General features: G+C 41.4%; 1 protein-coding gene across 3 annotated transcripts; it reads right to left on the bottom strand.

Moving 5' to 3' along the window:
* Positions 1-58,976: 58,976 nt before the first annotated feature.
* Positions 58,977-123,891, bottom strand: LOC148021425 (uncharacterized). Of its 3 annotated transcripts, none has more exons than XM_087699298.1 (8): positions 123,102-123,891; positions 122,734-123,036; positions 122,168-122,365; positions 82,462-82,734; positions 82,269-82,371; positions 81,906-82,024; positions 60,117-60,308; positions 58,977-59,868 (listed from the first exon to the last, which is right to left on the bottom strand). In XM_087699298.1, exons 2-8 carry the CDS (start codon positions 122,986-122,988, stop codon positions 59,008-59,010), a joined length of 2,001 nt encoding a protein of 666 aa, XP_087555424.1. In that variant the 5' UTR covers positions 122,989-123,036; positions 123,102-123,891; the 3' UTR covers positions 58,977-59,007. The 3 variants fall into 3 exon arrangements, with proteins under 3 accessions (XP_087555424.1, XP_087555422.1, XP_087555421.1); XM_087699296.1 differs by having other exon boundaries at positions 123,134-123,891; XM_087699295.1 differs by having other exon boundaries at positions 123,259-123,891.
* Between the last annotated feature and the right edge of the window lie 20,288 nt (positions 123,892-144,179).

Below are 144,179 nucleotides of genomic sequence, written 5' to 3'. Positions count from 1 at the left end.
CCTACGGCAAGGGATAACCTCACACTCTCAATCGTGGGTCAAAGTCCCAAGAAAACAATTGCTATGCAGTCCAGGAGATTTTTCTTCGATACCGTGAACCATGCATAGTGCATAATGTGAATGGTTTAGTGCACAAACAATAGAAAATCAGCATTGTGCTTAGTGCAAAAGCATTCTTTCAATGATTTTGACTATCGCTCGTATGCAGCGTTACATAAACCTAGCACCGAGGAACCCCCGTGCTACTAAGTCCTTAATTTTCAATTATCGACCAACCTAAATGGTATGCATAAAAAGCAGCAAGCTTTTCATCATTTCATTTAGCATTTAAACACCTTTTATACACTCTATCCCCTCACCCGTTTAGGTTGTGCATCGTTGATCGGTTTAGGGTTCATTTTTTACATTTTTATTATATGAAAAGCAATAAAAACTCACTAAAACATAGAGTAGGGCTGAACTAAGGCTAAACCTCATACTTCAGACCCCCCATACATCCACGAACATGAATCTTATTTTTTCTTAATTTTCGGCACTCAAAAACTATTTTTCCCTTTTTTTTCTCTATTTTTTTTTATTTTTCTTTTTTTTTGCAATATTAAATAACTGAAAATACAAAATGAGTTGTGGGCTATGGCCCTTAGGTTCATTTGCAGAAAAAACACAAATTTAGTTGGTGTGTCTTATTATATTTTCCATTTATATATCAAAAACACCCAATTTTTCCCTATTTCGCGTGTTTTACGGGTTTTACACTATAAATTTCATTCACAGCACTTATGATTTTCTGATTTTCTAAGCATAAACTGATCAAACTCATAGAAAACAACATTACAAAGCATAATTATCCCATGGGAACAAGTATTCATAAAACAAATTGCATAAAACATCAATTTCCTTTGTAAAAATGAAATTACCATTCTTTGCGGGTTGCCGATTTTTATTTGCCATGTCTCGGGACTGATTTCCAGCCACCATTAATGCTCATGACAGTCCATAATCAGCAATCTTCCTTCCTCTTGAACCACAGAGATCCATTCTTCTTCTTCTTCACCACATGAATTTGCCCTTAGGGGAGAGAGAGGGAGGAGAGAGAAAGACTAGATTTCCATCTCTTCATTCCCACAGCCATTTCACGGGTGTGTAGGGGGGGGGGGGGGGGGGGGGGGGGGGGGGGAGGGGGGGTGGTGGGGGGGGATCCAAACTCAAAAGGCATGCCCAATTTTGGCCTTCCAAGTGTCCACCTTTTCATATCTTGACCATTTTGTGGCCATTTCCCCATCCGGACTCCGAATTGAGCTCTGAAAAATCCTAGGCATCCGGCTCGGCATCCCACATTGGCCGGTAACTCTTGTCAACCTGCACAATAATCTGAAAAATTATGAAAAATCAACAAGTGTCACTCAGGCGCCTTTAAAGCACTTTGCCGCTTAAAATCATCCTAGATCGAGCCACTGCCTTCGACGTTGAATATTTTCCCCTTGATATTTGTAATTTTTAGCTATTTTTAAGTACTTCTCGGCATGAAAATTCGGCTCTCATTGGTGACCACGGGATAGGGCGACTCAGCCCGTCGAATCGCATAGTAGATATGCACAAAACAACCAAAGGAAGCATCAAGCTTATACAAAATAGATACATACTAAACACAACACAACACTCTCCCTACCCCCTGACAAAACCAAGGCATGACATCCACAAGAAGTAGGCCTAACATAATCTAATAGAGGATCCGAAGCTAGTCACTGACCCACTGCTCCAACACGGCCAAACCAAAAAGAACTATCAAAGAGGTTGTCCTAGGTGGTGGTCTGCACTACCTACCTAACTAAGGACAACACGAGTAGGAGCTCCTACTAGGCGAGGACTCCTATAGCCTGATCAAGAAGTATTTTCTTGTAGCACATTTCTTCTTTTAGGGTTTTTATTGTTTATACTCGAGCATGTAAAAAGGAGGGAGCTGAGCGTAGTGACCCAAGGAGAATAGGGCATCGGCCTCAGATCCTGTCTCGGTACCCAAGAACCTACCAAGCCCTCGCAAGGTGACACTTAATCATTTTCTAACGCTCACTTTTATTTTCGCTCCAACCTTCCTTAATTTATTCTTTTCTAGCAAGAAGCCACCCCTAGGAAGACAAGGCATCGGCCCCGGGTCTGACTCGTCCCCAGGGACCTACCAGGCCCTCGCTAGGCAATGATCAACTGCTCATAAATTTTTCATTTCTTTCTTTCTGTTTATAGGGGTTAGAACCCCTTTTTACACACCTTCGTATTTATTTATTATCTTTAAGATATTCAGGGTTTTTCCCATTGATCATCTTTATTTTCCTTCTATAGGCTTCCTTAACGGCCTCACAACTAACAAGAACTCCTAGAATGGCTGCCTAGCAGGCTAGTAGAACAGGGTCACTAGGACTCCCTACTAAAACATGTCTTTTGATGCTTGACAATGTCTTTATAGGAGGCAATGACTACTCAAGCCTCCCTCAAACATACTGAACCTAATCCTGGGACTTCATGCCTTGGACGTCGGTCCCCAATAAGAAACGAAAAAAAACCCCCCTTAACAAGTACACAAACACATATAACATAAAAACCACTGTACTCATAAAGGAAAGATATCACCTGGATAGGGTCACAAGAAGCTTCTACGCAACAAAAGGCTCCTTCCAAGCTCTTCTTCCGAACCTGTCTAGCACAAAACTCAAACAAGAAACCATTAACCGCACCTGCACTAAACAGACAACTGGCCCTCTTGGCCTAATGAAATAAAACACTTCGCTACAAAACTTAATCGGCCCGCTTGGCCTAACAAAATAAAGCATTCAAAACCTCGCAACACTGGCCCTCTTGGCCTTACAAGATCTGGACGTAATATCCAAAGCAGCTAGCCTTCCTAGCTTAAAACTAGATAGGTCATTTTAGTCCACATAATATTGATGTCCTTGGCATATACATCACACCCTCTCAGACTACCCAGGGTGCCAAAGATAGCATATCATAGGTCGACTAGCCCCATGCTACTCATGCGAGTTAGCTAAAAGCTTGATCTTGTATGGTTTTTTTTTCTTATAATCTCCGGATTTTGTAGAGCTACAAGTCCAAGCCTTTCCACAAATAACTCATCAGTAAGGCTGATCCCTTCTTGGGCACTATGAGCCGAATGAATAGCCTTAGTGGGCTCGCATGTCCCACATTTATTGTCAGCCGAATAAACTGGTCATTCAAGCGACTAAGTGGCTCCTTTGGCAGAAAGAATCATAGCTTTGTACTTATTCGAACCTCCCCTATTTGGGTTTTCACATAGATCAGTACTGCGACCCAAATTAGGTAGAGCTTCAAGCCTAAGCACATCACATGGGTGTATCCCAAGGCAGTGTATATGGTCAGATGTATATCCAATCTTACCCTCTTGGGGGTTCGACAAAATATATCCAGATGGGATCCTTGGCCTTGCATCCGACACTCCTGCCATACTTTTGGAGATTTTGGGTCTCCAAACCCATCTCACATTTCCCTTAATATTCTTGCATTCCCTCAATTTGCTGCACTGTTCTGACAAACTCAATGCAAACTTATCCCTATGGCCAAAGGGCCTCACATCCTTATGACCTTTGTGAAGCACAGGTGGACTTTTAGCATTTTTCATCCTCTTTACAAAAGATGTCTTTACCTGTTTACGTCCATACTGCAAATTTTCTTCCATAAGAACCATGCTTTCACTGGAGGGAACAACATCCACCCGGAAGCATGATTCCAACACCAAAGGTCTCTCAAGAGCCTTACTATCAACAAAATTAGAACCACACACAGAATTCTTATCAACACTCATAGGCCCATTGGTGCAATCCATATTTCCATCACAACTATCTCTCGTGGAAGTGTTGCAAGCCCTAATGGGACTTACATGGCTTGGAACCTGTTCACTGAGAGGCATGTCATTACTACTCATAGGATGGCCATTTTCTGCTTTGAGATTTTGGCCACCAAGGTTCCCCTCATAGGCTACCTTGGTATCACCAAGTGAGTTGTCTTCTTGCAGAAATGATTGGAAGCTAGGATGCGCTTGTACTGAGCGGGGAAAACTCCAAAAGTTTTCCCAACATCTCTGAATATGACCCTCATAATCGATGGCTTGCATTTTTGCTTCCCTTAATGACTCAGGATTCCGCAGTCCCACTTGGATTTGCGTATTAATCTCTAAGCCATTCAAAAAGAGCTCACATAGCACATCATTTGGTAGTGCACTGGCTCTTCTTGGCCAAATCCTAAGAGTACTATCAAAGGCTCTAGCATACTCTTTAAGAGAAAGATAAGACGCTTTTCTAAACTGCACAAGGTGCCCTAAGACCTGAATCATAGGGAGCTCCTTTTCATACTCATCTAGAAATCTATCACAAGTCTCCTCAAATGATTTGATCGACCCTCTTGGGAGGCTCCAGTACCATTTCCTTGCCTCTCCCTTTAGGTTACTTGGGAATACGAGCATCCGATGTATATCGTCAAACCCACTTGCAATACAAGTTAGGTCATATTCTCTTAAATGAATCATCGGATCCTCATCTGGCAACCCATAAAAAACTGGGAGATCCCTATAAAGAGGAGGACATTTAGTCCTTCCTTTTGGGATCAACACCGGGTCATTAAAATCTTCGTATTCACCATGATATGGGTCCAGCCTCTTAGGATCTTTAACCTCTTCCATCCCCACCCTTTCCGGTGTAGGGGGGGTTAATATCCTCATTGACATCCCTTTCTGCCAACTCACTGAGTGGTCTAGGGAGACCTATAAATTTCAACATGTCCTTTTGATTCCCTCTTAGAGGGTCTTCCATACCTTTCCCTTTAAAAGGAAAGTCCATAACGGGTTTATATAAGAGTTTTTGGTCCTTATCTAAAGCAGATTTATCATTATTACTTCTTAAAATTTGGAAACCATGCCTTTTAAGCAACGGTTTTCCCTTGACAGCTAGGGCTTCTAACATCCTTGTGATCCCTACTATGTCGTCATGGTGGCCCATTACACAGGATGTCTTAACCACAAGCATATTCCATCGTATATCAGCACTTTCCCATGGCATCATGACTTTAGCATGATGACTTGCTGATGCTATAACTGCCCTAGTTTCCAACATGCTTGTTTCCTGCCCTCTAGGTTGATGGATGGTTAAACATGATTTCTCTTGGATAAAGACCACACCAAGGCGAACCTCAACCCATGCCATCGTATTAGAGGATGGGTAAACCACTAATGGCCTACTCTTTTCATCACATAAATTATCTTCTGCAAAGGACTCATGCTTTACATAACTAACTAAGTCCATTAGTAAGTTTTGTATGGGAAAAGCCAAGTTTTTCCATCCTTGAACAAACCCCATTTTATGGATAATTTAGGGCCCTTAAAACCCTAGATTCGAAACTGCCACTTATAGGCGGCTCCCGACAAACGCACCACTAATGGGACCTAAAATGGGCCGGAACTGGCTATGGCACTAGCCAGATTTCATTCTCATGACACACAAACACCCTCACGGGCTTGCGGACCAGGAGCGTCAATCCAATACTAAAGGACAAACTTGCCCTAAAGCTTAATTCATGCGTTTATAGTTCATAGTCCAACGTTTCCCTAAAACTCCTCAAAGGGAGAACCCTTATACATTGGCAATGCCACGATCACACACATATGGGAGGCACTCCACCGACTAATAGTCAGAGCCCCACTGCAGCTCTCCTATATCGCAGGGATTGGCCCTTTGATGCGCTACTAAACATATAACACAAACGAGCACAAACTCCTCTCTTTTATATTTCTCGTATTTCCAGGAGATATACCATGCTTCCTCACTTCACAGTCCCTTAGGAAACCGACCCTCTACCCTACGGCAAGGGATAACCTCACACTCTCAATCGTGGGTCAAAGTCCTAAGAAAACAATTGCTATGCAGTCCAGGAGATTTTCCTTCAATACCATGAACCATGCATAGTGCATAATGTGAATGGTTTAGTGCACAAACAATAGAAAATCAGCATTGTGCTTAGTGCAAAAGCATTCTTTCAATGATTTTGACTATTGCTCGTATGCGGCGTTGCATAAACCTAGCATCGAGAAACCCCCGTGCTACTAGGTCCTTAATTTTCAATTATCGACCAACCTAAATGGTATGCATAAAAACCAACAATCTTTTCATCATTTCATTCAACATTTAAACACCTTTTATACACTCTACCCCCTCACCCGTTTAGGTTGTGCATCATTGATCGGTTTAGGGTTCATTTTTCACATTTTTATTGTATGAAAAGCAATAAAAACTCACTAAAACATAGAGGTAGGGCTGAATTGAGACTAAAACTCATACTTCAGACCCCCCATACATCCACGAACATGAATCTTATTTTTTCTTAATTTTCAGCACTCAAAATCCATTTTTTCCTTATTTTTTTTTCATTTTTCCTATTTTTCTTGTATTTTTGCAATATTAAATAACTAAAAAGATAAAATGAGTTGTGGGCTATGGCCCTTAGGTTCACTTGCAGAAAAAATACAAATTTAGTTGATGTGTCTTATTATATTTTTCATTTATATATCAAAAACACCCAAATTTCCCCTATTTCGCGTGTTTTACAGGTTTTACACTATTAATTTCATTCACAGCACTTATGATTTTCTGATTTTCTGAGCATAAACTAATCAAACTCATAGAAAACAACATTATAATACATAATCATCCCATGGGAACAAGTATTCATGAAGCAAATTGCATAAAACATCAATTTCCTTTGTAAAAATAAAAATACCGTTCTTTGCAGGTTACGGGTTTTTATTTGCCATGTCTCGGGACTGATTTCAAGCCACCATTAATGCTCATGACAGTCCATAATCGGCAATCTTCATTCCTCTTGAACCACGGAGCAATCCGGTCTTCATTGGACAAGCATCCGTCATCCATTCTTCTTCTTCTTCTTCACCACATGAATCTGCTCTTAGAGGAGAGAGAGGGAGGAGAGAGAAAGACTAGATTTCCATCTATTCATTCCCACAGCCATTTCACGGGCAAAGACAGGCAATAAGACCAGCCAAGAGAGGGAAGATCAGCCCCATGATCGATTGTATGGGTTGCTTTCAGCCTGCATACTCCATCTCCATCATGAGAGGGCGCAAAAAACGGCCGCCATGTTGCTCCACATTTTTTCTTCATCCCTCATTCTCTCTCCACGTTTTTTGCTTCATAAGGTGCATAAAATTTTAGAGGGGGGGTCCAAACTCAAAAGGCATGCCCAATTTTGGCCTCCCAAGTGTCCACCTTTTCATATCTTGACCATTTTGTGGCCATTTTTCCGTCCGGACTCCGAATTGAGCTCTGAAAAATCCTGGGCATCCGGATCAGCATCCCGTATTGGCCGGTAACTCTTGTCAACCTGCACAACAGTCTGAAAAATTATGAAAAATCAACAAGTGTCGCTCGGGCGCCTTTAAAGCACTTTATCGCTTAAAATCATCCTAGATCGAGCCGCCGCCTTCGATGTTGAATATTTTTCCCTTGATATTCGTAATTTTTAGCTATTTTTAAGCACTTCTTGGCATCAAAATTTTGCTCTCACTACGAGTGTAGTGAGCTTACCTTGATACTCGATCGAGTACTTTCCTCTCTCTTACACTCCAGTAGCTCCACGATTCTTGACACTAGCTCAAGCATCCTCAAGCCTCCTCCATCTCCATGCAAGAGAAGAGAAGAGAAGAGAAGAGAAGAAGAGGAGAGGAAATGGTGAAGAGCTTCACCCTCTTGATCCCTCACTCTCACACACACTCACTCCCTCACACTCTCACACTCCCTCTCTCAAGAGCACACACACAAGTAAGAAGGAGAGAAGAAGAGAGGAAGAAGAAGACTCTTTTTGCCACACACCAAAGAATGAGCTTCTCATTCACTTTTCAACTTTATATACAAAGCCCTAAATCCTTTTTGGGCGGTCATCCCCTTTTTCCTCTTTTACATGGCCGACCGTAGCCTAGGCCCTTTTTCCCATTTCCTACCATTCTAATTTATCCTATTCCCAACTAATGCGTACACTTTGCACAGGAGCGAGCCTGGCACTCTTTTACAAAGATTCGGGGGGCGCTTCCGCATTTTAATTCCTTTGTTGCCTTAGGCCGACACCGAAGCTTCCTGAGGGTCGTGCCCGAACATTTGAATTTTCCAGGGGACAGGCTCCCGGTCAAGGCGCCTTTTTCTGCTTTTATCCTGCGCCTTTTTTGCTATTTCCATTTTTTCCATTTTTCGCTCCTCTGTGCTGCGGAAACACGATAACAGAGACTAAGGGTATATTTAATGGGTGATGGGGGTCTCCAAAGTCAATGGTTAGGGCACACGTTGTCAACTTCACCTAAAATAGAAAAGAGAGTGTACTACCTAGGGTGGTTCCTACCTCACCAATGCAGTGTTGAGATATCAAGCTCCACTCGTGATATGCCAGGGTGACCGTTGTGTATTTATGTCACCGACTTGTCAGTTGCAGACGTGGTTGGTACACCGCCCATGAAGAATAGCTACATGATAGCTATCCTTATCTACTCTAGTTCCTGGCTCAGTTAGTATGCCACCTTAGTTAGTTGAGTTTGGTTTGAGACCCATATATAGGGTTCTTTTATTTCTTTGTATGTGAGTTCTTTTTTGCTTACACAACTAAGAAGAGGAAAATTGTTTTCAGCCTCCACCTTTGTGTGTATTCCCCCATTGTGCAAGCAAGAAAGCTACAAGTGAGACTCCTTCCTTCTCTCCCACAATCTTGACATGGTATCAGAGCCCTGTTCGTGGTAAGGGGCTCAAGAAAGCAAGCCAAGCTCGCGGTCTTTTGGTAAGAGGAGCAGTGTTGCTTTCATTTTTTGTTTTGGGAGCAGATCTCTGCAGGTAGCACAGCCAGAAAGTGTAGGAGTGCATTATCTCAGGTTGAGACGCCCTTCGCGGTGAAGCCCCTCTTGCTTTTTGGAGGTGGAAGTTTTCTGCACGCACTCAGGAAAAGGCCATGTTTTATGCTATGTGACCACTGTTCTACAGATCGGTGAACAGTTACCACAGAAATTGCATCGTATGCTTGTGTGCAGAGACATTGGGAGTTACAGAATCATCCTTGGTTCTTATTTATGCAAAATCATCACTAGGAAGTGACTGTGTGGTCAAATACCACTTTCGCCAGTTTTGCAGATTTTCCCTTATGAGGGTGAAGTTGTGTTTTTTGCAATGACAGAATTTTTTGCAGTGTTCTGTAATGGCGTCCGATTCTCTTTCACAGATTGTCACTGAAAAGCTTGACAAGAACAACTTCCAAGCATGGAAGTTTAGAATGACGAATTTCCTTATGGGAAAAGGATATTGGGAATTTGTTGCAGGAAATGAAGAATAACTAGTTCTTCCTGATGTTCCCAATCAGCAGCAAATGCAAGCATTTAAAGTATGGCATGAGAGAGCCAGGAAAGTTATGTACTGGCTGTCTATCAGCATTTCAGACTCTATGATTGTGCATATTCAAGATGCAAGTACGCCAAAGGAGGCATGGGATACTTTGTCAAAAATATATAGCACAAATACGCAAGCCAGGAAAATGCAGCTCAAGCAAGAGCTGCACAATGTGCAAAGAGAAAGTATGAGCATCAATGACTACCACATGAAGGTGAAGAAGATTGCAGATGCACTTGCTTCCATTGGGTCGCCAGTGGAAGATGATGATTTAGTCTCAATGACCTTGAATGGTCTAGGAAATGATTATGCACAGTTCCGAACATCCATTTCCGTCCGTGAAAGATTTTTTGATTTTGAGGAGTTGATTGCTCTTCTAATTTCTGAGGAGCAAAGAAATGGTGGTGCATCTTCTTCAGGAGGAACTTCAAAAGAAGCTGTCTTCTACTCAAATGCTGGAAGAGGTAGAGGCAGAGGTAAAGGAGGCCGATATGGAGGCCGTGGTAGAAATCAGAATATGCAGCAAACTCAAGAAAACCAGTCCTATGGAAGAGGACGTAGTAACTCTAGAGGCAGGGGGAGCCAAAGAGGTCGTGGTGGATGGCAAAGAGGCCAAAATGCAAACAGTAATGTTGAATGCTACTACTGTGGTAAAATGGGTCATATGGCTAAAGACTGCTATAAAAAGCAGAATGACATCATGAATGGAAAACTGCAACAAGGGAATTATGCATCTTCTAGTAGATAGGGTGATGACACAAATGAGCATTTGTTTATGGTGCAGCACATGAACAATTCTGTGACAAGTGCAGAAGAAAGCAATGATGTATGGTATGTTGACTCAGGTGCATCAAACCACATGATAGGTCATGCAGAATGGATGGAGGATGCAAGGAAAATGAAAAAACCAGGATTTGTGGAGACTGGTGATGATACTGCACATCCTATTGTGCAGATTGGAAAAATTCCTTTGTCTATGCAGGATGGGAAAAAGAAATACATGTCCGATGTATTTCATGTCCGGAATATCACCAAGAATTTGGTTTCTGCTGGTTAAATGGTTGAGCAGGGCTTGCAGGTCAGATTTAATCCTCATGGATGCTTTGTTGAGGATATGAAAAATAAAGGTCGCTTGATAGCAAAAGGAAAGAAGAAGGGCAGAATGTTTACGTTGGATGCAGACATGCCTGAATTGAGTGCAGCAATGTTTGCACATGGGACCGGTGTAGTTGCAGATATTGATATCTGGCATAAACGCATTGGTCATGCTAATGTACAGCGACTTAAATCAATGCAGGCCCAAAATATTATTGCAGGATTGCCCAAATTCAAGGTTGCAGAAATGCATAAGATATGTGAAGCCTGTCAGTTTGGAAAACAGGCAAGGAAACCATTTCCTAGACATGTTCAAGAGAGTGAGAAGCCATTGGAATTAATCCACTCTGATGTGTGGTCTACTAAAGCTGTATCTCTTGGAGGCTGTCATTATTTTGTCACTTTTATTGATGACTATAGCAGAAAAATTTGGGTGTATTTTATGAAAAAGAAAAGTGAAGTTTTTGGGCATTTCAAAACCCTTAAAGCTATGGTTGAAAAAGAAGCATGCCTGCAAATAAAATGCCTAAGGTCAAATGGAGGGGGAGAGTACCTCTCAAATTAGTTTGCAAGGTTCCTGCAAGAGCATGGCATAAAGCAGCAATATTCATGCAGTCATACCCCACAACAAAATGGAATTGCAGAAAGGAAAAACAGGCATATTGGAGAGGTATCTTGTGCCATGCTCAATGAAAAAGACTTGCCAGATGAGTAGCTGGTATAAACCAGTAAATGTGATTGATGATGTAGATGCACAAAATGGTAATGCTGCACAGAATTCACAACAGCAGTCACAAAATATTAGTGGACCTGGAGCGTCCTCTAGTAGTGGTTCACATTCTTTGCCATGGACAGGCAGATTGAGATCAGGAGAATCTTCTCAAAGTAATGCAGATAGTGGTATGCAGGTATCACGAAAAGGAAAAGAGAAGGTTGATCAGCCCATGTTTGATGTGAATGCACGTCACTCTTATGTGGATGGTGAATCCAGTGGCTCAGAACAGAGCATTAATGATGAGTTGGGTATTCCTTCTATTGTTACACCTGGAGTAAGGAAGACCAGGGATGATTTGAGAGCATCTGGGAGTGAACCTACTTTGCGCAGGTCTACGAGAGCTAAGTATCATGTGGATAGGCTGAAATATGATGGATTTACAGCCATTCACTATGCATATATGGTCAAAGTGATACAGGAACCAGAACCCACTTCTTTTGAGCAAGCCATGGGAAAAGAAAAATGGGAGAAAGCCATGGATGAAGAAATGGATGCCTTGGAAGCAAATGCTACATGGGAATTGGTACCTTTGCCTAAAGGTAAAAATGCAATTGGCTGTAAGTGGGTTTATAAGGTGAAGCACAATGCAGATGGTTCTGTGAACAGATACAAGGCAAGATTAGTAGTCAAGGGGTATGCACAAACATATGGCATTGACTATGAAGAAGCATTCAGTTCGATTGCAAGGATGGCAACCGTAAGAGCAGTCATTGCTATGGCTGCATCAAAGGGATGGTCTTTACATCAGATGGATGTAAAGAATGCCTTCTTGCATGGTGATTTGCAAGAAGAGGTCTATATGGAGCAGCCACCAGGTTATGTGCATGCTGTTCATCCTGAGTTTGTTTGCAGGTTGAAGAAAGCCTTGTATGGCTTGAAGCAAACACCTAGAGCATGGTCTGACAAGATAGGACAGTATCTTGTCACTATTGGCTTTCAGATTTCCAAGGCAGATTTCTCACTTTATGTGAGAAAAACAGAGAAATGTATTATGCTACTTGTCATTTATGTTGATGATTTGATTATGACAGGTGACAGTGATGAAGATATCCTTCATGTGAAAATGCTATTGAAGCAGAAGTTTGAGATGAAGGATTTGGGAGAGCTGCGTTATTTATTGGGCATTGAGGTGATCAGATCACCAAATGAGATACAGCTCTTGCAGAGGCAGTATGGATTGGACATGCTGTCCAAATATGGGATGATAGGCTGTAAGCCTATTTCAGTTCCTTTGGAGTAGAATGTGAAGCTGAGCACAGATGCAAGGGTGCTTCTAGAAGACCCTACTATGTACATACGCATAGTAGGAAGTTTGATTTATATGACTATTACCAGGCCAGATTTGAGCTATGCTGTTGGATTGGTAAGTCAGTTTATGTAGGCTCCAAGGAAACCACATTTGGATGCGGCTAGACGCATACTCAGGTATGTGAAGTCCACATTGCAGTATGGACTATTTTATGAGACTGGGGTTCAGATACAGTTGCATGGATACACTGATGCTGATTGGGCTGGTAGTATTTCTGATAAACGATCTACCAGTGGATATGTGTTCTCTTTTGGGAGTGCTGTAGTCACTTGGAGCAGCAAGAAACAGCCTACAGTTGCCTTGTCCAGCACAGAGACTGAGTACAGGGGTACAGCAATGGCTGCATGTGAGGTAGCTTGGTTGCATAAGCTACTTTATGATATGCATCAGTCTACAGATGGACCAGTTGTCATTTATTGTGACAACATGAGTAGTATACACTTGACAAATAACCTAGTCTATCATGCTAGAACAAAGCACATTGAGGTGCATTATCACTATGTGCGAGAGAGGGTTTTACTAGGTCTTATTGATCTAGTTTATGTCAGCACAGAGGATCAGGTAGCTGACATATTCACAAAGGCATTGGGCCCAGAGAAGCTGCGCAAGTTCAGAGACCTGCTTGGTGTGCAGGAATTGGGATTGAGCTCGAGGGAGAGTGTTGAGATATCGAGCTCCACTCGTGATATGCCAGGGTGACCGTTGTGTATTTATGTCATCGACTTGTCAGTTGCAGACGCGGTTGGTACACCGCCCATGAATAATAGCTACATGATAGCTATCCTTATCTACTCTAGTTCGTGGCTCAGTTAGTATGCCACCTTAGTTAGTTGAGTTTGGTTTGAGACCCATATATAGGATTCTTTTATTTCTTTGTATGTGAGTTCTTTTTGGCTTACACAACTAAGAAGAGGAAAATTGTTTTTAGCCTCCACCTTTGTGTGTATTCCCCCATTGTGCAAGCAAGAAAGCTACAAGTGAGACTCCTTCCTTCTCTCCCACAATCTTGACATGCAGTGCATTGCATCCATGCCAATGGAATGGGGAGCTGGGTCAAAGCATAGGCAAGCATGGGTGTTCTCCCACACTTGAGGACTCAGTTTATGTATAGGGAGGGTGCGGTGGGTATAGCTTAAGGAGACAAACGATAGACGAGTGTGATCTCCCTAGGTGTGTTCTGCCCTTGATGTGGCATAATTGTGAAGTGGAGGCAAAAGGGCTAGGGGGTTTGGGATGGATCCAGCTGACCAAGGCCATCATACATGTCTAACTTGAGGACCCTTAGGTGCAATGATTGTGTTGCTCATCAAGTGAGGTGTGTTTTCCTGCTTTCTACTTGATTTTCTTTTCTTTCCTTACTCTTGTCTTTCCTTTTTTCTCTTTTCTTTCTCTTTTTCTCTTTCTTTCTTTCTTTTTATTTTCTTTTCTCTTTTTATTTTTATTTTTAATGTACGTGAGGAGCTAGTCATTGGTTCCTTGGTCGTGAGAGGAGGAGGCTGGGGGCTTAAGAGACTTAATAAGAAAGTTCCTATTGTGCATATAATTCTTTAGATTCATACGCACATTCAAAGCCTCAGTTGTTGACAAAAATGGATGAGTACACCTAGTAATTCAGCTGCTTTTCATATCCTCAAGTAGAGACATGAAAAAGGATGGGAGGAGGGTGGCTCTCATCATGAGCCTAGCCAAGGCATAGCTATCTATGTTGGTGTTCAAGTCAAAAAAAGGGGCGGTCGGCCGTATTCATGAGAGGTAGGTTCTTGCTTAAGAAAAACTCTAAGTAACCTAAGATAGTTACAAGTTGTGATGAAAGTAGGATCGGGGCAAGAAGAGAATTTGCTAAGGAAATGGGAGATGGAGGGTCCTACGTCATCTTCAGAGAATATAAGGGCTTTCCCAACTTAGTAGCATTTACATTATAGATTTTAGAGAAATTGTAATGACATGGATATCGAAGTTAAAGTCCACCCCTACCCTTCTTAGATATGGCATGTATGCTAGTTCATTTCTCTCATAGGGTAGGGTGCTACAAAATGACATCCATGCATCCACGTTCCCATCCCAGATTTGTCTCCTCCAATTTGGTTGTGACTCTACCCCTTCACGGTCTTGGGTACCTCCATAACTTTGTCTTCCTAATAATCATGTGCCTCCGTTCCCCATAGTCTTGGATTCTTCTCTCTTTCTCCATTCCACTGATCTCCAAGCCTTCTGCCCATGCTTATCTCCTCCTCTACCACTTTAGGGGATAATACTCGGCTCAGTGTGGGTGGGTATCAGAAGGTGAATTCAAAAGGCTTGCACTTGTTTTCTTGTTGTTCCCCCATTGTGAGTTCCATGTTCCAATCAACAGAAAAGAATTCTTCTTTTTATGCCCTTAGTCTTCTTCATGCTTGTTCCAACATCTTCTTCCTTCTTTTCTTGAGACCTACACCTTCCTTTCAGCAGTTGCATCCTCTAGTGGCATTTCTTTGCTGAGCTTCTAGTCTTGGAGAGGGTGGTTGGGAGACTTGTTTCTCGTCTTGTTGTCTCACCTTGAAATCCTGCCCCACTTCAGGGAGTGGTATCTGCTGCTCTTCTTCTCTCACTAGCTCTTATGGTCCCTGCTTCTCTGTATAACCCAGAAATTCCATCTCTTGAGCTCTTAGTCTTGCCCTTAGCAGGTACTCCCTTTGCTCTTGTTGGCTTAGGTTCATTCTTTCTACTTCTTGTGCTTGGACACACATGCCATGCCTTATGGCCCTACTATGGGTAATCTCCAGCTTCCTCTTTAAGGTTTCAACGGCCCCCTCCTCTTTTGGATGCATGACATCTAAAATGGTGCTAAGGAAGGCACATTCATGGGCTTCCATGCACGTCTTTATGGCCTCTCACCTACTCTTTGCTAATACTTTGTTGTTGCCTTCAACATGGGCTAGATGGCCTACCAGTTCTTGCACTCTTCCCTCACGTTTGGCCACCCATTCCTCTAACTTTTGCTTCATTTCCTCTAGACTTTCATTTTTCCTTTGTGTTAGGGAAACCTCTAGATTGCTTCTTCTTTCTCCTTCTCCAAGTGCTCAATTTCCCTTTCTAGCTTTTCTTGCTCTTCCAACTCCATTAGCAACCTATACTCCATTACCTCCATATCTCTTTGATGATCTTCCTCTTTTTGAGATTTTTCTTTGTCCACTGCCTCAAGTTTATCTGTTGCCTCTTCTATCCTCTTCAACTGCTCTCTCAATTCTTCATGTTGCATGAAGAGGATGAGCTTGTACTCCCCTCTCAAGCCTATTAGTTCCCATCGTTCTTCTTCAAGCCTTCCTTTGCCAATTATCTTCTTCCTTCTCCTTAGCCCTAAGCTCTTCCTTTAGCCTTGTAGATTTCTTTTTGGTATCTTGCTACCTGGCAAGTCCTTTCCAATTGGAAGGCTACCAATGCTTCTCTTTTGGCTTCCCATTCAGCTCTATTGTTGTCTTCTTCTCTGCCTTTTCTCTATCTATTTGTGTGAGAAGCTCTTTGACATACTCGTTGTAGCCCATGGATGGCTGCAGTACTATAGGTATTGTCATTGTCGATGCCTCTACTCTCTACTTCTTGGGGTCTTGTCTAGATTTAACATCTGTAGCTGCTACCGATCTCTTCATTCTAGCAGTTAGTGGTTTGTACAAATAATAAACTAGGCATTGTATAAATAATGATGCCACACTTTAAGCACGTGGATTGCTAATGATTCTCTCTTGGGTGATATAATATGTTTGGGCATTACTAAGCTTACAATTTTGAATGCAATATGTGGGCCATTTTGATAAAGGACAACACCTAAAGAATAGTTTCTCACATTTCTATGAACCTCAAAAGGTTTATTCCGATTGATAATTAGCAACATTGGTACAATGGTAATGAGTTATTTCAATATTTAAAAACATTGATCGTCTTCTTTGGCCTCCTATGCCCTCCTTGGTGAGATGGTATCTCTGGTTCTCTACCCTCACTCATCATCCTTTCACTCGATTGCTCTTTCTCCTCTTGGGGTGGTGATCTCTCAGGTGTCTCCCCCACTTCCTCTTCATCTTCTGCCTCTCCCACAGCTTCTTGGTAGCGGTCAGCACTTTGCCAAACCCTATAATGGATGCTTTTGATGATGACTTCTTCCTTGGCGGCGTCCTTGATGTTGAACACGAAGACTCACCGCCCACTGACGGCTAGTGCCTTTGCCAAAGCTTCAATGGTTTTTTACATGTAGCCATTCCAATTCACATCATCTAGGAACTTGGCTGCAAGACTCTCCAATAGGGGCACTCCAATTCTGCTCATTAAGGCATTGTACCTTTGGCTAGAGAATAGAGCAACGTGGATTGTCTTTTCTTGCAACCTAACTTCAGGATCTAGGATATCGGCTAGGTTGATGCCATAATTGGTGTGGACTAGGGCATTGTCCATCTCCCACATGTCATAGACGTCCTTCTTAGGCTACCTCTCGACCTTGTTGACTAGGCCCAACGTTTTTTCCACCATTTCTGGACTCAATTCCACCTCAACCCTAGGAGGTTCTTCTCCTTATCGCACTGGTACAATGATGCAGTTCCTATTAGCATCAAAGGTCCGTAGGAACTCCATGCACTTGTTGCTATAATCAATAGCATGTCCAACCTTCTCCACATACTTTCCCAGGTTGCATTGGTTGACAAGCCACTTTACGGTTAGTTCTTCCATGACCATGTCGCCCAAGTTCATGATGTTCTTGAACTTGAACAACTAATTGAAGGCCTTGATCTCTACTATAAGGCTGTACTTTGCATGTTCTTATTCTATGAATGGAAGCTTGCCTTTGTCATGGCCTGCCATCATAGGTTCTTGTCACAATACCACAGCTTACCATTAGTTTTCTTGAGATAACCCTTGCAAAATGATAAGCAGGTAGTGAAAGTAAGCTATGGAAAGACAAAATGCTTAATTCTAAATGGGAACTTTTGTTTCAAGAAATCCACTCAATCCAAAGAATTTATGACAATTTTCCTTGATTGTAAGTTTATTTTTATTTATCCTTTAAACCATTGGTTAAGGGCATTAAGCTACAAACTTGTGATGCTTTACTTTTGCATTAGCCAAGCGTAGAAGTGTGGATTATATTCCAAGTGAGCATGACAATCCATGTCGTGAGATCTAATACATGTGTACATAATGTAGGTCAGGACATCAGTTAGGAAGTCACCAAAGTTGATCAACCTAGAAATGTGTAGCTCTTCCTCCAATAACGACTCTATCTAAATAGGGGTGGGCCATGTTATGGTCTTCTAAGGGTTGATTGGTGAGTGATGACCAATATTCTAAAGGAGATAGGAGCCACATAAGTCAATCAGGTCATACTCAAAGGTCCTAATGGCATATCTCTGCTCAGCATTGGTCATGATTGGGTAGCCCTCTTGTTCCCATTAAAGACGAAGAGTGTACCATTTACGTAGAAAGGGGGGAGTCAATGATGGCTAGCTTTTTAAGTTCTTCTAGCTCTTGGCATGTGGCCTAGACTTTTCTTTTACTATAGGAGGTGATTAGCCTTTGTTTAAGAGCTTGCTCATGAGAGATCTCAATGGCATTTTATTCCTCAACCACCATGGGGACTTTAATGAACATGAACTCAGATTCTTCAAAGTTCATGGCATCATGCGTACATCAATTGTTGCTAGAGGGTTGTCTAGGAGGCCTAGATCCAACCATAGCTTTTAGCAAGCATTGTGAAGGTAGCATCCAAGCATCTAAGGCATATAACCAAGTCATCCCCAGTGTTTGCAACTAGATCAGAGGCTAACGTAGCAATAGATCTCCACTCATAAGAAGGTTTAAGGCCTACAGGGGGTTGGGGTTTGATTAGGCTAGATAGCTTAGCAAGTGGTGTCAGTTGCTCCGACTGATCCTTAGGGTGTGGGCTTGCCACTTATGTGAGGGGCATGATTTGGAGCTTAGATGTTGTGCTCCTTGCGACTGTGAAGCCATCGGGGCACTAGCAATGTTAGGGGCAAGATTTGGGGCTTAGATGTTGTGCTACTTGTTGGTTGTGAAGCCGTCGAGGCACTAGCAATGTTAGGTTGAGTCAGTTTAGGGGCAATTGGGGCTGTGATTGGCTAGTCTTGGTAGGGTGAGACCAATGAGAGTCCAATTCTCATGAGTGAGGATGTTGAAGTCAACTCCCTCATCAATGAGTGCATCAAAAGTACATGTCTTTTGATAAGCAACCATGATTAGTAAATAAGTAGGTTCCACTGTCTCCTTATCCGTATCCTTGATTTCTGTGATGGCTACTCTTACGTTGAGTGACATGCGGTTGCAACATTGGCAGCTTGTGCACTGGATGGGTTGGGGATAGTACTTCTTGAGAATACTGCCATTTTAAAGAAGCATATGCCCTGTCCCTCTAAGGTTTCAAGCTCTGCATTGCTTGTTTGACTAATACTGTGGACTTTGAAAGGCTCTAATTCTCTAAATTTTAAAGAAGCATATGCCCTGTCCCTCTAAGGTTTCAAGCTTTGCATTGCTTGTTTGACTAATACTGTGGACTTTGAAAGGCTCTAATTCTCTAAATTTCATCTTCTGCTTATGGCCCTTCATTGATTATAGCAGTATTAGGTCCCCTTGCTCGAAATCACACTGTTTGACATGCTTGTCAAACCAACTCTTGCATCTTGTCTTCTCACATATTAACAGATGAGTAGCTAGGAGCTGTGTCTCAGAGAGATGTTCTAGCTCTACTAAGCATTTGGTCCAGGCTTCATTCCCATCCCATCACTCTTATACCGCTACTCTCAAGCTAGGGATGAAAAAATCTACTAGCAAAATCGCTTCAATTCCGTAGATCAGATTGAAGGGTGTCTACCCAACTACCATCTTATAGGATGTCCTATAGGCCCATAGTACTACCATGAGTTTGTTATCCCAGTCATTGCACAAGGTAGAGAAGACCTTAGTTAGGAAATTCACTAGGATGTTTTTTGTGGACTCCATCTGATCGTTGGCTTGAGGGTAGTAGGGTGATGATTTCCTATAGATGATCAAGAAGGTGGAAAGCAAGTGGGCAATCGCTTCATTCAGGAAATGAGTGCCTTGGAAGCTAACTAGTTTGATGGGGTAGCTGAATCATGAGATCACTTGGTTCCAAAGGAACTTAGATGTGGTTCTAGCATCATTCTTTCTCATGGCTTGAGCTTTGGCCCATTTTGTAAGGTGGTCCATTGCCACAATGATGTATTTTTCTTGGGAGTACTGTGCTATGGGATTGATTGGCCCAACGAATTCAATGCCCCATTTTTTGAATGGTTGGCATGCTATGACTAGGGTTAACTCCATCATGTCCTTATGAGTAGGAACCTTGGTCCTTTGACACTTGTCACAATGCTTTACCAATTTAGTAGCATTGGGAATAGGATGGGCCACCACCATAGCTAAGATTGTAGCACCTTGTGAGCCATAGTATCTCCACTGAAGTTTCGTCCAGCAATTCCACCATGCACTTTAGTCTTAGCACATCATGCATTTCATGCTCACATACACATCTTTGCAATAGGCCATCGTGTCCTAACCTATAGAGTTGGTTGGCAATCAATTGATAGGGTTCAATCTTAAGGATAAGGTGCCTTAGCTTAGCCTTCTCAATAGGTCTCTCTAGTAGTCCATGCTCTAGGATCTGGAGTATGTTGTCAACCCAATAAGGCATCAAATCAGTTCTAAATAAATCCTTCTTGTTGGACACACTAAAAAGGTGTGCATCAGGTAGGTCATCTATAATGCCCTATCTCAGCAGCCTCTACTATTGGTATACATGACATGTAATCTGCCATGTAATGTTGCTTGCCCTTGTGTACAACCACAAAAAAGTCAAACTCCAAAAGTAGAAGTAACCATTGAGCTATGCATCCAGTAGTGCAAGGTTTTTTGACAAGATAAAGCAAGGATTGATGGTCAATGAAGAAGGTAAATGGCGTAGCCAAAAGATAATGTCGAATTTTCCTTATAGCAAATACCATGGCCAAAAACCTTCCCTCTCCATTGTGGAGTAGTTGATCTTCATATCGGTTGTCTGCTAGCAAAGTTCACTAGATAATCAAGGTTATGTTTGCCAGGCTAGCACAAAATAGCTCCAACAATCAATATGTGCATGGAATGTTTTGTTCCAGTCTAGGGCTTGTAAAATTGGTGCAGTAGTGAGAGTCATTTTCAAATCCTCATAAGCGCATTGGCACTCCTGGGTCCACTCAAATACAATCAACAACTTGTAGAGTGGTCTAGCAATCAATACATAGTTCAAAACAAAGCACGATAGTATCCCATGTGTGCTAGGAAGCACTAGACTCCCTTATAGTTGGTTGGTGGTGGTAAGTTGACAATAACTGGCAATGCCATTCTTGGACACCATGTGCCCTAAGATGCATCTATGTTTCAACCAAAATTGGCATTTTATGGGGTTCAAAGAGAGACTATAGAGCCGACATTGTTCAAAGACTGTGAGAAGCTTATCTAGGTGTTCTTACCAATTAGAGTGCATGCATAGATTGTCAGCAAATACTTCTAGCTCATGCCTAAGCATGTCCTTGAAGATGGTACACACTAGATGCTAAAAGATAGCAGGTGCATTCATCAGCCCAAATGGCATGACTATATATGCGGATACATCCACTCCATGGTGAACATTGTCTTATGCCTATCGTTGAGGTATACTTGAAGTTGGTTGTAACCTAAGAAGCCATCGAGGACACTGTAGGCCTCTTTTCCTACTACTCTCTCAAGAATGTGCTCCATGTAAGGCAATGGGTAATTATCTCTCTTAGTCATGGCGTTGACTTTCTTGTAGTTCACACACTCGGATTTTTCCATTCTTCAAGACGATCACAATGGGTCACACCTAGTCCATGTGCTCAATCTCGTAGATGAATCCTGCCTTCAATAGCCTATCAATATCTTCCTTCACAATGTGAGCATGCTTTGGATTCATCGAGTAAGGTCATTGTTTTACCAGTTTTGTGTTAGGATTCATTTGGGATGTTATGTGTTACAACCCTCAGATTGACTCATTTGAGTTTGTCTAAGGACCAGGTGAACATGTCTATGTACTCTTGCAAGAGAGCAATAAGATCGGCCTCTTCTTGCTCAATTAGGTCCTGAGCTATAGACATGGGTCAATAATTCTCCCCTTCCCTCGCTAAGTCAACTTCCTTGACTTTGGCATGTCCTTCTATCGATTCATTTGTTTGTCCTTGTCTTTTTTTGTGCCCATTAAGATCACTACCATGTTCCCTTTCTTGAACTTAGTGAAGTTCTCTGGTAGGTCTTGGGTTTTCTTTTGCCATTTGTCTTCCGTCCCTTTCGGTTGCCCTCCATTTCCTCCTTCAACTGTCTACACCTTAGGTGCACTAGCAAGTCCCTTTTGGTGTGTCTAGTTTTAGGTGTTCTAGGTGTCTTTGGATCGCTCTCAAAGCTTACCTCCGATTCTGAGTTGAACTCATAACCCTCATGAGAGAATGGAGTTTCCCCTGGTGGTCACAACTCTAAGTCCTAAAGAGAGACGTGACACAATTGGACTAGCCCTACTTGTTTCTAGTTCATCACACCTAAGTGATCCAGCCAAGTGCAATTGCATTCGGTTCCAAGGACTCCTCTTTTAGTTATAATTGCATTGGATCTCTACGATGGTTGGAGTCTACTTTTATTTTTTTGATCACTTGGTCACATTAGTGTCATACTCTATTGTCTCGGCCTCTTCTTTATTACTTTCAATTGAGTAATAGCAATCCACGTACTCATCGTCTGAATTGTTGCCCTCTATGACTACTCCTCGTCATCTAGGTCTCCATTCTTGACTTTGTTTCCATTCGTGAGATCAGTGCCCAATTGTATCTAAGTTTTAGGTCATGCACTTTGGTCCATCACCATTTTGATTCATCCATGAGATCTTGGAGTGGCTTGAGATTAGCAGCTCAATGACTAGCTAGCTCCCATATTAGATGCTCAAGAATCCCTTGGAGTTCAAGTCTACTAAAACGAGACATGGAAAGGAGTGGGCATTTGTTACTTGCTAGGATTTTGGGCCATCATAGAAAGTGGCACAGATAGTAGGGTCTTACCCCTTGGAATCTCAGGTGTGGCAGATTTATGGGAGTCATCAGTTGTCCTTCCAACATGCTTATAATCCTCTTCCTCATCCGAAAATGGTAGGTCAATGGTGGCTAGCACATGCATCCAGTCCTTCTCGTCTTTGGGGTAGAGAATGTACTTCGTCAGTGGTCCATACAAATTCATGGCTTGGGTGTCTCCTTTCAAGATGATAGAGGATATGGTATCTAAGTTAACTAGCGTGGTCATCCAAGGGTCTATCTCAACTCTTACTAGCTCCAAGATATATTGCGCCTAGGAATATGAGGCCATTACCCCAGACTTCAATTACTTGTGCATTCCTCATCCATGGTCTGCCTAGTAAGATGTTGTAATCAACTCCCTTCATAACAATGAAGTTCATTGAGAACTGGAGACCTACTATCTTCAAGGGTCAATCCTTCAACACTCGAAATGGCTTAACTTTTATGCCATTAGTCAACTGGCATTAAACCTTGAGGTTTCCACCAGTAGGTTACCCTAAACCTACAAAACTCCATGGCTAAGTACACTGACTCCCTCCTAGAAAGAATTCACATGCAAGGACTTAGGTATTGATTTCAATGTGAGGTTGGGTATCTGCGTGGTTGCATCATGGTCATGCAAGTTGGGTACTCTTGGCCCATTAGATCCCTCCACCCATTGCTTCAATTCTCACCATAGTGAAGGGCTTTGCCTAAGTAGATCCCCCATCAACAACATTACAAGACCTTATAGCAATGTCATAAGTAGGGCATTAGTCGCTTGCCTTTCGTCTAGCCCTACACTCTTTTGCCACCACCAATCTTAAGCAACTTGCCTACTAATGGCGTCTAAGCCTTGTGTTCATGACTTTGCACGAGGTGTGAATGCATCTCTTGAGTTTATGTGTATTGACAAGACCGCCATGCTTACACTGGAGAACTTGTTGACCTCATCTTCTATGATGGGCTTGGTATCCTTTAGATGATCTTGGGCTTCCCTCACCCACTCCTTGACCTTGTCAACTATTTCCAATTAGCGCTTTGGATGAGGATAGTCCCCAACCCTGGCACTCCCCTTCTCCATGGTTTTAGGTGTTGAAGTCTTGGCCTCTGCATCCACCACTTGCTTCCCTCTCATTAGTGTGTTCGCACAATTTGTTTTTAGTGTCACTTTTGCATCAGCCCTCTTCTTCCTCATTCGGTGAGTCTTCTTTCCTATCAAGGCTGCATCTAGGTTGCTAGGTGAGTCTTCTTTCCTATCGAGGCTGCATCTAGGTTGCTAGTGTCCTAGCAATGAAATACCATCCTACTTTGTTTATGCCCTAGTCATGAAATTCAACAAGATGGGAGTGACCTCACTATTAATTTTTTCGACTCCAAACAGACCCAAGGGCACAAAGAATATGATGGTTGAGCTAATAGACAGATTTTGGCTAGGACATTTGGTGTATAAGTGAGTGATTCCACACTCAGGGCATCTCAAATCGATCTTTTCTTGGTTAGCTTGTTCTCATTCAGGGCTATGAGATGAGATATGCCCTGGGTGGCCGCAAGTCCAGCATGAGATTGGGTCTTGGCTTTGCCCTCCTAGGCCTCTACCCCTTCCCCGACCTAACACCATCACCGGTACCAGTCTAAATTCCATTAAGATGGGATTATCCTCATCATTTTAAGAGATGTAAGGGTTTACATATGTCTCGTCCTCATTCGGCTCCTCTACATAATGTATTGGAGCGTCACTTGGTGGATGGGTCACAAATGGTCCAAGTGGTCTAGGTATGCCTGTGTTGATGTCCATTCTAGGGATAGCCAACTTGGCATCGTTAAGCATTGGGAGAGCTAGTGGAGCTCCCCTTCCAAATTGCAATGGCTTATTCCCCAAGTAGTAAGGATGGTTGTAAAGCCACGGATATGGTAATCACCTCAATAGTTGGCATTGCACAGCATTATGATCAAACCTACCGCAATCGACACAAGGTTTGGATCTAGGATCCATGCACTCGGCTGCTTGGAGGTGCTTCCCTCCACAATGGACACATTGCACATGAGGTTCTGCAAGTCTTCTAATGATTTCTTGGAGCTTGGTCAACTCTATATTTACGTCCACCAATTCTTGGCTAGGGTCAACGCTCTTCCCTTTCTCTTGGTTACCCTGACTTGATCTCTCGCTAGTAGCAGCAGTAGCTCTCTCTAAGGCTCTAGAGGTTGCACTATCTCAACTTATGGCTCTCGATCTCCTCTCCTTGAGAAAGTCATCTATGCATATGGATTCTTCAAAGACCCTAGCTAGCACATCCCTTTGCAGGTTCGAGTTGCTTACCAAGGCCTTGTAGAGCTCTTCACTCCTAATTTCGCTTATGAATACGGTGAAGACCACTCACTCACTAGGTCACTTTGCAGCACCTAGGATTTTGTTAAAGAGACTCTACACATCGATGACGTAATCTCTAATGTCATCATTGTCCTTTTGACTGACATTCATTAGTCGAACAATAAGGTTATATGAGTACCCCACCTTAGATAATCTCTTGATGAAGAGACTCTTGAGGGCATTGAAGTTAATGCATTCAATGTCATCTATACTGGTGTACCACATTTGTCCTTTATCTCCGAGAAAAAGACCAAAATCTTGTGCACATTGAGTAGGGTCTGTTAGGTTGTTTTCCTCTCACACCTGCTTGAACTGCTCTATGAAGCTATATGGGTCATTGTCAGGTTGACACTTGTCAAGGTGCTTGGCAACTACAGGTATCTTCAGTTGGCGCCTCAAATTTGGTGTGATTCCTAGTCCTACTAGCAATGAAGTTGCCAGGGCCGCTCCTCTCTGCTCTGCAACCGTGTTGTCTATAAGTCTCTTTATGAGAAGCTCGCTCAATGTGAGATCAGCTTCTAGCGATCTTTCCCTCTCCGCATTGGGTCCTATCCTATTCCGATTGACAAATGCTATCTTGCATTTCTATTATGCCTCAACCTTTGAGCTCACTACTCCTAGTTGTAAGTAGTTATGCCCTACAACGCCTTCTTGGCCAATCTCTGCACTTCCTCAAGGTCAACTATGATATCATTAGCCGGACTACCATGATGCTCCATCTTGGTTTGTACATCATATCAATTGATCATTTGTTGGATATTGACTGGGAACTCTCCCAAGTCGGAGCAGATCATTTTCATGATTGGAGCTTGGTCCTAACATCTTATCAATGCCTCTTGTTCCACGAGGTTGTCGATCAAACTGATCAACTTAAGGTTGAGTGCCTAATCATGTCGATCTTCTCGCCATCCAAGCAGCTTGCTTTTGATACTTGGTAGCCTTGGCCGCACGTCCAAAATTTGAGGGTCTTCTTCTATTAGTGGGTTCATTCATGTCGCTTATCTTGCATGTGAGTTCCTTGTTAGTTTAACCAGTCCTCAAATTTAAGTGTGTTCAAGTGTTCATGGGGTGCTTCTTTTCGTGCACAGTGCAAAATCAAGCTTTCTGCTTTCTAAGTGCACTTCAAGTGATTGTTCAAGCAATGTGTGACTGTGACAAAAACAATGTGATTCAATGCACTTTTCTAGTCTGTTCCCTCAAGTGGTCACTCTAACATGTTTGATTGGGTCCTTTAAGGCATTTTGGATGGATGGTCTAAGGGGCTTTGTTCAAGGTCTCATCTTGAAGTCTAGAGGCTCTATGAGTCATCTCATGTGTCTCGATGCCTACAAGGGCCTTGCCTTGCTCTAGGTTGAGCTCTACCTAGCTTGGGATGTGCTAGATTGGTCAATTTTCAAGTTCTAATTAGTGTGTTTGATTATTAGAGTTTAGATTCCCAAAATCACAATGTTCGATTCTGGGCCCATCCGAGTGACAAAATCCAATGGTCCAAGTCTGAGTGACGAAATCTGACAGTCCAACTCCAAGTTTGAGTCTCATGTTCGAGGTGATTGTCCAAAATTGGATGGTCCAAATCTCGTAAACCCATCTGATGGGGTGGGATTCGAGTCTGGCTATTCGATTCTTAGCCGATTCTACTTGGACTATGGCTAGCATTGTCCAATCAGACAAAGTACTATAGATGTCTGAGTGGCTCATGACTCGAACTATCCGAGTCCGAGTGTCTGACTTTGGAAATAAAACTCCACAATGAGTGTCTGATTCTGGTAGTGCAAACGGCCCAAGAGGCCAAGTTTTCATTCATCTAATCCCTAGAGATAATATTAAGCCCTAGACACTTCCAAAATCAACAATCAAGAGCTAAGGAAGGTTTGTATGTACATGGAGTAGCCGAAAACCTCTAAATTGGTGCACTCGATCTCGTATTTGGCCTGGAGCTCCAACATACACACTCACACACAAACACACACACACACACACACACACACTCTCTCTCTCTCTCTCTCTCTCTCTCTCTCTCTCTCTCTCTCTCTCTCTCTCTCTCTCTCTCTCTCTCTCTCTCTCTCTCTCTCTCTCTCTCTCTCTCTCTCTCTCTCTCTCTCTCTCTCTCTCTCTCTCGCGCCGATTATGGGGGCCAGGCCTTGCCGATTATGTATGGACATTGATGGAGAGACCTCAGGTGATCATGATATCTAGATTGATTCGCAGCAAGGCCTCAGTCCCACATGACATTGTGCGAGTAGAGCTTGCCACACCGCCCATGCTAGTCGAGGCATTATTTCAGACAGTCTGCTTCCTACACAGATTTCAGGATATGGACAGAGATCGCATTGCATACAGAGCATATATGGCATCTCAGGAGATGGCTCGAGCGGGGGATACCACATCATGGTATGCACAGACTAGAGCTTGGTTTGACAGACTCCCACCTCTTCTATATGATACTTAGGCTCCCACTTACACCTCTCTCTCTCTCAGAGGAACAGAGTCATCAGACAGGAGATATGGCATATTTATATACAAAGGACATGGGTCAGCCCTGCACAGCCACTGCCATCGAAGATGGCACATTATTATACACAGTTCTTGAGCATATCAGAGCAGGGATTCATAGAGATTCCGAGATATATGCAGATCTATATGCCACATGGATTGAGAGTTCTTATTGGACAGCTCAGGGTATCATCACATCAGGTTATGATTGAGAGTGGCAGAGCCAGTGGCATCCCACGGGAGGAGAGGATATGCCCCCTTGGCAGATCAGAGATGGAGAATGAGGAGCATTTTGTTCTCAGATGCCCGGCATACTTAGAGTTGAGATCTAGATACACATTGAGCAGCTCACTTCAGGGATGTATGACTGATATGGATCAGAGATCATTTGGCCGTTTTCTAGGAGAGGCATGGCACATCAGAGAGCAGAGCACACAGTGGGTCCCAGTAAGAGAGGGGCCCACCCAGACGACTATTACACAATTCTTTCAGATAGACAAAGTGAGAGCTACTGTACCAAACTCCAGCCAGACCTCCGGGCTCACACTATAGCAGGCTGAGGACCAACGTACCCGACAGCTACTGTACCAAACTCCAGCCAGACCTCCGGGCTCACACTACAGCAGGCTGAGGACCAACGTACCCGACGCCGCACGAGGATCCGTGGGTTTCGGACCCCACAGCCATACCGACAGGAGATCCGGAGGATTCTTGATCTACATCGACAGCAGACTGAGATCCGACGACACTCGACACATTGGATCTCAGATCTCCAGTTTGCTCTTTCTCCACCGCCGATGTACCACATCCTGCATCCAGGAGGGATCACCTGCTATTAGCGACTTCGACGACTGCTACTACATCCCAGGATAGTATATCTCCCTACATCTGTTACATATACACATCGCACCACGTTATCACAGTCGACAGTTGTTCCCTTATCACAGCCGACATTTGTTCCCCCTTTGTAGCCATTATCTGGAGTACCAAAGCTACATACGCACATACACATACATGACACTTATCACACTCACAGCACCGTATTTTCAGTTTTCAGTTTTTAGCTTTTCATTCAGCACTTTTATTTTGGATAGCTGGACCTCATCAGTTGTATCACAGTTTGTCTCATAGGCTAGTTTTGGTCTTTAGAAGACGTTAATATAACTTTCTTTCCTCTCTCTCTCTCTCTCTCTCTCTCTCTCTCTCTCTCTCTCTCTCTCTCTCTCTCTCTCTCTCTCTCTCTCTCTCTCTCTCTCTCTCTCTCTCTCTCTCTCTCTCTCTCTCTCTCTCTCTCTCTCTCTCTCTCTCTCTCTCTCTCTCTCTCTCTCTCTCTCTCTCTCTCTCTCTCTCTCTCTCTCTCAAAGCCCTGGAACTGAAAATGATCTCTCTTCCCCCTTTCTCAGGATTTTAGACCCCCTCTCCAACACTCCTTGGATGCCTTTTCCTCTTCTTTTTTGGATTTCAATCACATTTTCCTTCGATTTAGGTGTGTTATTGCACAAAACCTTAATGTGGTTTTTTCCCTTTCGCCTATTTTCCCTACAAATCACAAGCAAATGCTACAACTAATCAAACCAACTTATTTGAACTTTAGAAATCCAAAACACTTACTTGCAATGAAGATTAAACACCCTTTCCTTTCCTTTGCTCCGCATTTTTGAACTTTCTCGAATTTCCTTTACTTCCTTTTTCTCTATCTCGCACACTGGGGGCTGACATCCTCATTAGATGATTGCTTTAGTTAAGTGATAAGCTATGATTGACCAATCGGCTCATTCATCTTTGCATAACTAGCTCCTTCAGTGGAAGGCTTGGTCTACAGAGTTTTAGGGCCATTGTGCACTAAGGGCACTAGAGCCAAGTCAAAATAATCTTGAATACGAGAAGGAAGAGGAGCATACTACATCTCTTGATCCTCCATCTTGCAAATGGTTGTTGGAATATGTTTGAGTGAATACTCAACTTTAGGATCCATATCTATCAATAACTACTAGTGATCAATCTCTAAAGAACTTGAACCCACTCCTCTAACTCACCCATTTGCAGTTTCACTACTTTTTGTAATGTTCCATCAACAATTTCCACTTTGGATCATCTACACTACTGCATGCCAAAAATTCAAAGAAATGTGGGATAGGGCCAATAACTGATTGCTCATCCTCATCACTGAGAGGAAGAGGCTCCTTCAGCATCTTGCCCTTACCTTTACCAAAACAACTCAATTTTGGCATGGATCCAACTAGGTTAGGATAGTCAGAGTTGATTAGATTCCAACTAGAATCTAGAGGCATTGGTCTACTAGGCTTGAGCCGTAGAGCCTATTGTTCACGGAGAATGGACACAAGATATAGAAGGTAGAGCCAATTGAGTCTAAGCAAGGGCCAAATTTTATCCTAGAGCATATGGCAAAAGATGAGGTGGTGGAAACTGAGTATCTATATCCAGATCTTCTTCATCGATGTGGGAAGAGAAGGTAACTATGCACAAGGATCCTACATAGCCATCCTAAATTGGTACAATGCTTCCTCCTAGTCCTCCTACACTTGCTTTTGAAAGAAAGCTATATTTTTACAAGGGACTCTAGCGACAAGACTACCGCCCCATCCTCATTCTCCAAGCCATCTAGCTAAACATGCAAAAACATGGTCTTTGCCTCAGCATGATGCAGGCAATCACACAAACGGAATCCATGAAATCCAATTGTTCCATCTCACACACTAGAAGTCGCTACTACTACCCTTGAGATGTTGCCTACTACCAACACACCTAAGCATGTAGAGAGGCCTTATCCTATCAAATTGTTGCCACCTCTGCCATAAGGAGTCCAACTCCCATTAAAATTGAGACTAGTGGCATAACCCCACTACGACATACTCTAGGCATCACTTTGCAAAGTACGGATTGAATCCTTCCAAAAATAGTTCCTAAGGTGTAGATAATGTAGGCTTTAGATGCACTAGCGCCCGGTCAACCATAGTGGTTGCACTGGAAGGTGCATCTACACCATGGCTATCTCTCTATACGCTACCATATCAGTCTAGGTCCACCTCTAGATACTTCTTTATTATTTGTAGACTTGACTTTATGCTTTACTGCATCTCAAACTTCAAAATGCTCTGTTTCTTGTACCTTGAGTGCTTTGCACCACAAACCAATTTGGAGCCTAAAATCTTCATTTTTCTCACAAACATCTTGCAAATCCACCTAAAATTGTCCAAAATCCTAAAAAGCACATCTTTACATTTTCCTCTCATTGACGACCATGAGATAGAGCAACCTAGCCCATCGAATCCATGAAAAAATCTTGCCATCCATGAAAACACAACACATGAAAGCACAACTGACAAGCAAAAAATAAAACAATATAACATAGAAAGCAATAATGCTCAACCCCACAGCCATGGATCCCATGGCTGAATCAAGGACCAAGATATGAGAGTCTGGCCAAGGAAATGTCATCAATAAACTAGCCCATTGTCCAACGCTTACAAGGTGATCCAAATGACAACCCAACCTAGCTAGAGAGCTACCAAGGGAATAACCCAATCCCACATAAGATTCACCAACACAAGCAAGAGGCTTAGGCTGGCTCCCTACCACTTAGGACCCACTAATGACAAAGATAAGATAGTAAGCTCATTTAAAATTTTAGAAATTTCTTCATTAGTCCAATAGTATGTATATTTTTTCCTTTTTTTTTCCTTTTCTTTAGTGGGATGGCACATCCGCCATTTTGCATTATAGTGTCCCTAGGAGATCAAGGCATTGGCCTCAATCCTACCTCAAACCCAATAACCTACCAAACCCTCAAAGGTAACATCAAAAATTTATCATTTTCTCTCTTTTTTCTTCCTTATAAGCTCATGGCTAGGTCTTGTCCCAAGGAGGACAAGGTATCAGCCACGATGGGCATTCTAGACTCAAGCCCTGGAACCTACCAAGCCCTTGCAAGGAAATATCTTCCAACACTTCTCTTTTCTTTTGCCACATGAGTAGACTTGGAACAAATACCAGTCCATAGGCCACACTCAAAGCCCCAACCCCTCACTCATCATCATTAGGGGACTTTATCATGACAGAGAATCAAACTAAACACTCCTACTAGGCTAGCTACATGAGTACCATCAAGAAAGAACCTAGCATATGAGGTATCCCACTCAATAAGAGCACTCAAACCCTAGCCCAAGTAATGGCCTTAGATCCATAGAAAGATATATATAAGTGATCCCAACCCCTGCTGCCTCACAAAATAGAAATCAATAACCAAAAAGGGACAATGTGATAGAGACACCTAGTATTGAATTAAGTGTCCACATTGATGCACAATACACCTTCCTTGACAATGGATAAGCTTTCTTGTAAAACAACACTGACTAACAACTCATAGGTTAAAAGCACCCACAGCAAGAAAGGAAATGAAATGGCCATATTGGCCTAATGAAATATAATCATAAAGCACATCATTCAACAATCTATTGCTAAAAGCAAACCCTTGATCCCCACATAAATCTTACTGAAGCACAAAATCTTGAGCCATTCAAACCCTACACTAAATGCATCAAATTGTTGGCTAACCTCCCTGCATAAATGGCAAGGGGTGTCCAACAAATATGCCATTGAATAATCTAATTCATCCATGAAAGAATAGAAAGATGATCGATTGCAACCTGGCTCCTAACCCACCCTAACCACCATCAGTGGCCAAGGCAAGACATATCAACAAGTAGTCCCCATATTAGCCCAAGGCTGATACTAGCAAACACTTGTAAAAGCCCATCAAAACCACGATTAAGAAAGATATCTTTAACAAAGGTATAATTAGCTAAGGAGTCTACAACGCAATTCCACTAATAGGGAATCAACTGGCAAGTCACTACCTCAAGTTCTCATGTATGTCCAAGGCTGCACAAAAATACAATAGCAGAATGGGATCCCTTGCACTATAGGTCTCATTCAACTAGTTGATCACCAACTGCAAGTCACTTTTCACAAATAACTAGCAAATATTGCCACATCTTACTAGATTTAGCCACATAAGCAAGGCCTTGTATTCCATTATATTATTAGTAAAAGAAATGTCTAAATACACTCCCATTTTTAAAATCACTCAACAATGGGGTTTTTAATGGCAACCCTTGCACTCACATGTTCAGTAGGTCCTCGAGAAGATCCATCAAAATATAATGTATAAACCAAGGCTTTATTGATGTAACCCACCATAATGATCAACCTACTCGTACTTATGATGATCAAAGTCTAACCTAGAGAGGGGGTGTAAAATAGGTACAATCCCTCCTTCCTCACTAAACTCGATGGGAACACTAGTAAGAACTTGAGAACAATTGTGGCAATAGACTCAAATATGCCGTGTGAAAGATCTGTCTTGCCACTTGGTAATGTGATAACCCTTACTCCACCAAACAACTTTGCCTTGGTGGTAATGCTACTCTAAAAATGGATGCTCAAGATAAGAATTAGCTTTTTCCATCCAATAGTCTTGTACCCTCTACAAGTTTAAGCTAAATCCTAGAAGACCTACAAAGGTACCAAGGCCAACATCAGCTCCTACACATAATAGGGATTCACCTTATTCAAGTTTAATTTAGTCTTAAACTCTACCCCTTGCAAATCCACTACAAGGGATGTAGAGTCATTCTTTCCTACATTAATGATCTTATAAGGGCCATTTCACTTGGGTTCTAACTTTCCTGGGAATAGCACATGATAGGTGTCATAATGTAGGACCAATTGACCCTTGGGAAAATTTGTACTTCTTAGCATGAATGTCATGAAGTGCTTTCATCCACTTCTTCACTACCTCTTGATGCAACAAAGTCTGTAATCAAATCTCATCAATATGTACAAGGGAAGTGAACCTTTCTTGCAATGTGTCCTCATCACCCAAAAAGTGATTTAGAGTAAATCTTATTGTAGGCATCTCAATCTCCAAAGGTAGAACACAGTCTTTCCCATATACCAATTTGAAAGGGGTATGTCCTAGATCTCTTTTCAATGTCATGTTATAAGCCCAAACTACCACATACAACATTTTATCCCAATCTCACTTGTCTTTGGATATAGTCTTGGATAAAATCCCCACAAGATACTTATTGGTACACTCTACTTGCCCATTCACTTGGGGGTTATAAGGTGTAGACTTATTGTGTTTAATCTTTAAAGCTTGCATCAATGTCTCAATCACTTTATTCAAGAAATGTGTCCCATGGTCAAACACAAGCTCTTTAGGTGGACCAAAACGGAAAAAAATCTGCTTCAAAATGAAACTAGCCATCTCCTTGGAATTATCATTCATCATAGCACGAGCTTCAGACGACTTCATAAATTAGTTTGTCACCACAATGATATAATACTTTCGCATGGTAAACGAAGGATACACATGCCCAACCAAAAAAATGCCTCACTTTTCAAAGGTCTAGGTCACCAAAAAGGGGTTTAGCAGCCTCTTACCATTTTCCCTAGCATCATGTCCTTGACAGATATCACAATACTTAACATATTCAAAAGCATTCTAGAAAACTGTTGGCCACCAATATCTAGCACATAAATCCTTCTAGACTGTAAGACATCTAGCAAAATGACCCCCACATGCTAAATCATGGCATTCCTCTAAAATGAATGGCACCTCATCAAGCACTATGTAATGATGATACACCTCATTCACTCCCCTTCTATATAAGACAAAAACTACTATAATGGAAAAGAAAACTTGTGCTTGCTGCTTAATCTTCCTCTTCTTAAATTTAGAAAGAGGCTCCACTAGGCTGCTTATGGATAGATCATGCATAATAGAAACATACCGCAATGAAATTGAGGCTATATCAATCTTACATAACTCTTTGCAATCACTTATGTGAAACCACTTTTCCTTAAGCTTACCAAAATCCACTAAACATTCAACAATTCCTTGCAATTTTGGCAGCTTACTCCAAACCTCGTTGTCAAACTCTTGTAAAGATATTAACCACTTGGTCAGGTGATCTGTAGGTTGAACCTTGTTCAACAATAAGCATAGTCCCTTAGCATTGGTGCAGAACACCACCTTCTCCTCATAAAGAATGTAATGTCTAAATTTCTTGATGATGAATACCATAGCCAAACATACTTTTTCTAGATAGCTATAATGAAGCTATTAAACACCTAAATTTTGGCCAATAAATGCAATAGGAGGATAAAGCTATGCTTCCCAAATTTGGAATAGGAAGTAACTAGTACTATGCTTGGTGGTCGCAGCCATAAAGATGTAGAAAACTTTATCCCTTTGAGGTGCCTTAAGTATTGGTGTTTTAGAAAGTTCCATCTTAACATCCTCAAACACTAACTTACATGGTTGAGTCCATTCAAGCAATGGCTATGTGACAAGAGGTTCGTCAAAGGCAAAAAATGCTCAGCCAATGCATTAATGAACCAATGATAATAGCCCATAGATAAGATAGAGCTATGAACCTCCCTAGGGCTGATGGGTGCACTCATGGCCACAATGACTATTACTTTCTCATGATTAGTGGTGATACTAGCGACACTCACAACATGGCCTAACAACAAGCCATAAGGGACCCTGAATATACATTTGTGAGGATTTAGCACAATATAGTAATTATAGCAATGCTCTACCATCGAGCCATACTTAGCTTGCTCTTCCTCTGTAAACAAAAGCTTGCTACCTTTATCTTGCCCCACCATTTTAGGTTCCTGTCATATATCAAGTTCACCATTAGTATTCCTGAGATATTTTCTTGTTGGAAAATAAACAGGAATTGATCATGCTTTTATGGCAAGAAGAACATGCTTTAAGCAACAAAAAGAATTTCCCCTTGAGCAGTTCTATTCATTTCCAATATCTTATGACACTTTTCCTTGATTTCACATTTCTTCACCTTTACCCCCTCCCCCCTTGCGAAGGAGAAGAGCCCTTCCTAGGATTGGACATGGGAGAGGGAAGACATTTGAGCACCGTAGGGTGCTATTTACTTGGGCATCATCCAATTATAGAAATCAGGGTTGTATTCCAATTGGGCATGACGATCGAGATTACGAGGGCTAATGCATACTTGGGTAATGTAAGTCAGGACATTAGTTAGGAAGTCACCCGAGTTAATGCGGCTAGCCACATGTAGCTCTTCTTCCATAAGAATATGATCAATGTAAGGATGGGCCAAGACCTAGTCATCTAGGTGTTTGGATCAACTGGTGGCCAAGACCCTAAATGAGGTTGGTGCTATGTAAGTTAGGTCATACTCAATCGTTTTGATGGCACATCACTCCTCAACATTAGTCATTATTTGGCAACCCCATTTCTCCCATTGGAGACGTAGGTTGCCCCATTTTTGTAGGAACGAGGAGTTAGAGTCAGCGAGGCGAGTAAGTTCCTCAATCTCAATGGTTGATGCAAGCCTTTGGGGCTTGCCATAGAATGTTATTAATCGTCTTATGAATGCATGCTCTTTTGATATTTCACCATTATCAATCAACTCCTTTGAGACTTTGGGGGATGTTATGGTTATAAACTTGTATTCTTCCCAAGTTTACGATAAGGAACGAACCTTAACAACAAGGGGTTCATCAAGAAAGTTGAGGTCAAGTCTTTCGTAGTTCCTAGCGATGTGGTGAAGGTGGTATCCAAGAGCTTGATGCAAGTTACCAAGTCATCTCTCGTATTCTTAGCAAGGTCCTTGGCGAAAGGCCTAAGGCCTGCTGGTGGTTGAGGCGGAAGGGAGCTAGACACTAATGATTTGAGGGGGGAATGATGAGACAATGGTGTGTCTATAGGTAGTTCCTTAGCTAGTCGGTGGGACTAGTGCTGCTTTGGGGTACTGAGGATGGCGCTAGGGGGCACAGATGGTGCTTTTCCCGCCACACGTGCAGCCACTGGGGTGCCAAGCTCTCCAGTCTTAGATGATTCCGAGGTGTCACACATCTGTTTTCTTCGATAGGTTGGTTAGGGTTTCTTCACGACAACCATCGTAGGTTCTGTAGTCTTGGCCGCTAGGGTTATCCGGGTGTTCACTGCATTAGTAGGAGTGTGGCTTCTCAGAGATGGGGGGCATGTGATAGACGTGGTTGAGTGGAGCCCTAAGAGAGACACCAAGGAAAAGGGGTTTCTATTGTAATAAAATCTATATTGTAACATCAACAAGCTTTTGTTTCATTCTTTAGAGAACCACAACAAGGAAAATAATACCACTAGCAAGAAATCTTCACGTAACATCATATAAACAATTCTCCCATGGCTTGATCTTCCATAAAATTGATATTTCTCTTCATCTTCTTCATACTTTTCATTGTTAAACAAAGAGAACACAAAAGAAAAACCACTTTGAATGGAAAAATATCACATATTATTCATCTTCATTGTCTTCATAATTTTCTCTCACAATCTCTCATAGATAAATACATTGTTTTGCATAGAATTGCCTATCCCTGACTCTCTCTTTCTCTCTCAATCAATAGTACATCATCTCCTCGCTACAATACTAAATAATCACTCATAATAATCCTTCTTAGTTTGTGGATGCCCCTTCCAAGAGGTGTGTCTAATATGAAAGGTCACCAGAGCCACTACAGTGACTCTTCATAGCTCACTACTATAACTTCACTCCAGTCTTCTTTTGAGTCTTCGGCACCTACTTCTTCCACTTCTTTCAGCTCTTTTGAACTTACATTCACCTCTTTCCAAGGCTAGAAAACTTTTCCAAAGTCACACATATATTCTACAAAACACTTACAGAAGATCTACAGAACATAACAGAATAGAAACAGAGCAGGAACATAGGCTCTACAGAAGCTCAACAGAGGGTTACAGAAGGTCAACAAAAAACATCAGAACCTCATAACTCATATTAAAACCATTCCAAACTATCAAAAACTATTCAATAAGCTTTCAAAAGACCTCAACCTTTATCAATCATCAATCCATGCTTCATACAAAAAAAAAATAGAACAAAATAAAAGTTAAACAGAATGAATCAAAACCAATCAAAACCTCAACAGAACCTATCAGAATATCGCAAAACCTCATATTTCTACTAAAAATCATCATGAGCTTCCAAAACATAATCGATATCATCCAAAACACTCTCAAACATTTCGAAAACAACTAATCATCACTCAAAATCCATCAAAAATCAACCATTCAAGCCTTAAAAACAATAAAAATCAACCAAAAAATCTAGTCATTTCATTCAACATATCCCCACACTTAATAAGAAAGTGTCCTCATCCCGACCTAAGAAAGAGGTAATATAAATTCATTAAAGATCTCAACTCAATATTCTTTAGTATCTTTAATAATCCACACAACCATGACCCCAACTTATCACCTGTATCTAAGAAAGAATTCAACTAAATGAAAACACGGTTATCCAGTAACACATCTTATAAACAATAGAAAGTCATAAAAAATTTGTAAAGGACATAAGAGGTTCTTCAGCTTTGCATTAGAGACTTTCTATCCACCATCACCATCACTATCAATAGTCAAAAAGAGAGCTCTCAAAAAAATCCAATTTTCAACCACCACAAACTTGTCACATAAAGATTAACGCATCACAAACACAAAATAGCCATCTGAATGGCACCTCCAAAAGAGATATATCATTAAGAAGCATAGAATATACATCCAGGCATATTAGTGAGGATGATCCCTCTTGAAAGCTTGATTATTACAAAAATGATCCATGGATAAGAATTCATCTATAAAATATTTTGAAGGATTTTGAAAGAATTGAAGGCAGCACCTCCTTTCTAGCAAAACAAGGTATCTGCTAGGTAGACAAAGGGCATGAAAATATAGGACATCCAATTGTTGGGAATCAATGTTCACATTGACATTCATACATAACTTTGGAATGGCCTTTTGATCATTATGGGAATGCCGATGCATATATGCTAGGTACCAAGCAAAGTGGGTTGACAATCGCACGGAAGGATCTGGAGATTGTGAATATTGTTGGGCAAAATGGAGATAATTTTGGTACGCTTGACTAGCAGTTGTCCAGCCCTGTGGAATTAATGGCCAATTAATCGGTAGTCCCGTAAGAGAATCAGTTGAGCTCCATCCTCTTCTTCTTGGAATCTGCTGATCAAATCCTTCATACCCACTAACCAACTAAGGGGGTTGAGAAATAGAAGTGGCAGGAGATGGAAGAGGAATGAGTAAAAGAGAATGAAGAGATGGGTAGGCAAAATCATAAAATGAGGAATAAGCTAAAGAAGGATTAGCTGAGAATTTAGGCGAATCAGTTAAGAAATGTGTTAATTGATAAACAAGAAAAGTGGAAGGAATATGGATAGATAGGGAAGGACAAGGTGGTGGAGAATGAGAAAATACTTTATCTTCAATGAAAGAACAATAGGTAAATATTGGAATTTGAGGAGCACCTTGAGGTTGGAAAAGAAAAGGTAAGATGGCTACTGAGTTGGATTGATAAAGGGAGAAATAAGCATCATATCGATGGGCCATTTTTTGATAATAAAATAAGTTAAGAACGTAGGGACCTAAAGCAGATCATCGATGGTGGGCATCAAAGAAGGATGAATCAAATGGATGGTTCTTGGAAAGATAAGCTAAAAGATCCACCCTTAGTTTGTTAGTGTTCTGCACATGAGTAGAAGCTTTAATCTATCATTGGTTCACGACTATAGAATCAATCATTGAATGCCATAAAGTGTCAGGGAAAGCAACCACTTTAGAAGAATAGCATTGCAACATTTCATCTATTCTCAACTCCAAATTTTTTACATATAAGGCAGCTTGTAAGACCACATCCCCTACATATACCAAGCCAAATCTTCATCATCTGGAATCAATAGATCACCTTGTAAATGCATATAAGACAGCAGCATTGTATCCAAAGTCACAGAATCTTCAAAGACCATACAGACTACTTCTGTCAGCAAATCAGAAGACCAGGCTCCACTCCAACCATCCTCTGGAAGAGGTAGATCCATCGTTGAGAGTTTAATATAGAAGGCCAACTTCTGCAGCTGATAGTGGACAAAAAAGGAATGGTCAAGAGGAATATACTCCTAAAGTTTCTCAAATGAAAACCATAATAAGTCCATCCTGGACTGCAAACTTTCCACTTTAGCTTGGAACAACGGACATAACGTGGCATGTCATTGGAGAACTGCCAAGTCTGTGGGTCAAAGAAGAAACTGGTTGCCCAAGATTCGGTGTAGAAGAACGTGACTGGACCAGTTGCTCATTAAGCTGCTAAATTTGGATTTTTCTTTGTTGTTCTAAGGTGGTATTTGCTATTTTAAGCTCCTCTATCTGGGTGGCTAGTAGAGCTTAAAGCTCTTGAGAGTCATTCAACAATCTATCTCATTACTCAGTCACATTAACCACTTGGGTTTTAGTGCCATCCAACTGTGTGTGCAAACTAGAAATGTCCATTTCCTGAGCATCAATGATCTTAGTATGTTGCTCCATTTGGGTACAAATATCAGAAAAGCATTCATGAGTAGAAGGTAGCTCTGCATTTGCTTTTTTCAGCTCTTGTTTGTTTTGTTGGACTTCGTCATAACAAGAGGAATAGAGCTGCTGGATATATGCAATCACTGAGAGCTCAATAGAACGCTGAACATCTTGACATAGGAAGGGAATTGCATCTCCAGCTACCAAGTGTTGTACTGAAGGGATGGAAATCTCTAGAGTACCCTCACGATGTACTTTGAAAAGATTCGACGTTGTGAGGAAAGCTGGTAGGTGACTGCTAGAGTGATCAGGAACGGAAACTGAAGGAGGAGCTGGGGTTGATTCAGCCACTCGTTTTAAGTGTTTCCTCTAAACTACCACAGGAGAGATAGAATCAAGATTCTCAATGATGACATCAGAGTGTTCAGTAGGGGGAGGAGCTTCTAGTGGATCAACTATCAAGGTAGGAACTTCCGTTGGAGGGGCGGCATATGCCAAAAAGCTAGAAAGGTAGGAACCAAATGTAACATTAGTTATATTACCCCTTGTGGCTCTAACAAAGTGTTGATCCATTTTTTACAAAAGGTAGGAACTACAATCAATCGTTATGTCTTTCAACACCATTCTAGAAGCTATAAACAACTCCTTTGAAAGGTAATTAGAGGGTGTCTTGGCAGGCATAAACCTTTCCTAAAGGAACTGGCATAGTTGCTTCCACATAAGATTGGAGATCATGGAGACATTGATGCCAAAAGTGGTAAGAACCTTCTTGGGATCCAACACATCCTTTGTTTGTTTTTGCAACAATTTAAGGATATCTTCATTTGAGAATAGTTGTCTAGTAGTAGGGAAAGAGTCTCCCCAATAGGGTAGAGACAGAGCCTTGCCCAAACTTTTAGGCGTCAATTGGACAATTGTTCCTCTGATAGGACCGAACTTCTTACTGTAAGAGACTAGAAACTAATCACAAGTATCAGTATTCTCTGGTATGAGTGGTAATCAAAGTGTGATGAACTTGGCTAAGCGTGCTTTGCCAATAAGTTTGGACTCCAGCAATAAAGAATAATCATGAGACACCAATGGGACATACTGAACTAGAGGAGGAGCTTGAGGCACCATTCAGATAGATTACACATACACCACACATACATACAATCACAATGAATGCTTACAAAACAACATAATAACCATACATAAGAGAATGACCAGAATAGACACACATAAACGTGACTGACCGACTGACCACCCCAAACAATCCACATTCTAGAAATAATTCGGCATGACCTCTACACATATGCGACCAAAAGCTTCATGTGATGCAAGACAAATAAACACCCTGAATCCCCGTACCATCCAAACAAGAAAACTGCAGACTGTACCCATAATTGTGTCATAGAAACAACCAAACCATAATACAACAACAACCCACTCATAACATGACGAGAACTTCGGTAAGCAATTACAACTCGAGAGACTACACGTGCCCATCCCACGAAGTACATATATTGAAAAGGGGAATAAGTGCAGTGAGGGAAATTAGTTTGAATGAATGGTTTGTTTTAAGAAATTGTTTAAAAATGGGTAAATTTTTATTAGGCGTTAAACCTTAAAAAGATGGTTCCTTCTTAAAATTTTAATTACAAATTATTAGGGTGAAGTGGTGCTTGAAAGGAAACCTAGACTCTGATTCCCAGATTGAGGTCTCTAAATGCAAATTCATTGATTAAAAATTTTGTGTGTGTGTGTGTGTGTGTGTGTGTGTGTGTGTGTGTGTGTGTGTGTGTGTGTGTACCACTTTTTATGTAGTGCATGCACTTGTGATGGTAGGTTCATTTTTAAATAAACTTAGATGTGTTTGTAGTGCATGCACTTGTGACGACAGGTTTATTTTTAAATAAACTTAGATGTGGTTGTTTTTATGTATGGAAGGATGCCCAACGGTTTGATTCTGCTTTGGTCTGCCAATCTGATAAGCCACTATATAGATTGCATTCCTTGCAAGCCTAGATCCTTCATTGTCACATTCCTCATTATGTTTACTTATGATCCTCCATCAATCAATGCATCTGCAATAAAGCACCCTTCAATCCATACGCCAATCTCAGGGGTTCCAGGATCCAGGAAGGCGTTAGTCACATCTACTTCCTTCACGGGTTCTGAGGCTATGTTGGACTTTGTTGTTGTTGGGGGAGCAATCCTTAGGCCACATCTTCTTGTCAAGATGCTTTTGAATCTTTTTCGGCAATTGGGAGACAGCATCAGCAACTGTCGGAATGTTAGGTTTGGTTTAAAGGTGTCTAGGTCTTTGACCAAATCATACTCGTTGATAGGATCCACAGGCTTTTCCAATCGACTAGATAATGGGGCCACGCCCACTTTTATCTTCCCTTTTTCTTCTAGGAGCACCAACATGAGTGCTTCTTCTTCATGAGGAGGTACTTCTGCCTCCTCTATTTTCTAGATCTCTGGTCTTATCTCTGCAACTGTCTATGTAGCTCTCTGTGGCTCTGTAGTACTCTATACTTCCTTATTCTGGATTGCATTATTCTGCTTTTTCCGAGGAAGGTTGAACTTCACAGTCTTGTGGCAGAAGGAATGTTCTCTTTTCAAACTACAAATTCTCCTTTCTTTGCTCGCGTTATTGCGGCCACTTCCAATTTCACCAAATTGGAAGCAGGTTCTTGGGTCTTCTATTGGGTATCACAAGTAGATTTCACAAGGACAACTTGGAAAATCTTTTGCAGTGTGGTCTTCTCCTTTGCATCGACCGCATAAGGGCTTGTAATCCACAGATCTTCTAGGGTTTGGACAATTCGGTGAGATATGACCCTTATAACATTCCTCCTTTAATCTCTAACCACCACTAGCAAACTGTCATCCTCTATAACTTTGAGAGGGAAACCTCCTTGAACCAAAATTAGGACCAAACTCCCTACGCTTTGGTCCAATGTCCTGCGTTGTCATTTTGGATTCTAGCAAGTTGAATCTTGCGCCTTCAGCTTTCTTTCTTCATTCATGCATCTCTTTCAAAGAGCAGATATCCTCTGTATGGTTCTTCCTCAAACAGTATGAACAAAAGGCTCCAAGAATGGTTGGTTTTCGAGTACATTTAGTGGCTAAATGTCCCGCTTGATGGCACTTTCTGTACCATGTATTAGAATGCATCACATCTCTCCCATCTCCCATAGGAGTGGATATATTGGCGGTATTCACATTCAGCGTCTGTAGCTGCCCTCTAATCACATCTAGAAGCTCTTTCTTGATACTTGCCATTGAATTGGACAGGTAATCCTTCAAATTTTCACCTCTTGAAATACTTGTAGTAGGGTTTTGGAAAGATTCTATAATTACTACATACATGGGTTGGGTTAATCCAGGAGGTCGACCCTCTATTCTGGTTCTGATTCAGAGCTCCTGTTGAGACTTGAGGTTATTGATTCTAGTGGGGTAGGATTCCATTGTTGTTGGGTCGCCATTGGAGGAATTGTTTGAGACCACTACTGTTGTGGTTGAACCATCATTTGGGGCATTATCGTCTGTTGCGGCCACTATGGATTAGGTGCATTGTACTGCAACACTGTTTGCATCTGGGGGTAGGGGTAGGGAATTGTCCCTAGGACTGCATTTGGTGGGTATATTATTCCTGGAATGGGAGGAGGTAAGAATCCTCTTCCTAAGGTCATTAACAACCTTACTTCAACTTCGTCATATAGTCTTGCACCTTCCACTGCAGCTTGCAGATTGACTAGTCTTCTCAATTCCACGAACTTGCAAACTTCTGGTTTTAGGCCTCTAAGAAACACTCATTTCTGGATGCCTTCATCCAAATGATGATCGCTCCATCTCTTCAGGATGGATTCCATTCACGAGACAGAAGCTTCTACTCTTTCTCCACATGACTAACTTAGGTTCATAAACTCCTCTTGCATCCTCTCTTCAAAACCTTCACGCCTGAATTTAGTGAGGAAGGCCAACTTCAGGTCATCCCATGTGCCAAAATTCCTGCTACTTGTCTCTCATACCACTGAAACGTCGCACCCTTGAAAGTGGCGGGGAATATTTATAACCAATGCTCGGGGGTTCTGGCATTGTTAGCTACACATGCTACCATAAACTCTGCTACATGAAGATCAGGGTTTTCATTGTACTCTCCCTTAAAAATTGGCAATGGGACTACATTTGTTAGCTTGTCATCAATATTTCTAGAAGGAATCTGACTAGGAAGGGGACCTTGAGTCGCCATGGGGACTTTTGTAAAGAGTGTTTTTAAGGCATCAAATGAGGCTTCTATTGCAAGCTTGTTCTCAGCCTTGATTTTGCTTTCTCTCTTCTCATGTACCTCTGGACTCGTTCTAGTGCTTGCCTCTTAATTGTGTCATTCATCAGGGGGTTGGCTCCATCCAGTTGGTCTGTACTCAACAAAACAGAATCAGAGGGGGCTTCAGTCTCTAGAGGACTCTCTAGCCAATATCTCTTCTACTTCCTTCTTCTTTATGTCTCTAAATTCAACTTTCAAACCACTTTAGAGGGGAGATATTCCGTTCTGAAGATATCAAAACTCATTCTTCTAAGGATCGTTGTTGTGCCATCATCATAATAATGCCAGCTTCTGATGGTTTCAACAGTGTATGTTGTGAAGAACACTCTGTCTACCAACATCTAGTGGGTTGCGAATTGAACAAACAGGAGGTTGCCAATGCACCAAGCATCCCACATGTCCTGCTATTGAGCATCTACGAATTTCTAGCTCTTTTCTTTCTTGTTTTCATGAACCTCCACTGACCACAACTCCTAAAGCTTCTTCACGATCTCCCACTTGATGATGTCTCGAAACTTCTCAATGAATGCCAAATCTTCCATGGATAGTCATTCTCTCTATTTCTGCATTTCATTTTGTTCCCAAATAATTTGCCACCAAGATGTAAGTTTCTACTGCTTCAACTAAAAGAGGAAATAGTTCACCACATAGAGCCTACATCATGATGGTAATATGTTTCTGCCATTGTGGAGTGAACTTCTTGTAGAAAGTGGATTTGATAATGATAATCTCCAAATCTTCAATGGAAGAAGGAACTTTGCAAACATCCATTGAATTCTTCTCTTCTTGGCAATGCCATTTCCTTCATTTTCAGTCTCTTTTGATGCTTGTTAATGGCAGTTTTCCCCGGTTGCGCACCAAAAACATGGAGCCCCAAGAGAGACACCAATGAAAAGGGGTTTATACTGCAAGAAAATCTATCTTGTAATATCAACAAGCTTTTGTTTCATTCTTTAGAAAACCACAACAAGGAAAACAATACTACCAGCAAGAAATCTTCATGCAGCATCATATAAATAATTCTCCCACGGCTTTATCTTCAACAAAATTGATATTGCTCTTCATATTTTTCATTGATGGACAAAGAGAACACAAAGAAAAACCACTTTGAATGGAAAAATATCACACAGTATTCATATTCGTTGTCTTCATAGTTTTCTCTCACAATCTCTCATAGATAGATACATTGTTTTGCATAGAATTGGCTATCTCTGACTCTCCCTTTCTCTCTCAATCAATAGTACATCATCTCCTCACTACAATACTCAATAATCACTCATAATAATCCTTCTTAGTTCATGGATGTCCCTTCCAAGAGGTGTGTCTGATATGAAAGGTCACCAGAGCCACTACAGTGACTCTTCATAGCTCACTACTATCACTTCACTCCAATTTTCTTTTGAGTCTCGGTAGCTTCTTCCACTTCCTTCAGCTCTTTTGAACTTACATTCACCTCTTTCCAATGCTAGAAAATTTTCCCAAAGTCACACATACATTCTATAGAACACTTACAGAAGATCTACATAACAAAACAAAACAGAAACAGAGCAGGAACAGAGGCTCTATAGAAGCTCAATAGAGGGCTACAGAAGGTCAACAGAAAACATCAAAACCTCATAACTCATACTAAAACCATTCCAAACTATCAAAAACTATTCAATGAGCTTTCAAAAGACCTCAACCTTCATCATCATCAATACATGCTTCATATAGAAGAAAATCAAAACATTGCCCATCCTACTAATGGTGCGCACTACTCGGAAAGGTCCCAACCCTCAAATTTTCATTTTCTACTTGTGGCCCTTTACTGAATAGAGCAAAACAAGGTCTCCCTGCTCAAATTTTTTTTGACATATAAGGTGAAAGGTGTGGCCAAGAGATAGTGTCAGAACTTCTGTACAACAAACACCATGGCCAGCCCGTCCCTTTCTGTGGTGGAGTAGTTCATTTCCATGTCGATGAGCTGTCTGCTTGGAAAACTCACGGGGTAATCCAAATTATGCTCCCCTCTAGCTAGCACAAGACAGCTCCAATAGCACACTTAGATGCGTCTATATGCATGTGGAAGATGATGTCCCAGTTTGGGATGCGTAAGATGGGCGCAGTTGTGAGAGCCTCCTTCAACTCCTCATATGCTCGTTGGCACTCATCAGTCCACTCGAATATGATCAATAGCTTATATAGTGATCTTGCAATCAATGCGTAATTCAACACAAAGCGCCGATAGTATCCTGTGTGACCCAAGAAGCATTGAACTTCCTCATAGTCTTTTGGTGGTGGCAAGTCCACAATGATCTTGACCTTTGAAGAGTCAGTGGCTATGCCATTCTTGGACACCACGTGCCCTAAGATGCATCCATGCTTGACCCAGAACTGGAATTTCAAGGGGTTCAATGATAGGTTGTAAATTCTACAACGTTCAAAGATTGCTCGCAACTTCTCCAAGTATTCTGCCCAACTAGAATGCACACATAGGTCATCTACAAACACCTCTAGCCTCGTCTAAGCATATCTTTGAAGATGGTGCACATTAGCCATTGAATCGTCGGGGTACACTTGCACGTGGTTGTATCCTGAGAAGTTGTCCAAAAGGCTGTAGGCCTCTTTGCCTGCTACCCATTCAAGCATGTGCTTTGTGTATGGTAATGGATAATGATCCATTTTTATTGCAACGTTAACCTTCTTATGATTCATAGACACCCGTATCTTCCCATTCTTCTTCATGACTATCACAATTGGTGATACCTAGTCCATGTGCTCTATTTCATAGATGAATCCTACCCTCATTAACTTATCGATTTCCGCCCTGACGGCTTGGGCATGTTTTGGATTCATAGGGTACGATCGTTGTTTCACTGGCACCGCATCAAGGGCCATTGGCGTTAGCTATAAACGTCGGTCTTCTCGCCTTCCTCTGCCAAGTTGACTTCCTTGACCTTGGTGGGTCCCTCGATCACCTCACTTGTCTATCCTTGTCTCTTTACTCCCAATAGGACCACTACTCTGTCGCCCTTCTTAAACTTCATAAAGCCTCTCGGTAGGTATTGTGGTTTCTTATGTTGCTCCACCTCCTCCTTCTTCACCTATTGTCTCCTTTTTTCCTTCAATCGCCGGTGCCTTAGGAGGACTGGCATGTCCCCCTTGGTGCATTTGGTCCTAGGGGGTCGAGGTATCTCTGGGTTGCTCTCTGTGCTCACCTTTGATTCAGAATTAAACTCACAATCCTCGCTATAGGAAGAAGCTTCCCCCGATAGTCGGTAGACCTCGGTGGGTGTGTCTATCCTAAGCAAGGATGTTGTCGGTGATTGGGCTATCCCTGCTTGTTTGTAATCGATTGCTCCCACATGCCCTAGCCAAGACGCTTGCATTCCATCCACATGACTCCCCTCTCGATCCCGTGAGTACTCCCTTTTTGGGGCTTGGGGTTGGTCTTGAGTTGTTCGATCACCCTTCCTTCAATGTCGTATTCTACAGTGTCTACCTCCTCCCCAATCTCCTCACTATTGGAGTAGCAGTCCTCATACTCATCATCAGAATCAGCTCCTCCTGTCCAATCATCATCCTCTAGACTCTCATCTCTAGCATGTCCTTTGTCGGTAACTAAGACCCTATTGTACATTAGGTTCAGGTCATGCACCTTAGTCCATCTCCACTTACGATCGTTCACAGGGTCTCTCAGGGGCTTGAGATTAGCAGCGGGATTGCTAGTTAACCTGCTCGCTAGATACTCTAGGGTCTTGTGCAGTTATAGCTTGTTGCTAGGAATATGGGAAGGGATAGGTCTAGGTCGGTTGCTTGAGCTCCTGGCCATCATACAGAGTAGCACTACGGGGTCCCTCCTTGAGACACCTGCGGTTTTTGCAACTTGTTTGTACATTTCCTCCTTGTTTGAGAATGGGAGATCGATGGTTGTTAGTACGTGCATTCAATCTCCTCTTCGTCAGGACAGGGGATGTATTTGGTCAGGGGTTTGTGAGACTTTCTTATTGGTGTGTCACCCCTGAGCATGGCAGAGACGGCATCCAGGTTGATAGGGGTTGTCTTCAAAGTGTCCATCTCAACCTTTACCACTTCCATTCAGTTCCCTAGGAACATTAGACCATTGCCCTTGTCTTCAATGATTCGAGCGTTCCTCATCCAGGGTCGTTCTATCAGAATGTCGTAGTCCACTCCCTTCATGAAAATGAAGTTCACATAGAACTAGACACCTGCAATCTTACTGGCCAATTTTTTAGGACTCCAAATGGTCTTACTTTCATTCCATTAGCTAGAGTGACATTGAACCTAGCAGTTTCGACGAGCGGGTTTCACCAGGCCTGGAGCACAGTATGGCTCAACACACTCACTCCCACCCCGTTATCTACGATTCCTTTCCGTGTGACGTCTCCTAGGGCCAGGATAGGAAAGACTGCATGTGTTTCAGTGCCTTCCCTAACGTATAGTGACTTCGGCACTAAGTGTAGTGTCAAGCTGGGCACATCTGTGTGACTGCATCATGATCCTGCAAGTTAGCCGCCGCAACATGCTCCACCAGTTCTTCCACCCAGTGTTTCAATTCCTGCCATAGCATGGGGCGATGTCAAAGAGGAGGTCTCCCAAACTCAGGGTCACAAGGGTGGTCACTAATGTCATGAGGAGGTTGTCGCTTGCTTGCCTCTCTACTAGGTTTGTGCTCCTTGGCCACGGGTCTTGACTGACCAACCAGCCCATGGCATCTAAACTTGGCTTAGGTGGCGCCACTTGTAGCATGGGTGCATCTCTCAACCTTGGTCGTGCAGGTGAGACTGGCATGCTTACACTAGAGAGGTCCTTGATCTTGTCCTCTAAGACAGGTTCAGCATCCTTAAGGTGCTCTTGGGCTTCTTTTACCCACTCCTTGACTTTAGCTATTTCCAAGTTGGCACCTAGGATGGGGATACTTCCCTACCTTGGCACTCCCTTTCTCTGCCATCTTTGGAGCGGTAGTTTCTGCCTCTATATCCGTGACCTTCTTGCCGGTCACTAGTATTGTCGCACCCTAAGTCTTAAGAGTGACCTTTGCGTCAGTCCTTTTCCTCCTTCTCCATTGGATTTTTTTTCCTATTGAGGCCACATCTACATTGTTGGGCCCTTGCAGTGATATTTTTGCTTGATTTCTCTATGCTCTGGTCATGACATGTAGCGGAATGGGTGTGTCCTCACTCTCAAATGTCTCAACTCCAAACAACTCCAAGGGCACTGAGGGCACATTTGCCAGGTTAGGGGATGGCTCCTGTCTAGTGTAATCAGCAAAGAGGTGAGTGATGCCGCACTCGACACATCTGAGGTCGGCTTTTTCCTTATTCAGTTGTTCTCTCTCTGGACAGCATGATGATATGTGGCCCGGGTGACCGCAAGTCCAACATGAGATTGGATCTTGAGCCAGCCTTGTGAATCCCCTTCCCATACTTCTACCTAACGCCATCACTAGTACCGGGTCAATAGTCCATTAGGATTGGGTTGCCCTCTTCGTCATACGAGATGTAAGGGCTTACCTCGGCTTTGTCCTCGTTAGGCTTCTCCACGTAGTGGACTGGAGCATCACTCGGTGGATTGGTCACATAGGGTCCTGGTGGTCGGGGTATCCCTATCGGGTTTATCTCTATCTTAAGGATGATGGGCTTTGCATCATTTGGTGCTGGAAGTGCTAGCTAGGCTCCTCTTCCAAGGAAATTTGGTGGCATGTTTCCCAGGTACGGCATCCTGTACTGCTGGATGTAGGGGAATCTCCTAAGCAACCTACAGTGCATGGCATCATGGCCGAATCTACCACAATTTGCGCAAGGCCTAGACCTAGGATCCTGGCATTCGGCCACGAGAGGTGGTTGCCACCACAATGCACGCATTGGATGTGTGGTCGCATTGGTTTCCTCACCAATTCCTACAGTTGTGCTAACTCCATTCTCACCTCAACTAGCTCGTGGCCTTGGTCTGTACTCTTTTCCCCTGTCCTACGTATACTCGAAGTTGATTCCTTGCTAGAGGCGGTGGTCCCCTCCGAGGTCCTCTGATTGGAGTTATTACAGTTCAAATTTTGAGAGCTCCTCTCTCTCAGCTAGTCATCCACCCTAATTGATTTATCGAAGACCCTTACCAAGCACGTCTCGCTACAAAGGCTAGAGTTACTTGCCAAAGCCTTGTATAAATCCTCACTGTGAATTCCATTCATGAACATGGTGGAGACTGCTCTTTCGTTTGGTCGCTCATTCATGGGAATTCTCTTAAAAAGGCTGCGCACATGAGTGATGTATTCCCTTATGTCCTCCTTGTTCCTTTGACTAACATTCATTAGTCGAACTATGAGGTTATCAAAGTATCCCGCTTCCAAGAATCTCTTAATGAAGAGACCTTTTAGTCGAGCAAAGTTTTCCTACTCTATCATGTATAAGTTGGTGTACCATGTCCTACCCTTATCACCTAGGAAGAGTCCGAAAGCTTGGGATCGTTGTGCCAGGTCTGTGAGATCATTGGCCTTGCAAACTTTCTCAAACTACTCAACAAAACTGTATGGGTCGCTACTAGGCTGGTACTTGTCCAGCTGCTTAGCTATCTCATGGATTTTTTATTGGCTCTTTGCCCCCTAAGTAATTTCTACGCCTGAGAGTAGCAAGGTTGCTAATGCTACCGCACTCTGTTCAGCACAGCCGTGTTGTCAATGAGGTGCTTTCTCGCTCAACATGAGGTTTGCCTCTAGTGCTTTCTCTTTCTCCTCGGCTAGTCATCCTGCCTTGTTTTTGCCGGCTAAGACTGGCACGCGTCGAGCCTCGTGCACCTCTATGTCTTGTTGCAGCTTCCTAGTTCTCTGCTTGCGGTTGTAGACAGTTATGCCTTGCAGTGCTCTCCTAACCACTTTCCTCTCTTCCTCCAAGCTTGCCACCACCTCCTCTACTGACCTACCATGGGCTACTATCTTGATTAGCATGTCGTATTTGTTAACCATGTCTTGGACTGCAACTGGGAATTCACCCAGGTCCAGCTGGTCGTCCTCTCCCTAGTGTGCGTTTGTTCCTTACATCGTTCCTACTTCCTACTGCTCCACAAGGTTGTCAATAAGTCCTAGCAGCTCTGGTAGCACCTTGCCCTCAATCTTGTTGTCCTTTTGGTCCCACCGCCATTTTCAAAGGTCCTATTAATGGGGCTCCAAAGCATCCGACTATGTTATGGGGTCTCCTCCTATTGGTGTGTTCCTTCAGTTATTAAGTCTAACTGCATGTCTTGTTATTAAAAACAATCCTCAACTTATGTACACTCATCAGTGCTAGGTGTTCCATTGTGCATGGTGCAAAATCAAGATTTCCATCCTTTTCCAATGCACTTTTATGGAAGAAATTACTATGTGGGGTGCATCGATGAAATGATCATGCAATTCTAGCTATCCCCCCTTCGTATTTACGACCTAGTACGGCTCTGAGCATGGTCTATGGTCGCTCCTGAGGGTAGTACGAGAACTATGCTACTCCTTCTATGCTCTATCAAGACTGGGTCACAGTCGAGAGGTCAATCCTTGGGCTACAAGCCTAGTCGGTGGCTCCTAGAGTCTACCTCTAAGTGGCATAGTCACCGTTTCCTCTAGTTTCTGGCTTTGGCGAGCTAAGGTGGATTTCCTAAGGTGTTTAGGAATGTGTCCCAATAGGTCCCACCTTGGGGGTTGTCCTACTCCTAGTCCTTCTGTCTTCTGTGCAACTGATCCGATTCCCAGAATCGGATGATTCTGGGTAGTCCGACTCTCAGAGTCGGACGGTCTGACTGGTCTGATCCAACCCTGGAAGGTGGTCCGACTGTTCGTGTGGTTCGATTGCAGTTTTTGGTATGATCAGGTTACGTGGTCCGACTGATGGGCGATCGTCCGATTGGACCGTCCCGATCGAACTATTGGTTTGGTCGGGATAAAAGGAGTTGGTCCAACTGCCAAGTGTGCCCGACTGGACGGACTAGTGGTCTGACTCCTAGCAGTCGCGGGCGAATGGTCCTATTCTTCTAGTCTGACAGTCTGCCTGTGCGACTCTAGGAATCACACCAAGACATGTTGGTCCCAACTGTGACTCAACGGCGCAATGCAATGATTTTTTGCCGATTTCTCCTAGCACTCATCATGGCCCCCTGTCATACCTTCTAGATCACATCATTGGAATGTAAAAAAGATCCCTACACACCTGAATCAATCGAAAGCACCGGAATCAGTGTGTGTGAGCTCTTCTGTGATGATCAGCAGCTCTCTCTCTCTCTCTCTCTCTCTCTCTCTCTCTCTCTCTCTCTCTCTCTCTCTCTCTCTCTCTCTCTCTCTCTCTCTCTCTCTCTCTCTCTCTCTCTCTCTCTCTCTCTCTCTCTCTCTCTCTCTCTCTCTCTCATGCGAAATGAGGTCTTCCTTGCCTCTCCTAGCCTCTTATTGCCTTGCCCAAGTCTGCATTCCCCTTAATCTTTTGCCTCTTACCAGTATTTAACCCAAGGTTTCATTTTTTGCCCTTATTTTTCCTATTTCAGCCTATTATACAACAGCAAGACCCTACTTTATGCTCACACTATTTATTCCTATCCTACCTAATGCAATCAAAAAATCACCATACAGCATTCATGCTTCTTTAACCTACTCATTCAGACATCCAAAACCCAAAAATACTTACTTTTTTCCGACAATTAACATGCCTAAATCTCCTATCTACCTCAAGCTCTAATTCAGGGATGAAACCCTTACTTCAATGCTCGATTTGAGAGGCACAAGCGCTCAAGATTGAATTCGTTGGTCCCGAAAATGGAACCAAAATGTAGAGGAAAGCACAAGCTCTACCACCAAGACCCACATATTGTTTATTGTTCAAGCATTTCAAGCAAGCACTAATGGCTACCTCTCACATAGCTGACGCACTGTCCCTGTCTACAAGTGTAGTGAGCTTACCTTGATGCTCGGTTGAGTTGCTTCCTCTCTCAAGCACACTGATAGCTCCACGATTCTTGATGCAAGCTCAAGCATCCTCAAACCTCCACCTCCAAGCTCCATCCTCCATAGCTGCACACGAGACAAGAGAAGAGAAGAAGAAGAGAGGAGATGGTGGAGAGCTTCACCTCCTTGATCCCTCACCCTTACACACTCCCTCCCTCCCTCAAGCACACACAAGCAAGCAAAGAGAAGAGAAGGAGAGAAGAAGAAGAGTCCACTTTGCCACACACCAAAGAATGAGCTCTCATTCATCTTTTAACTTTATATACAAAGCCCTAAATCCCATTTGGGCAGTCATCCCCTTTTTACATGGCTAGTCATAGCCTAGGCCCTTTTATCCATTGTCCTCCTATCTTCCTAGCTTCCTTCCTACCGCCCATCTACCTTTACAATTTGCATGGGTGGGAGCCCGACACTCTTAAAATAAATCATGGAGCACCTTGCGCTTTTTAACAAAAGTATTGACTTGCGCTTTTTCTTCTGCGCCTTTCTCCTTGATTTAGGACTTTTCTGCACTTCTTGTGTTTCCATATTTTTCTTGGCGCGCCTTCGTCTTTCGTTTCACTTTTGCCATGGCCTTGTCCTCTACTTTAGAGTTTCCCGATGTTCCACCTTGTTCGTCTGAGGGTTAACACTTCCTCAACAAAGCATCCTCTATATCATTGAGCTAAAGCCCACCTTCAAGAGGGTTTGCATTCATAGCAATGCATAATGTATCCCAAGACTTAGATAGTGTGACAAGCAAGAAAAAAGACTTGACATTCTCATCAAACTTAAAATCTTGCAAAGTAAGCTAACTAAAAATTGAATAAAACTCATTTAAATAAAAATATATAAATGTCACTTCCTTCATATGAAGATCCATGATTTTATTAAGCCAATACAACTGAGCTACAGGACTCTGCTTATAGTACAGATCACAAACCCTTTTTCATAATGCATAAGTACCCCCCTCAATCTCAATGACATTGAAATATACATGCTTTAACAATGAAAAAATGATGGTAGAAATGCATAGCTTATTGAGGTATTCCCAATCATCTGCATCATAAGGTTCTAGCTCTATTTTGTCTAACTTCAATGGCCTGACTTGCTTCTTTTGGAGCAATACCTACTAAATTTGAGTTTTCCAATATTGGAAGTTATTGCCATCCAACTTCTCTATATTGAAGATACCACTATCATTGGAAGCATATGGACTACTAAAATAACAACAAATCTGTCCCAAAACCAAGCCAAAAAGGCTGTAGCAAGAAGAGGACTAAAGCAATACATTGTTGTCCACAAGGAAGAAGCACTAGAGTGCTAAGTACAAGTGTTTTCTCTCAAAATAAGTGCTCAAAATTTATTCTCAACATGGTTCTCCATAAAAATACAATAAATCAACATGTAACTGTAGGCAAATACACAAAAGACAACTCCCACTCTACCAAGAAGATCCGAGTAAACACTCAGATGTACGATGTAATTGGTAGTGTAGTATATATAAACCACCAAGCACCAAAGACTACCAAAGCATCCAAGGTGTCAAGTATATAGAAGCATACTATAATGCATGGGAAGCATGTATCCAGCAATGATAACCCACTAATAATAAGTGAGACAATGTGTCCAAGTCAAAGCCAAATCAATCCATGTTTATAAACTCTACAATGATAGTACACGCATAAACCAAGAGAGCATAAGAGTCTCCCACTAACTCAAATGAACCAAGCTCTACGTAAAAATACCAAGTGCTCTAACTGAGCAAATCTCGAGTATCTGAAGTAGCAAAGGAAGCTAAATGTATGGAGCCACAGCTCAACATGAGCATATCCGAGTGTAAAAAACAATGCCAAGCACTAATATAACCATGTCGCATACCCAAATAGTATATAGACATTAATTGTAAATGCTCGGTATCCAAACTAGAACTATTATGTTCTATGTAAAACAAAGATTTGAAAAATGCACAGAATTGACTCTATCATTTCTCATTTGTACTTCTCGTCGTGCCCTTTGTTTGACCTATAGAAAACCTCAATCCGATATTGTATGCAAAAGTTATGGCCAAAATACTAAGCCACAAGAGCTCCTTAACAACCTAGAACAAGTATTAAAAGATAGAGAAGCCAATGCATACCTAAAATGGACTAAAATGGGACTGCCATGAAAGCTGTAGGTTAAGCTCTCTTCTCAAGCTGAATAAAATGTCAATGAAGCTCCTAGACTACCCACTCTAATACCAATTGAAAGGTGGAGCAAGAATGGAAGTACAAGCAAAAGCAAGAAAGAAGCAAGAGCTATGAAGGTTCAAGCAAAAGAGAGTAACACAATATGTGGGAACTCCAACAATCACAATGTGCGACCTATCTTCCCATATTTGATTGTCGTGTAAAGAGTAAAGAACAAAATGGCAATAATGAGTGGCCACCACACCTGCAGTGTACAAGTGTGAAGGGTAAGTACAAGTAAATGCAAGTGGCTAGACACAAGTGACCGTTAACCTCCAACACAAGCTAAGCACAATGTCATAATAAGAAATGACACTTAGGAGCTAGTGGATTGGCAAGATAAGAGAGGAAGATTATTGGCATCAAGTGGGTGTAGGGGTAAAGTATAAGGCTAATGGAAGCTTAAAACAATACAAAGCCAATCTAGTTGCATAAGGATTTTCATAAGTTGTAGAATTTAATTCTCAAGAATCATTCACTTCAACTACTAGAATGACCATTGTTCACATAGTACTTGTAATGGTTGCTCACAAGAAGTGGCTAAGTTACGAAATAGATGTTCAATCAACTTTCTTGAATGATAATCTTCTTATTACTTCATCTCTCATAAAAAGTATGCATGGGAGATCTTAAAAGCTTTTGGCATGGATGATTACAAGGATGTAGCTACACCTATAAAGGTCAATGTGAAGTTATGCATTAGGATACATAAAGCACTAGTAGGCATTGGGAGGTATAGAAGGTTGGTTAGCACTCTCATCTATTTGTGCAACACCAAGCCACATATTAGTTTTGTCGTTGGTGTTGAGCAGGTTTTCAAACAAGCCCCATCAAAGTCATTGAAAAGTTGTGGTGCAAGTACTTAATACTTGAATGGAACTCTTGAATATGGTAACACATGCGCTTTCAAAACTTTTCTTGTAGGGAATGTGACTCAACCTCAACAATAGACAATGATTCTATAGAGGAATCCTCTAGTTATTGTTTTTGTTTGGGTTCACAAATTCTCTCTTGGTTTTGTAAGAAGCAACCAATAGTGGCATTGTCTTCTACTCAAGCAAAGTACAAGGAACCTTCTTTTGTTTCATGTGAAAAAATATGGTTGAGAAGGAGGATTCTATGGCATATCGAAGTATAGGATGAAGATCCAATTATGCTAAGATATGATAACCACAATTGCTAAAATCCAATTTTTCATGCACATGTCAAATATATAGAGATCTAGTATCACACTGTGTGTGATTTGATTAACGATGGGATAGTAAAGTTGGTCTACTATCCAATAGAGTAGGGTGGAATAGATATCTTCACCAAAGCACTTCTGAAGAATCTACTTCTAGTTCATCTTTAGAGACTCAATGTTGGGCTAAGAATATAGTTTGTGGACGGACATTGACGAGAGCTGTTAGATGTGCTCAATGTGCCACCCTTGTAAGATACCCTTGTAAGCTTCATTGTGCCTAGTGTTAATCGAAGTAATCGCATCTTAACCCAATGTTGAAAACTCAAAATCAAGTTTAAAAACCTCTTATAATTGTGCTATATTATCCTTTAGGGATAATTGCCAAAATGCCACTTTAGTTTGTGGAAATTCTCAAAACACTCATCAAGTTTTAAAATTTACAAAATAACCTAATAATTTTCAAAAACTCTTTAACATTTGCCTACAACCCTTTCCTCATACTTGTTTTGAATGAGGTCGAGAATAGTGGCATTTGCCTCAATACATCATAAGCTTTTGCATCATGTTCACATATAGTACTATCTAAAATAGTCGTCCCATCTTGGTATCTCTAAAATACAATTAACCTCATAAAACTAGTAAAGATAAGCTCCATTAAACAATTCTAGTAAAATTTTGAGCTTTATGTTGAGAATTTTGGTACATTCTTTTTTAAAAACTTGTCCAAATTGGAGGGTATATTGGAAAATTTGACTAAATACAAGGTATACTTTTGTGACTTACAAACTCGAACATTTCAAGAGCTTTATCAAAATGTAGGCACATTTTACAATATTTTCACACACATTGTTATATTTACATGGTAGGGCAGAAATTTCCATACTTGTTCATGTGAAACATTCCTTTTCTTCATACTAGCACATTGGCAAATTTTTGTCACATTATACATAGTGGGGATTGTCTTCACATCATGTTATATTTCAATGCACTGCTCTACATGCTAAAAAGTGATTGTGTTTTTGCTTATGTTTTTCAGTAAAGAATTATTTTGACCACATTTATGAAAATACATTGTTGAGCTACCAAACTATTGTCAAGCTCCTCCCAAAGTGCAAGAAGACTAGTCTTTCCACACTAGGAAAGAGCAAAATTACCTCCAAAACATATTGCATCACCTTCCTCATCACAAACAGAGCTTATCATATACAAGTGTCATATCCAGCTATAAAGTCCAGCAAGAAAACTTGAATTTCTGGCTATTTCATTCCACATTACCGGATTACTTTCTTCATCGCTTGCACCGAGTTTGGAGCCCTCCAATTAATACACATTAGAGGAAACCATTTGATTTCTCACTGGGTTTATTTCCCAAGTTCCCGAGTATATAGTTAAGACATGCTTTCTTCATATCTCTTAATGACCATTTTGAGCTTGCAGATCTACCTCCAAATCAGCTAGAGCTCTTTCACTATTCAATTTGAAAACAAGGCATCTTACTTTGAGACATTTGTCCATGTAATTGGCACTTAAAGCATATGGCTAATGGCTAGAGATGTAGTGGGAGAGCAACTTGAGGTCTACTTATCTCGGGCTGCCAGCACCATATAAACACTGTAGATGATTATATCTCTTAGTGATTTGAATGCCTCAGCATTGGCTGCATGTTGTACCATTTAAAATTGCTATGTTTTGCTCATCTGATGTCACTTAAAAGAGGAGGTAATATGCTTGGCATATTCACATGATTAAGATCCCTACCAACAACATATCCAATAACAGATAGGCCAGATGCAGCCTAAGAAAGGGGTTACTACCATCCACAGTTGGCAGCGTCATTAGAAAAATGTTTGTAACCTGTAATGTGGTATAGAGTATTGCAGATTTTCTAACAGCTGCTTGCTATTCATAAGAACATTGTTTGTTAATCAGCAACGCAGATACAGAATACCATATGCATTTTGCATCTGAGCAGATTCACTTGAAAGCACCAAGTGAATGACATTATACACAAGCCCTTTTGAGCACACATGCCAACAGCATGTTAAGAACATAACTAATACAAGATCCTTATAAGCCTGACAAAGTTATTTGCAGTTTGAAGAAGAGAGTGGCGACCACATTGAGTGACATTGATCAACTTGATGCCACTATATTGCATGTTTATACTTAACCAGTACAAAGCTGTACCATCATTCATTCTCAAATTCTCTACAAGATTCAAATATAACAGCAAGGGACAAGGCTTCATGAAGTTTAACGGCCCAAAGCATCCCTGTACAGGGGGTTAAAATCCCCATGGTATTCAAAAGAGTGGCAAATAGAGTGTTTCACTTTACCTCTGTATGTTTGAAAGAAATCTTGCGTTCGAGGTCTTCAATCAATGTTTCTAACATTATTTTATAGCTCGGCATGTAATGATCTTTAAGCATAGTACGTGATAAGCGAATCTTACCATAAAGTGACCTGTCTGTTGCAAATAACCCAACAAGTAAACTGGAACTTTCCTCCACATTCGCTGCACTTTCAGCACTCTCTCTTCCATCTGAACACACCTGAGACAAAGGAACCAGATGAATAATACAACCAGGGGGGAAAAACCTGTTGAGCTCCCTTCCTTGACCTTTCCCGTGCTCAGGCTCTGTCACAATATGATCACTGCCAATCTCTGCAGCCTTGGCTGCTATATTCTCCTCTTCTTCCTGTGTTATTTCTTTCGCTGCTGCTTCTTCCTCTTGTCTTTCCTGGATGCAAAGTTCCCTTTCATGATCAAGTTCTTGTTCCAGCTCTTGCCATATTTGATACTCAACAGCATGCTTTGGTATATTGTAATTTGTTGCACTTGCATGCAGTTCATCATGCTGTTCATGAATAACTTTGGAAGTAGAGCCTTCACTGCTCATTGCTGGAGAACTCTCATCTGCTCGTTCCTCAGTTTCAACAAACATCTTTAGACTGACATCTTCTGGCAGATTGACTCCAACCTCCTTTGTCTCAGTTGATTCTCCAGACAGTAAATTGCAATCCCCACATTCAGTCAGATTTCTGCTTTCCACTTCCTCCACAATTTCTGCAGTTCCTTGTACAGTCAAACTTGGAGTTGTAATGCGGCGTGCACTAAGACAAGACCATCCACGAGATGAACGGCTTTTAACAGCCTGTACTACATTTTGAGCTTGTTTTAACACAACCTGAAACACCATAAAAAGAAATGGTAAAAATTTCTATTTAGAACAAAACCTGTATTTCATTCATGAGAAACTGCTGCCTCAACTTTAGCCCCTCTGCACACCCCTTGCCCCCTCCAAGACCCACCCCCAAAAACCAAACAAAAAATCATCAGTTTTCTTTTGAAAGGCTTAAAAACCAATGCATGCACACACAGGCATATTTATGATGGATGTTTTACCTTTGGTTATCATGATTCATGATCTCATACCTGTGTTCCACCTGAGACAGGCCTCAATGCACTGGCAACCCCAGCTTTGGCTGCACCTCCAAGTGGATAAAGAGGTTTAGAGGCACTAGCAATACCACTGCTCAGTGCTGATGTTGAGCGCATTACAGTTTTCAGAAATTGAACTTTCTCAATTTGTTCCTGGAAGTCCTTAATCCAGGCAGATGCAGTCACCTGCACAAAGACAAACCCCATGAGACAGAACATAAGTCACAAATATTTGAGACAAAGTAGACTTCTCGACCCTAATGAAAACATTGGGATAAGAAGTGAATTTAAAGCACTGTGCACACTAGACCACAGTAACCAAAAACATGTTTCATCCTGGCAAAGCATGAAACCTTGAAAGATGCAAAATGTTTTGTTTGGTTTTGCAAAAAAAAAAAAAAAAAACATTTTTTAAAGGTTTTCCTTTATTAAAAAGAACATAGGGGCTGTTTTTCTTTTACAATTAGCATTTTTCCCACCCTCCTTGTGTGCCCAATCACCTCCTCAATCTTTTCATACTTTGTTTCATTTTGCGAAACAAGGCCACAAAACGAAAAAGTTTTTTAAAGAGTTTCTTTCATCAAATGAACATGTGGGCTGTTTTTCTATTACAACCCACATTTTTTCTATGTCCTCCTTGCACACCTTGTCATCTTCTCCTCGTGCACCTCCTCTTCCTCCTCCGCCATCTTTTCCTACTCTACCTTATCCTCCTCTATCTCCACCTCATCTCTTCCTTCTCTTTGTCCTCCACCTCTTCCACACTCCTCCACCTTCCCCTCTACCTTGGGCCTCTAACCTCAAGTGAAATGCCTCCTCACAAGGTTTTGACTCATGAACATCAAATTCTACTTTCACTTTACATTATGTATTATGTGTATGTTGTGGTCTATATCTTTTGATCTGAGTCATGAATGCTAATTTCTAAATCAGTAAGTGCAATGGATGTTCTGGGTTTTAGGCTTTTGACTTTTGACTCCAGGATCTAGGTGGAATGAACATTTTCATTTTATGGGCATGTTTTCTTCCTCTAATTATAACATGTATGGATCTATTTTTCTTCCTCTAATATTAATAATATACAATAATTTTACTTATTATAAATTATATTTTCAAAACTTCAAGGTAGCTAACCAAACAAAATGTGAAACAAAACCTCGAAACACGAAATAGGACAAAACATTTCTAATGATAATGCACCAAACAGTGGCTTTCTTAATTTGAAGGATTCGGGCTTCCTAGAGAGTGGGGAGAAACTGAATAAAAAGTTGTGTAAGGCTGAGAAAAGGGGCAGATCTGAAAATCAGCCTGAAAAGAGGCCAAAACAACAAAGAAATGGCTCGAAAACATTGGCACAACGTAGGGAATTAATGGCTGCAAATAAATGTTTTATTTGTGAACAGGAGGGTCACATTGCAAGGGATTGTCCCAATAGGTAGCAAGCTAGAAAATCAGAAAATCAAGGAGATTCTAAACAAAAGAAGCCGAAAACATCAATGGGATTGGTGCCCAATGTTGTTAGTGATCAGCCCAATGATGATGCTACTGAGTTATGCAGAGCATGGGGTAAAATTAGGGATCAACATGCATTGATTTTCTTTGATAATGGTACACGAGCCAACTTCATCTCTATTGACATGGCCGCCCGTCTAGGCATCAGAGAGGATGAGATGGGACCCATGGGGAAAGTTGAAATGGCATGTAAAGGCCATATAGAGCCCGTCACACCACTTATTGGAAAACTTCGATTGCATATACAAGGATATGTGAACAACAAAGAGTTCCTCATTGCTCCACTTGAGGATTGTGATGTATTGCTTGGTATGCCATGGTGTCACCGTATGCATGCAATGATTGATTCTCGTGCAAAAAAGATCACTATTCAGCTTAAGGAAAAGGCACTCACACTTGATGTAAAGTTGAAAGGTGAATCTATTCCTGTTGTATTTGCAGCTACCATTTTCAAAGTAATGAAAAATCATCTTTCACCGTACTTGGTTTTTACTAAGGATAAAGATAATAGTGAGAATGTTGGAAACATGTCTAAGTTAGAGAAGGATTGTATGTCATTTCTGAAAATGTATGCTGATTGCTTCTCTCAGTCACTTCCAAGGTAGCTACCGTCTAAATGGCCAAAAGATCATGGCATAGCTCTTATCCCTGGAAGTAGCCCACCTAATAAGCCACCCTATAGAGTCAGTGCAACCCAACAAGAGGAGATTATGAGTCAAGTAAATGAGCTGTTAGGAAAAGGGTTGATTCAGTCCAACTCATATCCTTTATGTTCTCCAGTGCTTTTGGTGCAGAAAAAGGATGGTTCATGGTGTATGTGCATTGATTATCGTGCTTTGAACAAGATCACAATAAAGAATCGCTTTTCAATTTCTCGGATCGATGATGTTATGGATAGATTGCGAGGGGAAACCTTATTTAGCCATATAGATTTGAAAAGTGGATATCATCAGATATGCACTAGACCAAAAGATGTGCCTAAGACAGCTTTTAGCACATCTTTTAAATTGTATGAGTTTCTTATTATGCCTATTGGACTTACGAATGTTCTTGCCACTTTTAATCACATGATGGATCGTATCTTTAGGCCACATAGAGAATTTGTGGACACTTTCTTTGATGGCATGATTGTCTATTCAAAGAACGAGACAGAGCATAGAAAAAACTTGGACATTGTGTTCAATGAACTGCGTGACCATAGGCTAGCTATCAATAACAAGAAAAGTGAATTCTTCTTGCATGAAATCCACTTTTTGGGATATTGTATCGGATGATGGTATTCACATGAATCCTGTAAAGGTTGAAGCAATACAATCACGGCCAACTTTGAGGAATGTGCATGAGATCCACAACTTCTTGGGTTTATGTTCTTACTACAGGATGTATGCGAGTTTGCTGAAATTGCATATCCATTGCATGCCTTGCAAAAAAAAGATATGCCATTTAGATGGACAGCAGTGGAAATTTCAGCATTTGAAAAGTTGAAGAAAAAGATGACTTCAGATCCTATGCTTGTGTTGCCCGATCTAAGAAAGTCATTCATAGTTCAATGTAATGCATGTGGTAACAGCATTAGGGTTGTTCTTATGCAAGACGGCGACTTCTGGCTTATGAGAGCCGAATTCTCCACGATACAGAAAAGAATTTGCAGGTCTATGAGAAAGAGCTCTTAGCTGTAATTCATGCACTATCTACGTGGAAACATTATTTGTTGGGGGCTGATTTTACAGTGAAGACAAACCATCAAACTTTAAGGTACTTTCTGACGCAGACAAAGTTGTCAAAGAAGCATATGAGATGGCAAATTCTCTCTCTATGTTTCATTTTTAGATGTTACATATTGATGGTAAAAAGAATGTTGGGGCTGATGCACTGTCACGTAAGCCACAAATTTCAGTTGTCAGCATGGTTTATCACACTGAGTTGGATACCATGAAAGAGCAATATGTTGCTGATTCGGACTTTGCTAATGTTTATGATCAGCTTTACAATGACCAAAGGCATGAACACTTTGTGCTAAGAGATGGATTTCTGATGATGCATGGACGACTATGTGTCACAAAGCAGTTAAGGCCTAGAGTTATTACTCAAAGTCATGCTCCTCCGTATACAGGACACAGAGGTATTGATGCCACGGTCAAGATAGTGGAGCATTCTTTTATTGGCCAACTTTGAGGCATGATGTAAGACAGTTTGATAAGACATGCATTGTATGCCAGAAGGTAAAGCATGATAGGCAAAATATGCCGGTTTGTTGCAGCCTTTGGCCTATTCCAAATAGGCCTTGGCAGAGTATTGCCATGGACTTTATTTTTTAGCTTTCTAAGACACCTACAAGAAATGATGGGATATGGACTATCATTTGCAGGTTTAGCAAACAAGCCCATTTCATTCCTGTAAGCAAGAAAATAAAGATTGATCATATGGCACAATTGTTTTTGCAACACATCTTTAAGTATCATGGTATGCCAAAGTTGATCATTAATAATCGAGACCCTCGGATGACCAGCTTATTTTGGAAGGGCTTGTTTGAGAATATGGATACCACACTAAAATTTTCATCATCCTTCCATCTGCAGACAAATGGTCTGTTTGAGAAAGCAAATTCCTTAGTGTTAGATCTTTTAAGGTGCTATGTTTCAGACCACAAGACACAGTGGGAGTAGTATTTGCCCTTGGTTGAGTTTGCTTACAACAACACAGTGCATAGTTCTACGGGCAAAGCTCTATTTGAGGTCGTAGAGGATGGTAAGAAAGTACCCCCTATTTTGCACACAAAAGATAAGATCTTTGGGTTTGATCGCTATGTGAAAAGCATGGATGCAGCTTATCAAAAGGTTAAGTATGAGCTTCAAAGATCACAGGATAAGCAAAAGAGAACAGTTGATCGTCATAGGCGTGCTTTGCACTTTGCAGAGGGTAATTAAGTATTGCTGCGTTTTAAAAAGGCAAGGCTGAAAAAGGATGAAAGGAAGAGAAAGATTGTATCCGAAGTTGAGTATGAGATACTATGGGCCCTTCCACGTGTTGGAGAAGATCAGCGATGTGGCATATCGGCTGGAATTACCTTCACATTGGCAGATACACAATGCCTTTCATATCAGTTTGTTGAGGCCTTTTCATGGTGATGTGCCAGAGGATATGTCTACTAAAATTCAGCCTGAGGTTGAGGAGCTAGATGAGAGATTTTGGTACTTGAGCAAATTTTGGCACATAAGGAAAGAAAGATCAAAGGTAAAGTTTCCAAGAGATACTTGGTGAAATTTCAGAATTATTCACCAATGGATGCCAAATGGATGGAAAAGGATGACTTAGCAGACCATCCTCAGTTGTTGCAACTTTACCTAGATGCCTTTCAATTAGAGCCGACTTTAGTTCGGGCTCCATCGAGTTTAGCAGAGCAAGGGTCCGAAGTATTGCTTGATGCTCAAGGGGGAGGTAGCACTTCCCCTCCTCCAATTATGGACAGCTCTCATCTGTAGTGGATCTCAGATGTATTCAACATGCATCCAAGGTACTGTGCTAATAGTATGTTTGCCATGAGATCACTACTTAGTGTACAAGTCACTGTGAGATGTATGCAAATGAATATGAGTTTTACTCGGGCACTGGAACTATACTTTTACATCAGCTTATGATCAATTTAGCAAGAATTTAGCTTCAATTTTGAGACAAAAATTCTGATCATTTTCAGCTCAGTTTTTTATTTGGCTTGAGAACCATTTATGGTCACTTTTTGGATCAGTTGTGCATCAGTTTTTGCACTGATTGCTGGTCAATTTTTCCAATGAATTTGTGATCACTTTGGAGTCACATTTGCAGCAATTTGTGATCAGTTCTCAGATCAGCAAGTGATCAATTTATGATCAGATTATGCTCAGTTTTCAATAGTTTACATCTAGTTCCATGGAAAACAGCATATATTATGATGCCATTGATGTTTTCAACCATGGTTTATGCTTGGTTTTCGCTATACTATGGTTTGGTTTTGCCAAATGAGTTGAGCTCATGAGAAATAGACATGTCACATGATAATCTGGCAATGTTTTTGAGATTCCTAGTGAGTCTTATGCTATCTTATGTTGGCTGGTAATTTTCAACATATGTTGGGCATATGGAATGGTTGAACAACAGTGCGCAATGTTGTGTTGACTATGATGCCCTATGGAAATTCCAGTGTAGTACTTTGCTTTTGACTGCATTTGATAGTGCAATCAAGAACGATTGCAAAGATTTCAAGGGGGAGGGCTGTCATGAGGACATGTATTTTTGAAATCTCACTTAACATGTGGATTAATTTTTAATCACATGACTAAGTAAATGTTGCATATGTGAGATGCAACTGAGGTTAAAGTAAATTTTACAAGCCCGAGACTCCAAGAAATCATGGAATATCAAAGGCAAAAAAATGCTATAAGTTATGCCGTACAAGTACTTGGTGGTATCTGGTGCGGGTTGTTGGCCTAGGTTATTCATTTTGCCATAAGTATCAATTGGTCACACTAGAGATGTGGTGTTTAATAGTACCTAACGCCAATCTGATAGTCAAAGATGACGCAAAGACACTTGGAAATGGAAAATGCCTAGCCAATTTAATTATTGGCCAGTCATATTATTTTTTAGGGCACCAAAATAATTATTAGATTGATTTTCAGTATTTAAAGACTAAAATTTAATATTTAATTATGAATAATTCTGAAAACCATTTGGCAAGGCTGCCACTTGTCAAAAATGCCCATGCAAGACTGAAAAACGTCTTTAGAGACTGGAGAGAAGCATTTATAGTGGATTCAACTTACAAGAGAGAGGGAGGAGATGCTGTTGGTCTGATTTGCAGCCATAGTAAGACCTTCTAAGGCAGCCAGGGGCAGGAGAAGACCAATCAACAGCAGGTGACAACATCTACAAGCTATTGAGATAAGGCAGCAGCAATAAATGACTGATTTTCTTCAGTTCTTTGTATCTACAAGCTGTTGTGGCAGGGCAACACCTGCATTTGACTGATTTTCAGTCATTCTTCGCGACAAATCTCTGAATTTTCTCTCTCTACAACTTTCTCTCTCATCTCTCAACCATTTCACAGCCTTGCTCCAAAGATCTCAGCATTTGGACCCTTGGGGGCTGAGAAATTGTAAATTTCTCTGCTGCAAACCCTCATTTACAACAAAAATTAGGGTTTCCCAACAGCCTTGGGAAGCGTGCCAAGAATTAGAAGCTCCAAGACTTGGATTCAACAAACCTGAAGGTGAATTTCAACTAAATTCAGGTGGAGGACTAGCCAGCTATTGAATTTGGGGCATTTCCATCGTCTATGAAGTGAGTGAAGGCCAATTAAGTGCCCAAATCAAGGGACAAATCAGATTGAAGACTTGCTGGTCTGGACAGCAAGGGGAGTTTGGATTTCAAAGGGGATCAAGAGAATCCCATTCCAAATCAACTTTTTGTTCAATAAAGCTAAGGAAATACTGAAAGGAGAGCCAATTTTAGGAACAATCGGATGTGCATTGTCCAAGATCAGTAGGTAAATTTCTATTTTCAGATTTGCATTAATTGCTTTCTAATGTAATTAAGTTGTAATCAAGGATTTACCATCCATCCACAAAAGCAAGACTGGTTACACTCAAGCTCATGCTTTAGAGTCTCTTTGGTCTTGGCTCATCTTTCATCCGATTGTTCTTGGTAGTTTTTTGTACCTCTTGTACCTACAATCATTTTAGCATGGTTCATTATTTCCTTATCTATTTTTATCAAGTATAACTGAAAGATGGCTTCGGAAAAGATAGAAAAACGATGAAACCTCTCTGAGCACGAGAGATTCTTCTCCTCCCAACCACGCCTAGATAAGTGCTGGCACCTCTCTCCCCGTTTCCTCTACCAGCCGTCCACTTTTCTTGAGTCCTACTATTCTTGGACTCTTTTACTCTCTAGGCTCCCCTTAACCCCGTTCGGGCGCCCAAGAGCCCGGACGGTCATTCTCGTGCATATTCCCCTAGATTTACCTTAATGTCACATTAAATGTCACTTTAATGTCACATTCAATATTTGTGACCTTAACGTGACATTAAATGTCACTTTTAATGTCACATTTCCTTCCCCTTAAGAATCGGTTTCGTCCTCGAAAACGATACTTGGAAGGTCTAACTGTAAATCGGGAAACCTTTTCTTTAAAGTACTTACTCGCTCCCATGTTGAGCTTTCTTCCGAACAATCTTTCCACTTAACCAAACATTCCTGATAAATAGTATTCCTTGTTCGTCTATTACGAACATTTAATATTTTTTCTGGTTCATGTGGATTAGATTGGTCATTGAATAGCTCCTCAATATCATCATTTAAGATTAGATTATCCAAATCACCCAGCTTCTTCCTTAATTTACTTACATGAAAAACTGGATGTATTTTACTACCAGCAGGTAGTTGGAGCTTGTAAGCCAATTCTCCCACCTTTTTAAGTGTTATGAAAGGACCACAATACCTTGGTGAAAGCTTTGGACATTGTCCCTTTTTCATAGTTTTAGTTTGTTCAGGCACCTTAAGATAGACCAATTCTCCTTCTTCAAAGGAGATGTCTCTTCGGTGAGGATCTGCATATGCTGTAGCTCGATTTTGAACCTTTTTAATATTTTCTTGAGCAAATTTTAACATACTATTCATATCCTCCAAAAAGTCTTTAGCTGCCTGAACCTTTTCCTTATGCAGTCCTACTGCAAAAGGAGCTCTGGGCTGAAACCCATACATTAACATAAATGGACTATATCCAGTGGAAGAGTGCTTGGCACTGTTATATGCAAACTCTACTATCGGTAAATACTCTTCCCAATTAGTTTGCCTTTTACTTACATATGCCCTAAGCATATCTTCAAGAATTTAGTTAACCCTTTCAGTTTGCCTATCTGTTTGCGGGTGATCCGCCGTACTCATGCTAAGTTTAGTATCCAATTTCCTAAATACCGCACGCCAAAAATGACTATTAAATTTCCTATCCCGATCAGAAACTATATTTCCCGGAAGGCCATACAATCGGTATATGTTCTCTACGAACAATCTAGCCAATTCTGGTGTTTTAACATCAGTTGAAGTTGGAATGAACCTAGCCATTTTGGTTAACCTATCCACAATTACCCACACAAAGTCGTGCCCCCTCTGTGTTCTAGGTAAAGCAACAATAAAGTCCATGGAGATACTCTCCCATTTTCCCGAAGGAATCTCTAGTGGATGGAGAAGTCCTCCCATTTTTAATCTTTCAGCTTTATTAACCTGGCATTTATTACATTTGACCACATAGTCAAGGACGTCCTTATTCATTCCAGGCCAATAGAACTGCCTTTTAATAAGACTATAAGTCTTATTAACTCCTGGATGTCCCGCGCTAGGGGTATCATGACACTCAAAGAGTATCTGGCGCCTTATTTCTGTATCTTTTGGGACACATACCCTACCCTTGTAGAGTAAATAACCATTATCAATGGTAAAATTCTTCCACTTGAATCCAGTTTGAGCAATCCCTGATGCTCCATTTCCTTGTTGAACATTCTCAGATATTCCTTCCTCAGTAGAAGCACTTTCATTTGGATCCCCATTTCTTATTGCTTCCCATATGTTGGAATATACCAGATCAACCTGGCATTTCCCTTTTAAAGATTCAAGCAAGTTGGAAGTGAACTGAGTAAAACTCAATTCATTAATGATGGGCATTCTGCTGAGTGCATCAGCTACTATATTATACTTTCCTTTTCTATATCTTATCTCATAGTCGAACTCTTGGAGGAGTTCGGCCCATCTGGCTTTACGCCCGTGTAAATCCGGTTGATCATTAAGCCACTTAATGCTTTCATGATCCGATAAAATCAAGAGTTTGGCACCATACAAATAGTGCCTCCATTTCTTCATTGCATGTATTATTGCATACAGCTCCCTCTCATAAACAGAATAATTCTGTTTTGCACGGTCTAATTTCTTGCTTTCAAAAGCAACTGGTCGACCTTCTTGTAATAAGACCGTGCCTATTGCCTTATCACTGGCATTAGCTTCAACCACAAATGGTTTATTGGGATCCACTATTAATAGTACTGGAGCTGTAGCAATAGCTACCTTAAGTTTTTGAAAACTTTCATTTTGGTCTGTTTCCCAATTAAAACTTTTTCCTTTCCCTTTAAGTTGGTCTGTCATTGGAACAGCTATTTTTGGCATAATCTCGAATAAATCTACGATAAAATCCAGATAAACCTAGAAAGATCTACAGCTCTTCCAGGTTCCTTGGAGGTGGCCATTCAATAATTGCCCTTACTTTTTCTGGATCCATGTTGATTCCCTCTTTCGAGATAATATGCCCCAAATATTTGACCTCTTGTGCAAAGAATTCACATTTAGTTTTCTTTGCATAAAGAGAATGCGTTCTTAACAGTTGGAATACTAATTGTAAGTGTTCGAAATGTTCTTCTCTTGATTTACTAAAGATCAAGATATCATCCAAGAAGACTACTACAAAATGTCCTAGATAGGGCCGTAAAACACTATTTATCAGCTTCATAAAGGTAGCCGGTGCATTAGTGAGGCCAAAAGGCATCACCAAAAAATCATAATGCCCGTATCTAGTACGAAATGCTGTCTTGGGAACATCTTGTGCCTTAATTCTTACTTGGTGATAACCTGATCTTAAATCTATCTTTGTGAAGAATTTTGCCCCTTGTAATTGATCAAAAAGATCTTCCATTCTAGGCATAGGAAATTTATTCTTCACCGTTATTTTATTAAGTGCTCTATAGTCAACACAAAGTCGCATAGAACCATCTTTTTTCTTTACCAATAAAATTGGTGAAGCCCAAGGTGAATTACTGGGTTGAATAAACCCTTTATCCAGGTAATCCTTAATTTGTCTTTCAACTTCTTGATGCTGTGTTTCACTTAACCTATACGGTGGTTTAGAAATAGGGTGTGTATTCTTATTTATATCAATTGGGTGATTTATATCATCCCTATCTGGGGGAAGGCCACTTGGTAAATCAGAAGGAAACACATCTTTAAAATCATCTAACAAACTACTTAATTCATTATTAACATTCAACTCACAAACATAAGAAAATTGTTTCTTTATATTACAAAAAATAAAAGTGTTCTGTACAAGAAGAGACCATAACATATATACCTCACAAACTTCCTTCTTTATCAGCTTTTGAACTTCAGTAGAACACAGCAAAGGATTATCAAATACTTCATGTTCACCTTGAATGACAAAAGTTTTACCATCCCTTTCAAATTCCAGAGTATTATGATGGTAACTACGTTTTAAGGATGGTTCCAATCCCCATAGCCACTCCCTCCCTAGAGCAATATCAGCTCTTTCCATGTTCATTATTTGGAAATCAAGTTTATCTTTATATCCTTGAATTTCAATTTCCAAATTGGATACCATTGTATCCCATATTTTATTGTCTTGGCCTTGCATCATACGAACAACATATTGATGCCCACTCTTTTGTTAAGGAAGTTTCAATTTTTTGGCAAGTGCATAATTTATAAAATTATGTGTGGCAGAGTCATCAATCATGACTCTAACCCTCTTTCCAGCTATCAATCCATGTACTCTAAGTAAATCATGTGGCCCAAAAGTAGGCTGCCACATAGAAGTTGACATACAACACTTATGTTGTACATCCATGTGCAAGACCTCTAAAGATTTGTACTTTTCATGGCCCTTTAATTCTAAGGTCTGCACTACATGGATTTGTTTTTCTTTTCCCTTGCCCTTGTCCTTATCATTTCCTTTGTCTTCCCCCTTTTTCTTTTGAGAGCAATTCCAAGCAGCATGGTTAGGGGATAGGCAATTGAAACACAACTTTTCTTTTTTGGCCTTATCAAAGTCATCAGGACTTAACTTTGGCCTCATATATGGTTTCTTTTCAAAAGGTTGTTTTTTACTCTTAAAAAATGGCATTTTCCTTTTAAATTTGCCCACAAATTTTGAGGTTTCCAATTCCTTAGACTTGGGCTCCGTATCGGTGAGACTAGTGAGTGTACCTGAACACATACTATCTTCATGAATTAATGCAAATTTAATTGCTTCTTCCAGCGTCTTAGGTAAACTCCGTTTTACTTCCTTTTTACAGGCTTTATCTAGTCTCCTAATGAATCCTCTTGTTTTTTGGAATTCATCTATTCCTTCCAATTTGAGGATTATCTCACGATAATCCTCCAGATATGTCAGCAGGGGTCGTCCCTTTTGTCTAACATAATCCCAATCTTCCCAATTTCTTTCCATTTCATTTTCAGGAAGGAATTCTTTCAAAAAGACAGATTCAAATTGAGCCCAGGTTTCAGGTATTTTATTCGCCTCCTTTAAAGTTCGCCACCACTTATATGCTTTGGGCCCCAAAGTTAAACTAGCCTCCAATGCTTGGAGATGTGGTGGAGTATTTTTTTAGTTTATGTAAATCTTCCCATTTTTGGAGGAAATTAAAGATTGTGTCTTTATTTCTATCTTTTTCCTCCCCGTAAAATTGAGGTGGTTTCATATCCTTTAGAACCGGATTATCCCTCAATTTATGGTAAGGTTGGGGTTCCTTAGGATCTCGCATAGTCACATCTAAATCTTTCGATGAAGATGGGACATCCAAGGTTTCTATCTTATTTTTATCTCTTTCCAACAATAAAGTTAATTGAGATTTTATTTCAGTGAGTGTTTGAGTTAAAAATTCCATTTGAACCCCCTGAGCTTGCACACGAGCAGTAAGATCATCAAATTGCTCTCGTGTAGCAAAAAAATTCTTCCCACTGTTCTTCTTGCATTTTTGGTTCCTGGGGATCTACCATAAGGTGGTCCCCAGAACTAGAACCTTCCATTACTTTCTCTTTCCCTTTTTCTGCGATTAATACACTGGAATTGGAAAGCAAAGATAAGAAATTTGCATACAAAGTAAAGTACTTCCTTGATTTTAATGGCAGGCAGTGGTTGCTGGTTTGGAAAGAAACCCGAAGAGTAAGGAACAAATTTTATCGCCCGAACAAAGTCGGTCACGCAGAAAATGGAGCTTCTTTGCAGAACGACTAGTATTCAGCTCCCTTCTTTAATAATCATGCAGACCATCAATGTCCTTTTTCTGAATTTGCTTCTGCTGAACCTGTATTTGTGATATAAATACAGTCGAGGCTGAAAAGAAGAATTCCGAACACGCAGTCGACTGATCAAACACGTATCAGAAAATAACTTCAACTTCAGCCCGTGAAAAGGAGAAGGATGCGAGTTTTGTTGGTGTGTTCATGGAGGGCATTCACAGACAAGCGTGGCCAGGATTCGATGGCCCACGATCAGCTTACGCGTTTTCAAACAGGCGTGAAAAAAAAAACTATCCTTTCGATACGTTACGTGACCAAAATTACACGTCACGTCAAGTTTTTCGTGACGTGTCACGTAGCGTTTGACCAGCAGCTCACGGTCTGTCGACTGTCAATTAAATAGATAGCAGGGCACTCGACGTTTGACCAACAGCTTTATGGGTCCGTCGCTGCCCGTCGACTGTCAACTGAATAGATCGCAGGCACTTCTGGCTTTACGGGTCCGTCGCTGCCCTTTTGTTGAAAATCTCCAGGAATCCACACTGCTCTGATACCAATGAAAGATGGCTTCGGAAAAGACAGAAAAACGATGAAACCAATGAAAGATGGCTTCGGAAAAGATAGAAAAACGATGAAACCTCTCTGAGCACGAGAGATTCTTCTCCTCCCAACCACGCCTAGATAAGTGCTGGCACCTCTCTCCCCGTTTCCTCTGCCAGCCATCCACTTTTCTTGAGTCCTACTATTCTTGGACTCTCTTACTCTCTAGGCTCCCCTTAACCCCGTTCGGGCGCCCAAGAGCCCGGACGGTCATTCTCGTGCATGTTCCCCTAGATTTACCTTAATGTCACATTAAATGTCACTTTAATGTCACATTCAATATTTGTGACCTTAACATGACATTAAATGTCACGTTAATGTCACAATAACTCTTGTTTTTCCTTGAGTCTTCCAATTGATACAACCACTGTTTATTTTATTTTTTTCGTAAAGATAATCGAATTAAGTAGTAAATATTTACACGAGACCATCAGGTCAACATTCTCGCTGTATCTCTTACATGCTATTACATCAGACCAACAAGTCAGCATACTCAATCTCTCTCACACTGTCACTGTAGAAATTTACAAGATGTGAGCAGGCTTCTCAGAACAACCTATTACATGACCAATTCAAATAAATCAGACAGAAAGAACGGTTGGAGTAGAGCAAATAATCGCCAGCCAGGGAGGAACAATGTTCGGAAGGACTAGGTCTGCTGACATCATAGAAGTTATTTGCCATAAGACCAATCCACGCACACGAGCCACATGCTTATGGATGTCCGATGCCAAATCAAAAATAAAGGCTGAGTACGCCATATGTGCCACAGGGCTGTCCATCTACGAAAATGGAATAGGCAGGAACAACAGAAGACAAGGAGGGCATAGAGGACATATTTCCCATAATCCATGAACGAACTGGTATGCGGTGTTGGGACACTGAGAATCACACACGGGAAATGAAATTCCGGATCTATCTCGCAACAGGGAAAGAGACAAAGAGGTGAAGCAATGTCTCATCGCATGTAGTACACAAAACACAGCGGCCTGCAGAGATCGTTCGAGCACGGAGTACTTCTCCCGTTGGAAGACCCCCAATGAGCAGCCTCCACATGAACACTTTACCCTGAAATGGAACCTTAGACTTCCAAAGCTAGATAAATCTATCCCGCCACTTCTTTTTGCTATCCCTGAGATGCCAGTACTTATTAACCTTCCCTGTGACCCATCTTTTAGCTTCCACCATCTGATGATATATCTGATTCGCTGACCTTTTCTGAAAGTCATCAGGAAGCACAAACTTCCAGTCCCGCCATGGATGCAATGGCTGTAACGCAAGCAAAGGAGAGAACCTCTGAAGACAATCTTGTATTGACGACCAAATGTCCCTATATCCACGAGGCCCCCTAAAGTACTGACAAATACGCCTAAAAGAATAAAGGCGGGGCTGCCCCAGAATAACCCCATCACAGACTGTCTTCAACCCTAACCTAGCCATCCGATTAAACTTATCTCGCTGCAAATCTTTGTGTGGCCAATCCGACAACCTTGAGGAAGCCAGTATTTCTCCTTGCAATGAATTTTCTCCCTTACGAATATCCGAAGGACGCCAAACAGCAAAACGAAGCATCCCCTGCCATGAAGGAATTAGATGAGAAAGGAGAAAAGACTGAGAGACCTTTATGGACCTCATAGAATTAAGTGCATGCCACCAGGAACCATGAATAACCGTGCTTCCGTGAGAGATGCCAGTCTTTTCTATGAAGAAAATCGGCAATATCTGACCAAGGATGACACTGAATACATAGACTCTGCAAAAGGGACAGCCTCAAAGCCGCCATATGCAAATTAACATCCAACAAAGCTACACCCCCCATCCTTTTCGGAGTGGTCACATGCTGCCAAGAGATCCACACCTGCCCCAAACGATTGCCTTTCTTTTTCCACAGCATAAATCTGATAGGCTGGACCAATTCCAAAAGGGACTTCTTAGTCCAAGGCAACAATGATAGAAAGAACGAAATCATACTAATCATGATGCATTGGGCCACTTTTAGCCTAACATAAAGAGGCCAACTCTGAGATTTCTAGTACATGAACTACTGTTTATTTTCTTGTTGAACTTCTTGCAATCTTGATGATTGGTTTCTTTGGAGTACGTGGTTCTTTTACCTAACTCTTATGGCAATGTGAGTGTGCACAAATGGACTTTTGTTTTCTTGTCTAATGTGTCCAAAGGCAATACCAAGCATAGTCTTTCTCTATAAAGTTGATTGTGGCATCCTCATTCGAGGACCAAGTAGCGGATGTCTCTTAAACAACCAAACTAGAGTCCTTTTTCTTCTCCTTGGCCAACCTTTTCCTATATTCATCAATGTAATGTCTTGGTTTCTTGCAATAGTGGTATTTCCTCTTTTTCTTTGTCTTCTTTGACTCTTGGGCAACCTTTGTTTGATTGTTGTACCGAATCATACTTTTGCTGATTTTTAACAAACTAATTTGCTTTGCCCTTGCCCTTATATTTAGAGAGCATGGCAACATCCCTTGACCCCCTAGCAACATTTCTCCAAGTCTGTTTCTCTTCTTGTAGTAAGAGGCTGTCCATCTCCACAACACTAAGAGTCTGCTACCACCCCCCCAAATAAATTCACCGAGGTGTGGAAATCAAGGTGAGACTTGGTGGGTAAGTTCAAAGTGGCATTCACCATTTCTACATCCAAAATAACATCATCAATGTTCAACAACTGCTCACAAAAATCCTACAAGTGTGTGAGGTGATCAATCACGATATCACGCTCAACCACGTGTTTATTAGCCAATTCTCTCCATAAGTAGGAGATTTTGGCTTCATTATGAGATGCAAACATGAGCTCCGAAAAGCTGCTTTGGAGGTCCATAAGCATATATGAGGTACAATGGCTCTCTTCACTGACAAGGCAACCAACAACAAAGCCTGTACATCTTTCGAGTCCCATCTTCTCTAATCTATTGTAGGAGGAGCAAAGGCAACAATTGAAGCATCAGCAAGAGCACCTAGTTGTCCTCTAGTAGCATGCTTAGGTGTCTAAGGAGCAGCTCATTTAGTCTCGGTAAATCAAATGTAACATAATCCCAAAGATCCTTTGCAATGGGAAGATTGCGCACCATAAAACTCCATAGAGGATAATTAGTGTCATCTAGCTTGTTCTCCTATGTGAGGACTCCCAAATGTTGCTCTGATCTCAAGTTTTATGATTTAGCATTGCTGCAATTTATGCACAAACTGAGTAGCCAAACAATTCCAAGCTGAAGTGTAAAGTGTACTCAACTGAGTACCAAAATCCCAACACGAGATACTAAAGCAAGTGCAAAACTGTCAAAACTCTCTTCTTGAAAAACATGCCCAAACTGCATAAACAACACCCAAACTGTAATTTACAACAATTCAATGTTGTACAATTGCATAAGCCCCAATATGCATGCCCAACATTAAATGTAGTAACTTAATGCTAAAAATCCCCAATTTTTCTCTGCAATTTTCACTTTTATAGAAATTTCTCTGCCCAATGTGAGATTTATAGAAAGTCTAGATCTCTAATGTGAGATTTACACTTATAGAAATTTCATTGTCCAAAGTCAATCGAAAGCCCCTAATTTTCTTGGCACAAAGTGTGAGAAATTGAAAATTTCTTTGAAATTGGAAATGAGACGAGCAAGATGGATGAGAAATTGCAAAAATTTTCAAAAAACCCCAAACTCAGAAATTTAGAGTTTCTGCATTTCTTTCAGATCTACAGAAAATGGCGGACAAGGCTGGGAAAATGGCGAGCAAGGTTGAGAAAATGGTAGATAGGGCTAAGAATATCATGAGCAAGGCTGAGAGAGGCTATGTGTGCAAGGCTATGTGCAAGACTATGTACAGGACTACGTACATGCAGAAAATAGCAACAGCACCTCCTCCAAAACAGCAACTCCTCTTTCCAAAACACTAGCCCCTCTTCCTTTGTCGGCTAAGTGGACTTCACATGGGTGATACCAACTAAGAGACGAAGAGACGGAACCCACATGTCTAGCTCTAATACCAAATATTGTATGGAAGAAGAGTGTGTGAATAGAGAGAGAGAGAGAGAGAGAGAGAGAGAGAAATAAATAAAGTTTTACGAAAAAAAAGAAAGAAATAAAGTTATATTAACGTCTACGAAAGGCCAAGTTGACCTATGAGACCAAAACGTTACATACAAAATGTCTGGGAAACTTTCCAGGTCCCAATAAAGCTACCATCTAATGCTATGGCAAACCAATTGAGTAGGTACAAAATGGTATATAGGCTGGGTACAATTCATATGTGTTCCAAGTATGGTGTGGAACTGCTCATGGAGCTTGGTCATCCTAAAATGTCCCTCATGGGTCTATCTAACATCGAGAGGCTGAATCGGCAGGGCAAGGCCCTCCGATGGTGGCATAGTATCCCTTGTATCCTCGACATGTGCCTCGTGCGGGGGCGGGTGAGACAAAAACCAATACATCTATATCCAATGTCATCTCATCATAGTAAAGCTAAAGTAAAGTAACATGAAATAAATAAATGTATCCTAATATGAGATTGAGATCTACTAAAATCAAAATGAATCTAAAAACTGAAGACCACACACACACACACACACACACACATATATATATAATCTAGCTAGAGTAGTCCATCTCTTAGAATCTCCTTCCTAAAATGCTCCAAGGCCGCTCTGCTAATGTGTCAAGGGGTGGAATCTCCTGTGTCTCACAATAATGGCTCTTATCTGATCATGGTATGGGTCTCTTAGACATTGGCCAAGTGGTCGAGGTCATCGTGCTTTGCAAAGTGCAATGGCCCGATCTAATGTGACTTTGCGGCATGATATAGATATGGTTTGAATAGATGGGGCTTGATCTGCTAAGCTAGTGGTACCTATGGAATCTGATCTGTGAAAGCAGTATGTCACTGGCCTCTGCCTAGGTCCTTCTGGGTGGGCCGGTCTCCTATCATGTTGTGAGGCACCTCTAGAGCTCCAAGAGGAAAAGCCCTAAGCATCTCTGGTCCTCGTACTCCATGACACGCCGAAGAGGACCATAGCCATCACGAAAGAGATAATGGTATCTCCCTCGTATATCATTATAGACTGTGCATCTACATATGTAGTATTCCTCTGTCTATGGCTCTCAATTGCAAAGCTAACATATCCTCTCTTCTACTGTAATATCCATCCATCTGCCTATCTCTAATTGTTGCAGCTGGTGGGAGGAGATACATATCTATCCAATAGCAGCTTGCACACAATGGGGGAGGTGTGTGTCCATGTATTGTGGTCGAACAATGAATCCATCCTTTTCGAGAGGTAAAAAATGATCCCAGTAATGCTCCAACCTGGATCCTAGAGGAAGAGCTGGCTGGATCCAAGTTCTCCTTGTTTCCACTCTCAAAATGTCAGCTCTAATGATTGAATTCAGCTCACGTGGGATAAGAGGGAGTTTAGGGTAATCCAAACTATAGTCAAATGGGGGGAGTCAATTGATGTCTAGTCCATGTAGGCTCATCCATGTTGTCATCTCTGAGTACCAACGGTCCTTCTCCCTTTCCTGTGCTAACTTTATAGAAGAGGCCAATGCTAATCTAGAGTATCTATGACGTGGGAGCTCCAATATCTTGTATATGAATGTCACTGCTCTGAAGAGTGCCTCTACAACCATGGGTATCGCCCCTAGCTCCGCTCTAATGATAGGGTGTGGTGTAGAGACCTTACTGCTGATCATACGTGATATCATCATTATCAATGATCTCTCTATGCGATCCTAGCCATCATAGTGTTCTCTCTCTAGGCCTGTGTGATCTGTGAGCTGGTCAGTTGTCTATGGTATAAGCTGCAACCCCATATTTCACCTCCATACAAGAGGGTAGGAGTGAATAAGGTGTCAAACAACCATAATTTAGTGTAGGGCTCTTGAAATTGTACATGAGCGCACTGACTCTCAAGGCCCCCAAATGTTGCATAATCTCTTGCTAGTCGAGCTTCAGCTACCCCCCTCAACGAAAAATCTCAAGCCAGAGAAGGTGATTCTCAAGTATATATATACCCTTACATGCTCCACTACATCCCCTCCAAATGTGAACTGATACATAGATTGAGTCACCCATGCTGCTGAGATATTGAAAACCATCACTTTGGTTTTCCCAAATTCACTATGAGGTTTTTATCCCTGCAAAAAGTGTACAATGCATCCAAGTGTTGTTGCAAGCCCTCTGGTGAATCAAAGATAAGTACAATATCATTTGCATAAAGTAGTATCGGTATCAATACTCCGGCTAAGTTAGCTCCAGTCCCTCCTCTCCTATCAATATATTCAAACACATCTATATATAATCCAAGTAATGTGGGTGAGAGCAAACATTCTTGTTTTACTCCTATGGTGTTATCAATTCTTTCAAGCATCCCTCTAGATGTGCGTATACGGCCTGTCACTTTCTCATATAGTGCATAGATGCTCCATTGCTAGAGAAAACTAGCTCACTATTGGTGCAGCGGCGATGAGTTGAGACTAGGTTTGACTCCTAGGCCAAATGGAGGAAGATTTCCATAATTGGATAAACCGAAGGTCATCCATCACCTTAAGGTTTTGGGGGCTAGATAGCTAGTCCAATTATGGGAAACTTCCAATTAAGCGTGCAGTGGCACAAACAATACTAGGATGGGTGACCTCCCGGGAAGGGGAGGTACAAGGGCACCCACCTAGTTTCTAACTGTTACATTGCCATAGCTACTATTGTTCCTATCTCATGGCCTCTAACACCCAACATTGTTTGCTTCAGATGGTGTGTTTTCAGGTCAGCTAGGTGTGCTTCAATGAGATCACCTAATGGATGAGAAGTACAACAGCCAAAGGGCAGAAAGCTTGCCCTTTCAGGGAAGAAGCCTGCTGAATGCTGCTTTTCTGAGAAAAGATTAATGTCAGGGTGAAGAGCAACCTGTAAATGACAAAGAATGCCTTGATTTGATCTTGCCAGCAGCTGGTTGGGACTGTTGACACCAGGGAAGGGGTCTAGCTCAGGTTGCCTGGTTGCAAGGATTATAATGCAGACAGGTGAGTAAATGCTGCACAAAACACGTTCCCATCTCTCAGTTTGGCAATGATACCATGTGAGAGTGAACAACCAAAAAGGAAGGAGGGAAGAGACAGAATAGAGATAAAAGGCAAAAGAACAGAAGGAGCATTGATACAAAACTGCACACAATAAGTCCCCCTGCACACTGCAGAGGTGCATCGGTGAGGATGCCAGAGGAAGATCCAACCTGAGAAAAAGCTGAGGTGAGAATATGATGGTTGCAATGATGGATGTACGGAAGGCATGGACTGGGGCAGCTTTATATAGGCAATGGGCAGTGACCTGCCCAAATGATGTTCAACCAGCAAATACAGCCGACTGTAGGCTCACCCAGCTGACTCATAGCATAAGTCACAAATGCACTTTGTGATGATCAGTGTGCAATGTGAATAGGCTCAAGTGAACTGGTGGATGAAATGGATAAGACTCTAATCTCCACCTAATGTGCCTCAAATGAAGAAGACTCACACACAAGAATGAATGACAGACTGAGACAGTGAGAGCTCTCCCAAAGTCGTCACCAACCTCAATCTGAGACTCTCAAGCGAGAGTTATACACAGGAGAAGACATAGAATAACATGTTTGCTAATATACCCAGTTCCATAGCTAGGTATTTGGCTTATGGCAAACAGTGAACTACATTGAAGTCTGCTTTGTAAGTCTTTGGAAGGTATGCAATCACATGCTGTTGCAAAGATGGTACTTGGAGGAGAAACTTCTCGAACTTGCTCGTAGACAATTGTGGTGCAGACTTTCCATAAACTTCAGAGGTATACATGCTTACAAAAGTGCCAAAGGATCTGGCCTGAAAAGGAGATCATGTGGACAGGGCAGGGCCTTGCAGATGAAAATCCACAAGAGACAACTACAAAGCACATAGATAACCTACTTTGTGCAAGAGAAAATTCCATCTAGCAAGCCCTGGTATGAATACTACGTAAAAAGGGAGGAACTTTTGAATTTTCAAAAGCTTGTTGCACTCCTTTGAAGTGACACCTACTTTGGGTAAAAGAGGATTCAGCTCAAACCCCCAAGTATGAATAACTACATCAGAAGGTGGAAAACTTTTCAATTTAATTTTCAAAGGCTTTTAGCACTCCTTTATTGTCAATGTCCCACTATTTCAAAGAGGAATGCCACCGTAAGGCATTGGAGAAGGTAATACCACTGGAGTACTAACATAGCCACCATTGAGAAGTGGCAACCAAATGGACAGTGCTGATGGATTTCTTCCTGAAGATGCATGAGATCAAATTGAGGAGAACTTTGGGGAACATTAACCACTCCAGATTGTCGACCACCCCTGCCATGTGGGCATTAAGAGAAGTCAATAAAGGGTAAGCAAAGGCCCCCAAAAAACACAGTACTGTGGCATAGATGGTAATTGTGTGAAGGGTGAATTATCCTATATCAAAAAGTGAGAAATGTACCTTCCCTTCAAGATCTGATGTCTAATTAGACATTAGAAAAATAGTTAACACATTCTCTTTTGTCAACACATGCCTGTCTAAACCAAAATCAAAATGATGAAAAAGGAAAACAGCAATCGTAAGGAAAATGCATACTTCATTTCGAAGATCATCAACAGATGCAGCTGAAAAAGTAGGTACAAGATCAAACCCACTAATCACTGATGTTGTGAAAGACCTTCCAGATTCTGCCAGCTCCCATGTCATACATGCCGCTGATTAAACATGTCAGGAGAAACGTTCATAATAAATATACAAGAATCCAAACAAGAAAACACCAAAAACACTAATTATGACAGTTCCAAAACCCAAAAGAAAACACATCACACACTCTAGCTCATTCACACAAAGATTCTGTCCTAAAGCTTTAAGGATTTTCAAACAATAACATTGATTCCAATAAATAAACAAAAGTTCCCATATCAGCACTAGTCAGAGTTGGTGATCTCTGCAACATACCAGGACCAAAGCACACACATTCGATAAATGAAAAATCTCTCCGTTCTCGGAGGATATATGTAAGCAATGCAGCAGTACCACCTCCCAATGAATGGCCTACAATCTGCCAAAATAACCATCATGCAATTATCAAGTCAAATTCTAACTTATATGAACTGGATAAGAAGCTTCCATACAGTAAAGATTTAAGAACCTTTATCTTAAAGTCCGGGTAATCAGTTCGAGCTTGCAGCAAAACTGGGGTTGCAATCTCAGCAATCCAACGTGCAGCTGCAACCATTCCACAGTGTGCATGGCCAATGACAAGATTATTGACCCCGCCTCCATCCAAGACTGTGTGATGAAATGGAACCACAGCTCCAGTAAGTGCTGTTAATGTGTCCTTCACACTATGAGTCCCTCTTATTAATAAGAGAATACAGTGCAGTTTCTCATCTACCAATATTGCAAAAGCAGGCTTCAAGAGCTGTAATTCAATCCAAGAATTATATTTCCATCAAGAATAAAAGCTGCATTAAGAACAAGTGATAACTCACCAACGACTGCCTTCTAATAGACAAGGTTGTCAAAAAGTGCCATCAACTAAAAAATACTTAAGCGACTATTGATCATTGTAAAATAATATGTAAACACTAGAAAACTAGACCTTAATGATTACACACAGATCAAAGGTCAACTTATAATGCTTTTGACCAACAAAAATTTCCATTCAACAAGCAAACTTTCAAGTCACATATATCCACATGATATGTATTCAATTCACCACATTACCCTTATACAAAGTAGGAAACTAGCACTTGGCCTATTACCACCAAAAGAGATCTGCTACCTTAAATTCCTTCTTTCTAATGGAATCACAGAGTCCAAGCCTGATAAACCCATAGAAACAATTCACTAGAGTAGTAGGTAGTAACAACATATAATATAGATACAGAATTTGCAAGCAAAGATCCAATGCTAACAATTGTGTATAATACTACCGTGTCATTTGATAGCCATAAGGAAGCCACAGGAGGCTGGGATATGACACTAGTGATGGTTGGAGCAAGATAGATGAAAATATAGACAAGAACCAATAAAAGCCGAGGAACATAGAGAGAGCACAGCAAAGAGATGGGCACAATGAGTTGGAATGAGGCACGATCATACATTAGCTCCTACACCAAAACACTGAAGTAAGGAATGCATACAATGTCTGAGGGCAGCCAATGGAATTGAATGAAATGGAAAAACTGGCTCAGCAGCGGTAGACCATATGGTCGGCTGGAAATAAGGAAAATGCCTGAGGTATACACAGCTACCCTTCATTGGCATGCACTCCATTTGCTATATCATGGTCCTGGCTCCCCTAAGGCCATAAAAGCAAACCACACTCACTATAGAAGCAACATGTGTGAAGAACCTCCCCAAACAAAGATGCATCCTCTGCCCCAAGGTATAGCCAGACTCTACACTCAAGTGATGATTGAAGAGAAGAGGCTTCTCTTCCACAGTAGCAAAGGCTAATCGGTTGAGTGACAAAGTGGAGTGCATTCTCGATACCTTTGATCTATGGGATTTCATCACTACTACTATTCCTAGCCCCCTCCAGGATCCCACCATGGGTTCTACTATGGATCAAGAAGCTCTGTGAGATCAGCTCGATTCTCAAGCTCTGTCCTTTATTTTTATGAGTCCGCAAGATGCTTGAAATGTCCCCCTAAAATTCAACCTGCAATTGCATGTCCTTTCTTCTTGCAATAGAAACACTCTCCTTGAAACTTTTTCTTACCACCCTTCTTCTTTTTATCACCGTTGGTAGAGGAACCGCCTTTGCCTTTCGCATTGGTAGAGTATGCAACATCTCCACTGCTGCTACCTTCTCGGGCTTTAAGCCTCAACTCCTCCATTAGTGCACAAAATTCCTCAAACATCAAAGCTTGAGGTCTCATCTAAGTGTTTAGGGCAATTACCAATCCATCAAGCTTTGGTGTACAAATCCAAAGACACCTTTAAGCTAGCATCTCACTAGTCTTTTGTATCCCAGAACTAGCTATCTAGCTGCACATATTTTTTATCTAAGTGATGAATGCTTCAACTATCTATCCTTCACCAAACTTCTCTGCTACTAGTTGATTCTCCAAGTTTTGAATTTGTAATGAGAACATGTATTTTTGAAACCTCACTTAACATGTGGATTAATTTTTAACCACATGGTTAAGTAAATGTTGCACATGTGAGGTGTAACTAGGGTTAGAGTATATTTGCAAGCCTGAGACCCAAGGAAATCACGAGATGTCAAAGGCAAAAGTTGTTGTAAGTTATGCCGAACACATACTTGGTGGCATCTAGTACTAGTTGTTGGCCTAGGTCATTCATTTGGCCATAAGTGTCAATTGGTGACACTAGAGAAGTGGCGTTTAATGGTACCTAACACCAATTTGATGATCAAAGATAACACAAAACACTCCAGAATGGAAGTTACCTATCCAATTTAATTAATGGCTAATCAGATTATTTTTCAAGACACTGAAATAATTATTAGATTAATTTTCAATATTTCAATATTAAACTTTAATATTTATTTATGGATAATGCTAAAAAAACCATTTGGGAAGGCTATCACTTGTCAAAAATACCCATGCAAGACTAGAAAACGTCTTTAGAAGCTGAAGAGAGACATTTTAGTGTATTCAGTCTGCAAAAGAAAGAGAGGAGATGCTGTTAGTCTAATTTGCAACCATTGGAGGATCTTTTGAGGCAGCCAAGGGCAAGAGTGTTGAGATGGCAAGCTCAACACGTGCGGACATCAATGATGGACCACCTGACTAGATGAGTCCACACGTCTACACTTAGCACGTTGGTGGTCATTATGATACTTACATGGCCACTGACTTATCACTTATTATATTTAGTTTGTTACACCTACCTACAGCTAGCAAAGATATAGAGCCTACCTACCTACTGACTTATATTTAGTTTGTTACACCTACCTACAGCTAGCAAAGATATAGCGCCAGTCGATTGATGTAGTCTGTTATGCACTGTTTGACTTAGTATACTACTTTGCTTTATGTTGTATCTTATCTATACTTTGTGTACATTGTATAGTGTATGGAAGAAGAAGAAGAAATCAGCAAGAAAACGTTTTGGCCTCCATTTCTCTTCTTATGTTCTTAAGTGAGCTTCCTCTTGTGCATACAGTGTATGTTTGGCGCAACAACTCAAGCAAGTCTCCCCACCACGCGATTCTTGACATAGTATCAGAGCCGCGCCACTAAGAGAGGCTGATTTTGAAGGCTGAAGTGAAGAAGAAGAAACAAGGTTCAAGAAAGCAAGCAACGAGTAAGAAGCTCTCTCATTCTTCCACTCTCTCTTGGATAGTGCATGTGGAGGTACCAGAAGAAAGGTAGAGTGAAAATCTCAGATTGCTGTGAGATTTGGTGTGCAAGCAGAGCACTGTATATTTTGAACATAAGCCCCTCAGGGCTTGCCCGCAGTTTTTTTGGGTATCTAAGGCCGTTTCACGCTCCGTTTTAGAGCGGCGAGATTGCGGACAGCAGTTTCAAGATACACGGTGATTTCGACTATATTGACGGAAAGAGGTGCACATGTTACAAATTTCGAATTTGTAATTTTTGAGGTGTTTGCTAGGAAACAAACATAAGGTTTATTTGCAAACAAATTGCCGATTACATGTACTATTGAGCAATCAGTGAAAAAAGTTGCTTGGCATATTGCTGTGCACTTGTTGTGAAAGGTTGCAAAAGACTAGCTTGCTGTCTTGTATCCTTTTTTGTAATAATAGCAGAGAACAGTGAAAATCCCATTATTGAGAAGCTCGACAAAAACAACTATCATTCATGGAAGTTCCGTGTGACGAACTTCCTCATTGGAAAGGGCCTTTATTAGTTTGTTTCAAGTGAAGAAAATGAACCAGAGCTGGATATCCCTTCGACTGCAAATAAATTAAAGGCATGGAAAGAGTGAAATGCAAAAGACAAAAAGGTGATATACTGGCTATCTCCAGTCATTGACAATACGATGTTGGGATATATCAAAAATGCAGAAACTTCACATGCAGCTTGACAATTTTTTAGAACATGTTTTCAATAGATACAAAGGCACGGAAAATTCAACTCAAGCAAGAGTTGAATACCTTGAAGAAATGAAAAATATCATTGTCAATGAGTATGTTTTGAAAGTGAGAAGCATTACAAATGCTTTAGCAGCGATTGATGCAATGTCTAATTATGATGATTTGGTTTCATCCACTTTGAGTGGCCTTAATAATGAGAAGGCATGGAAATCATTTGTTACTTCAGTATACGTATGGAAGTCATTTCTAGATTTTGATGAGCTAATCTCTCTCATGATTACCGAAGAGATCAATATGCAAGGTGACTCATCTGAAAAAAATGGTGAATAAATCCAAACATTTTACTCAAGTTCAAGAAGGGAACATGGTAGATCCTCTTCGAGAGACCGTGGTATGGAACGTGTTGGCGATAACCAGCAAAACAGGTTCAATCAACAATTTGGTGAAATGCAGCTTTCAAGAGGCGGAGGAAACTTTAGAGGCAAGGGAAGCTCTAGAGGAAAAAGTGGATGGCAGAATAGAGCTTCTGAAAATTCTGCTATTGTTTGCTATTATTGTGACAAAACAAGTCATATTACAACCCATTGTTATACTAAAAATGATGATATTCGGAGTGGTAAATTGCACCAAGGAAACTATGTATCATCTTCACGACAGAATGAAGACAAAAATAAGTGTCTGTTTGTTATGCAACATATGATAAATGTAATTACAGGAAAGGGGACACATGATGATGTATGGTATGTCGATTCAGGTGCATCTAATCATATGATCAGTCATATTAAATAGTTTGGAGAGATATTGGACTTACAAAATCCAAGTTATATACAAACAGGTGATGATTCATGCCACCCAATTTCACACATTGGAAAGCTGTCCTTGCCTTTGTATGATGGCTAGACAAAGAGTCTGACAGATATATTACATGTACCATCAATCACAAAGAATCTAGTGTCTGTTGGCCAAATGGTAGAGCAAGGGCTGCAGGTTCGATTCAATGCAAAAGGTTGTTTTGTAGAAGCCTTTAATGATAAGTGCATGTTGGTCGAAAAAGAAAGTAGAGTTAGCCGCATGTTCACTTGTAGATATTGGAATTCCTACAATGGATGTTGCTATGTATGCTAAAGAAAAAGGAGTGGTTGCAGACATTAAAATATGGCATAAACATCTTGGACATACAAATGTACAAAGGCTGAAATTAATACAGTCCAGAGGATTGGTTACAGGTTTGCCTTCTTTTAGAGTTGCAAAATTTCATAAAGTCTGTGAAGCATGCTAGTTTGGTAAGCAGGCGAGACAACCCTTCTCGCATGACAGAGAAGTAAGCAGAAATATACTTGATGTAGTGCATACAGATGTTTAGGGGACACAGAATGTATCTCTTGGTGACAACAAATACTTTGACACATTTATTGAAGACTGTTCAAGGAAGCTATGGATATATCTTATGAAGGAAAATAGTGATGTATTTGAGCACTTCAAATCTTTTAAGACAGCTGCTAAAACAAATACAGGCTTGAAAGTGCAGTGCTTGAGATCAGATGGAGGGAGAAAGTACCTCTCTAATGAGTTTAGTGGCTTCTTGAGGACTCATGGGATAAAGAGACAATTTACTTGCATGTATACCCCACAGCAAAATGGGATTGTAAAAAGAAAAAATAGAGTCTAGACATATTGCAAAAGTTGCACGAGCATTAATGACTGAAAAAAATATGCCAAAACATTTTTTGTCTGAAGATGTCCATATTGCTATCTATATTATGAACAAAACTCCCACAGCTGCAGTTCATGCGATGACTCTTAAAGAATGCTTTACTGACAAAAAGCCTGACGTATCACACTTGAAGGTATTTAGATGTATTGCATATGTTCATGTGCCAGATGAGCTACGGAAGAAACTTGATCCAAAGACTGAAAAATATATTTTTATTGAATACTCTTTAGAGAAAAAATGATATTGTTGTTATAACCCTGTCACAGGTGAGTTCAGAGTGAGCAAGGATGTTATTTTTTATGAGATAAACAGTTGGTATGCACCTACTAGTGATGTATTAGATTATGATAATGATCATAATAGCTATGTGCAAAAAGAAAAGCGAGAATCACGAAGTCTTAGTGGACTAGAAGCATCATTTGGTACTACATCTACAATGAGCTGAGTAGCCCCACATCTTCAGGTGTATCTATAAGTGTTACAGATAAAGACAAAGGAAAGAAGAAAGTGTTGGATGGTAATGATGCATCTACTAGTCATTTGGGATTTCATAGAGATTCTAATGATTCAAAGAGTTTAGATGATGAGCTTGGTATTCCTTCAGTCAGGACACCAGGTGTACAGAGCGCTCATAGTAATGTAAAGGCTCCATTGAGTGATCCAGTGGTACGCATATCTAGCAAGGTCAGATACCTATTAAAAGATTTATCTTTGAAGGTTATGCAACTCACCATTATGCTTATATGGTGAAACTAGTTGAGGATGTTGAGCCCACTTGTTTTAAGGATATTGTTGGTCATACTCATTAGGATGCAGCAATGGATGAGAAGATGGCTGCACTAGAAGCCAATAAGACTTGGGATTTGGTACCCTTGCCTAAGAATAAGAAAGCTATTGACTATAAGTGGATTTATAAAGTCAAGCATAATGCAGATGGTTCAGTTAGTAGGATTAAGGCTAGGCTAGTTGCAAAAGGCTATACTCAAGCATATGGCATAGATTATGAAGAGACATTCAATCAAGTTGCTACGATGGCAACTGTTAGATGTATGATTGCCTTGGCAACAGCCAAAGGTTGTTGTTTGCAGCAAATGGATGTTAAGAATGCCTTCTTGCATGGTGAATTACAAGAGGAAGTGTATATGGAGCAACCAGCAAGTAATAAGGATTTAGAGCATCCCACATATGTGTGTACGTTAAAGAAGGCGCTCAATGGGCTGAAGCAAGCACCTAGAGCATGGTCTGACAAGATTGAAGAGTATCTTTTCAATATTGGATTTTATATTTCTGATACTGATCACTCACGTTATGTAAGAAAGAGAGATGCAGGTTTGGTCATCATAGTCATATATGTGGATGACTTGATTATTACAGGTGACAATGACAATGGGATTGTTGAAGTCAAGGACTTCTTGAAGAAGAAGTTTGAGATGAAGAATTTGGGTGAGCTGAGATACTTTCTTGGTATTGAGGTAATCAGATGTGATGATGGTATATGGCTATCTCAACGGCAATATGGCTTGGATATGTTATCTAAGTATGGTATGACAGCATGTAAGCCTCTTTCAATACCATTGGAGCAAAATGTGAAGTTGAGTGCCGACGTTGCGAATGAGATAGAAGATCCTACTATGTTAAGAAGGATAGTAGGGAATTTGATTTACATGACTATCACAAGGCCAAAAACTATGTTGTTAGCCTTGTCAATCAGTTTATGCAGATGCCTAGAAAGCCTCATTTGGATACAGTTAGACGTATATTGAGATATGTGAAGTCCACTTTACATTATGGACTTTTTTATGAGGCAGATAAAGATGTACAAGTCTTTGGATACACAGATGCAGATTGGGCTAGTAGCATGTCAAACAGAAGATCTACTAGTGGATTCATGTTTTCCCTTGGTAGTGCAACAGTTACATGGAGTAACAAAAAGCAACCTGCAGTTGCTTTATCAAGTACAGAGGCTGAGTATAGAGATGCTGCTATGGCAGCATGTGAGGTGGTAAGGCTGCAAAAGTTATTAGGTGATTTGGATATGCACGGAGATGGTCCAGTTATCATTCATTGTGACAACATGAGTAGCATACAGTTAGCTAGGAATCCAATATTCCATACTAGGACAAAACACATTGAGGTGCACTACCACTTTATGAGAGAGAAGGTACTTGCAGGAGAGATTGACTTGGTATATGTCAGTACACAGGATTAGATAGCTCACATTTTCACTAAGGCATTGGGTGCATAGAAGCTTCGGAAATTCCGAAGCTTACTTGGAGTTGCATAGATATAGTTGAGATTGAGGGGGAGTGTTGAGATGGCAAGCTCAACACATGCGGACATTGATGATAGACCGTCTGGCTAGATGAGTCTACACATCTACACTTAGCACGTTGGTGGTCATTATGATACTCACATGGCCACTGACTTATCACTTATTATATTTAGTTTGTTACACCTACCTACAGTTGGCAAAGATATAGCGCCAGTCAATTGGTGTAAGCAAGTTTCCCCACCACGCGATTCTTAACAAGGAGAAGTCCAATCAACAGCAAGTAACACCATCTACAAGCTGTTGAGATAGGGCAGCACTAGTAAATAATTGATTTTCTTCAATTCTTTGCATCTACAAGCTGTTGAAACAGTGCAACACCAATGAATGACATATTTTCTTTACTTCTTCTCAAAAAACATCTAAATTTTCTCTCTCCTCAACATTCTCTCTCATGTCCCAACCTTTCTACAGCCTTGCTCCAAAGATTACAACATTGAGATCACCAGAGGTTGAGAAATTTTAGATTTCTCTCTAGCAAACCCTAATCTACAACAGAAATTAGGGGTTAGCAACAACCTTGAAAAGTGTGCCAAAAATTGGAAGCTCCAAGACTTAGATTCAGCAGGGCTGAAGCTGTTTTTAGTCAAATTCAAGTGGAGGGACCAACAAATCAATGAATTTAGGGCATTTTCCATCTCCATGAAAATGGGTGAAGGCCAATTGACTGCCCAAATCAAGAGGCAAATCAGATTGAAGACTTACTAGTCATTTTGGACAGCAAGGGAAGTTGGAATACCAAAAGGGATTGGGAGAATCCCATTGTACATCAACTTCTTCAATTAAGCTAAATAAATACCGAAAGGGGCGTCAATTTTGGGGCCAACAATGTATCCAATGTTCAAGATTATACGGTAATTTACCACCTTATATACATTTCAATTTTGTGAATTTGTTAATTGTTGTGCTTAGTCAAGTTATTTACCACCTTATCCAAGGAGGAAGGCTGGTTTCAGAATTATTGTTTGATTTCGTGTTTCGTACTAACTCCTCTACGTTCCCACTCACCCCCGAGCCTAGGAGCTAGTAGCACTCGGAATCATGACCACATCCCAAGTATCGACATCCCATACCACCAACCAAGCCATGACTCCAAGAGTAGTAATCACACAGTGAATGTGCACAATAGGACCTTGAGTCTTATAAATAGAACTCGGCTACCCTCACCCCAAAGTTTCCTTAGTACATTAGCACTAAGTCATTTTATGACTATTGTGACCAAAGCTACTAGCACCCCCTATGAAGAAAATACACTAACATAGAAACATACCACGAAGCACAGACTAATAGAAGAACACAATTAGGATTAGGATAACTCAAAGACAATGAACACAGAGAATGAATGAAATGATATGACTATTGAATATACAAAGCTCATGCAACAAACACACTATGCAGTGAATGAATATTGTATCTTGAATTCCTGTATCTCGAGAATCAAAACAAGGGTAATGAGCCAAAGAGTGTGTCATACTCCAAATGGATCCCTCATCGTAGCAAGGCAGTCTCCGAATGTCAAACACCAGCAAACGCAACCAAGGAAGGCTGGATCTGATACAGAGGACAATGTAAGAGAGAGAAATACTAAAAACGCAGGTGAGGAGAAAGAAAACAATGAACACAGCTGGAAGGAGAGAAAGAAAACAATGAACGCAGCTGGGAGGAGAGAGAAAATAGCAAACGTATGTAGTCAACGAGTCTGTCGTGAGCTGAGCTGAGAGTGCAGATGCGAAAAGTTGAGAGCAGTAGAGAGTGAGAGAGTGAGCATGACACTTGATGTTCAGTACAATGACTCGTGTACCACATTTTAGGTTTTGAGTATATATAAAGTACAAATTGTAAGGGTGCGTTCATACCTGAACACAATAAAAGGTGTGGTGACCCTTTATTCCCAACAACCTCCCGCCTAAAGGCAACATGCCTGACATTAGAGGAAAGAATCAACTAAGTCTACATATGTACAAAGCTGAAAGACATATACTATCCAACCCCCATCATCTGGCGGCAATGAGCAAACTGCTCAGCTAGGAGACCTTTCGTGAGAAGGTCTGCAAGATTATCATCTGTATGTACCTTGACAAGCTCAATACATTTCCTGTCAAGTGCATCCCTAATGAAGTGATACTTCACCTATATGTGCTTTGTCTTTGCATGAAAGACAGGATTCCGTGCTAGCATGATAGCACTTTGATTGTCACAATGGAGGATAGGAACCTCTGTAATCCTAAGCTCTCTCCCCAGACGTGAGAGCCATAAAGCCTCTTTGCATGCCTCTATGGCAACCACATATTCTGCCTCTGTAGTAGACAATGCTCCTAGATATCCAAGAGATTGCTCCTCCTATGAACATAAACACATATCCTGAAGTAGATTTCCTACAGTTAGGATGGCTAGCATAGTCTGCATCCATAAAACCAACAACACATGACTTCGGCTTACCAAAGCAGATATACAAATCCTTTGTGCCCTTAAGATATCTCATGATATCCTTCACTGCTTCCCAATGCTTTTTGCCAGGATATGCCATGTATCTGCTAACCACTCCCACCGCAAATGCAATATCAAGACGTGTAGCAACCATAGCATACATCAAGTTGCCAACAGTTAAAGCATAGGATATCTTGGCCATTTCAGCCTTCCCATCATCTGATGTAGGGCTGCCATTTGCACTAAGTTTCACATATGGAGGCAATGATACACTGATAGCTTTTCCCCCCTCCATATTGAAACGTTGTAGAACTTTGGTAATATACTCCTGCTGTGACAGATAAAGAAGACCCTTTGATCTGTCTCTGAGTATACGCATGCCAAGAATGTGATTTGCCTCACCGAGATCTTTCATATCAAAGCTATTGTGTGCACTCTGCTTCAAGGAGTCCAAGGCATGAACATCCTTGCCTGCAATTAGCATGTCATCCACATACAATACCAAGAGAATAAGACCGCTATCTACTGCCTTTTTGGTATATAAGCAATGATCAACTTGAGAACAATAAAATCCTTGAGAGTGCATGAATGTATCAAATTTGTGATACCATTCGCGTGGTGCCTACTTCAACCCATACAAACTTTTGTTGAGTTTACATACCATGTGCTCTTTTTCCTTTGCAACAAAACCGTCAGGCTGCTGCATATAATTTTCCTCATGCAGATCACTATGTAAGAATGCGGTTTTTACGTCCATCTATACCATGTAAGAATGCGGTTTTTACATCCATCTGTATGAGTTTCATATCCTCAGATGCAACCAAGCCCAAGATGGTTTGCAAAGTAGCCATTTTGACAACCGGAGAAAAGATTTCATCAAAATCAATTCCATGTTCTTGCTTATCAACCAAATGTGCCTTGTACTTGGGCAAAGAACCAAAAATGACTTTCATTTTGTAAACCCATTTGCAGGGTAGCACTTTTTGTCCTTTTGGCAAAAGTACCAAATCCCAAGTGCCATTCTTCATGAGAGATTCCATCTTTAATAGCATTGCTTTTTGCCATTTCTTACTATCTTGTCTATCCATTGCTTCCTAGAAGCATGACAATTCACCACAATCTGTTAACATGACATAATCAGCCACATAGTTTACTCCAGGAACAAATCTACTTGGCTATTTTTGCACTTTGGTCGACCTACAGACCCAGTGGTCAATATTTGTTGGTTGTTCAACCTGTAAATTTGCATTAACAGCTTGCTGTATAACTGGTTCAGGTTGTTCCAAGTGCACATGTTCTTGCTGAATTTGTGGGACATCATGGGCAAGATCTTGATGATCATTTACAGCATCATTCCCTGCATTTTCAGGGACATTTTCAGCAGGTATTTGCTACTGTCTAATGAGCATCTTGTCTGTCCTATTGGTACATCCTCCCGGAATACAACCCTTTAGACTTCCTCTATTCTTTTGGGCTGTTTGTGCATGCAAGCTTCTCGGAAGATGACATCATTGTTACGTACTACTTTTCTTTTCTCAGGATCCCATAATCTATACCCCATTTCACCTTCATCACCATATCCTAGGAAAATACATTTACAGGACTTTGGCTCAAGTTTGCTGTGTTCTTCCTTACGTATGTGCACAAATGCCTCACAGCCAAATACTTTCAAGTGTGCATATGAAGGTGGCTTGCCCGACCACGCTTCTTGGGGAACTCCACCCCCCCAAAGACCTATTTGGTGACCGATTAATCAAGTATACGGCTATTATAATAGCCTCTGCCCAAAAACCATGGAATAAAGCAGCATGTTACAGCACTGTACGGACCTTGACTTGAATGGTCCAATTCATACACTCTACAACACCATTTTGGGGCAGATTATGAGGAGTAGTAAGCTCCCTCTTAATCCCTTTGCTGTCACAAAAGTCTTGAAAGGCTTTAGACACATATTCCCCACCATTGTCAGAGCGAAGGCATTTTAATGTCTTGCTGGTCTGATTTTCAACAAGTGTCAGGAATTTTTCAAATTTATCCAAGGCCACGTCTTTGTGACGGATTGGATAAACCCAAACTTTGCATGTGGCATCATCAACAAATGTAATAAAATACTTTTTCCCCCCTGTGAGATGAAAGGATCGAGGTGCAGTTGAGAGTTCAGTAGACAGTGTGAGAGTGAGAGAGACAGAGTGAAGCACGACACCCAAGAGAATAGACTGAAAGAGTGTGACCAGAAAGTACAAAGTACAACCCTTAAACCTTAGGGTTGTAGGGGGTGTTCACACCCGACACACACTAAGTGCCCATAAGTGTGTAACATAAGCACATAAGCACATACGACAATAAGACTATAAGTCTGGGGAAAAAAACCTCTCCTACCGAGAGTAAAAAGTGCCCCAGTGGTAGGCTCCGTAACAGATACATCCAGATCAGCTAGCAAGCGTCTAAGCCATACGCATTCAACTGTGGTAGTGAAAGCTACCTTGTATTCAGCTTCACATGACGATGTGGCAACAGTGGATTGTTTCTTGCTAAGCCAAGAAATGCAAGAAGAGCCAAGAAATAAACAATTGCCACTAGTGGAGTGACGCGTATCATAATCACCAGCCCAATCAGAATCACTGTTAGCATATAACTGCAGTGGTTCCCTCTTGGCATAAAGCAACCCAAGAGATCGAGTACCCTGCAAGTAGCGAAAAACACGCTTTACAGCTTGCCAATGTGACATACGTGGCTGATGCATATACCTGCTCAAAGCTGAAACTGCAAACTATATGTTTGGCCTAGTGTTACATAGATAGATAAGACATCCAACTGCAGGAGCATATGTATGTATATCAAACAAATCACTGTCATCATGTAATGACAGTTTCAGTCCAGGTTCCATGGGAGTACAAACTGGCTTGCAATCCTATAAGCCAAACTTCTCAAGAAGCTGCCCAATATACCTTGACTATGATAGCCCAATACCTCGAGCATTATGTATGAACTGGATGCCCAAGTAGTAATGCAAAACTCCCAAGTCAGACATGTCAAAAGTTTGCTGCAAATTTTGTTTGAATGCTGAAATCTGATCAGCATGTGTTCGAGTGAGCAAAAGGTCATCAACATAAAGACATATAATCAGCATAGATCCCCCTTCTTTACATACGTAAAGAGTAGACTCAGATGAGCTGTTTAGAAACCCCTGACCAGGCAAAAAAGCATCTATTTTTGCATATCAAGCTCTAGGAGCTTGTTTCAAACCATATAGTGCCTTTTTAAGCTTGCATACCAAATGTTCTGAGCCTTCAACTGCAAAACCAATGGGCTGCTGTACATAAACTTCCTCCTGAAGTTCCCCATGTAAAAATGCAGTCTTGATATCTAGCTGATGCACTGTCCAACCATAATGTGCAGCCAAAGCAATCATAGACCTGATGGTTGTCATACGGGAAGTAGGAGCAAATGTCTCCTTAAAATCAATGCCCTTTTTCTATGCGTAGCCTTTAGCTACAAGCCGTGCTTTGTATTTATCAATGGATCCATCTGCTTTCCTTTTCAGTTTGTAGACCCATTTCGTTCCAATGGCTTTCTTCCCAATTGGCAAGGACACCAAATCCCAAGTTTGATTCTTAGTAATAGAATCTAATTCAGCTTGCATAGCTGCCATCCAATGCACACTGTGTTGTGCATCCTCATAACATTCAGGCTCTTCATTATCAAAAGTACTTGCTGTCATAACAAACTCTATGGTATGTGCTGAATCATGCAAACGAGTTTGCCTTCTAGTACGACCAGCCATGGGTGCATCCAAAGGACTATCTTGCATAGTCTGCAAATACCATCTAGGTAACTGTTTAGCTTCCTGACTGTGTGCAAGCTCTTGCTGAATTTCAGTTTCAGCATTATGCTGAATATTCCGATCAGCCAATGGCTGAATTTCTGCACTTTCCATAGGAGCAGCTAGCTGAACATTAGGTTCACTTTCTGAAACTCCAGGTGAATCACCAAAAGTAATGGGCAGCAGCCCTTCAAAAACACCACGGGCAGCCTGATATGTGTCCAAACCAGCCAAGGATAATTCTGATTTTTCATCAAAAGCAACATCCCTGCTGACAAAAACCTCCTTTGTAACGGGATCATAGAGTCTGTAGCCTTTGCTTTCATTGCTATATCCCATAAAAATGCACTTAACAGCCTTGTTGTCCAACTTTTTTCTAAGTATCTGTGGAATATGGGCATAGGCAAGACACCCAAAGGTACGAAAGTGACCAATAGAAGGTTTACGACTGTTCCAAGCCTCAAAAGGTGTGATGGTCTTCAAGGCTTTGATAGGGCATCTGTTCAAAATATGGCAAGCACACATAACTGCTTCCATCCAAAAACTATGAGGCAAGCTTTTTGCCTTCAGCATACATCTGGCCATCTCCATGAGTGACCAATTCTTCCTCTCTGCTACCCCATTCTGCTGTGGAGTATAGGCTATAGTATACTGATGGACTATGCCCTTCTGCTGCAAAAAGGAATTCAGCATAGAGGACATATATTCCCCCCCTCGGTCCGAACGGAGAGTCTTAATCTTGCATCCAGATTGATTTTCAACAAGTGCACTGAAAGCCAAAAATGCATCATACACTTCCGACTTCTTTTTCAAACAGTAGACCCAGCAAAAACTTGTAAAGTCATCAATGAATGTCACAAAATAATAACAACCGCCCAATGACATGGTTTGCATAGGCCCACAAACATCTGAATGCACCAACTGCAATTTGGTTGTTGCTCTGAAAGCAACATCACGAGGAAATGAGAAACGATGCATTTTCCCTAAAATGCATCCCTCGCATAAGTGCTCAGGAGGTCTCTCCAAGAGAGATAAGCCATCAGCATCTAAGTACGCTGCAAAAGCATCAAGCTGCCAAAGTTTACATGCCCCAAATGAGCATGCCATAACTCCGCCTGTATCATAGCAGGAGTAAGAGTGGATGTCAAGTATGCTGGGTGATCTACTGAAAGAGCATCCAACTCATATAAACCATGACACAAAGATCCTGTCAAGACCAAAGTCATGCGTTCTTTATCTCTAACCATGCAACGGTCATCATCAAATGTGACCTGCAAACCACAACGTGCCAAAGAAGAAATAGAAAGCAAATTCTTCTTGATTCCAGGCACAAACAAAACATCCTGCAGACGGAGAATAGAGCCATCGATGGCTATGAGCTGAATCTCCCCAATACCACGAACAGGGTATGATGCATTATTGGCACACTGTACCGATTTCCCAATGGGAGGTGCACTAACTGAAGCAAACAAATCTTTGCGAGATGTAATATGTCTAGAAGCACCACTGTCAAAGAACCAAGTGTCAGCATCCTCTGTAGAGCTAAGTGCTCTATCGGCCCAAGAGATGTCATAACTGCAAGTGTAAAAACAATAGTCCCTGTCCACAACAAAGGACGCGGACTCACTAGCAGTGGAAGGAGTAGTAGAAACAGACATTCCTGACTCCTTCTCTTTGGCAATACGCTTCCTGCACTCAGTGATATAGTGGCCGGGCTTCTTACAATAGTGACATTTCCCTTTTTTAGCTTGCGTCCCCCCTTGTGTCTGATTCTGCGATGTGCCCGAAGTGCCAGAACTCTGTGGAGCATTTTTCACCTTGCTGTTTTTGCCTTTCTGTCTTGCCACAAAAGCCTGCTCAGAGACTATAGCATCCACACCACTATTTTTCCGTGTTTGCTCCTCCTCTAGAAGCAAACTAACCAGCTGAATAAAAGTGAGTGGGTGCTCAGCAATCCTCATGGTGAGGTTCAATGCAGTATGAAAAGACAAGTACGAAGGAGGTAAGGAATTCAAGGTGGCGGATATCAACTGTGCATCCGAAAAATACTCATCTACATTCATGAGCTCCTCTCTCAAGTCCTGAATCTTATTTAAGTGATCCTGCATAGAATCACCCTCATGCATCTTCAAAGTTTCCAACTCTTTCTTCAAGAAAGAGATTCGAGTCTCATTCTTTCCTGCAAACATATGCTCCAAAGTCAACCATGCATCTCGTGAAGAAGATGCCGAACGAATGTGAGGGATGATGGACCGCTGAACTGCCAGGGCAATCAGCGACAAGGCCTGTGCATCACGTGTATCCCAAGCTTTTTGAGCTGCAGTTCTTGGAGGAAGTGGCTGAGGTGGAGCGGGCTGAGGTCCCCGTTGTCCACGTGCGCCATGGGGAGGAGGAGTAACGGGAGCTACAACTCCCGGTCGAGTTTCCTCTCCACTAACATAATCCCATAAATTCTTGGCCACTAATACATTCTTCATCATGAATGACCATAGCGAATAATTGTTTCCGTCCAATCTGTCTTCCTTGGATACATACGTAAAGACATCACCTCCCTGATTTGCCATTATGACAAATTTCCAAAGACAAATGAGCAATGTCAAAGCAGTATGGACTGGAAATCTGAAAATTTCCAGAAATTGCAGCAAACACACTTCTGCAATTAATGTGCAAGGGTGACTCTGTCAAAAAACTGTCTTTTAATGCATGCTTCCCAAGGTGCAAACAGTGCTCAGCAACACTGTTATATCAAAATCCCCAAAATTTTTGTCAAAACAGTCTTTTTGTGACTGTATCAGCAGTTCATATGCAACTGTCCTCAAAATACACAAAAGCCCCAAAATTTCTGATGATCCAGTCCAAAAATTTGCATCAAATTTGTCGCATGTATTCGTGCTGTGCCTGCCGTGTATGAACCTTCTATTCCAGAACTTTGTTCTGGGCTAAAATTAAAAATTTTGTTTAAAATGTACCTGACGTGGACTGCAGCGGGCGGACAGGACGTGATGGCGTGACATCTGCAACTGGCGGCAAACTGACAGGCGGCTGACGGAAGTCGGGCAGGCTGATCAGTCGAGCAGACGTTTACGTTCAGTGACATCTGCAGCTGGCGTCACTTCAGACAGGTGGAGGAGACATCTGCGCCTCAAACTGGAGAGTTACGCACTGTTATTTGGAGCTGCGCGCTATAACGCTGGCAGATTGACGAGCGACGTTGTGCTGGAGACAGGTTGGGTGCCACAAGTTGCGCTGGAGATGTCTGCGCTGTAAGCTGGAGGCAGGAAGCGACATCTGACCAACAGGACGGCGCTTCAGACAGACGGGTGGGCAGCGCTCAGCAGGCGAGCGGCTCTCTGACGACAGGGCAACTGTTGACGAACAGCACTGGCATGCTGAAGACTGACGACTTGGAGCAGACGTAGAGCAGAGGTGGCTCGGGTGCGGTCAGGACTGCACACTGCATGCAGGAGCTGAGCTCTGATACCAAATGTGAGATGGAAGGATCGAGGTGCAGTTGAGAGTTCAGTAGACAGTGTGAGAGTGAGAGAGACAGAGTGAAGCACGACACCCAAGAGAATAGACTGAAAGAGTGTGACCAGAAAGTACAAAGTACAACCCTTAAACCTTAGGGTTGTAGGGGGTGTTCACACCTGACACACACTAAGTGCCCATAAGTGTGTAGCATAAGCACATAAGCACATACGACAATAAGACTATAAGTCTGGGGGAAAAAACCTCTCCTACCGAGAGTAAAAAGTGCCCCAGTGTCCTGCTGATCACCGACACTCCCATATGAGCGTAGGCGTAAGTGAGGCGTGAGTCAAATACCCAACACCCCCTAAAGATAACCCGGCATTTGACATGCATCTGAATGTACTAACTCTAAGGGTGAAGACTTTAGATAAAGAGATTTTCTGTGTGACGTTTGAGCATGCTTACCATAGATGCAATGATCACATTATTCAAAATCAACATACCTCAAGCATAGTAAATAATCCAAACGAGAGAGCACTTCCATTCCAAATTGACTTGTGTGTCCCAACCGGCTATGCCACAAAGAAACACATGGCTGCTCAATTATGGCGACAACATGGTCATGCACACTAGATACATGCAAAGGATACAGAGTATCACTTTTGGACCCCTTGGCAACAATGCGGAAGCCCTTACATATTTTCCATTTGCTATCCCAAAGATGGTGTGATAACCTTCATCATCTAGTTGCCCTGTGCTCATCAAGCTCTTTTTGAGCTGAGGTACATGTCTCACATTATGTAAAACACGTGACGCTCCTCAATACCTCTTCATTGGATTCTTCTAATGTCATACCTTGCTATTGAAATCTCCATATCTTGATACTCCGTCATCAACATTGGTTCTCCATGAACAATGACTACTCTTTCCTTGAAATTTGCATCCTCGTTACTTCTTCATCGACACTACCTTCCCACCTAGCGTCAACAATGCCCACATTTTCACTTAGTAGTAATACGATAAATCTCTCGAGACTTTTTTCGGGTCCAATGTGCACAAATTTCACTAAAATTGAAGAAATTTCACCAAAATGTGAAAAAACCACAAATTTTCACGAGCAATTCTGCACTGATTTCATAATTTTTGAGTCAGATTGTCCACTCCTACATTAAAATCCCCAAATCTTGGAAAAGCCCCAATTTTCCTGGGCAAAATTTGAACTTGTCCCTTTGCATGTGAACGCCCAATAAAATGACTACAAAAGTTAAGGAAAAGAAAAAAGAATGATGACTAACAAGTCATGTTTGTGACCAGCGTGACCTATCCAACAGATTGCCGCCTGCCACATGAGGTAGCCCGTCTGGCCGTCACGTGTCTTCCCGTCACGCCCGCAACCTTACCGCCGTGTTGCCTGCAGCGCGTTGCCTTCAACCTGATTGCCTGCAGCTTGGTCGCCTGCAACGTTTACGACTTGCCGCCCGTCTTGTCTGTCTGTCTCTTCTGCATGTGTCGAAAACTGACGGTTGATGCCCCTCTAGTCCACCTCCCTCTTTTGCAAGTATCAAACACTAACAGCTGATGCCTAAAGTTCCTGCACGCCTATCATGCAGCCTGACGCCCTTTGGGAAACGTGCACAAGCTATGTGCTCTAATCCCAGTTTGTAGTCAACGAGTTTGTTGTGAGTTGAGCCAAGAGTGGAGATGCGAAGAGTTGAGAGCAGTAGACAGTGAGAGAGTGAGCACGACACTTGATGTTCGGTACAATGACTAGTGTACCACATTTTAGGTTTTGATTATATATAAAGTACAAAGTGTAAGGGTGCGTTCACACCCGAACACAATAAAAGGCACAGTGACCCTTTGTTCCCAACAATGTAGGCTACAGAAGAGAGAAAATAGTAGCAACAGGCTAAGGAGATGATGGCGACAATAGTTGGAGGAGAGAGAAAATCTGCAGGGCGACAGCTAGGGCCTACAAACACAGCAGTATGCTGACATGGCAGGTTGTATGACAACTGGATGACGAACAGCAGCAACTGCCTGGCTAGAAACAGCATCAAACTGATGACGGAGAGCTAGAAATAGGCACCAAATGAGTGAAGACTACAATGGATAGCTCGGACTGCGATATCTTCCGTGAACAGGGTGTGGACAGTAAGCTAAAAACACTTGAAACCTAGAAAAACGAGATTAGGGCTGAATGGAGGGCAACATACCTATTTATAGAAAGTTTGGGCTCTCCCAAGTGGGTTTGTGCTTATGGGATATGAACACTCTCTAGAAACGCATTTCTTTACAAATAAACAAGGTTTCTTCTTTAATTAAGAATGTTTTGGGGTTGTTTAAGTGAAGCTAATGCATTTTTAGCTCAACATACCCATCCTGATGTCCAAGAACGTAACACTTTCCCCCTTATGAATGATCGTTGTCCTCAACAATATCCTCAAGGATGAAGTGAGGAAAACAGCTCTTCAATGAGCGTACCGACTCTGAAGTAGCCTCCGTCTCCAAATGTTTTTTCCATTTGATCAATGCTTAGGATCAATGGTCCAATGAGATCATGTAGTCCTGAGGTCAAGAACCAAGTCAAATTCAAGTAAAACATAACGAGTAGTATCCTCAAGCCACGAGACTTCCTTAAGCAAAACAAATCAATTTGCATTGTCCCAATCGTTCTTTCAAACTCACATGGAAAACAAGGTAAACTCAGATTTTCAAAGGTACATCCAGCTCATAGAAAAAACTACTTATCTTCTTGATAATCTTGAAAGGACCACAATACCTCAAAGATAATTTATAGCACTTGTCAATAGCCATTGAATTGGAGATCCACCTGTCCTCTTGGAGCTCTCGAGGAGTATAATGTTGGTTAGCATAAAATGCACAATCCTAGGCTATTTTAATGCTTTCTTTAGCAAATATTAATATTTCCTACATATCATATAGAAAGTCAACTACCGGCATTTTCACCCCCTTGAGCCTTGTAGCAATCAATGGTTTCGGCTCACAACCGTACATAAACATAAACGGAGAATAACCAGTAGTTGAATGCTTAGCTCTATTATAAGCAAACTCAATCTGAGAAAGATAATACTCCCAATCCGATTGCCTATGGGAGACATATGCACACAACATATCCTCCATAGTTTGGTTTGTCCTTTCAATCTATCCATGAATTTCAAGATGTTACAAGGACAATATGGACAAGTTTCCAGTTTTAGGATAATCATTTGCCAGAAATGGTCAATGAACTTCGAATCTTAGTCAGGCAAATCATTAAGTCTATAAAGATGTTCAACAAAGAGACTGGCCAACTCATGGCTTTTCACAATCGTTTTTGTAGGAATGAATTGAGCCATTTTCATCGATTAGTCAACCACAAGTCAAATTGTGTCATGACCTCAATTCGTATTACACAATTCTACTACAAAATCCATAAAAATACTATTCCATTTTCTATTGAGAATTTGTAAAGGATGCAACATCCCTGTCTATCTATGCCTTTTAGCTTTATTAAGCTGACTCTATAGGCACTCACACACATAAGACTCAACCATAGTCTTAATATGTGCCAATAAAAGTAGCAAGTAACCAAGGCCAAAGTCCAGTATATGCCTAAGTGTCCAACAATCAACACATCAATGACACTCAATAAAATTTTCTTGCAAATATCCTGATCATCAAGCACACACACTTTGCCATGTTTAAAAATCAATCAATTATGAATAGAATACTTTTCTACCGTCTTTCTCTCAGTGGCCAACTTTCGGGCGTTCAAACCGCCAAAGCCTCCCCAACTACTAGGTTCCTCTTGAACTAGTTACCAAAAGTGAAGATCATTCTGGCAATGCCCTTTGAGAGAAAGATAGAAATCAATCGAGATTTTGAAGAAGGATAGGGCATTAAGTTCAAATTTTTAACTATTAACATCAACAACCATACTAGTTTTCCATAACAAATTTCGAAGTCAAACTTTTGTATAAGCTCTACCCATCTCACCTTGCGGTCATGGAGATCGGGTTGATCACAAAGGTATTTTATTGAATGGTGATCCATCCAAATAATAAGTCCGACGCCATACAAATATTGACGCTATACTTTAAGCGCATCAATGACTGCCAATAATTCCTTCTCTTGGTGGTATAACATGTTTAGACGTTGATAAGCTTACAACTCTTAAATGTGATAGGTCAACCATCTTGATGAAGGACAACACCTAAGGCATAATCACTCGTATCCGTATGAATCTTAAAAGGTTAATTCGATCAGTAATCTACAATATCGGTGTAGTGGTAACCAGCCATGTCAGTGTTTCAAAACATTTATCGAGCTCACCAATCTAAACAACCAATGGACTAACATGCTTATTCTTGCTTCATAAGCAAACATGTCAAGGATTCAATAATATAAGCATAGTCCTTTATGAATTTCTAAAAAAACCTAGTAAAACCTAAAAACGATTTTGCTTGCCTTATGGTCCCCGGAATTGGCGAATCAAGTACTCCTCAAACCTTTTCAAGATCAATCTAAATGCCATCAAGGAAAATGACTATCCACTTTCTGAGGTACAAACGTAATAAGTCACTCATCATCTATTGAGACGTTGTGAGAGCATTGGTCAATCCAAAAGATAGAACCAAAAATTGATAATGTTCATATCACATTTCAAACACAGTTTTCAAGACATCCTCGAAAGCTATTCATATCTAATGGTAACTAGATCTAAGATCAATTTTAGTAAAATATCACGCACCGCAAAGCCGATATATAAGGTCATTCATCTTAGGTAACGAATACTTATTCTTTACAATCATCTTATCAAGACCTTTCTAATCGACACAAAAGCTGAACATATCATCCTTCTTTGTAGCGAGAAAAACAATCATATCCCATGGGGATTTACTCGGCTCAATAAAGCCCTTAGCTAGATAGTCTTGAACCTACCTGGCTATCTTGTCTTCCTCTTTCATGCTAAATCTATAAGATTGCTCAGAGATGGGATAGCTACCGAGCAACTCTCAATTAGTAGTCCAAGATTCTGCAAGACGACGAAAGTCCATTAGGTAGCTCAAAAAAAAAAGCATACGCATACTCATATAATATCAAATCCAAATACTTACATTTGAATTCATATATTAACTTTGATATGTCAAAGTTGAGCCTATTGCATCACTATTTGACCATTTGGTTTAAGCACTGTGATGGAGGCATTGTTTGTGCCAAACAAAGTATGTTGAGATATTACTGTCAAAATTTGGTCTTGAAGATTGCAAGTCTGTTACTTCTCCTATAGAGACAAGTTTGAAGTTCAACCTTCATGAGGCTAAAGACTGCTTTGATATCTTTCTCTATCAACAAGCTATTAGATGCTTGATTTATGTACGCTTCAAAAGCCTTGGTATTTAGTTTATACAAGACAACTTTTACAACCACGATTAAGTGTGTTTGACTCAAATGCTTTTTTACTAATTTGGGTGTTGAAAAGCCATCTGCCATCGTCAACTTTAGTAACGATCTAAGTGCATTGGCACGCAATCCAACGTTTCATGCATGTACTAAGCAGTGAGCACATTGCAATGCATAGTCTATTGGCAGACACATTGTCTTGTACAATCATCTCCTACCTATGAATCTTAGTTTGAGTTAGATGAGGACATGAGGAGCTTCATCATCGTCATTGTCATTGTCTATCATTTTATATGCTTTAGGCAATTTAGATGGAGGATACATTCGTGCATTGCTTTTTGGGCACTATACAATAACTTGGGCGTCCACATTATGGGCATGGCCACTTGGCTACCAATTGTGGCCCCAATTTGCCTATTTATAGTTGCCTATCCCCTTATTCATTCATTGTGATCAGCCAGCACACCTCATTCTCTCATCCCCCCTGCTACTATCTAGTGCCCACACTCTCACAATGTCAAGGAAAGACTGCAAAAGAGATCAACTTGGCCTATATGCTGCCACACGACAACCTTGCAAATCTTTTCACAAAGGCTTTACCTTGTGAGAAGTTCGAAGCTTTCCACAAAGCTTTGGGCTTCCTCCCCTTTGTGAATTGATCATAGTCCACTAGTCCACAAAGCTTTGGACTGGCACTTGGCTAGGAGGGGGGTAATGTTTACTGTGTTTACCGCAGCACAGAGGAGCGGAAAAATGAAAAAAAAAAAAGTAAAAAATACGCAGGATAAAAGCAGAAAAAGGTGCCTTGACTGGTAACCAGACCCTGAAAAATTTAAATGCTCGAACACGACCCTCAGAAAGTCTCAGTGTCGCCCCGAGACAACAAAAGAGTGAAAGGCGCACCATCAAATGTGGAAGCGCTCCTAAATCCTTGTAAAAGAGCGCCAAGCTCGCTCCTGTGCAAAGTGTACGCATTAGTTGGGAATAGGATAAATTAGATGGTGGGAAATGGGAAAAATAGCCTAGACTACGGCCGGCCATGTAAAAAAGGGAAAAGGGAATGACCGCCCAAAAAGGATTTAGGGTTCTGTATATAAAGTTGAAAAGTGAATGAGAAGGGCATTCTTTTTTGTGTGTGGCAAAAGAAGTCTTCTTCTTCTCTCCTTCTTGCTTATGTGTGCTCTTGAGAGAGGGAGTGTGAGTGTGAGGGAGTGAGTGTGTGGAAGTGAGGGATCAAGAGGGTAAAGCTCTTCACCATCTCCTCTTCTCTTCTTCTCTTCTCTTCTCTTCTCTTGCACGCACGGCTATAGAGGATGGAGCTTGGAGATGGAGGAGGATTGAGGATGCTTGAGCTAGCATCTAGAATCGTGGAGCTACCGGAGTGCAAGAGGGAGAAGGGTACTCGATCAAGCATCAAGGTAAGCTCACTACACTCGTCGGATCGACGGCGTGTCGGCTAGGTGAGAGATAGCCATTAGAGCTCGCTCGGAACGCTTGAAACAATAAGTGGTCCGTGGGTTTTGGTGGTTGAGCGCAAGCTCCCACAGTTACACACGTGTACAGCTGTATCCAACTAATATCGATCACACACATGATAGACTGACTAAAGAGTAACGAGAGCTTGATATTCTAACACTCCCCCTTAAGCTCAAACCATCTCACAAACTCCAAGTAGCTGTCTGAAATATATAAACTTTTCTTTACCAAGAGACTTGGTAAATATATCTGCCACCTGGTCTTCAGTCTTCACATGAATCAAGTCAATCTGCCTTATAAGAACCATTTCTCTAATAAAATGATAGTGAACCTCAATATGTTTGGACCTAGCATGGTAGACAAGATTGCTAGTCAACATAACACTGCTGAGGTTATCACAATGCAATCTCACTCTGCTTTCCAACTGTATTCCCAAGTCTTTCAACAGTTTCATCAACCAAACTGCTTCGCAAGCCGCTAAGGCAACTTCTCTGTACTTAGCTTATGTACTGCTGGTTGACCTCCTGTCATAGGCAGCTTATGTACTGCTGGTTGACCTCCTGTCATAGGCACAACCAGCCCAATCAGCATCAGTAAACCCTGTCAAGTCAAGAGATTTTCCATATGTATAAAACAGCTCATAATCTATAGTACCCTTTTCATATCTCATGATCCTCCTGATTGCATCTAAATGCGGTTTGCGAGGCTTCTGCATGAACTGACTAATCAGCCCCACTGCATAACATAAGTCAGGACAGGTAATAGTCAAGTATATCAAGCTACCCACCATTTGTCGATACATCGTCACATTCTCTATGTCATTCCCAACATCAATCTGTATCTTGATATTCTGATCAAGAGGTGTCTCCATAGGCTTGCATTCAACCATACCATACTTTTGTAACATATCATGAGCATACTACTTCTGTAGCAACCATATACCTTGAGACGTAGAGACTACCTCAATCCCAAGAAAATACTTTAGTTCACCAAGGTCTTTGACTCTGAATTTAATCTGTAAACATGATTTAATTTCAGCAATACCCTCTTCATCATCTCCAATGATGATAAGATCATCTACATAAACCACTAGAAACACATATCCATGATTTGTCTTCTTCGTGAACAAACTGTGATCTGCATCACCCAATCTAAATCCATGTTGCTGTAAATAACTGTTGATCGGAGCATTCCATGCTCTAGGTGCTTGTTTCAACCCATATAAAGCTTTTTTCAGCTTACATACATGTGTAGGAAAGTTCGGGTGAACATAGCCTTCAAGCTGCTCCATGTATACTTCCTCAATCAAATCACCGTTCAAGAAAGCATTATTGACGTCCATTTGCCATAATTTCCAACCTTTGCATGCTGTCAAAGCAATGACAGTTCTGACTCTTGTCATTTTAGCCACCAGACTGAAAGTCTCTTCATAGTCAAGGCCATATTGTTGTGCATACCCTTTTGCAACCAGTCTGGCCTTATCGCGTTCTAACGAACCATCTGACTTGCACTTGACCTTGTACATCCATTTGCAGCCAATGGAGACTTTACCTTCAAGCAACTCAACCAATTCCCATGTCTCATTTTCAGCCAAGGCTGCATACTCCTCATCCATGGCAGCACGCCGGTTATCATCTGTAACTGCATCATCAAACTTTGTAAGTTCTTTGTAACCTGTCACACTAGCCATATATGCATAATGGCGGGCTGAATAACCAATGTATGTAAACCTATCAACTGGTTTTTTGGCTCTCTCAGATCTCCCTAGCTGTGGCAATAGAGAAGTAGAAGCTATGGAGGTTCAAGAAAGAGAAGGCAATACAATATATGAAAACTCTAACATTCATAATGTGTGGCATGCCTTCTCATATTCTATTGTGATGTAAACAATAAAGAATAAAGTGATGGTAACAAGTGACTGCCACCTATAGTGTATATGTGGGTGGTAAATATAAGTAAATGTAGATGGCTAGGCACAAGCGGTTTGTAACCCCTAATATCCATTTGATATTTAAGATTGGTATATAGAAAAAGATAGGGGAGTCTTATTAGGGTTCTATAGTAGTAAGCAATCTCATTATTAAAGCAATTACAATTCATGAACCATCCAACTTGGGTACTCTAATGGCAAACCACAATGTATGCATTGAATGCTTTATCTATATGAAATTGGTTGCGTAATGGTTTTCAAAATTTTAAAGAGCACTTCTTACTATCGTTTGAAGCCATCCAAGATGTCTTAAGTTGTCTTGAGCTCTACATTATTTTTTCTAGCTAGGGTGCTTGAGATTGCACCCCCTCTTGTCTCAACTCCTCTTCTTATGGAGTTAGTTATTTTAATGGCTTCATCTAATACACCATTTCTCTTAGATCTATCTAGCATTAAAGCACTTAGCGCAGCTTTCAATATCCCTTTATCTTAGATACCCTTGATGAAAGATTTGGTTACAACCGCACCATTATGTATTTCTACCATCAGTATCCTTTAATATAGACTCCTTATTTTGGAGACATGGTCTCTCATGTTCTCTCCTTCTACTCAACAAGCCTATGGGCTCACTCTGAGCTTGCCTCTCATGAGACGGTACATAACGACTTTGCCTTGCTCCAGGCGCCCAACTCACTATCCAAATTGTCGTTGTTAGATGACTCATAACCTGCTATAAGTGGACCTGTCACATCCTCAAGCATCTTTTCTTTTCTCTTATCCAATCTCCCCCTCACTGAATATCCGTGTCAGTGGACGTAGGAGTACGACTCCACAAGAGTCCTGACCAAGGACTTACTGTGGCTCACTCTGAGCTTATCTCTCATGAGGTGGTACATAACAACTCTGTCTTGCTCCAGGCGTCATAATAGTTGGAATGCCCAACTCACTATCTAAACTGTCACTGTTAGATGACTCATAACCTCTTGTAAGTGGACCTATCACATCCTCAAGCATCTTTTCTTTTCTCTTATCCAATCTCCCCCTCACTGACATATCCGTATCAGTGGACGTAGAAGTACACTCCGCAAGCGTCCTGACCAAGGACTTATTGTAGGTGACCCATCACTTGTAGGACCACTCATAGATGTACTCACTGTAGGTGTATTTTTAGCATTACTAGTTCTAGATGATCCATCAATAGCCACTGCAACAGGATTACCATAGCACGATGCCAGCTCATCAAAAACATCCCTACTAATCAATGTCTCATGTGTAGACAGTACATAACACTTGTAAGCTTTCCGGTCTTGTGTATAACCAAGGAACACACTCTTGACAGCTTTAGGATCCAATTTCTTCCTCTTTTCATCAGGAATATGCACATATGTAATACTGTCAAATACCTTCAAGTGTGAAATGTCAGACTTATGACCATACAACCTCTCATATGGAGTTACATCATGAATCCCTGCTGTAGGGGTTCTATTCAACACATAGACAGAAGTCACTACTGCTTCAACCCAATAACCATTTGGCAAACTCTTCTTATTTAGCATAGCTCTTGTCGATTCCATCAGTACCCTATTTTTTCTTTCTGCTACACCATTTTGTTGAGGTGTATAGCTGCAAGTTAACTGTCTCTTGATCCCTTAGCAAGCGCCTGTCAAAGTAATTAAAGACAATATTCTCCATATCCATCTGATCTAAGACATGAAATTTTACAGCTCAACTCATTTTCAGCATGCTTATTGAAGTCCTTGAATGCATCAAATACATCATCCTTATGTTTCAATATGTAAAGCCAAGTATACCTGCTGAAATCATCAATGAAGGATACATAGTAACAAACACCACCAAACGAAGCATTATGAGACAAACCCCATACATTTGAATGTACCAACTACAAGGGTCGTAAGCTATTACGTACATGTCTCATAAATGGAAACCGTGCTTGCTTTGCAAACTGACATGCATCACATACATGTCCAAAGTCATGATACTTGAAACTTAGGCAGTCCAAGCACAATCTCCTTCTACTACATAGATTTCCGCTTTTGTACATTCACATGGCCAATCCGCTTATGCCATATCTCAACATCTCGTATAGCACCATCATCATGTGCAAACATGGCTGCATTCAATTCTGAAATTGACGCATCAAGAGTAAACATTCTACCATCTCTTTGGCCTCTAGCAATCAATTTGTAGCCATTACCATATTCTTCAATAAAGCATCCATCTCTATTAAATCTCACCTGTATATTCTGTACTACCATCTGTCCAACTAACAAAAGATTCTTGGTTATTGTAGATACATGTAGTACATCATGCATGCTCTTTTTCTTGCCATTAGGCATCAACAACGGAACAATTCTTATGTACTGAATGTCATGTTCTGTATCACCCCCAATACACACATAACCATGTGAACCTACAACCATCTTATCAAACCATTCTCCATGAGATGTCATATGATTTGAAGCCCCTGAATCAATGTACCATCTCTCATCTTTGTTTTGCCAAGATGCATTCTTAGACACATGCAGCATGGCAAACAATCTGTCAACTTGCTCATCATGAGCACTGCTAGAAGATGCATAGTGTCCATGTTGTTTGCCCTTTGCCTTTATATCTTCCTACTTCTTGTAACAATCCTTTGCAATGTGTCTATATCTGCCGCAGTAATGACAGCCCTTATCTCTGTTTGACTGATTCATTTGACTGCCATGAACCAGATCCACTACCTATACCATGGGGTGATCTATCCCTGCCTCTAAAGCCGCTGGCCCTGCGTATTTGTGCCATACCAAGCATTCTGCTGATGTTGTTCATAAGTATTTCGAGTGTCTCCTCAACCTTGAAAAGAGCCACAGTCTCTGTCGCCTCTGCCACACTGGCTAGAGTAAAGAATAGTAACTGCTTTGAGACGTACTAGAACCTGTATTCAGCCCAAGCTTAACTTCCTCATACATCAACAAAGCAATCAACTCATTTCAATCAGGGGATTCAGCTCTCATAGAAATAGATGTATCAAATGCTTTATACTCTTTGCTAAGTCCATTCAATGTCACTACAATCATATCATCCTCAGACACTGAAGATCTAATGGTGCAAGCTGATCCGCTATATTCTTAATCTCTATAGTGTAAGCCTGAATGCTTCTATCATTCCTAGACATGTTATTGAACTGCTGCTTTAGCTTAATCTTTCTTGCATATGTTACATTTCCATAATTCTTCATGAGCATGCCCCATGCATCCTTTGAAGAACTACATCCAATAATCTGTATAACCATAGCATCTGATATACATAAGGAAAACCAATAAAACACCTTGCATGCTCTCAGTCCATAGCTTATGAGATCTTTTCATATCATTTGTCGGATTCTTTTCATGTATTTCAAGTTCAGCCTCATCAACTGTACATAAGTCCCAATAACCTCTACCAATCAAAAAAAATTTCATACGGAACTTCCATAAAGCAAAATTTTTATTGTCCAGCTTTTCTCCCACAATTTGAGTGATATTGTCAATACCTTGAGTATTTGCCATAGTTGCAACTTAGATATTCAGTGATGTATACAACCTGTAAGTATCTGACTCCTTTTCCTACAGTTCAAGACTAATTTCTTGCTATTCAGGACAGTTTCCTACAATTCAGGACAGTTTATCTGACAACCTGCTGTAAACTATATTCCAACAATGAAAAAACAGTCAACTGAGCATAAACCAAGCTTAAATCAGTTCAAAACGTTCTATGGCAGTGGCAAAACATCCCAGCAACAAACTATGTCCATACAAGTATCAATATTTATACTATATGTAAGTAACGGTACCAAATACAAACAGCCCACTGCTATAACCGACAGTATTTTCTCTGTTAAAACAAGAGTATTCAGACCTCAAAACAGCCCCAAAACATCTCATTCAGTTGCTACTCTATGGAGGAGTTGATACATATCCAACCAGTCAGAATATAGTGCATGTATGTCAAGTGAAGATGATAGATATCCTTCCTGCAGACAATAGCCAGTCAATACCTTGGTATAACCAGCAACAAATCAATCCAAATTTTGAACTTTCAGTGCTCACAATATCCCAAAAAGCATCTACCACTTAAGTGGTATGATCCAAGTATTTGTCAGTAGCAAATAAGCATCACAGATATTTTAACCCTATAGGTATATTGTTTCCAAATTCAAGACAACAACCAGTTCACTGTTTCCAGCCTGCAAATAAGCTCCAAAACTGAGCATTTAACACTCCAATATCATGCTCAAATACATGATAATAAGGGCATATACATTGTTAGGATGAAAGCCACCAGTGCCCTGGAATCACCTACTGTTTACTGCAGTAAACAACCAATCTGCTCAGGTCTGTGCTGAATATCGCAAAATCTGTAAGGAATTTGAAAAAACTTTCTTTTGCAAAGTTATAAACCATGTCGAAACGGTCACGGATCGCGGGCCGTTTCTTCAAAAACCATTTATGTAGCAAGATATAGCTTCTGCAAAAAAACGGGCTGCAAACACAGTCTTCTTTGATGACATTTTCTTCAAATCTGATGTCTTGATGTCAAATGGCTACTGCCAAGCCCTCAGACTTTAGGCGTTCAAGCTCTGATACCGTGTTGGAAGAGAGAGGGAGAGACAGAGTGGAGCGAAAGATGAGCCTCAGCTCATTGTTGTTCTTCTTTCATTATTCTTCTATCATACTAACTGAAAGAGACTTACACACATAGGTATAACTAACCAAGACTAACTGTGGTTAAGTCATTGACTACACCGACTTATTAAATGTCACACACGTGTACAGTTGTATCCAACTAATGTCGATCACACACATAAAGATAGACTGACTGAAGAGTAACGGGAGCTTGATATTCTAACACCCTACCCCTGCCCTGCCCTCTTACGGCCAACTTTGGGATATAAGAAGATGCCATGGAGTCAAATCAAACCATGTTTCAAAAAAACCCTCAAGTGTTCCAGATATCTTGGTCAAATTGTGCAATAAGGTGATTAGGAGCAAATTCACTTTACGTGCAATTTTCTAGTCCACTATTTTAGGCCCAACTTTGTATATGAGGAGATGCTACACAATGTTACTAACCGATAATCTCTTATGCCTTATCTTCAAAGTTAGTAACCTCTCATGCCTTATCTTCAAGCAATACTTTTACAAACCGCTCAAGCTATATTTCAAGCCCCATCGCCACGACCCCCCTACCTCGTTCTTTTTCCTGTCACGGTCACCGTTCTCTCTCTGGAGTCCGAACCCTTCCCTCCCATCATCGAAAACTCGGAAACTCGAAGTGACTCTCGTCGTGGTGAGGGGCCCTCGACTGCTAACACCAAAAACTAATTTCCGCCAACCCAAAGCAACCCCACATACTCTCTCTCTCTCTCTCTCTCTCTCTCTCTCTCTCTCTCTCTCAACTTACAATACCCTAGCCTCCCCTTGATGCATAGCAGGTTGTAAGCGGCGACCTACACAGTTCCACCCCTGCACTTCCAAGTGCTTTTGCCCTTTTTTTGTGAGGACTTGAGAGGGACTTCAAAGCAGGGTGGCACGTTGTTAAGGCACCCCTGCAAGGCAACACAGGCAGTCGCATGGAGCTCGTTTGGGTCCCTGTTGTCGAGTCGTTGTGCCTGAGATCAAGTTTACCTTGGTCCATCTTTGAGTCTTGGACTAGATTGGCAATCATCGTGTCCTCCGACCATGCATCCTATAATCAAAGTTGTAGTGTTATCTGTCATTAAGTCATCATAGTTCGCCATGGAGGGAGCTGCACATTCAACGTCTTCTTGTTGTAGTCATCTACATCTCACCATAAGACAATTAGTCCTGTAGCATGAGAGGGCGCTGCTCAACCTCTATCCCGACGTGCTCCGAGTCGCTTGTAGCCTGGTGAGGCTTATCATCCTACAGGCACGTCCTATCCATTGGCCCGTAGAAGCAGAGCTCACTTCACATCACAATTCGTCCATGAGTCCTATAATCAAAAGCTTAGCACACTTCACATTGTCTCAAAGTTACAATATGCCATTTTCACATCATTTCCAGCATACTTGCTTATCATACCTCAAGCATTATCATATCACCATCCTTAAGATGTCATCCATCCACTTACATTGAACCCTCTAGCAACACCCATCAAGTATCGAATAAGCAAGGTGCTACCACATGTTATAGAGACATTATAAATAAGTGGTTGGGGGGGCCATATACTCTGTGAGAGAGAGAGAGAGAGAGAGAGAGATTGAATTTAACTTAAATGGATTTGTAAAATTTAATTACGCATACAAGTTAAACATTTTAAATATAAGTGCTATCACATGCATTGAAAATTAGATTGACTCTATCAAGTGTTGTTGCTCTCTAACACACTTGTATTGATGTGTTACTTCACCATAATGACTATGCTTTTTGTGTTTTTTGCAATAATGCCCTTGATGATGCCATTTTTCCACCAAAGTTTCTTATGGTTATTCTCATTTAGCTTGGCAAATATCCCCTCTTTTTTAATCTCTCATTGATATGGCCTTGCCACTTGATTCCTTGTAAAGACAATTTCTTTGAAGCTTTATCATCAAGATAGTCATTGGTCCATAGCCAACACATCATTGAGCGTGGATCTGATGTGATCTTGTCTATGAAATTGTAATTTTTCGGTGGAAATATATTGGATACTTTTATTATGACTACACACAATGAACCATCTACTATTAAAAATTTGAGTGAGGTGAGGTGCATGTGAACATTTATTTTCAATTCATTATTAGTTGATTGAAATTGATTAAATCTCAATCTATGTAATCGGTGCTTAAGTACAACTTTATAAAAATTTTCTTTATAGTATTTATTTTGTGATTCCAATTTCTAAATGCTAAAAACCTTCTATACAAGCTAAATTTTTACATTGTTAAAGAAAAAAGTTAGAACACAATTGTACTAAAGATTGCCAATACCTTTTTTGTTTTTATGCACATCCATCCATGAAAGTACAATTGATGCCACCAGAGCCCATCTCTACTTCATCCTTGCAATGGGAGAAGCTACTCGATGCCTCTTCCAAGTATGAAATCATGAACATAGCTCATATCCCTATGGAATGCATTGCCAATTTTATAGGGAGAAAATGAGAGGTCTAATGCCCCAACAAACTTTCATGTCCAATGGATCAAAAGACAAAATGAAAGATCATTGAAAAAACCAAAGCATGATAGTTTCAAGGAACTAAAAGCGTGAGTAAATTTACTTTCATATGACATTGTGTACAAAAGTATGCAAAAATTTTCCCATAAAAATATTTGTTGGAATATGTTGTAGATATTGGAGTGCATATGGACCGAAGGACTTGAGGGATAAGCCTTTGGAACCGCGACAAGTCAAAAAAAGACGTGCCATCTTAGGGAAAAGAGCATGTGGACGTCTATGTCACTTTGTGGTATCTCAATTGTATATATGGTCATGGATCGCTCAGATTAATTATGTGCAATACCAACATATAGGTCATGATGGAGATATTTGCCATCGCTTCTTATGTGTGTTAGATCTGCCACACCAAATTACATTTGCACTGTGGCTATCACATCAAATGAAGTAACTACCACGGGTGAAGAACACGCTCCCTCAATGCAAGATTTGGATACCTTATACATGCATTTGTGCTAATATAGGTATGTAAAACCCATACTTTTAATTGTCCTTCTTTATTGAATTAAATGCTAACATGGTCTTTAAATGAAGGGGATGATAGAAGAGTACAAACCTATGCCCATAGACTTTTGATGCAACTACAAAAGGAGATTTGACAATACAAAGTATCCCTTCCAAATATATGTGCACATCCTAGCACTACATTCAAGTCCATTGAGGATGGGTTTAGTAATACACTAAGAAGAGCAAGACCTTTCGTTGAGAGCGGTCAAGCTTCAAGGAGAAGGTGTAGCCTAGTTAATGATTATCCCAAACCTTTCCCCTCTATTGAATGGAAGAAAAAAATGAGCATGCAAGGCAAGTTAGATTCGGTTGTAGCAACTACAAGTGGAGAGAGGTCATTAGGTTGTGAGGAGGGCATTTTAGGAAGTGATGAAGAAGTGGAATAAAACATTTCTTCATGCAAGTACATGGATTAAACATTATGAGATGCTCTCCTTTTCTTTTAGTATGGGTGCACAATTCTCCTTTTGTATGGATGTTTTCAAAGTATTAAATATATGCTCTCAATAGTGTTGATCTTGTTTTTTATGCATGATACTCCATCTTCAAGCTAAAGGATATGTTTTCAATGTATTAAATGCAATATCTCTATGTAAAAATGTAAGGTCTTAAGGTGTAAGCATTAAGATATAGGTATAGTTGCTACAACAACTATAAGAACTAATGGTTCTAATTTTTGTTCCTTTTCTTTTGAGAGATCACTATGTCATGGGTGTTCCTTGGCCCTCTTGTTTGCGTTGGTTAGATAGCATCTCGAGGATCACCTTAGCTCGAAAAGACACAATAACAAACTATGAAGGCCTTCTCTCCTAGATAAAGGCATCCTTACATCCCAAATGTTTGCACATGATCCATACATCCTTTCTCCCAGATATGCTAGAGAACACTAGAATGTATATTTGTAACCTTTTACTGGTCCTTTGATGGGAAGCAAGAATGGGATTCCATCTCTTGGACTCAATTATCTTATCCTCAAAACAAAGTTGGAGCTTCTTTTAATACTCTACACAAGAAAGCTTCTAGATTACTATTTCAACTTATGAAGAGGTTGGATGCTAATCAACCTTGGTCCTTTATTCTTTGGTATTGGATTGCTAATAGTAATATTGTTTTTATAAAAAGATTAAAGTTAAGATTAACCTATTTTCTATGGCCTAGAGACTAGTTGATGCAAAGAAGGGAGTACTAAGTAATCTAAAGTGGAAAGAAGATAGCTCTATGAAGGTCGATGCATCTATTTTTCTAGTAATTTGGCCTCAAAATAAAGCCTTTGTGGAGGAACTTTTTTGGCTAGGGTTGAGCGCGTATTGTCCAATGCCATAAGTGAGAAGGGTCTTTGCAAATGGTCAAATGCATGGGATAAAGTTGCTCTATAGGTATACTCAATTGAGCAACTCAGAGACCATGTGATTTGATGGGGAGCTAAGGTGGAATGGATATTGTTGGTTGTTTCTAAGAAGAAAATAGATTGGCCTACTATGATTTATGAGGCTAGTAAGATCTCACCAGATGGTGGGCAACCTATAGGAAAGTGTGTGCAAATGGACTCAAAAAATGAAAATATTTTTTGACTTTTTAAGTATTTGGCTCGATAAAGGTAAGAAAGAATAGGAAAACCTTGATCTTAGAAGCATTGTCTGTACATGAAAGAAAAGATTTCAAGGAGTATGAAAAGCTACTACTATCTTCAAACTTAATCTTATGTTTTGGAGGATTTTGGCCAAAGCTATCACCTACCAAGAATAGGATGAAATTCATGGTTATATCTCCCATCTAACCTTTTTGGAGGATTTTGGCCAACACATTGCCTATCAACAAGGATAGGATGAAATTCATAAGTATATCTCCATTGTGACCTTTCATAAGAATTTTGAGGAATCAAAGCATAGTTTGTAGGACTGCAAAGAAGTATATAGTGTTGAAATAAACTAATGAAGTCTATGATAGTCATTAGGCAACATCACAATATCAACTAGAAGAAAGCTCTATTTGGTGATAGAGGGAGTCTAGACGAGGGGTACTTTTAGGGTTTTGGCTATGCTGAAAGTGGTATTATGCAAAGACCTTATGGATGATGAATGTTTTTCTTTGGTCGGTTGAAGAGCGAATTTGGGGTTTCGACTTGTGTTCCACCCCATATCACTAATGAGATATCTGCCTTGTTTAAGATTTTGGGCAAAAACATTAACTCTTTTGGAGTTGTGTGAAGAAGTTGCTTGCAAAGTTAACCCCATCTCTCCAAAGATATTGTGAATATTAATACATAGTTTCTTTCATAATCTCAAGAACAATAACACTCCAAGTGCATTTTTAAAAGTGGGCTAGACCTTACTAAATTTGATGTTTTCTAAACCTACTCTTATCCTTTCACCAAAATTAATATGAGCATATATTACCTCTGAATTGGAACTCGATTGAAAAGAAAGAACATTTTAAGATAAAGTTAGAGTTATATTTCTATGAATATTAAAATGCTCCTTATGCTCTTCCCCATTTTTACTAGATGTAAATATCTCATTATGGGTGTTAGTAATACCAAACAATCATCCAAAGAATTCACAATAGCCAAATTGTGTATAGTTATCATTGTTTTAAATAGCATCTACAACTATCTAAACTTGATGATATGTAGACTTGAAGTTAATCTTATTGAATATTATTTGCTTTAACCTTATCAAACCATTCATGGTTATCTTGTTAATGAAATATAGTTAATTCACAGCATAATTGACTACTTTCCTTATGCACTAAGAGATAAAAAGGGAATATGGGATCTAAATGGTTCTCTTTCTAAGAGTTTATCTAGTTTCTCCTTGACTACTTCTTTAGCAATTTGGTTGTCAATAGGGTGTTCTCCATGGTGGGTTACTACCCATATCAAGGTCTTCTTTTGAAAGGCATGTGTTAAATGATAGGGGGCAAGATTCTCTATCTGTGTCCTAGTGGCACGCCTAAAATTTGAAGGTTGCAACACCCTTCAAAGGGGGTTTTGCCCTTCTAGAGAAGGGTGATACATATATTACCCTTCAAAAGAAAGGTAAGAATTTTAGAAAAATAGTTATATGCCCTTCCAAACTCTTTAAAAAGAAAAGGAGAGGTCCTCTAAGACCTTGTAAATGAAAAGTTGGGTAGCCTTCAAATTTGAGGGCTGGCTAGTGGGGCAAGGGCAAGGCATAACAAGTGGGGCTCGACGCTCATGAGTCATCATTCTCTCTCTCTTGCTGGTGGGGCAGGGCGTAGAAGGTGGGGATCGTGGACACGTCACTAGTCAAGGGCTTGTCGGGACTTGGGAACTATAGGAACGCCGGCAAGGGGGCTCACACCAATGGACCTTTTCAAAGCGGCAAGTCAAACTGCCACAGCAGAGCCCAATCGCCATGTAGGCGATGGGGCCTGCAATTTATCTGGACCCTTTACAAACCAACTAGTAGGTAAGACACTTAAAATTTTAAGTTTTCAAACTACCAATTTCGAAATTCTAATTCTTTGTTGTCTCTATTATGTGGTCTCCGTATAAAGACCATGCATGCATCTCGTTTGAGATGCCAAGCTGCTATGCATTGGACAATCACCAACTCAATGTACAAAGAGTTCTTAAATTTTAATATTTCACATATTATTTCAGCATTCTAACATGTAGTTTACTATTATTCAGAGATCCCATTCACGTTTCTAAGATTCTCCTACTCAGATGTGATCATATCACCCTACTTACTACTTCAACAACATGAATACAAATTAAAAAGAACCCTATTTCTTGGAGGAGGTTCTCCACATACATTGCCACTACTGTGGGAGATTGGATTGCTATTCACAATATATCACATGACACTCAGACAAAGAGACTTAAGGGCCTTAGGTGTGCCACATCCATGATAGAGATATGTCATGTGACTAAGAGATCCTCACCGGATGCAAGACAAACATAGGCACATTGCAAACCTTGATGAGTCTCTTTTCTAAAGGAAATATTATTCTCAGACAGTTGTAACCAATAAATAGAGTTTTTAACTTTCATAGTATTTTTACATACAAGAAAGATTGAATCATGAGGAAGGCCTTGGATCAAAAAAAGTTAACGTGTGGCTCTTTAAAAGAATTAGTAGGGGATCACTGTAAATCACACTAGAATATGACATATTGATCTGAACCCAATCATGTGTACAATAGATGGATGGAGATATGGGACTTATTAGACAAGGCCCCTACAAAGGTGACAATAGGATCCAAGGGAGTGGGCATCAAAAGATCCATTTCTTGACAGCCTTGCAATCCAACGGAGTGAACATGAAGAGATCCATTTCTTGATAGGGACGAGCAAGATGGGACCTTGTTTTGACATCTCAAAAAGAAATTGTTTCAAGGGCATCCTCCCAATTGGGGGACATCCCCGTCTCACCCCTCACAAGGAAATAGCCAAGGAACAACTAGGAGATGCATCCCCCCTATTTGGGATGGCGGTGTTCACATGAGCTCCTTCTCTTTTGTCACACACATACACGTACATATAGAGTGAGACGCACACACAGAAACTCCAACACACATGACTTTTCAAGTTCAAAATGGTATTTCTTGTATGTAACCTATAGTATTATGGGGATTTTAAGAGTACATATTAATTATTGAAAGTAATAATATTTATATCTCCGCATTTTTGTCCCCTATTTCTAGGCTTTCTTCACACTTAGGGTTCCAGCACATTCTTCCATTTAGAGCCAAATATATTTTGGCATTATAGGCTGCCAGACAGGCTGTTTACACAGCCCTTGTATTAGACTTCCCACAATTTGATGTATCATTGTAGTCCTATACAGGGACTTTCTGTATTGTTAACTATAGAAAGTTCTGACAAGTTTAATAACAGATTTTCCTCTTTGTTAACAAAAAAAAGAAAGCAAACATTCTATTAAAAGCATTAACAAGCTAAAAAAGACCTCCATGGAGTAATTTACGGCACAATTGGAGCTAAGGAAAACAAATTTGCAGTTTTTTAAATTTTGGATAAGACACACAAACACCCCCAAATGCCCACAAGGTGGGGCACCTCGCCTTGAAATATAAGCCAAGTGATCAAGCAAGAACCACGATGGCATTTTTCCTATGTGCAGATAGAATAGCTCACAACCCAAGTGTACACTAGAGCTCGATTGCATTGGGACCCCCCTCGTTGTCAAAGACTCTACCAAGGAGAAGAACCAACAGAGAGTTCAAGGGGGCAAGCACTTAGACTTACATGAACACACCACGTGCACATAGGTGTCCAACCAAGTGAGGCACCCCACAAGACTTGAACCCACAACCTTGCGATTGTGAGCCCAAACTACTGACAACTAAGCCATCACTTTTGGCACAACAAATTCACAGTTTCACCTATAGAAACCTAAAAGTGCAAAATTATTCAGACTAAACAAACTAGGTAGAAGAAACTCAAGCATGCAACAAAACTAATATACATATACAATATAAACTTGAACCACTAAAATCACATGAAAGGAGCTAGTAGATCAAATAGACATACCCCTGCTTTGGATTCTTTCAATAGCACAGAATCTTGAGAATAGCCAGTAACATCCACAAAAGCAGGAAACGGCTTCTTGGAGAAGTGGATGCATACAATCACCAAGTGTAACAGTTCTTTAAGCCTCAGGAGCTCTTCTTCACTTCTCAGCTCAGAGCTGCCCTCGCCTGCAAATATATTTGATGCCTGTAAGTGGCCCTGCACATTGTAAACAAAAACTGAGACCAGCTCCTCTCAAAAGCCAAAAAGCCATGGTAAAGAGAAACAAAGGCCAGCCCCTCTAAAAAGTAAAGTACAACAATGGAACAAACAAGGACGTGTTGCCAACTCAACACCCAAAAAAAAAAAACAACTGATCAAGTTTGAGGGTTAGTAATACAAGACGCAGTCAGATCACACCAGAATCCACTTGAAAGTCCTTCAAAATGCTCAGTGGACATACAAAATGGGACTTATATCACGATCAAATTTAGACCATACAATTAGTTGCAAGTCTTTAGGAGACATCATAAAACGAAAAGAAGTTTAAAACATTGTGGTAGCAAAAACTTGTAGAGGTCATATACCTGACGCTTCATCAAGAAATTAATGCCAAATGCTAAATCTACAAGGGGCCATTTCCCAAACGTCTCTGCATATGTGAACCTCAACGCCTCTGACAAAATGGCTAAGGCTTCAAACCATGTGGAAGGTGCTCTAGAAATCTCGGACCTTACTGAAGATCCAACCTCTTGCTCATCCTCACCCAGGCCTCTTCGCCGTAAAGCATAGTATAAAAGAGCTACTGCCCCCGCTGCAGTGGCCACTGTTGCCGTTGCCATGATTATCACTGAGTTACTATATGTTGTGTATCGGTCAGCTGGGTAGCCCTGGATACCATACAATAGCTAAGGTCCAACAACATGCCGTATTCCAAAAAGTGTTTTGAAACTACCTTTCATATATTGCCCCAGTTGGTGTTCTCACCTCTCCCTCATGTAATACTCCCTGACAAACCACCGCTTCTCCTTATCTCAACGTGTGCAAGTTCTTTTTTCTTCCCTTTTTCATTTCAAAATATGACTAAGGAACTGTGAAACAATCCAAAAGACCTGTTTAAGAATCACTGGCAGATTTTCAGAAATTAAGGATAACATGCAGATTCTCAGAATTCAAGAATCACTGGTGGATTTTTCAAGACTCTCTAAATGCAAGGAGCAACGCTACAGCAATCCAACGTGTCATGATCAAAGTCCAGGAAAATGTCGCTCTCAGACTTCATACGTTCAAGTGATTTAACTAAATGTCGTCTAACGGTGTCGGTAGGGCAATGAAATCCTCAATGATGCAGCGTTTGATGTCGGTAGGGGCAAGTGGCAACGAAAGCCTCAATAATGCAGCGTTTGCGACCGTCCAAACAATCTCACGATTCATTTCTTCACCATGTTGCCACATTCTTCCTCCAAGCTAATGCATGCGGTGGATGATCAAGTGCACCATATCCTATGGTTCGGCCTACACAAAACTGGGAGAAAAGTCCTTCCAGCGTCTGACTATCAGTATCTCTGCATCAAGATAGACACGAAGGCCTCCAGAATGCATTCGCTCGTTCTTGTTCCTGATCGGCGTTGCTGCTTTAGGCAGGAATCTTTATTTCTCCTTCACGCAGAAAGCCTGTGAGCATAGAAGGTGGACGCGTACATCCCGATTCCTCAGGGAACGTTCAAATGAAACGAAGCACTAGACTGTACGAAAGGATGTGCTTGATATATAAAGCCGATGGGTAGACACGTGGCCGTGTGAGAACTGTCAATCATAACTTTCAAATTTCCTAGGCGTTAACCCCCGTCCCCCAAAACATCAATTTTTGTTTTTTTGGCACATATACTAAATCACTTTTTATAAACATACAAATTCATAATTGTTGGAAAACTTCTACACGCATCTTTATATGTTCATGCATTTGCTTACAAAAATATGAAGTGAAGGAGGCATTACCTCACAACCTTTGTAATGGCATCAACCATGTGAAGCACAATGAACATGTTGGGGTAAAGGCGCCTTTGCCATGCCGCCCCATGTATTACTACACTGACAGTACCCGGTTGTTGGGGTAAAGGCACCTCTGCCATGCCGTCCCGTGTATTACTACACTGACAGTACCCGCCACTGCACACTGCAGGTGGCGGGCGGCCGTCACGTCACTTTATTCTTTATATTCATTTTAGTGACTAGTAAATAAAGAAAGGCCCGGTCACACATTGTGACTGTTGGAGTTCCCATTTCTTGTCTCTCTCTTTCTTGCTCCTGCTCTCCCGCCATAGCTCGCGTGCAAGCTTCGATCCTTCTCACCTTTCAACTGATATCAGAGCTTGGCTTCCTCTTGCTCGAGCTCAACTCGGTGCTTCTCTACCTTCGCATCGACTCCCTTCATGCATTGGATCTCCATCCCGGTAGCCATATCCGATCTCCCCGAGCTCTTGTCACTCCCCGGCTTCCCGAGCACCTTCCCGGCCTATTGAGGCACCTTCAAGGCATTGGTACTGAGGTATTTGATCATTCTTTCAGGGTTTTATTTCACTCTACAGGTTGCAAACAGCAAGGGCAGCCATGGCTTCAAACCCTTGAAGCTTATTCCCCTCATATTGTGCCTTACACTTATCAAGGCTCAAAGAGGCTTGTCATAGGCCTTTGATAGGCCCTTCTTGAGCCCCCCATTACCCCCTTTCAGCCCATGTGGAGCAGCAGCAAGTTCAGCACCAACAAGGCAAATTGCGCCATTTTTTCCAGGCTGTTAGCACTCGTCTACTTCAGCTCCACACTTGGTCATTGCTTCTTGCTGTCTACCTTGATCAAGAGGGCTATTAGACTTCATGTTTGATGTCATTCAAGCTTTGGGCATTGGTCTTGATCATTCGGGGCTGATTTCTTCAGATTTGGGACTGTCATAAACTGTCATAACTGGCTGAAAACAGGGCAGCACTATTGGCATTAGCATTTGTTGCTTACACTCCATTCCAGTTGTGCTATTTGATGCCCGTATGCGGTCTACTTGATGCCCGAATGCCTTGGGAATGTATGCATATGATTATGCCATGATTTTGGCCTGAAATATTGGCTGATTTGGGACTGTCATTTACTATTATACAGTGCTGGAAACAAGGTAGCCACACTTGGCATTGGCATTTGATGCTTATACTCTACTCCGGTTACCTTGTTTGATGCCCGTATGCGGCCTACATGATGCCTAGTGCCTTGGGAATGTATGCACGTGATTATGCCATAATTTTGGCCTAAAATATTGGCTGAAATTTCTCAGTTTTGATAGTCAAACTTGGCTGTAATAACAGTGGACTGAAGGTACTTTGGATGCTTTGTCACTTACCTATTGGTACCGGATGTATGCTTTGGGATTTGCGATCATGTATCTGACATTTGGGGACAACTTTGAGCTCATGTTTGAATCTATGGAATGTATTTGAGCTACGCATAAGCTCCGTCTTGGTTGGTATTCACCGGCATTTGAACCGACCTGGCATGCTCTTGGACCGCTTATGCCTCATGTCTATGCTTGACAGTTAGGCTTCATACATTACATGCTTTGGTTCGTGATATATGCCGCTTGGTTCGTCTATGCTTTACCAACATTGGGAGCTTTGCCTTGGATGTATTTGAGCATTTCCGACTTAGTTTGATCATTTACTTGGTTGTTTCCATCAGTTGCTTCATGTATGTCATGCTCTTGGGATGCGTATGACGCATTGACTTGGTCACTTGTCACTAGTACTTTGTCTTCGGTTGCTTGAGCCCTTGAGCTCGTTTGTATGCCTTTTGTGCCAGTGGGAGCATCTTGCATGCTTACTTGACCTTGAGCAGGGATTACATGCTATTGGAGCAGTTACACGTATTGGAGTAGGCTATGTCATTGAGCAGTTACAGATGTATTGAGACTTTGGGATTATACTCCGACAATTGGATGTTGCATTGAATATATGTCTTGGTTCACAGGATGCTTATGAGCTGAGTCTTAGTTTTGGATCCGCTTTCCTTTGAGCAGATACCTATTTGTGTCAGGTTTTAGCAGTTGCAGGTACATTTTGCCTGGATTGTCTGGGGGTGTGCCTCTTACTGGCAGATGCTATTTGACATGTCTTGGTATTATGCTCATGTATTTTCACTGTCATTTGGCTTTGCTTTGTCCTCTTTATGCCGGCTTTGGACCTAGCATTGTTTAGTTGACATTAGATCCAGTTTTGGGACAATTTGCTCTCATTATTGTAATTCTGAAATTTATTACAGCAAGCATTTATTGGTGGACAGAGTAGTATTTTTTATGCTGAAATATCTTGATTTGGTGTACCGCACCTAGTACTAAGTGGGCAGCATCTTTTGGTACACTTTTCTCGCCATTTGGAGCTCATTTCAATGGATTTTGAGCATTTTCTGCAGTAAAACAACCAGCAGGTTTACATTGTCTGTGCATTTCCAGCCTGCATTATGGCATCCTCTTCAACTGATAATGCCATATTTAACATCACCAAGTTGGATGGTACCAACTACTCTTATTGGAAGAGTCAAATTTGGCAGGTCTTGGTGCAGAAATCTCAGATTAAGCCACTTCGGTTGAGCGGGGAGCAGCCTGAAACTATGGACAATGATGACTGGCTTGAACTTGATGAGCTATGCAAGTCCACGATTATATTGTCTCTCACTGAATAGGTACATTATAATGTATTTGAGGAAGCACAGAGTGCATGGGATCTATGGAATAAGATCAAGAATCTTTATGATAAGAAAAGTCCGGCAAGTCAGATGTAGTGGTTGAAGCAGCTTATGGATCTGTGCATGAAGGATAATGCGACTATGTCTGCTCACTTGAGCCAGTTCCATGCTATACTGAAGAACTTGACTTCGCAGGATATCACCTTTGGAGAGGAAGTAACTCCTCTTTTCTTGCTTGGGACTCTGAATGAGTCATGGAATGTATTCCGCACTGCCCTATGTGCCTCTAGTGCTACTATGAAACTGAATGATGTTGAGAGTGCTCTTCTGCAAGAAGAGGTTAATTGCAAAAACTTGGATACCTCTCGTGTTTCACATGCTTTGATAGTTAGAGGCACGAATGACAGGAATGATCGTGGTCATGACCATGGCCGTGACTCGCAGAAGGGCCGGTCTAAATCTCGTGGAAAGTCGCGTAGTAAGTCGCGTGGGCGCAACGCTAATGTCACTTGTCATCATTGTGGGAAAAAGGGCCATATCAGACCATAGTGTCATGAGTTGCGCAATGAGAAGCGCAAGGATAAGGAGAAAGAGAAAATGCAGGAGAAGTCCTTTGATCGCAGCATAGTACCTGCGAAGTCCAGCGTTAAGATTGAAGAAATTAATGTCACGCAGACCGAGGATTCCGATGGTAGTGATGAGTTCATATTTGCAGCTAGTTCTTCTGATGCCTCACACTTGACCGAGACACCTAGTATGTATGCACAGTGCTGGTTATTGGATTCAGGTGTATCCTTCCATGTGACGCCTTACCGTGAGTGGTTTCACTCTTACCGTACTGTATCTGGATCAGTCAGACTTGGAGATGATAGGTCTCTTGATATTGTGGGCTGTGGAGATATTCAATTGAAGTTTTCCACTGGCAGTTCCTTTTTGCTCAGGGATGTACGTCATGTACCTGCGCTTACGCGCAGTCTTATGTCTGCAGGTCAGTTGGATGATGCAGGGTTTCATGTCTGTTTTGGGGATTTTGCCTGGAAGATTACCAGAGGCAGACTTGTGCTTGCTAGAGGCGCCAAGGTTGGCAGCCTCTATCCTCTTGTTGTATTTGGGTCTTCTATAGACCATGTTTTGGCAGTGGGCTCTATCCCACATGTATCACTTTGGCATACCCATTTGGGGCATATGTCTTTGAAGGGAATGAAAATGTTATCTGGTTTGCAGTATCTTCCACCTTTGGACTATGCACGTTTTGACTCGTGTGATCATTGTCTTTGTGGTAAGTAGAATAGGTCTACGCATAAGAAATCAGGTAGGCCATGCATGAGTGAGCCCTTGGCTTTGGTGCATTCAAATGTTTGTGGGCCCATGCCGTGTATGTCTATGGGTGGCGCGAAGTACTTTGTTACCTTCATTGATGATTTTTCTAGGAAAGTGTGGGCTTATCCCATAAAACAAAAGTCCGATATCGTGGCAGTCTTTCAGCGTTGGCTTGCTCTTGTTGAGAACCAGACTGGGTATAGGCTGAAATGCCTTAGGACTGACAATGGGGGAGAATATGTCTCACGTGCTTTTGAGCAGTTTTGTGATAACAGGGGTATTAAGCGTCAGTTGACCGCCCCTTACACCCCCGCCCGGAATGGTTTGGCTGAGCGCATGAACAGGACTATTCAGGAGCGTGTTCGCTCTATGCTTAGCCATGCAGGCCTACCACAGAGCTTTTGGGCTGAGGAAGTTAGTACGGTAGTGCATGTCATAAACCGATTGCCTTCTAGTGGATTGGATTTCCAGGTTGCAGAGGAAGTTTGGGCTGGTAAGCCACCCTCTTATGCGCATCTCCATGTCTTTGGATGTGAGGCATTCTGCCATGTGCCCAAGGACAAGAGGAGTAAGTTGGATCCAAAGAGCATTAAATGCATCTTTCTTGGTTATGGTGATTCAGGAGAGATGAGCTATCGCCTATGGGATCCGCAGGCGCGGAAAATAGTACGCAGCCATGATGTAGTCTTCCATGAAGATAAGATGCACAGGCAGCCTGAGAAGGTGGTTGGGATCTGCAGAGTGATCTTTCAGGAGGAGCCTAGAGCTCCTGCACAGCCAGTTGGACAACCTACAGCTGCAGTAGATGCTCATGATCAGGGTGTTGGACAGGCAGCTGGGCAGGTAGCAGAGCTTGTAGTGAGACGGTCTGCTAGAGATAGACGTCCACCTGATAGATTTCAGCCCTCTATGCATTATGTTTTGGTTACCGATGCAGGAGAGCCTTTCACTTATGATGAGGCTATGTGCAGGGGTGACAGTCACTCCTGGGAGAGGGCTATGCAGTTTGAGATTGACTCCTTGCATAAAAATGAGACTTGGGATTTGGTTGCCTTGCCTAAGGGCAAGAAGGCTTTGCCATGCAAGTGGGTGTACAAGCTGAAAAGTACCCATGGATACCCCAAGCCGGCATACAAGGCTAGATTGGTAGCAAAGGGTTTTAAGTAGGAGCATGGTGTAGACTTTGATGAGGTCTTTTTTCCTGTGGTTAAGAGGACCACCCTGCGCTTGGTCTTGGCTTTGGTTGCTCAGCTTGACTTAGATCTATATCAGATGGATGTCAAGACGGCTTTCTTACATGGGGACTTGCATGATGAGATCTAGATGGAGCAGCCTAAGGGCTTTGTAGAACCTAATAGGGAGCACCTAGTTTGCAAGTTGAAGAAAAGTCTTTATGGCTTGAAGCAGGCACCTAGGGAATGGTATCATAAGTTTGATGTCTTTATGCAGTCACAGGGCTACAGCAGGAGTGCTATGGATCCGTGTCTTTACACGAAGAAAGCCCGTGATGGTTCATTGCTTATTTTGGTACTCTATGTGGATGATATGTTGATAGCAGGGAAAGCTCATGATGAGCTAGATGCTCTTAAATCTCAGCTAAAGAAGAGCTTTGAGATGAAGGATTTGGGACACGCCTCTCACATACTTGGTATGTGCATTAGACACAACAGGCATCAGGGACTCCTCTACTTGTCACAAAGGGAGTATATTCATAAAGTCCTTGAGCGCTTCCGCATGCAGGACGTAAAGCCTATTAGCTGTCCATTGCCTTCTTATGTGAAGGTATCACAGGCCAATTGATGAGCAGAGGGCTGAGATGGCCCAGATCCCTTATGCTTCAGCCATGGGTAGTTTGATGTATGCCATGATAGCCACTCATCCAGATATTGCCTTTGCAGTTGATGTTGTGGCACGCTATATGGCTACACCTGGCAGGAAACATTGGGATGCCATGAAGTGTATCATGAGGTACCTGAAGGGCACAGCAGATATGTGTATTTGCTATGGCAGCCAGGATACAGGGGTCATGGGGTACACTGACTCCGATTATGCAAGACATGCAGATAGTAGGAAGTCCACTTCTGGCTATGTATTCACCTATGCTGGAGGTGCTGTCTCTTGGATGTCTAGGGTTCAGAAGTGTACGGCTTTGTCTACTACTGAGGCCGAGTATGTTGCAGCCACTGAGGCTTGCAAGGAGGCCATATGGCTAGGCCATCTAGTTGCTGACCTTGGGATTGATGCTATACCTACACTGCATTCGGATTCTATGAGTGCCATTCAGTTGGCTAAGAATCCGGTCTTCCATGCGAAGAAGAAACACATTGAGGTGAGGTATCACTTCATACGTGGTGTTGTGGAGGACAAGTCTGTTGACATTGTCAAGATCTCCGCTGACGAGAATCCTGTAGATCTGCTCACGAAAAGCCTCACTACTGAGCGCTTTGCCTTCCTTAGGAGATTGATGGGCATTGGATGAGATGTTGCCTTTCCTCATCCCTTGTACCTATGTACAGTTGTACTATCTTTTTCTTCTCTTTTCTCTCTCACTGGGGCAGATTCGCCTTTAAGTGGGAGGTTGTTGGGGTAAAGGATCCTCTGCCGTGCCGCCCCGTGTATTACTACACTGACAGTACCCAATTGTTGGGGTAAAGGCGCCTTTGCCATGCCGCCCCGTGTATTACTACACTGACAGTACACGCCACTGCACACTGCAGGTGGCGAGCGCCCGTCACGTCACTTTATTCTTTACATTCATTTTAGTGACTAGTAAATAAAGGAAGGCCCGGTCACACATTGTGACTGTTGGAGTTCCCATTTCTTGTCTCTCTCTTTCTTGCTCTTGCTCTCCCGCCATAGCTCGCGTGCAAGCTTCGATCCTTCTCACCTTTCAGAACATTGCTGGCCAAGTTAGTTAGTGTCAATTTACTAATTTATGATATAAAACACATATATATAATAAATCACATACTTTTAAAGTTCAATCATATTCCATTATTCATTAAAATTTACGTGATAAATAGTACTATTGTGTGTGTAATTAGTCATTACTTTATTTATTTAATTTATTTTCCATATTTATTTATTTATATTTGTGCGTGTAACAATCATTGTTAGTGTGTATATGTATGTGACAATCATTGTTATCAGCATATACCCACTACACACCTTTCGTTCTCACATATCTCTCAAGTTGTTTTGTTGATGCTTATTATATATTGCTCTAGGCTCCCTCCAGATGATGACATCTCATTGATGCTTTAGTTAAACCACATTCACTACTAACAATAAGCACCTACACCTCCTCCTCTATGTGTGTGTGTGTGTGTGTGTGTGTGTGTGTGGTAGCCAATAATGGGATTGTTGTTCCCACAAAAGCAACATGGTTAGTGTATTCTTTGGATCAAATAAATTAATGGTTTTTATTGCCTACACATGGTCATTGGTGTGTCAATTGCAACCATCATGAATGCTATCTACATGGCCAAGTGACGTGGTTAGATGCTTATGTATGTACATCTTGCTATCAAAGGTAAGAAATCACTTCATACATGCTTGTCCATGCTCCATATTGCCCACAACACACCCATAGAAAAGGAGATGGAATACGCATCTAAGTAACACTTTTGAGCTAGTTATGACTCATCATTACTCGTCTATGATAAATGCAAGCTAAACAACATACCTCAAAATATAAATTTTGAGGAAGCATTTCTTACATGTTGATTTTCTTGATATTCATGTCAAGTACAACTCAACCCAATTCTCAAAATGTTTGCATCTAGGCATTATTATAGCCAAATCTTATGAGGGCAATAGAGAGACATGTATCAAAGAAGAAACCATCTACTTCTTGGAAAGAAATTCACTTCGCTTCTACGGAATGGTGATAATAATTGCCATGTCCATGATCAATCGAGGCAAATTTCAACAAATAGTTGTGGTAGTTCATGTAACCTCTAAAGACTTTTGAGCTTCTACCACATCTTGATCCCAACATCGATTCTCGATAATGTTTCCTCAAAGTCCATGCAGTAGTGTAAAAACTAGCTTTGCAAATCATTATATGTGCCTATCTTGTTGGGGGTAAAGGTGCCTCTACCTAGCCGCCATGTATTAGTTACACTGACAGTATCCAAGCATAATGGAGACAAGTATACTTGCCATCTCCATCCCATCGCCGCATCCTATGTGATGTGATCTTCTATCTCATCATCGATGTAGAGACCAATGAGTCTATGGGAGAGAGGACACCCATGCTTAACTCCAATGGTGCTAGAGACCATGTGTGAAAGTCCTCATGGGCATCTCACTAAGCCTATCACCCTCTCATATAGTGCATAGATGCCCCAAATCATGTGTGATGGGATCCCCATTGTTTGAAGCCTCACTATAGCCTATCTTGTGGAATTGTATCAAAGGCTTTCCGAAAATCCACAAAGTAGTAATAAAGTCTCTTCTTTCTCATTTCCACCTGCTCAATCATACTCAAAGTAAAGATGTGGTCGAGTGTGGACAACAACCCCCATCGGAAATTAGCATGTCCTATTGCTCTCAATCTCCCTCTCTTTGTATATGCACTAAGCTCTACCTCTATCATTCCTCCATATATCTTTGCAAATGTGTGGCCCACCATGATGGTTCTATAGTTACTTAGATCTAGGGGGTCTCCAAGCTTGTGGGTGAGCACTATGAAATGCATGGTCTACTCATCAGGGAAGCCCTTTGCTAGAGCCCTATTGAACATAAAAGTAAGGAGAGGAGCCATAATGTCCATTGCATAAATTAAGTACTCACCATGTATGCCAGTGTGATCCATCGATCATCCATGTCATAGATGCTCGATCTCTCTCCTCACTATATCATGTGTAAAGAAGGTGGATGTGGTATGGCTCTAGTGGGTGGAGAATGTGTGTGTGTGTGTACACGCACGTGTGTGACCCTACATTGACATCTAGGTCCTCCCCCTACACCATCCACCTTCGACCTCCACATCACTAGGGCTTGACCCCTTTCTACTTGGCCGAGCATGGCCTTTCTCCACCTCTTAGCCTTGAGCATTTCTCCACTAGACCTTCCTTGGTCCATAGCTACCCTTGTGGCCTATTCAGCCACTTGTTCGTGCATGGCCAGAGCTCTTTTCAACTCTACCACCTTGTTATGTAATAATCCATGAAGGCTACTTAGATAAGGCCATCCTCTGCCATGCCTTACAACCACTTGGATAGCCCTTCCTTAGGCTCTAATTGGCTCCCTCAACACGCATCTGCAATCCCATACTCGACCCTTAATCACTTGGCTTGGCCCTTGGACTGATTTCTTGGCCATATTGGCCCTTGGCCACCATGTACTCAGATGTCACATGAGTGGACACCATAATTTGGCTACTCCAAAGCCACCAAAAGCTTAGCCTTGAGAACCACACCTACTCGACTAGCCCAAAAGGACTTGGGACAACTGCCTTGCCTTAATGGCCAAAATGCATACTTAGCCACCACCAACATGTAATGTCCCATACATACGCATAATATATGAACCCTTGCATGTGAATGAGGAGTTAGAATAAAGGCTACAATGTTAAAGTTAAAGCTTAAATTATTTTTCAATTTCTTATTTTTCTCCTCTTCTCATTTGTTGTCATTGACTCTTGTCACCATTCAACATTGTTTCATCTCATCACTATGCTCTAGCTCGATTAGCATGACTGTGACTATCACTCTAAAATCAACATTGTCATCATCATCCACATCAACAAAATGATTAGCATGTTGATTGAAAAAAACCAAACTAATCATGGGAAACTATAGCACACCATTAGTCACTTCTCTACTATTTCCAAGACTGCAACATCGCCACCATGCATCACAACTCCATTAAAGTTGTCACACCGATTAAAGTGATGCCACATGTTGCACTACTCATCGATTTGATCAAAGCCAAGCCTCATTAATCATGAGAGAGAGAGAGAGAGGGGGCCCATTCACTATCGATGGGTGAGTATAAGCCTTAGCCTAAAAGACTATATAGTAGATTTTAGCATTACATTTAGGGGGTCAATATACTTTTCATTGTGAATATGGAAAGAAAGAAAAGAAAGAAAGAGTATATTAACATTTCTAAAAGGCCAATGTGGCATGTGAGACCAAAACAATACACACAATGATCATGTGTTTCTCATCTAGAATGAGAAAATATGAAAAAACGTGTCTATAAGACTCAAAAGTGAAATAGTGTCCTATAAAAAGAAAACATGTCGACAGTCAAAAAGCAAAAGTAGAAAAATAAAACTCTCCATCAATGATATGTCTATCCTCTAAGGAGATGTATCTTTGTATGGCTGAGATGTCTTAGCATCTATCTCACGTGTCACTCAATGATGGCTGTAATTTGTCTATGGTGCGGATGTTTAGGCCTTTGTCTAGGTGGATGTGGGTGCCTAGACTACCTGAGTGCTACCACTCTATCCAAAGGGACCCCTACACAAGATGAGGTCCAATGATGATGTACTCTTGTAGCCTATGTGGCAATAGTAGTGGTATGTGCCATACTCGATTTTGTAGTAGTGAGAAAGTCAATGAATGCTCTTTGTCTATGTGAGCCTTGTTATGGGGTTCTCTTATTCCGTAGAATAGCTGCTCTATGCCTTTGGAGCTCCAACAAATGTAAGCATCTCCGATCCTCAAAACTGCACAATTTTTCTAAAGGGTCCAAAACCCTCTTGAAATAGATAGTGGTATCTACCTCATGTTTCATAATATACCATGCATCGATAGATGTAGTGTTCCTCTATCTTTGCCTCTTTGTTGCATAATGTGCACATGCATTCCTATGTCTATATGCCCTCCCATCTACCTATCTCAATCCTTAGGTGGTGGGATGAGGTGTGGATTTAACCAAAAACTATGTGCAATCCATGAGGCAGTTGTGTATCCATGTAACTGGGTTAGTTGATGAAACCATCCTTAGATACCTAGTGGGTTTGGTAGTGTGCCATCCTTGAGCCGTGGGGGGAGGGGATTGAATCCAAGTCTTCTCTGTATCTAACCTCAGTATGTTTTCTCTAATCACATGGTTTAGCTTTGATAAGCTTAGGTCAAGCGTGGGGCAATCCAAGCTATAGTCATACTCGTCTAAGCATACCAACAATATTTGTCACCATTTACTGCTAGTTGTCTAGAAGAGGCCAAGGCTAGTTGTGGGTATCTATCTTGGGGGAGCTCTCATAGTTTATATATGAAAGTCATTGCCTAGACCAAGGCCTCAACCACCATGGGTGATGCTCCCAACTTAGCTTTTGATAATCTCATATGGGATCTAGCTCTTTGCTTGTATCATACGTGAGATCATCACAACTAGTGGTCTTTCCATATGCTACCACCCATCATAGTATTCCTTCTTTGGTCCATGATGGCCTCCCAATGGCTATCTCCTCATGTGGAAGAGACACAAACCCCAAATAGTTGCCCATATAGGAGTATGGGTGTAACTAGCATGTCAAAATCCACAAATTGGTGCATAGTTCATGAAACTATATGTGAGCACATTGCCTCTCCAATTCACCTAAGGATGCATATGCTTTTGCCAAATAAGCCTATGATGCCTCTCTCCAAGAGAACAATGGTCCCTTCAATGTGACCCCCAAATAAGCATACTGCTTGATCATCTCCATAGGATCTCCATCAAAAGTAAACTGGTGCTTAGCTCTCATCACCCAAGTAGTTGAAGTGTTAAATACAACAACTTTAATTTTCCCAAGGTTTCCCTCAAGGTCATATCTTTGCAAAATGTTGATAATGCATCCAAGTGTCTATTTAGACCTTTAAGTGAGTTTGATATAAGTACAATGTCGTCTACATAAAGGAGTAATAGTATCAACATTCCAACCAGGCTGGCTTTGGCCCCACCAGTGGTGTCCACATATTCTGAAATTTCATCTATTTATAGCCCAAATAGTGCTAGTGAAAGTGGGTAGCCTTATTTCATCCTAATGGTGTTATTGGTTGTATCTGAGATGCCCTTAAGGGTCTGTACTCTACTTGTCGCTCTCTCATACAAGGCATGGATGCTCCCCTGTATCTCTATGGGCACATGTATTTCTTGCAATCTCCACAAAATAGCAATAGATCTTTTTCTTGAATGTCTTTCCTTCTTTGATGATTACCCTCAATGCAAATATATGGTCTAGAGTTGTATATCCCCTCCTAAAGCTAGCATGGTCTTTTGATCTCAAGCCATGCATCTCGGCCCATTCACTCAATGCTTGTTCCACAATAGAGCCATATATTTTGGCTAGCATGATGATAGTTTGATAATTACCTAGTAGCATGGGGTCTCTACTCTTAAAATGCAACACAATAGTGTGGTTTGACTAATTAGTTGCAAATCCCTCATAGATTGCCCTATTAAAGATGTGAGCCAATGCTGGCTCCAAGATATCACAAGCATGTGTGAAGTGTTTTGTTACTAAACCATCATGATCTTGGGCTTTCCCATTTTTCAATGTCCATATGGCATTCCTCACTTTTTTGTTTGGTAAAAAATCTCCAATTTTCTAGTCTTGAGGTTGAGGGGAATGGCATAGGCTCTTGCCTAGGAACATCATAAAGTGTGGAAGCATATTCATGCCAATCATCCGGTCTAGTAATCTATATAGGCGGTTGGCTTTGTCTAAAGTGTGGGAAAGCATAGGCTATTGAAGTATGTATTATCTCGGCCAATTATCTTGTAAACTCGTCCAAAGAGGCATGTGTGTCTTTCTCCCTCAATGCATCTTGCACAATAATGATGTATATGAGTGAGGTCACTTCCGTCCATATCCTATTATCTCTCTATCTTGGGCTGATTTGACTAATCCCACTTCATCTAGTATAATATCTTTGCAAAACTAATTAATACTGTCAACAAAAGTAGATTGGTTGATTCCTATGTGTGTATTAAAGCCTCCTACTAGTAAAACGTCCCCAATGCTCATAAATCTCATTATGTCCTCATATAGTGGTGTATATGAGGATGTCTCTTTAGGGCCAAACTTAGAATATACAAAGGGAAAGTAGCATGTGGCAATATATATGTCTCAAGTTCTATTTATATGTAGCATGATCCACATGTACCTTTCCTCTGTATCTCCATGTACCATTTGGATTGTATCTTGGAGCTCTTCTCTAAATAGAATTGCCACACCTCCTGATCCCCTTGTCCCTCTAAGCTGCCTAGGTTGAGGGTGATTTGTACTTTCCCATCTATATACACATACATTAGGTAGATGACTGTCTTTACACTAGTGTGTCTCAGTATACAGAGCAATGTCTATCTCTTTGAAAGTATCCTCAAAAAACCTGCATCTATCTGAAGGGAGCCATTGCAATTTCATAGTGTAAACTTCAAGGTCTCATAGGCTGTGCATTGTCATGCTATCCTTTTCTCTATGATGATGCCTCTTCCATCTCTGTAGACAGCCCATTTACTTGCTTTTTGTGCCTCTAGAACATGTGGCATGTTTTCCCTCCCGTGGGCTATCTAGGTTGGGGTAAGGTTCTAATTTAGTTAGATCTTTTCTCCTTTGGGAGAGATCCTCTTGTAGAGGAAGGATCTCTTCTTTTCCAAGTCTCCAAACTTGAAGATGAGGACTTTTGTTTTTGTGTTGTCTTTCTCAACACACCAGGCCCAATGATGGGTACATCTATAGCCCAAATTTTGGTGGCAGGAGCTATAACATCTTCAATTACGGAGTTTTTCTCATCTAGTTCAACCACTCTTACATGGAGTGCACATGCCTATCTTTTTGTCTCATCTTCCATGGTGGCATTCATAAGTTCTACTTTGTTGCCATGCATTCCTTTGTTCTTTTTTGCTACATCTATCCATTCTATACTTTATTTGATAGCATTCTCAACATTCTCCATTTTCTATTGGGTGCCTTCCACCACACTTGCATAGGTGTGCATATCCTTTTTCAAAACATCCATTTATTTTTGTAGCTCCGATGTGACTTGTGGTTCCTTTTGTATATCCAATTTCTTTTTGCATTCCTTTAGTTCTTCTTTCATGTTAGAGATCATTGAGTATTTCTCTTCCATGTGTGCATCTAGTGTTTGTTGCATCTCTTTTTTTAGTCTCTCAATTGTTATAACCCCAAAGACCCAGTCTCACTACCCAAGTTGCATCACAACAATCATTGTTGCACAAATGCAATCACTAATGAAACTTAGTCTCTTCCAGTAGCATTATTGTACCACACTAATGAATGTCACAACTATTGTAGGTCACTCACGCTAGCACCAGGTTAGTAATTGTTGCCTTGCAACCACACTATTGCAGTGTGACCCTCATCATATCACAAAGAATGTATCATACACACTACATCACGACTATTGAATCATCATGTGTATTGCATCATGAGATTGTATCATAACTGGTCACCACTAATCACGATTGCTCACTGATGATGCGACGATATCATGACTGCTCATCGCAGTACATGATGTGATTGAGAGAGAGAGAGAGAGAGAGAGAGAGAGAGAGAGAGAGAGAGAGAGAGAGAGAGAGAGAGAGAGAGAGAGAGAGAGAGAGAGAGGGAGGGAGGGAGGGAGGGAGGTAGGGAGGGAGGGAGGGAGGGAGGGAGAGAGAGAGAGAGAGAGAGAGAGAGAAAAGAAAGAAAGAAAGAAAGTTATATTAACGTCTTCTAAAGACCAAAACTGGCCTATGAGACAAACTGTGATACAACTGATGAGGTCCAGCTATCCAAAATAAAAGTGCTGAATGAAAAGCTAAAAACTGGAAACTGAAAATACGGTGCTGTGAGTGTGATAAGTGTCGTGTATGTGTATGTGCGTATGTAGCTCTAGTACTCTAGATAATGGCTACAAAAGGGGAACAAATGTCGGATGTGATAGGGGAAACAATTGTCGGCTGTGATAAAGTGGTGCGATGTGTATATGTAACAGATGCAGGGAGATATACTATCCTGGGATGTAGTAGCAGTCGTCGAAGTCGCTAATAGCAGGTGATCCCTCCTGGATGCAGGATGTGGTACATCAGCGGTGGAGAAAGAGCAAACTGGAGATCTGAGATCCAATGTGTCGAGTGTCGTTGGATCTCAATCTGTTGTCGAGAGAGAGAGAGAGAGAGAGAGAGAGAGAGAGAGAGAGAGAGAGAGAGAGAGAGAGAGAGAGAGAGAGAGAGAGAGAGAGAGAGAGAGAGAGAGAGAGAGAGAGAGAGAGAGAGAGAGAGAGAGAGAGATAAAGAAAGTTATATTAATGTCTTCTAAAGACCAAAACTGGCCTATGAGACAAACTGTGATACAATTGATGAGGTCCAGCTATCCAAAATAAAAGTGCTGAATGAAAAGCTAAAAACTGGAAACTGAAAATACGGTGCTGTGAGTGTGATAAGTGTCGTGTATGTGTATGTGCGTATGTAGCTCTGGTACTCTAGATAATGGCTACAAAAGGGGAACAAATGTCGGCTGTGATAGGGGAACAACTGTCGGCTGTGATAAAGTGATGCGATGTGTCTATGTAACAGATGCAGGGAGATATACTATCCTGGGATGTAGTAGTAGTCGTCGAAGTCGCTAATAGCAAGTGATCCCTCCTGGATGAAGGATGTGGTACATCGGTGGTGGAGAAAGAGCAAACTGGAGATCTGAGATCCAATGTGTCGAGTGTCGTCGGATCTCAGTCTGTTGTCGATGTAGATCAAGAATCCTCCGGATCTCCTGTCGGTGTGGCTACGGGGTCCGAAACCCATGGATCATCGTGCGGCGTCGGGTACGCTGGTCCTCAGCCTGCTATAGTGTGAGCCCGGCGGTCTGGCTGGAGGCTAGTACAGTAGCTCTCACTCTGTCTATCTGAAAGAACTGTGTAATAGTCGTCTGGGTGGGCCCCTCTCTGACTAGGACCAGCTGTGTGCTTTGCACTCTGATGTGCCATGCCTCTCTCAGAAAACGGCGAAATGATCTCTGATCCATATCAGTCATACATCCCTGAAGTGAGTTGCTCAATGTGTATTTAGATCTCAACTCTGAGTATACTGGGCATCTGAGAACAAAATGCTCCTCACTCTCCACCTCTGATCTGCAAAGGGGGTATATCCTCTCCTCCCATGGGATGCCATCGGCTCTGCCACTCTCAATCATAAGCTGATGTGATGATACCCTGAGCTGTCCAATAAGAACTCTCAATCGATGTGGCATATAGATCTGCATATATCTCGGAATCTCTATGAATCCCTGCTGTGATATGCTCAAGAACTGTGTATAATAATGTGCCATCTTCGATGGCAGTGGTGGTTGTGCAGGGCTGACCCATGTCCTGTATATAAATATGCCATATCTCATGTCTGATGACTCTATTCCTCTCAGAGAGAGAGAGAGGGTGTAAGTGGGAGCCTGAGTATCATATAGAAGAGGTGGGAGTCTATCAATGTCCAGCCCATGTTTGTCAAACCAAGCTCTAGTCGGTGCATACCATGATGTGGTATCCCCCGCTCGAGCCATCTCCTGAGATGCCATATATGCTCTGTATGCAATGCGATCTCTGTCCATATCTTGAAATCTATGTAGGAAGCAGACTGTCTGAAATAATGCCTCGACTAGCATGGGCGGTGTGGCAAGCTCTGCTCGCACAATGTCATGTGGGACTGAGGCCTTGTTGCGAATCAATCTAGATATCATGATCACCTGAGGTCTCTCCATCAATGTCCATACATAATCGGCAAGGCCTGGCCCCCATATAGCTGCTCCATACATCAGTGCTGGAGTGACTAGAGTATCAAAGAGCCACCCCTTGGTGCGGGGCTTCTGGAAATGTGCCTGATGACACTGTCGCTCCATAAGATCCAATGCTGAGTATCCTCTAGTGAGGCGGTCACGAGCTGCCTGTGTCATCGAGAAAGTCCCTGAAGCTGCTATAAAGGTGACTCCCAAATATACATATGATCCAGTGACCTCAATACTCCCTCCTGCTACTATGAAAATACTATGTTTGCGTATCTGAGCTGATGTATGGAATATAAGAACCTTGGTTTTACCAAGGTTCACTGTCATGCCTCTCTGTATGCAAAAATCATCCAATGCTAATAAATGCTGCTGTAATCCCTAAGCTAAATCTGAGACCAACACAATGTCATCTGCATATAGTAAGATATGAACTGTGGCTCCACTGAGATCTATACCTCCACTGGCTCGCTGTTGAATAAACTCTGCTATCTCATCAATGTATAGCCCAAATAGAGTTGGTGACAGTGGGCATCCTTGTTTCACACCAATGGTGCTCACAAGGGGATCTCATATACCTCCCGGACATCTGACTCTGCCAGTAACCCACTCATATAGTGCATAAATACCCCACATCATGTCATCATCCACCCCCAGATCAAGTAGGCGTCTGAAAAGCCTCTCTCTCGGAACCATGTCAAAGGCTTTGCGGAAATCCACAAAGCAACAATACAATCTCTATTTCTTCACTCCTGTCTGGTCGATCAGACAACAGAGAGTGAAGATGTGGTCTATGGTAGAAAATGCCCATCTGAACCTTGCCTGTTCGGGTGTGCGTATGCACTCTCTCTTTGCCAGTGTGCTGAGCTCCTCCTCCATCACCGTGCCATAAAGTTTGGCCAAAACTGGCCCAATCATGATGGTCCTATATGTGTTAGGATCCATAGGATCCCCCGACTTGTGGATAGGTACAATGGTGTGCTCTGTCCACGAGTCAGGGAACCCCTCAGACAATGCACGGTTGAAGAGGTGAGCAATGAGTGAAGCCAATGTGTCTCTGCCATATATAATATGCTCTGCCTGAAGATCAAACTGGTCTCGAACGCAGCCATGCTGTAACCGTGAGATAGCATGTTTCACCATACTAGTGGTGAAAAAGGATGAAATACCCGGTCTCGGTGTACATGGTGTGGGTATCAGCGGCTGTGCGGGTACATGATATAAACTCTGTGCGTATCCATGCCATACTGCAGGGTCATGTATCGGTGTGGGTGAGCGTGGTTCTCTGATCTGCCTCCATGCCTCTGCACAATCTCTGCTCATAAGAAGGTGGTATATATCCCAATATCTCTCCTCCTCCCATTCTCGCTTTTTACGGCTGGTCAAGCGGTGCATGCATCTCTGTGCCTGTCTGTGTGTGATCTCTCCTTTGGCCTCCAAATCGCGTAGCTGTGGACGTAGATCTCTGCACTTATCATCATACCACATGTTCTGTGGCACGGTACCGGTCCGAGGGGGGTGCATGTATGTGTGATGTGGAAAACTGAGTGTAGCAGAATCATGCAGAATGCGTATGATATCAGTGGTCAGTGTATCAAGGGGTGCATATGGATCAAGTGACGTGATGTGCTCCTCCAGATGCTGTGAGTAAACATGTGAGAGCTCATGAGTGAAGTGTATGGTAGTATGCATGTGGGGTATGATATCTGCAGGTGGTGATGGTAATGAGGTGAGGAGTGAGAAACTGAGAAAGGTGTGATTGGCACCGAGTGGAAGTCTCCCAAGGCCGAAGGACTCGATAGTATGCATCCCATCGATCGGTCCGAGCATATAATCTACAGTACTCTCGCCCCCCCATGTGGAAAGCATGTAAGACCTCCTGAATATGGCCATCGTGCCATCCCGTTATAAATAACGAGATGATGTCTACTACCAAGCTCAAGTAAATGCCCTCCATACCCTGTGGTGTCTGGCCCAGTATCTGCTGACTCCCGACTGATCCCCAACTCCTCAGGGTCTAATGCTCTCATGATCTCAGGCTGCTCCATATCAAAACTCTCACACTGTCGGCTCTGTGTGCGCCCGTTGAAGTCCCCCATAAGGAAGACCTCACCCAAACTAGAATACATAATAATGTCCTCTGAGAGCTGTGAATAAGGGGAGGGGGAATCTCTGGCCTGAATATCACCCTGCGTAGTAGCATATCTAGACCCTCGTGGTGAAAAGTAGCATACTGCCATATAGATCCATCTCTCATCTGATATCTGCACTTTGATCCATATGTAACTGGCCTCCTCATCTCATCTCACTAACTGGATATGTCTGTGTATCCCGTGATGGAATAGAACTGCCACCCCTCCTGAGCCCCTAGATGTACTCTGCCTAGTAGTGGCCCGGTATGCAGATACCCACTCAAATCCTGTAATGCGTGGAAGCCCTCTCTCTGGGCTCTCATGTGTCTCTGTGAGGCATATAACATCATGGTCGGGTAAAATCTCCTCAAGTCTGTCCGGTCGTGACCATAGGGAGCCGTTGCAGTTCCAAACTACCACACGTATCGGGGTCTCCTGTACAGTCCTCTGCCCCGTCTCATAGGCACAAAGAGAGAGAGAGAGAGAGAGAGAGAGAGAGAGAGAGAGAGAGAGAGAGAGAGAGAGAGAGAGAGAGAGAGAGAGAGAGAGAGAGAGAGAGATGAATTGAGAAAAATAGAGAGAAATCTCAAGAAAGGAAAGAGAGGCATAAGGTCGGTTACACAAATGGACAAGAGGTAGAAAAAGATTTTTTCGCCATATTGCAGTTGATGGACACTGTACATGCATTCACTAGGTATCAACCCACTAAGGAAAGAGGAGGTGGCACAATAAATGTGCCATAACTAAGGATGGACTACATGGGTGTAGTCTTGTTGTAGAATCACTGGCATATCCTCATGTCGATCACCTAACATGTGAGTGAATAATATCTTGCCACATCACCAAGGCATGTTGTGGATGCCAACTCATATAGAGAGCTTGACATCTCAACTATCTTGTCTTTGATTATTGCTATTGGCAAGGCTCAAGCTCTTACCAATATTAAGGTCTTGCCAATATCATGCTCATTGCTTGAGGAGCATGAACTCATAAATTTTGACAAAAGTGTTTTAATGGTATACACTTATTCCTTGCAGTTCTTGAATCTAAAGAAAGAGCAACTGACAAATATTCTCATTGAATATTTGTCAGTTTCTAATGTAGCATTAGAAGGTAGGCAAGATTTAGAAGAGATCTTGGCTCC

Source organism: Lygodium microphyllum, chromosome 18 (genome assembly GCF_053477565.2).
Source record: "Lygodium microphyllum isolate KBCC chromosome 18, Lygodium_microphyllum_v1.1.10, whole genome shotgun sequence".
NCBI classification, from domain to species: domain Eukaryota; kingdom Viridiplantae; phylum Streptophyta; class Polypodiopsida; order Schizaeales; family Lygodiaceae; genus Lygodium; species Lygodium microphyllum.
The sequence above is the reverse complement of the archived record's forward strand: the minus strand, read 5'-3'. Positions and strand labels throughout refer to the sequence as shown.

Bases quoted from the DNA above. Each gene is read 5' to 3' on its own strand.
- LOC148021425 (XM_087699295.1), bottom strand. From the start codon at position 123,303: ATGTTATCCTTAATTTCTGAAAATCTGCCAGTGATTCTTAAACAG. The intron at 123,037-123,258 runs GTCTTTTGGATT...TATGGTATCCAG, and splicing joins TGCCAGTGATTCTTAAACAG to GGCTACCCAGCTGACCGATA. The intron at 59,869-60,116 runs GTATGAGATCAT...ATGGTGTTTCAG, and splicing joins CTGTCTCAGGTGGAACACAG to GTTGTGTTAAAACAAGCTCA.